At 43.2% G+C, this 121,484-nt stretch overlaps 5 protein-coding genes across 6 annotated transcripts in view; 4 read left to right on the top strand and 1 right to left on the bottom strand.

The window, feature by feature from the left end:
- Positions 1-818: 818 nt before the first annotated feature.
- Positions 819-1,960, top strand: LOC306923127 (stomatin-like protein 1; the record flags this gene model as incomplete). The annotated part of the gene is made up of 2 exons (XM_079501151.1): positions 819-969; positions 1,291-1,960. 2 exons carry the CDS (start codon positions 819-821, stop codon positions 1,485-1,487), a joined length of 348 nt encoding a protein of 115 aa, XP_079357277.1. The 3' UTR covers positions 1,488-1,960.
- A 12,899-nt stretch (positions 1,961-14,859) lies between these two features.
- Positions 14,860-25,685, bottom strand: dnaja2b (DnaJ heat shock protein family (Hsp40) member A2b). The gene is made up of 9 exons (XM_079500560.1): positions 25,453-25,685; positions 24,577-24,636; positions 23,241-23,470; positions 22,125-22,205; positions 21,465-21,598; positions 21,155-21,351; positions 19,304-19,448; positions 16,718-16,845; positions 14,860-16,607 (listed from the first exon to the last, which is right to left on the bottom strand). The coding sequence occupies exons 1-9, from the start codon at positions 25,528-25,530 to the stop codon at positions 16,422-16,424; spliced, it is 1,239 nt and encodes a 412-aa protein (XP_079356686.1). The 5' UTR covers positions 25,531-25,685; the 3' UTR covers positions 14,860-16,421.
- A 3,845-nt stretch (positions 25,686-29,530) lies between these two features.
- ppp6r2b (protein phosphatase 6, regulatory subunit 2b) lies at positions 29,531-55,939 on the top strand. 2 transcript variants are annotated; one of them, XM_079500532.1, is made up of 27 exons: positions 29,531-29,692; positions 29,898-29,953; positions 31,096-31,270; positions 33,721-33,871; positions 33,990-34,088; positions 34,313-34,499; positions 34,886-35,023; positions 35,403-35,468; positions 35,738-35,850; positions 35,962-36,075; positions 36,265-36,385; positions 37,833-37,994; positions 39,420-39,638; positions 40,851-40,915; positions 41,013-41,128; positions 41,903-41,988; positions 43,814-43,891; positions 44,364-44,461; positions 44,561-44,618; positions 45,648-45,769; positions 45,894-46,069; positions 47,803-47,959; positions 48,685-48,770; positions 48,893-49,103; positions 49,903-49,926; positions 51,542-51,688; positions 51,888-55,939. In XM_079500532.1, the coding sequence occupies exons 4-27, from the start codon at positions 33,744-33,746 to the stop codon at positions 51,919-51,921; spliced, it is 2,805 nt and encodes a 934-aa protein (XP_079356658.1). In that variant the 5' UTR covers positions 29,531-29,692; positions 29,898-29,953; positions 31,096-31,270; positions 33,721-33,743; the 3' UTR covers positions 51,922-55,939. The 2 variants fall into 2 exon arrangements, with proteins under 2 accessions (XP_079356658.1, XP_079356659.1); XM_079500533.1 differs by lacking the exons at positions 29,898-29,953; positions 49,903-49,926.
- Positions 55,940-58,463: 2,524 nt separating this feature from the next.
- LOC306922727 (MOB kinase activator 2) lies at positions 58,464-68,454 on the top strand. Its single transcript, XM_079500534.1, has 5 exons — positions 58,464-58,934; positions 61,492-61,631; positions 64,516-64,612; positions 64,876-65,000; positions 67,527-68,454. The coding sequence occupies exons 1-5, from the start codon at positions 58,852-58,854 to the stop codon at positions 67,769-67,771; spliced, it is 690 nt and encodes a 229-aa protein (XP_079356660.1). The 5' UTR covers positions 58,464-58,851; the 3' UTR covers positions 67,772-68,454.
- A 52,453-nt stretch (positions 68,455-120,907) lies between these two features.
- The window catches only part of miox (myo-inositol oxygenase), a gene marked incomplete at both ends in the record, with an annotated part of 3,867 nt that continues 3,290 nt past the window's right edge, over positions 120,908-121,484 (top strand). Inside the window, 3 exons of the mRNA XM_079501452.1 lie at positions 120,908-120,925; positions 121,146-121,226; positions 121,378-121,458. Coding sequence (XP_079357578.1) covers positions 120,908-120,925; positions 121,146-121,226; positions 121,378-121,458 — 180 coding nt within the window. The remainder of the gene's footprint in view (positions 120,926-121,145; positions 121,227-121,377; positions 121,459-121,484) is intronic.

Raw genomic sequence — 121,484 nt, 5'->3', positions numbered from 1 at the left:
TGATTTTTTATTTCTGTGATGGTTCTGTATCACAAGTAAGTTAAGTAACTGATTTTTATTGTGTGTGAAATAGACCTTTGCTATTTGAGTAAAAGTGATGTCACTTTTGTGGAACATAATGTCAGTTGAGGTGTTTTCTGGGACATTTACGCCATCTACAGGATCGCAGATGCATTTTGGTTATTTTTCCACCCAATGTCAGTCATTAGAAAATGTGAGGACTAAACATTACAAATGTCCATTCTCATCTCATTTGGTTTACCGTTTACAAACGGGTGGAATGGCACTGCCTTATGTTGATGACAGACACATTGTCACGGTGTTGTTGCTTGGTAACTCGACCCAGTTGTTTTCCACAGGACACTTGTAACCATAGCAGTAGCCTGTATATGTTACTGTATAATTGATCAGTTACAAGAGTGAAAACATGGAGCAGGTAAGATGAGTTTTATTGAAACCATTTGCTTTTTATGTTGTTCCAAATAGTTTGCTGTCCCAATTTGCTTTGCATAATGTGTTTCTTTAGGACTGTGTTGCCGGACTGTACTTTTTTTTAAAATTTGTATCTGAAGTTGAAACCAGCTCAATGTTTTTGTAGCTTTTGCAGCAACTACAAACGTCGGATGCATCTTCATGTCGCTGGCTTCCATTGACAAATGACAATGAATAGTAGACTATCTTTGCATCTGCCCGTGTGAACGCATCATCTCTTTTCTGCTCTGTTTGTATGACTGCAGTGTAATAACATGTATCTTATGTCTTGCATGTCCTTAGAGGACAATCTAAGTTTTGTAGCTATAGATGCTCCTCTGTCCGGCATGGCCAGGCCTGGCTCTGTGGAGGAGCTGCTGGGGGTGGTCAAACTGCTGCTGTCGGACACCTTGGTCAGACGGGTGGGGGCCTGCTTCCAGTTCCACATCAGCTCAGAGGACGGACAATGCAAAAGCTATTACATGGATCTGAGTCAAGGTGACCATTCAACCAGGCTGTGAAGGTTGCATTAAAAATGTAAAATGGCAAAATGGCAGCTTAACACAATAAATTTGACTGATGAGTACAGCAGTTTGTTAGCTGAGCTCTGGAAAAGCACACTTCACACACAGCCTCGTAGATCAGCTATTTTAGTTTTTGTCTTTTTAAAGGTAAAGAAAATAGGAGGGCAGCAGCCAGAGGCTATGGATGACAGCTTGGGGGTCCTTGGGATGGAAAAGTTTAGGAACCCTTGCATTAACTGAACAATGCCACAAAGCACCCTTAACATTTGTTTTATTGTCTGTGTGTGCATCGTAGGCAGCGGTGCAGCTGATGTAGGCTCCCCGTGCCAGCAGCCAGATGTCACCTTGAATATGAGTGACAGGGATCTACTGGCCATATTTGAGGGCAGCCTGAGACCATATGCTGCCTACACCAGTGGGAGACTGAAAGTCCAGGGAGACCTGAAGACTGTAATGAAGTTGGAGGAAATCATAAAGTTACTTAGGCAATAGCTGTGGCAGTGTCCTAGTGAATCAACCACTTCAGTTAGATTGGTCCAAATTTCAGTCTTTGCTGCAGCCATGTGTCTTGTGGAAGAGTTTCTGATTATGGCACTGCACTGTACTCCTTGTTCACATATTGCCTTAGTTGACTTTACAAATATATAATGTAGGCTCCAATCTCTATCCAAATGAGCTTACATGTTATAATTTATTTCAACAGGGGACTGCTAGTTATTTGACTAAAATAACTTCAGAATGCAATTACTGTAACTTGTGTTTTTATCTATTTATAGGTGTTTTCTATTGTGTAATGCAAATTAATTGCAGTTTAATGTTTTATTTATTATAAATCAGACATTGATGTAGAAATTAGTCAGACATGAGATGAACCAACCTTTTCAGTTCCAACTATGAACAGTTCAAACCATGTAAGAATCACAGAAGCAGAGCAGAGGTATTCATATCAGCTAGTACTCCTACAGGGTGGTTGTGATGAGTCGTTGCAAACCAAATCACTACATACCTGGAAACAAACAACCTCTACGAACAATTTCAATCCGGCTTCCGCACCAAACACAGCACTGAAACTTCCCTCCTCAGAGTCACTAACGATCTTCTGCTATCTGCTGACACCGGTTCACTCAACATCCTCATCCTCCTTGACCTCAGTGCCGCCTTCGATACCATTCACCACTCCATACTCATCTCACGCCTCAAAACCACCCTTGGAATCACTGACACTGCCCTCTCCTGGTTCCAATCATATCTCACTGACAGACAGCACTTTATTTCCATCAACAACTGCCAATCACTCACGTCACCTGTCACCCACGGCGTCCCCCAAGGTTCAGTACTTGGTCCCCTCCTCTTCATCCTGTACATGCTCCCCCTTGGTCAGATACTCCGCACTCACGGTCTCCGCTTCCACTGTTATGCCGACGACACACAACTGTATCTCCCCTCCAAAACCATCACCACCATCACCAACTCCACCCTCACCTCCTGCCTGACTGATATCAAAACATGGATGCAAACAAACTTTCTAAAACTCAACTGCAATAAATCTGAAATCCTCATCATTGGCCCCGACTCCCTCACCCGCTCCTCTCATGACTTCTCCCTCACCATTGATGGCTCCACTGTCACCCCCTCCACCCGAGTCCGCAACCTTGGTGTCATCCTTGACCCCACCCTCTCCTTCCAGCCCCATGTCAACCAGATCACCAAAACCGCCTTTTTCCACCTCCGTAACATTGCCCGCCTTCGTCCCATGCTATCCCACACTGCCGCTGAGACCCTCATTCATTCCTTCATTACATCCAGACTCGACTACTGCAATAGCCTCCTCTATGGTGTCACCACCAAGGTTCTCAGAAAACTACAATATGTTCAAAACTCCGCCGCCCGCCTGCTCACCAGAACCAGATCCAGGGACCACATCACACCCGTCCTCCGTGAACTCCAAGTCCAGAATTGATTTCAAAATACTCACCATCACCTACAAAACCCTCAACAACCAGGCCCCCCTCTACCTCTCTGAACTCATCCACCGTCATGTCCCCTCTCGCTCCCTCAGGTCAAGCACTGCCAACCAACTGGAACCCCACAAGTCCAACAAACGCACTTGGGGAGACAGGGCCTTCGCAGTGGCCGCCCCTTCTCTTTGGAACTCACTCCCAACTCACATCAGATCTGCCCCCACCTTCGAAATGTTCAAAAGCACACTCAAAACCCACCTTTTCAAACTGGCTTTCCCTACATAACCCCCCCACACACACACACACCCTTCTTGTTTGTCCTTTTTTGATTTTGATTTCTAGTTTTTAACCTTTTAAACCTTTTTAACTAGTTTGACACAATTCTTCTAATAAAAATGTCTGTATTAAAATGTCTGTAAAGCGACTTTGGGTACCCAGAAAAGCGCTATATAAATCGTATGTATTATTATTATTATTATTAATGCACAACATGCAATGATTCCTTTTGAAATGTATGTCAATACTCCAAACGGCATTAAAAAGTGCACTTCTATATTTCTTGTCTTTTGAAACATCAGTTTCAGAGTCTTTTTTCTTTGTTTTGCGGGGCGCTAGTCCCTCCAATGCATGGCTTTTGGAAATTACGTCATATGCCAGCCAAGTCTATGGACTTGTGATGTTTGTTTAGGGCAGTAATTGACAACGTGAGACTCCATCTGGCTGATATAAATACTGCCCTCGCAGTATATATGTGATTTTTTATTTCTGTGACGGTTCTGTATCACAAGTAACTGATTTTTATTGTGTGTGAAATAGACCTCTTTGCTATTTGAGTAAAAGTGATGTCACTTTTGTGGAACATAAAGTCATAAAGTTATTTTTCCACCCCCCAATGTCAGTCATTAGAAAATTTGAGGACTAGACATTACAAATGTCTATTCTCATCTCATTTGGTTTACCGTTTACAAACAGGTGGAATGGCACTGCCTTATGTTGACACATTGTCACGGTGTTGTTGCTTGGTAACTCGATCCAGTTGTTTTCCACAGGACAGTTGTAACCATAGCAGTAGCCTGTATGTTACTGTATAATTGATCAGTTACGAGAGTGAAAACATGGAGCAGGTAAGATGAGTTTTATTGAATCCATTTGCTTTTTATGTTGTTCCAAATAGTTTGCTGTCCCAATTTGCATAATGTGTTTCTTTAGGACTGTGTTGCTGGACTGTACCAATCTCTGGGAAGCTCTGTTGGAGTAGAGTTTTCATCTGAAGACGTGTGCGTTCTCTTCAACAAAATATTCCACTTACCTTCTACAAAAGAGGATGTGCACATGGCCAAAAAGAAGGTACCTAACGTTCCACTCAACCACACATAAAAAACACACTGCAGATTAACATTGAGAAAGATATTCTGTGGAAATCGGTTGTTAAGAGATTGTCATTCAGCTGTTTCTTGTTCAGATTGCAGGGGATGATAAGGGCTGGTCGTGCATTGGAGAAAGGGTTTTGGATGTTCTCATTGAGATGGAGAGAGAGAGACAAAAGAGAGAAGAGGTACTTATTCGTTTCTTTCTTAAAATAAAAAATAAATTAAACCTTTGTCCAATTTTGAATGTTGCTAGTACAGTATAGCAATATAACATAACAACTTTTTCAGAAAACTTGGGTTAGGATTTAGAAGGCATTTTTAGAATCGGTGTTGGGTCTAAATGGATTAAAGTCTCTGGGTTCCTTTTTGTGATGGTTTAGTATATTTGAACAGTGTTGTCACTACCGTTCCTGATGGGTTAGTATATTTGAACAGTGTTGTCACTACCGTTCCTGATGGGTTAGTATATTTGAACAGTGTTGTCACTACCGTTCCTGCCGTTGCCTAAAGTCGGTGCTATTTATCTGTAGCTCTACTGGGACCTCCAGCTTCTGAATATGGGGAAACTCAACACTGTGTACACGATGGACACAAAGCATGGCATCAGTCGCCAGACCATGAATAGAATGCAGTCACACACAAAGAGCACCAAACTAACTCGGAACAGATCCGATTCTGAGCCTGTAACTTCATATGGCCTTGACACAGACCTTTCACAGGTATGTATCCTATGCTCACACTGAAACAGATGATCATTTGGTCGAAGGCATTTTATAATTGCCTGACACTTTTCTTGCTTTGAATGTAGAGAATGCAGCTGACACGGAAGTGGGACCAGGAGAGAAGAGGCCCGTATAAATCAAGACTGAGGAGGAAAGCCAGGCAGCACTGGGCCAGGTAACCATGACCCTAAACATAAGAAATGGTTAGGATTCCTATTCCGTTCTCGTTACAAACAATAGGCTATAAATAGCCTTTCGTCGTTTTTATGCTCAAAATACTTACACCGGGGTGGCGGGGTCAAAGTGTTTGACTTGCTAATTTATTTCTGCACTGTCCCAATCATCTCCGTTCCGTCTTCCCAGGCTGGTAGCAGAGGGTGTGCACAGCATCATACCGTGGCTTGGGCAAGGGCTAAGGGTCAGAGGTCAGGCCTGGGGTTATGTCTCCCCATCTGACCTCCTCCTGCTGGTGGAAGTGAAGTATGATGCGATCAGCCACATGCTTTACACAGAAATGCTGCAGGAGCATCACGGTAAGGAAGGAGTAGTTACAGTAGCCTACCTGCTATCACAAATACGAGTTAAAGGGGAAAACAAAGTTCCCCCATTCTGTGTTTCCTAGAACTGTAATTATGAAAAAAATCATTAACATGGTGAAACACATCTTGATGACATCATCAAGATGTGTTTCACCATGTTAATGATTTTTTTCAGACCTCTAGTTCTAGGAAACACAGAATGGGGGAACTTTGTATTATTTCCACACAACAGCTCTAAGGTACATTAATGACATAGTAAAATGTTGAAAATGAGTGGAATGCCCCTTTAAGGATACTTTGACGCACAGCCTTTTCACAAGCATGCACTTGACACAAATATTTGTGTTTGCAACTGAAAGGGGTGTGGACTGACACTGTTTGTGTCATGCGAAATACATAATATAAAATGTCATGCAATTTCTTCGCCAAATTAAATAGGTTTTACTTTAAGGCTTTAAGTCACTGCCTAATGTCTTTAGGCCACAAATGGTAGCCTGTCAAAATTACCAGATCTACAAGCTCACAACGTTTAGAGGGAAATATTAGCAGACCTACAGTATTGAGCCCTCTGGGACTCGAGTCAACTAAGTATATAGGGTTTATATGTGGTTAAAGGTTGATATTTTTGGTTAAAAAAACAATTAAGTTAAAGCTCTACATTCTGATAGTAATCATTGCTAGGGTTTTTGTTCAATATCAGGGGTTTCCCCATCTCTCCAGCTCTTTAATAAACAGAGGATATACATTTTGAGGTGGGTTTCCAATTCCAGCCAATCAGGAGAGAGAACCCATTTATCAGCTTCAATTTGATAGTGTTCCAGTTCCAATTTTGTCTGCTCATTTCTTTGTTTCATCACTTTCAATTTCAAGTTTATCCTGAGGACCTGTATCCTCCTGTATGAGTTCTCTCTCCAGATACAATTGTTATCCTGACCTGAAAATGTACTTTCTCTTTATTAAAGAGCTGAGGAAACAGGGAGACCCCTGTTACTGAATGAAGACTAGTCGATATATATACAGTATATCAATAATATATTGCGTACTGCACCTTTAAAGCCTAACAACACAATGCTTTTTGGTTTTTGTTTTGTTGAAAATCTGTTATTTTCAGTTGTGTCAAATTACTCTGCATCCTAATAAATAATCGGCTCTTTGGCTATCAGTGTGTGCAGCCACTCTTTTTGTCTTTTTAAGACTTAAACTCTTTAAATTAAGTAGACTTAACATTTTTATTTTGGAACTCCACAGGTCTGACTGCATGGGAGACCCTGCTGCCGGGGCAACAGGACGAGGAAGAGGAGCGCCTGTGGGATCTAACAGAAGAGGCCGTGAAATGCGGTGACCTGCTCCGTCTGGCCGAGCTGCCAGGAGCTTTCAGAATGTACAGGTAACAAAACTCACACACACACACACACACACACACACACACACACACACACACACACACACACACACACACACACACACACACACACACACACACACACACACACACACACACACACGACACACACACACACACACACACACACACACACACACACACACACACACACACACACACACACACACACACACACACACACACACACACACACACACACACACACACACACACACAGAAGTACTTGCCCAGCAATGGGGAAGCATATGACATGACTTATTTTTGTTGCATTTTCTCCCCAGGTCACATGAGGGAGTGTCTCTTAAGAGCTGTCGAGAAGGTTCTGGTTCCAGGGAGAAATCATGGTCTGCAATAACGATCCTCACTGAGTTACAAACCTCTTGTCAACAAGAGAGCGACGCACTCACAGCCCTGAGCAAGAGGTAGATAGAGAGTAAACGGCAGCTTGTAAATAACTCCCTCATCATTTGAGTTTTGACTTCCATGTGATTATCTTTCTCAGCTCCTTAGTTTTTATTTAGTTCTATATACCAGTGGTTTTCAACCCTTCGTATCAAGGGACATTATTTATTCGGCATTTGAGCCACGGACCATCCCATTTGATGAGATGTAAGCCTCTCAGACCCAAAACAATTAAGAATATTTTGTTGTTGTTGTTGGATAAAATTACATCCACAATTCTACGCTGTATTGATGTGGTATAATTAGGAGAGATAACAGATAGATCAAAACTAATGCAGATGTTTAACAATAATTTAACTCTTGAGAGTGTAAAATTAATCCACATTTGGTTTAATTTTACACTCTCAAGAGTTAAAGATCTATAAGGGTCCATTTAGTTTCCAACTCTCCATTTAGTTGGGGACCACCTGGAACCCTCTCAAGGACCACTGGTGGTCCCCGGACCACTGGTTGAGAACCACTGCTATACAGTATGTAAAACGCCACCCATTTGGTACTGTGAATCAGTTAACTAATAACAAACATTTACTTAATATTTTACAAAACAACTCAGGTTGATCTACTGCGCTGAAACACCTCTCTGACTAGGACGGTCCTGACTTTAGGCTCTTTGCTTGTATCTCCCCAACAGGCTCGACGGGGAGGCCCTGAGGCTGTTGTGTCTGTACATCAGGTTGGCCACTCTCAGAGCTCACAGAGAGAAAGTGTCATATGGTGCTCTGTTGGCAACCAGACAGACCTGGGAGACATGGTAGGCCAAAGGCCAATGCAGTAGTTATCAAATATTTTAAGGTCGTGACCCCCCCAAAAAGAATCATATTTGAACTGAGGACCCCCCAAAATAATCATATTTAAACTGGGGAACCCCTATGCGGACAAGCACTTGGAAATTGTAGGAGTATATTTAGTTAGACTTAAGTTCCACAGAAAAATATTGTGAAAATAGCCGAATTTACAAGCGTGTAGAACTGTAGATCTGCTATTTTGACATTGTTGCCCCTTTCTTATATTATTTGACAATTTGGCCAATGTTTGACCAGATTTTATAGTATTGTTTGTTGATTACTTTATTTATTTTATTACAAATTAATGGGCTCTTTCATTTTTTTTGTCAATTCACTGTCATCTGGGGACCCCCCCTTAAAATCATGTCCCACAGGTTGAGTTTTCAAATATTTTCATGTCAAGGACCCCAATTTGATTTGTATTTTGCCACAGACCCCTATTTGAAATGATTTTGTTAGATTAGATCAAATCTACGGTACAAGCTCACAACCATTTCGATATGATATGCTGTGAGCTTGAAGTATACAATAGGATTGGAGTATAAAATAGGTTTAAAGTGGTTCAATTTATTTTGATATGAAATTAAATGAATTTAGAACCCTCTCAATGACTTTGAGAACCACTGTGCTATGGACAGTGATGATCACAATTCAATTGCACATATATGCACAGTTGCACACAGTAACTCAGTTCGAAGTGTCCTTGGGCAAGACACTGAGGGCAGTATTATGCGTGTCTTAAGTACCAGGTCTTATTACTTAACTTAAGACCTGGAGGCGTGATCAATGCCATTTGGCTATTCTGAGTGGCCAAACAGCATTGACCACGCCTCCAGGTCTTAAGTTAAGTAATAAGACCTGGTACTTAAGACACGCATAATACGGCCCTGAACCTCACATTGCCGCCAATGAGTTGGTCGGTGCTAGCTTGCTACCATTGGTGTGTGAATGTGGGAAGTGAGGACGCTCGTGTCGATGTATGAATAAATGGTAAAGCGTTTTGAGCGCTATAAAAATGCAATCCATTTTACTGTCCATCGTGTGGTTTCAGGCCATGTGTCAGCAGTCTGTGCAGAAAAGAGCAGGCCACTGTGTGGCTACAGGACACAGATGAAGACAGGAATGAAAATGAGTTCTCTATCACCGTATCCCCAGAGCAGGTAGTGTAAATGTACATGCATCTATGAATTACATGAATTAAATATTTCCTTTTATGTACTGATGTGAGACAAAATGCTGTTGTGGTCTTCAATGTAACAAAAAAGAAAACATACTGTACTTCTTTGGATGATACATCTCTTGGCACCTCCCAACAGGCAGTACTGCAGTGGCTGGTGCTGAGTCAGGAGCAAGAGAGAAAGTACCTGCTCAGGTTGCTACATGGGGTCTCCCTCGAGGACTTGCAGGGTCCAGGGTGCCAGTGGCCTCTGAGAGAGGGTAACTGCACTTACATTTCTGTGCATTTGTCAGAAAATATCGACTTGGTATTGCTTTATGTCTGCGTTATGTTCCTTTTCAGAACATCCACAGATGCACGCTGCCTTAAGGGACGGCTGTGTAAGAATGCTGAGGCAAATCCACACTGCACTGCAGACACGCTCTCACATCCGTACCCAATCAGAGCTGATTGCTGCTCAGCCCCACAGCCAGGTACCAGCAGGGTTTTCTACACCCCAGTGGGGAGCGTGTGCCCTGGTCCTGATGATGCAGTTGATGGAGCACCATGAAGCCCAGACTTCAGCTGTACTGCTAGCTATATTGAACATGGTGGGTTACAAATCAATCCCGGTGCTCCATTAACCACACATTTTCTGAAATAGTGAAAACAGCAGATCTATAAGCCCACAGTGCGCATTGCATTCGATACGTTGTGAGTGTGTGTGTGTGTGTGTGTGTGTGTGTGTGTGTGTGTGTGTGTGCGTGCATGTGTGTTTTTACACATGTGTAGAGCGCACAGCATCTTCAAGCAGTGAGGGAGGACTACGAAACTGCTGTTGCAGAGCAGCGTCTCTGCAGCCTATTCCAACTACTGACCTCAGAGAACCCTCTTCCTGCTGACTCCCTACCCTCTGCTGGTCCAACCACAGCCCAGAATAGCAACGCAAAACCCCAAAACAACACCGTTGTTGGAGAGGCCAGTGGAGAGGCAAATCCAATGCAAACCCCAGATATGCACGATGTCTGCAAAGGTATTGGAAGTAAACACAAGCATACTGTAGATTCAGAGATACAAAATACCATAAAAGGGACTCAAGACAGACACGCATGCACGCACGCACGCGTGCACGCGCGCCTGTAACATAATGTGCATTGTTTTAAATGCAGAGCATTTACCATTTCTTCCCCAGGCTGTGGTGCAGCCATGGAGGACGTGCCATACCTGGAGGTCTTGTGCATGTCAGATGCCACAACAACCACTGACGGGCGCACAATGGATAAAGGAACGCTAGAGGATGCACAGGGACAGGGCAGTCCGAGGAAGACTCCCCAGAGCTATGAGAAACAGGAATCCCTGATCACACTGGCTTGGAGCAAGCCACCAGAGGATGACAGTGACAGTGACAACGAGCCTGAGGATGCAGTTGCAGGCACAGCAGCCGAGCAGGTTGCTGAATTCAGTGCGAAGTCAGTGGAAGGTACCGGTACCGACTTGCACGGTACAGCTGGAGTCTTGCAATTTGAGGAGGGCCCTCGACTAGGGAGTCACATGGAGGAGGTGGATTCTTCTCTGTGCCGTTTTGGAGGTGACCCATACACACAGTTTGCAGACGAGCAAAAGGCCACTGATGGAGATCAGCAGGTGGAAACCTATTGCAGACCAGGTGTCACAATATCCTGTTCTGTCTCTTCTCTGACTTCGCTTTCATTTTTATCGTGTAACGCTAGTTGTAGGCAAGTACGCAATTATTTGCTAAGCCATTAGATGGCGGTCCAGAACATAATCAATGGCTAATTTAAGAACTGGAATGTGCTGGGCTGGAAGACCATCTTATATACAGAATAATAACTATAGTTATAAAGGTTAATGAATAAACAATTGTTGTGTAACTGCATACTGATAGAACAGTAATCAAATCTTGCAGGTCCAGATATAAATGCTTGCATTATCATTTTGTGAAGGCATCATCTTTAAATATTGTTAAAGGACATTTAGTCATAAAGCTTTCAGCTTTCATCCAAAAAGAGGAATCAAAAAATAATTGAAAGATAGCTGTGCTCATCCTACAGTTTCATCAATACAAAGCCATGCCGATTTCACTATGAGGGGTTCAGTCAGTGCCACAATGCACCTCTTGCATAGCCACTGAGACAATCAGAAATCTCATCCTACTGATCCATCTGGGGAAATCTAAATTCAATTAATGTGCTTGGATGCCAGAGAACACCAACAGTAAATTCCTATGTACACTGCTATTGAAAACAATCTTGAAACTTACTATCCCATATGAAGGAACAATATCAAGTCTTTACATAGGTTCTGTGACGCTGTTATTCTTTTAATTTCCAAATCGTTTCTAGAGTGCACCTCATTACCTATGCTTCTAATTCAGTCTCAGTATGGGTAAAAGTATAACAAGCATTCTTCAGGTGGGGGTAGATTCTCTATTTGTATATTATGTGAGAATGTCAGTCACGACACAAAATGTAAATAAATAATTTGCCAGGCAAGATATTATCACTGTCGAACCAGTTCTGGCCTTTGGGCCGCCTGCTGCTTGCCACTAACGGTTCAAATTGGTCTTGTCCTGCATTTCAGCTTGATTCTGAGACTCTGATGGAAAGGCCAGTTCCAGAGCACCCAGAGAATCGAACAGAAGCCCCTTCTGATGGTGACCTGCAAACTAATGTTTTGGTAGTGGGAACCCCAGAGGTTGAACAAACGCGTCATTTAGCTAGCTCTCCTACGACTGGGGTGAACGAGGCCAACCTCCGCTCTGATTTAACCAGTGTGGGAGCTCATTTGGGTTTCATGGATGGACAAGTTGAGCTGGAAATAAGTCCCACACAAACAGAGTCAAAACAGTGGGATGTGAAAGGGCCTGAAGCACCTTACGCTGAGGACAATGGATACATCTCACGAGCCAGTGTAAGACTATTACTGCATTTTTGCATACACACGAGTGCTTTTTAAACATTTAAAATGCACTTGTGTAAAGCCTTTCTATGGACATTTCCTCATTATGCATCCTCCCCAAAAGGTTAATTATTCTGTGGTTCCTGTCTACAGGTAGACTATAGTATCCCAGAGACAGAGTCGAGACAGGAATTGGTCTCGTTAATTGATAGAGAGGAGACAATGCGCAGCCTGGTGGACATGCAGAGAAAGGTGGAACAGAAGCAGCAGAGAGACAGAGAGAGACAACTGCTAAGGGTGAGTCTGAGATGGACTGAGGTCTTTTGAGGGAAATTGTTATGCGGGAACGCCTACTGAGTGAATCAGTGAATCAGATTGCATTGAACAACGTTAGACAATGTTAAATTCACTTTGCCACCTACTTTGCCACTGCCCGGCTGTAGAGCACTGAGTCGGTAACAATGCAAGGCTATGCAATACCCGTTCCATCCATCTGTCTTTGTCCCTTTTATTCCCATTCATGGAGATTTCTGTATCTGTCTTTCTGTATGTGTCCCTTTATTCCTATAGACCGATTCAGAAATGGGTCCCCTAGTCGCAGCGAACGTATTTCCTGTAGGCGGAGACGACATATCTGCGCTGTAAACTTGCAGGTCTTCTACTACTTTGAATGGTAGAGTGACTGATGACCTCATACTTTAAATGCTTAGTATGAGGTGTACGTACAGCAGCCTTGTGTTCATACAACAGAAACATTGGGTATTGGGTAAGACGGACGTTATGTATCTTTCAGGACCTTTCACTGCTTCGTCTCAACCATTACCACCGCAGTGTATTTTTTGACATTCCGTTTTTCTCCAAAGTTGAATGTTGACACTACTGTTGGAGCAGCCATAAACTACACAGGTTCATCCCGATGTTCTGGGCATATTTGTAAAGTTAGTGTTAGTAAAAAGCAGGTAAATAGAGTAATGTTTGAGCAGACTAAGTCACTCAGTCACTCTACCATTCAATGTAGTAGAAGACCTGCGAGTTTACACCGCAGATATATTGTGTTGTGGCCCAAATATAGCGTTGTGATCTCAGAAAAGGCCAGCTCCATTATGGACACTGGGCAGAGCCCTGGCAGAGGCCTTTTGTGGTGGTTATGGACAACCATTGGTCCGACACCAGGCACTGCACTCCCTGTGGGGGTGTTGAATGCGCGTGTCGAATTTGAAGTCGATGGAGCGAACGGTTCTCGAGTTACGTGTATTACAAACGTACACACACAGACATACAGTACGTGGTGCATTTATAGATATGGATACCAGTACGTCTTTGCAGTAAAATAAATTAATATATATATTTACTATTGAATATTGATGCATAAAAACACCCACATGTTTGCAAGACACTGCTCTAATGCACATCCTGATCTGTTTCAGGTTCAGGAGCGGCTGTCAATTGTTCAGAACAGGAAGGCCCAGGAGGACCTACAGCAAGACAGAATATGGCAGCTCACACATAATTTACCACAGGTAAACACTTCTTATTCTTTTGATAATTCTAACAATTACTTTTTCGATTAATCAAATAATCGAGAAGCACGGTTTTGGGGAATACCATATATACTGTATATCATTTTTTTTCCCCAAAACAAAACAATTCTAATTAATTTTGTATAATCAACTAAATTTGATTAACCTCTATTTTATACTTTGTTGTCCACCAGCCTCACACATAAATAGCAAAAGTAGCGGATGTACAAGCGCAAAATGCTTCGCAATGCGCATCACACATTTTAGCTATTTTTCCGCTGTTGTATTCAATATTAATATTAGATTTCTTTCTAAATCTATTTTATTTAAATTGATTATTTTGTATAATGGATCAAATTGATTTGTTCAATTAACAGTTGCATCCCTAGAATGCACATCTTACTGTCCCAGGGAGTCGATAAGCAGTACAGCATGATAAGCATCCATTTGTATGGGTGTGTGTGTGTGTGTCCAAGGAGGATAAGAGCCAGCAGAAGGCTGTCGTCAAAGAGCGACTGGAGCAGTTACGGAGAGAACGCTCCTCAGTCATGCAGTCCAATAGGGACAGGTACAGTATGTCACAATGCTACAAACAATAAACAAATATGACCTGTCCTGCACCTAGTCTTAGTATTAACCTTCTCCTGTTCTCTTACAGGAACACTGCTGGTTTCAAGGAACTCCTGGGACCAGTAGCTATCCATAGCATAGAAAGTGATGATGGTGCAGACTGACCCACAATTATATTATTCTACATTAATCGTTACAAAACTATTTTCCCATCCAAGTCTCAAGGAAGGATGCCATAGCGCAAACAAGTGACACTTTTCCTTACATAACACTTTAAATGAGGTAAACATGGAGGCTTTTTTTTGTCTATTAGGTTCTTAAAACTGTCTTGACCTTTTACTTACCGTTGTCCAATATTACTTTTTGATGTGTTTTACTACTACGGAAAATTAAACTATTCTTTATCAGACATAGCTTTGTGTGATGAAACATGAACATGAAATGAGACAAAGAACAACATACTCATATGGTGACTGTTTATTATACAGTTTAATCATCTCAACAAACATATGCATCAACAATAATGTCATTTAATATCAATGACCCCTTTGTCTGTAGGCATTATTCTCCTGTGGCCTAAAATGACATATACAATAAGGGGCGCATCTCAGCAGTCAACAGGTGTTCTCTCTATACTCTCCTTCATATAAATGTCTCTTCTCCATTGGCACAGTTGGCCAGTATTCACTCAGAATAGAATATATATGATATTGTAACTACAGGGAGGACACCACTGTAGACTGTGAATGCACTGATGGATTCAGCTGGTATTTACAGGTCTATATGGGGATAGGGAGGGAGTACTGAGTGAAACATGTCCATGGAAAGAAGTTTGGCTAACAAGTCTACTATTGGGGAGACATGTACAATACAGAGGAACAGAGATGCGGCCCACAGAGTTTCCTGCTCACGAGGAAGAACTCTTGGTCCTAGTGAATAGAGGGAAAATGGGTCTAGGTCTAGGTGTGAAAGTCAAAACAAAATCAGCACATTCAAAAGAAAATTCCTCCTTTAATTGACCTTATCTAGATTCACCCACACTGCAGCCAAAGAGCAGGAAAACCAAACAGCTGACGTGAGTCGAAACATTCTACAGAAGCTCCCACACACCGAGCCACTGTTACTGTACACACATACAGAGACACTACATTACAGAAGTGTGCCCGCAGCTCAAAGGTAAAAACAAAAGTTAGATTCAAGTTCTGTGGTCTTAAACACACAAACATTCAAACCACCAAACACAAAAGCTTAAGTTCCAAGCTACAAAAACATGACTGAGAAATGCTGCTTAGGGCTTTAATATTCTAGCGATGTGACGACAGGTGAGGATTGATCGGAACTAGGATGACCCCATTTAGCGATAGAAAGTTGAGCTTACAAGAAGTGATGTGTTATCTCCCTGTACAGCTCTCAGCAGGCTGTGTAAAAGGGGCATGCTTTTAAGGGCTGTATTCAGGTCAGTTCTTATTGACTGCAGGGCACTTTTGATAGCAGTAACACTGAGGTACGCACACAGTTTGGGAGGCACCACTTTCCATGGTGTCCTGCTATGGACCTATGATTTTTGACGCCGAGTTATTCGGCAAGAAGCAGCATGCGCTCATGTGTGATAGACTAAACTACACCTTATACAAGATAATCAACAATATTTGCATTTTATACACTAGACTGGTATGTTCCCACAATGAAAGGTAAAAGCTTGGGATGAGTATGGGGAAGTTGGAGTCTTGTGGAGAGCTCGAACCCTCGGAGAGCGGGGTTACTTTCTTGCTGGAAGTTCTGATGATTAGTACGGTCCATAAAACACAACATGGTGGTCGCACATCCAGTAGCTCGCTGACTCATGGGCACACACTGGAGCTGTACAAAGTGGCTTTATGTGTATGAGTGTGTGTCTGGGAACTGGGAAAGGAGAGAAATGTACATGTATGTGTGTGTCAAGTCTTGACTGGTGGGAGTATGCAATGGGATTGGATGGGTATTTTGCAAGTGCGTGCACACGTATGCATGAGTCTTTCTACTGGTGTGCGCACTGCACCCCTGGCCCATGGTGACCCCCCTCCTCATCAGAGCTATCATTGTAGGCCTCTCTCCTGGCCCCACCCGAGCCCTGACCTCTGTCATAATCCTTCAGGTCAACCTCCTCAGCATCTGCAGAGATTACAGGAACCTCAGCACGAGTAGGCAGCAAATCCTCGAGTTCCTGCACAAACAAAATCAATAGGTCCTTGTGAATGTGTGCATGATTTGGGGATTTTGCCATTTTCTGGAAGCTTCTGGAATGTTCATGTCAGCTGTGACGTGGTTACTCACAGTGAGTTTTTCAGGGCTAATCCAGTTGTTGTCAGGGAACTGAACGTCAAACTTGACGAACAGGTCTCCTTTCTCGAAGGGGTTCCTATATTGAGGCATTCCTTCGCCCTTTACCACCCGAATACAGCCTATAACAAAGTTACACATAAGCTTATACACAAAAGGCAATTATTTGACATGAGACCTTTGTTGAACTATGCACTGGAAACAAAACATTTCATCACTTTATTTCATTCATGTTTTTACATGATTATATTCATTTTACTCGGATTTAAAAAAAAGAAAAAACATTCCATTAAATGAAAAGAAAGTGAGCAGGAAGAAGATAAATCTTAGTCAATACAATACAGACAAATCAATAAAAATGCTCACTGAATATAAATTTGTTTCTTTCTCATTGTAAAATAAATGTGTACATGTACACAATACAGATACATACAAGTTTGGGGTTTACAGACGATATGTCTGTAGGTAATGCAAAATACTTGGAAAAATAAATGCTAATAAAATGTTTTTTAAAATCAATTACAACATCAACTTCTATTATAATTTCCCTTCTAATCTCAATTACTTTTTAGCCACAGTCAATAGGCATCAGATGTGCACTGTATTAAGGTTGGACAATTGGGACGAATATATCGGCAGTCGGCGGTTGGATGAGTCCAATCACTGAATGTTTTTATTAGCCTTTTGTGCAAATTTAATACAAATTTTTTAATACATTTTTAAAATACTTTATTGAAAATATCAAATGTAGCCCAATTAACCTGTACAGAGCAATAAAGTGTGAGCAAAAGGCAAAACAATTTGGGTCAGCAAACTATACGTGCAGCAGAACCCCGGCCCGACCATTAATAAGCTTGTTACGCCTTCACACCACGCAGTCATAGCTCGTAGGCTACTGTTTCAAGTGGAGGTGTTCCCAACTTTACCAGCCGTTTGAGAGCAAATCATTTTTTTTTTAAAGAGACGAATCATTAAAAACCTCTGATCCTGTACCTGCATGAAGTTTCTGCCTCACTGTGCTTTTGCAAGGTTGATGACACAGCAACGCATGTCCCCCGGTCTCACAAGATCCAGCACTCGATTCTACTTTTACTGTCAGTCTGTACATTAAAACTTGTCAGATTATGTTTATATTCATCAGTCAATCATCGCAATTTGAAATGCGAGTTCACTCGCTGCCCGACACTCGTTGCAAGTCCCTTTAGTTAAAGGGAATTGCGGCCCGGTCGGGTGGTTTAACCCGTAGCAGCACGATTTATTATTTGTCTGAATATTAAAAATGACACTGTAAAATGACACTTTTCGTTTGATGTGTGTGTATGACACACATTTCAAACAAACATACTGTGTTCCGTCTGTGTTTCATGGCCGCCTCAATGCTTTTCCAATGGAAGTCACGTGGTTTGGCCAAACACTTGTGATTGATGGGGGGAGGGAGGCAATCGTGAATCTAGTTTGCTTCCAAGCATAGGCATGGTAACGCCATGCCTGCCTCTGATTGGCCTACCGACACTGCCCGTCTTGACTGTCCTCCGAGGTGGATATAGCTATGCTGGATAGTCTGATGCGAGGTTACTCAGTGGTGGGAAATAATACAAGTACAGTATGATACGAGAACTGTCTGTAAGTTTTATTTGTGTAGAAGAGGCAAATTAATATTGTTAATGCGGTTTGCTTTGATGGAATAATTGACAATAATTGTGTACGTTGTACTATGATTTGATTTGGGTGTGTACTTCTAAAGTGTTAGTGTGGATTATCATGTATTAATCTAATTATAGTAAACTAATACTATATTATACTAAAAAGGATAAAGGTGAAGGGAAAAGAGACCTTTTTACAGTACAATGTTTCACGTTTACTTACACATACAAATAAATTACACAAACACTTTATTTAGAACACACCCAAATCAAATCATATTACGGCGTACATGTTCAATCAATTATTCCATCAAAGCAAACAGCATAAACTAAATTAATTTGCCTCTTCTACAAAAATAAAACGTACAAGTTAGTTACAAGGCTGCATTCTCGCATTCTGTCACGCGTGCCAAGTTGTCACTCTTGTATTATTTCCCTGATTATTTCCCACCACGGAGAAACCTCGCATCTCATAGGACAGTCAAGACGGGCAGTGTCGGTAGGCCAATCAGAGGCAGGTGGGCGTTACCATGCCCAGACCATGCCTATGCTCGGACGCAAACTAGATTCACGCGGGGGGGGGGGGGGGGGGCAATCAAACAAGTGTTCCGTCAAACCACGTGACCTCAGGCCTCATACACACATGCAGAACGCATGAAACAAGTTTCCTAAACAAGTTTTAGTCTGTGAGAGAGTGAGATTGGTGCATGGCAGCAGAAATAGTCATGCCGTCCCGTCTTGGTTTGTTCATTGACAACGTCCAGTCACGTTCGCAACCAGACACTGCAAAAAAAAGGCAGATCTACAAGCTCACAGCGGGTCGCGTTGCAAGCTAAACTATTACTGCAGTAGCCTAATTGTAGACAACGACCTACACCCGACGCTTCCTACACAGGGCTGTATATAGGCAAATCCACGGAGGGGGTGATGAAATTACCTGGCTCTATGACTTTTCCAGGTGGATACTTGACAAGCAGTTGGCGTCCATCGAGGTGGTTGACTGTTATCTGGAAGCCACAGAGAGCCTCGACCAGGCCGATGCGCTGGGTCATGTGAAGGTCATTGCCATCGCGACGGAAGTCCTGAAGTTGAAAACCCCAAAAGTTGAGTTATCTTAGCCTGTAGTGGGCAGTAATTAAGTACATTTACTTGAGTAGTGTACTGATATTTCTATGTTTAGGAGTTTTGTAGGTTTGAATACCAACATTGTGTGAGAAATGTGCTGCGCTGCACGCGTGCTTCTATACACCTTATGCTTATATAGAATGATGAAATGTGAATTTAAAATGTTGCAACAGAGAATTTCACAGGGAAATATTGTTGTTGACAAAAGCCATTCCAGACAACATTGTATGTGAATGCTTGCAGGGGAAGCCCTTGCCCGTCCGGCAAGTACAGGTCAAGTTCTACTTGCCCAAAGGTCATGCCCACTTGCCCAAATCAAATTAAATGGATAATGAGTTGAATCCAATCGATAACTGTCGAGTGGCGACAGTCACTTTGAAAACTACTGTGGGATACTGTGATCAAGATTTTTCACTTCCGTTCCAATACGGATATGGCAGCATCGATACAGATCCGATACGGATACCTATCCAGCACATATTTACGAGTGGTACTACTGCGTTAGTGCGTAGTGCGTATTGCTGCCGCCTGCTGGCTAGCTGCCTGCATCTAGCAAACACGGTTATGATTATGTGGCCTCTGCATGCTGGATCTGCTGGATAGAAGGGCTGGAGTGCACTGCTGGAATGGAGTGCATGGATCGCTGCAGTCCGATCCGATCTATGTTTTTTGGCTTATATATAGCCGATATCCGATCCGAAGATCGGATTGCAGCTTCCCTATTGAAAATCTGAATGAGCACAACTTCTACTTGTAAAAAGGTTGCATCATTTGTTCTTTATGAACATGATTTATGATGTCACACAGCAGGTCTGGGATACATTTTAGATTATACAATACCCCCTGCATTTATAATGTACTCCTATTGTATTGACTGTCCCTATGTAATATCTCTACAGTCTTGCTGCGCCCTGGGTCTCTCAGCCTGTGAGCATGCGATTGCGATTATGCAACAGTTAAGGCTCATTCATTGTCTGGATTTTCGGTGATGAGGTGACCACCGCTCCGGTGGTGAGGTGACCACCGGTGCTGAAATAACGTTGAGCGGTGGTGAGTAAAAACAGAGAGAAGGGCTGGGGCGGTGGTTTGCTCTTCACCGCGGCTTGTGACGTCATGTTGTAGTTTGGTGGTCACCCCACCAACGAAAATCCAGACTGAATGAGCCTTTACCCTTAAAAAACATGTAACTCAATTTCATTATAACTAAGCTATTCAATAGAAATTCATAATTGTTTAATGCCATATTTAGCCACTACAACGGCAAATGTCCGATGCAAACTGCTAGCCTATTGCCAACAAGTAGCGAGTGTGAGACGAGGCGAAGCGGCAGAGGAGTTTTCAGACTGTTTTCACTGAGACCACGTGAAGTATTGTACAGTATCATAATGATATTTTCGGGCTGTGTCATAGCCCCTTTAAGTCATGTGACCAGGTCACATAATAGCAACTTTTACATGATACTCCATTAATACAACAATATTATTTTAAGTATACATTATGAATTATTATACAATAATAACTGCAAATGAGACTTGACACAACAATGACATATTTTAAAGATAAAAGCACAAAGCACAGTGGATTTTGATAGCGTGCGTGAGTGTGTGCATGTGTGCAATTGAGAGAGAGAGAGAGAGCGCGATAGACTGCATGTGTGGGGTACCTCATGTTCTTTCTCCTGCAGTACCAGGACTATGTCTCCTGGTTCAGTGCCTGGTGCTTGATCAGCCTCCCCAGAGAAGGTGATCTTCTGGCCATGTCTCATACCTTTGTCCACATGCACCTCCAGAAGTTTGGTCTCCTTACATACTTTACGACCCTCACACTTCTTACAGCGGTCCTTCTCATTTATCACCTCGCCTGCAAATTAACATGTACGATGTAATAACATTAAAATGCCCATGAATGTGAATCATTTACATTATCAACTCTACGTTAAAGGCAGTGTGTAGGTGTTGAGATGTCACTTATACCCTCTCCGTTGCAGTCTGTGCAGACTGACTGCATCTGTTGAACCATGCCAGGGGCCAACTGTCTAATCATGATTCTCATACCGCGTCCTCTGCATGCTACACACTTCTGGACTGCTCCGGCCTTACCTCCCTGACTGGAAAACGCAAAATTAGAAAGTGTTACATTAACACTGGACATTTGGTTACATGCAACAGTTACAAATTGATTGATTTAACACAAAAATGTACAGTTTGATTGATTGATAATTTTATTAGACAATAAGATGCAAAGTAAAGCACATTTGGTCCAAAAGGACAGCACCGAAGAAAGACCTTGCAAGTCCCATGCATTCATTCATAATAACAACAACAATTTAAATATCTCAAAAAACATTAAATCTTTGTACAAATTGGAATAGAAATGAATTGGAATTTTCAGTCCTTTTTTAAAGGAAACCAGTGATTAGTTTTAGACTAGTTAGACTAGTTTTGGGGGAAGGGGGCAAGGCATTCCACACCTGAGTGGCAGGTTTAATAATAAAATGTAGTTATAATCTCATCTCAGCAGACAAAATTCCATTTCTGTACATTGTACAACATAAATATAATCATTCATAAATGCTCCATCTGGGATTTCTAGAGATCGATTGTGTTGTTTTGATTCAATTAAATTGGACTCACCCATTACAGGAACCACACAGAACATTCTTACTGAGCTGCAGTTTGGTGGTTTTGCCATTGTAGAGATCCTCAAGAGAAACCCTGCATCAGAGAAAAGAGCCATTTCAACATTGTGCCACATATTGTCTCCTATTAGCAGGGCGTGAAATTCATTTATTTTAACACATTGAATGCCAGGTATTATTAATTACTTAGCCCCTGCCGAGGTCTTTTCAGCCATTCAAGGGGAAAACATTACCCCAGGTCCATGAACCGGAAGGGAAAGATGCCTGTGTAAATTCTATCGCATCGCATATCTAAAGGCCTATTCATACTCCACTCACCCCAACACATCTCTCCGTTTTTACTAACCACCGTTTCGGTGGTCACCTTACCACCTAAAACTGGAGTATGAATGAGCCTTTAGTCACCCGAAGCATACATTTTGTAACCGCGATCAGTGACGCGGCCCAAAATTCATGTCCACTTGCACAAAATATAGAAAGGGGTGGGGGGTGCTTGTGTACAAGTGAGGCTCTCATCACGTTTGCTAGTTTTAAGTGATGTTCAACTTTGGTAATAACCCCGGGCTGCATGCAGCTTACATGGGCAATTGGGCATGATCTAAGTGCAAATATTGCCAATCATAGCATCTACTGTCATATCAGAGCCAATCAAAATAACTACGAGAAACAATGTTTCGCGCTGCATCAAGATACAGCACACGCACACATACACACAGGGAGAGGTAGAGAAACGGCTGAGTCGTGACACTTACTGAACACTTGCTCAATTTGAGACAGTGAACATTTGCACCAATGCTTCCATGGTCTGGTGTTTTTTCTTAGCTTAAAAATGACACGTTGTGAGCTTTCACAGTATCTACGACTATCCGTTTTGTTAACCGAGGCTTCATAATGGACATTTCTGGAAATTAAATTGTCATAAATAATAGTAAAATGCATAGATTATACTTCGGTCAAATATGGTAATACTTTACTGTTGCACATAGTTGCAAAGTAGATCATGCTTACTGTTCTGCGTAGTAACACCCCAAAGGCCCATTCGGAGTCTGGAAAAATCCTGCAAAGGCCAAACACCCACCCACTCACTGTCACTCTCAATGTGAATACTTACTTCAGAGGGTGCACCATATCTTCTCCTCTCCTCCTGCCTCCGTTGCGTCCACCTCTTCCCTGTCCCCCCATAAATCCAAACAGCCCTCCTCCAAAGATGTGAGAGAAGATGTCGTCCATGCCTGGCCCTCCGCCTCCTCCCTCCCGTAGCCCCTGTTCTCCATAGCGATCGTATAGCTCTTTCTTCTCTGGGTTGGTCAGAACCTCATATGCAAAACTGATCTCCTTAAACTTTAGAAAGGAAAGTACACAATAAAATAAATTAGAGACTAAAGGTGAGGGTTGACTGGCACCTATATTTAGCACCAAGAACATTTGGCTTATTTATATAGTTCAGTTCTTGCAGTTAGGCAGGCCGTGAATAAGTACAAATAGTTAAAGGTATTCATTCCATTAGAAAAGCAATTTTATAGTCTGTCTCTATGGCTTAGGGATTTATCCAGAGTCCTGAATCTGATAAATATCTCTAAAACAATAAAATATCCCACTTCTCAACATGTCATGTACTAGGCTACCAAATTGTCCAGTTTTGACACAATTATAATAGTTGATTTCAGCAGTTGCGTATACATTTATCATGGTCTGTTTATGTACATGCTCACAGTTAAACCATTCTGGACGGGAACCCCTTTGGTGTTGTAAGCATTATGTTATGCTTTAGCTATTGAAAAATAGCAGATCTACAAGCTCATTAGCACTCGAGATCTGCTATTTTTGAAAAATCGTGAAAATGTGGCACAAATCTTTGAATATATATTATTTCAGAGCGAACGTTCTTTACTCAAATCTTTGCGTCCAAGGGGTTCCTGGAATAACATATTTTCAGATGGGGGTCGGTTGCCAATTATATACGTTTTGGGGTCCTTGACATGAAAGCACCACTGACATAGAAACATAGGACTGTCAGGTTTTATAAGACATTTTTTAAATTTCGACGTCAGGCCTAAATGGGTTAATAAACTATTGGTAATCAGAAAACATGAACTATGCATTTGCATGTCTGAATTCAACACTGATGTGATGCGTGTCAATAACATCGTTGCCTGCATCTATGGTGCGTATAGATGAGCGCGTGCGTGAACGTGCACGAAATGGACATGCGCGTGCACGAACGTGCGCATTAATTTAAGGGTTCCGGTTTAGGGGCGTGCTTGCGAATACGGCCGGGTCACCCTAGCCTAACCCTAGCTGAATAATAGTCATTTATATAACTAAAATAGACTTGCCACTACTACTCGCTGTTAAAAATGAAAAATATGTTTTGGAGGGTTATAATTTATGTTGCTAATTTAGTTGTTATAACTGGTTACAGTAGGTCATGTTTTGGTGCGTCATACCTTATCTCCAGCATCAGGGTTCTTATCGGGATGATACTCCTTCGCTAACTTGCGGTAGGCCTGAAATGGACCAAATCATTAGCCCAATAAACCACTAAATACACGAAACTCATCATCAACACCATACCGGACAACATGTATAAACTGCGTAGCAGCTGAGCTAGCTAGAGCAGAGCTAACGTGAGGGACTGCTGTCAGAACATCATGACACCATGGTTGCCGTTAGTAACAACTAACTAGCAATGGTTGGTTGTTGCCATGCTGTAGCCTATACCCATTTTGTTATACGTACACAGTATGAAAACAGCAGTACAATATAGACATAGCGTAGTTATCTTTGCACCAAATAAACTACATGAAAATACTCGTGTTCCATCATAAGCTAACCTGTGCACTGGCAACTAGCCAATCGCTGGTTATTCCATCTTGATCTATTAGCCGAGGGGGTTACAGTTAGCTCTGGCTTGGTGCAGTTTATTTTTGCCAGGCAGAATCACGAGTACACACATCTCTTAATTATATACCAAGCCCAATAATAATACATGATATAGTAACAGTTCGCAGGCTAGCCATGTTGATTTTCAAAATGACTAAGGTTATTACGGTTATTGTGATGTTATGTCTTAGAAAGGTAAGAGACATGGTGATACTGCCGTTAGGTAGTTGGCTGTTATCTATGCTAAAACATAATATTACGAAATAGCCATACGAGCCAGTTTAGCTAGCTCAAAACTGGTCTAACCATCCCTAAGCATCTTCTTTTTTCTAGCTAGCTAACTCAACAAGCTAACGTGTAGGCCACATTTTGTGGCTCTTCTCGCTGGTATTTCCATATTTCTCGGACGTACAATGGCATTCGTTTCCGACTCAACGTACCTTTTTCAACTCATTTTCAGTGGAAGATGGTGAAACTCCGAGGATGTCGTACAGTTTGGTATCCACAACGTTCGCCATTATGCTAGCCCCGGCTACCACAAGAAGACCTTCTTCTTCTGCGGAGGTTCACGAGACGAGAGCAGCGGAGCGCTACGCAACTCAACCAAGCCGTCTGGCAGTGTACCCATACAATGGCGTCAAGAGGCGTCAAGATGCCGCCTATAGCAGGCGTAGGTTGGAAATGACGCTCGCGCGCGGCTGCAACTTGACGCGTCGTCAAAAACCCGTAAACGCTTTGGCGACGAGTCAAGTTGCAGCCGCGCGCGAGCGGCATTTCCAAATCCACCAGCTGTTTAAAAAACAGGAAGAGACGCCTGCTCTAGACGCTACTGTCTGGGTCTTAGAATATATACAATACACTAAAGTCTGGGTATACTGTGGGTGAACATCCACGGTTGCCAGATAACACACAGGATACAAGCCTCCCCACATTTTAGCTCAAAAACCTTAAAACAAATTAACAGTAAGCCATTTCACAAACAAAAAACAGCTGTTTTTCAGACCGTTATTTCACAAGTCCCAATTAACTAATACATATCTAACGAGTCTTTTTCTCATTTAACTCTGACACTTTGGTCTTAAATTGGGGGTTGCCAGATGTGAGATTACTGATATAAGCCCCTCAAAAAAAATTAGGAAACGAAACTGGTTATTTCTCACCTTTAATAATACCAACTGGTATTGTATGTTATACCGTTTTTATCGTTGATTAGTCACCTTAACAACAAGATATAGCTTGTAATTAACACTAAGCAGAATGAGTAGGCCTACATTTCAAACAAAAGCACAACTCAATACAAAAACTGTGGACGACACCATGATAAAGCATTTCACTTGTTTACAGGGTCCACTGTGTGTGTGTGTGTGTGTGTGTGTGTGTGTGTGTGTGTGTGTGTGTGTGTGTGTGTGTGTGCGTGTGCGTGTGCGTGTGCGTGGGCACGCAGTCCAGCAGGCACAGGAGTTACTTAACATATTATAACTGCTCAGGGTACACTGACTACAATGACCACACACACACTGTAGTGTAGTAGTGTATCCTGATCCCTGACCACTGGTCAAAGAGCAAATTATGGCAGCCAAAACAACTGTTAGCTGAGAATTTGTACCCAGGTCCCCACGCAAGCACTGGAATGTTTACCATTACGGTACTGATCATCTATTGAGCATGCCAACTTGCTCAGGATGGATGGATGGATTTTGAACTTCAGGCAGTCAATGGTAACCGGAAGGCTTGTCCCAAAACACACTCACCTCAATTTGTTTCGTGGGCCACCTGCCCCCATGCAGTTATGAAATATTATTTATTATCGTGACTGCAGTTCCTCCACCCATTTAGCTAACTATTGAATTTATATATGCTCAGTTTATGACCCAAAGACAATACAGTATTGTCTTTTGCATATATTAAAGGTTAATTTCAATTTGTATTATTAATTATTTATTAATTATTTTCAACTCACTAGACAAAACTCAATTCACATAATGAACATTATAGCCTACTCAAGAAATGTTTATATTATTTTCAACTCACTAGACAAAACTCAATTCACATAATGAACATTATAGCCTACTCAAGAAATGTGTGGAAAGTGCTGGGAAGATAGGAGCAGATGTAGGCTACTCCTTGACTAGCCTCTCAAACTAGCATTACATTACCATCAAGGTCAGTGCTACCGGACACTGGAGGTTTTATTGGGCATGGGCCTGGCCTGGCATAATCAGGGGTGAACCTCTTGAAGCATAATAGGAGGGACCCTGCATGGACTGGGCCAGAGATGTTAAATATGGTGGTGCACATTCAAGCCAGGAGATCATCATCACAGGTCTTGATGATGACTCACCCGGAGATCTGGACAAAAACTAATTTCGCTCACTGTTTTACACCTGGACGAGACAGACTGGATACAGAATAGGTGCGTGGGCATTAGGAACATCTGGGCACCATATGTTTTAAAGACTGGGCACCAGGAAAGGTGGGCAACGGGAAACGGGGCACTAGGAAGAGTGGGCACCTGGTGGGCACTTTGGTGTGGAGAAGAGTGAGCACTAGGGAAATCTGGGCACCAGGAAGACTGCATGGGCACCTGAATTAGGACTGGGTAGTGGGCACCTGAATTATGATTAGGATAGAAGAATGCTGGCTTCTGTTTTGAGAGATTACCGACAGACTAGTCTAGTGTGTATGTGTATGTTACCTGACAACCCCATTAGCCAATCACAGCGCGACCCACATCACTACAGGGCTCATAGCCTCATAGCATAGGCTAGTACTACTCCAGAGCCTTGGGCTACTCTACCTTTTCGCTGGACACTTGTGACATCGGTTTAAAAAATCATATGCTGTTGGTCAACGATCAGCCAAACCTTTCATTACGTTTTCACACAGCCGCCATTTTGATTTCATAATTTGACAGATTTTTGGTTCGCCTTCTTAAGTACACATTTTAATGGTTGTCCATGTCCAAGCTTCAGCCTGCAGGGTAAATGACATTGCAGGCAGCTGAGAAGCGGTAGCTAAAGCTGGTGTTACACCCAAATTGTTGGCCTATAGATGTATGAGTCCAGGCGTCGCTGTTTCGCAATTTTGGAAAATGCGTGTTTTAACACTAGTCAAGTCAACCAGACAGACAAATCTTAAATCTACATGGGTTGCTACAGTGTCACTCAGTCACTGTGTGTATGTAGTTATAGTTAGTTACTAGTTTATACTCTGTAGTTACAGATGTTACAGCCATGTCGATTGTCGACAGCCATGTAGGCCTAGCTATGGTTCAGATTACAAAAGTCCAGGCAATTATTTATGAATTAATTTGTTAGTTTAGTTAGAGATGTAACTGATTGCCCCAATCTGCCAATTTCTTTTGACTGTATGCCTGCTGAGGCTGCTGTAGGCCCAGGCCCGGCGCCACGAGGGGTCAAAGGGGGTACCTCCTTGACCCCTCAAAAACAAAAAACAAACGTTTTTTTGTAATAATGTCAATAATAAAATATAAAACTACCTTTTGTGCTATAATAATCTAATATAATGTGTGTTGTTCTTTATAGATCTAGCCTCTTAATTTTGTATCTCAAAGTGCACCAGATTGAAGCATTTTCATGGCAAATTAAAAAAAAATCTGGAGCCCAGGGGGTCTAGCCCCCCCTGACAGGGCAGCGCTATCATTCTAATCTTGCATAGAGTCCTAGAACTGGCACTGCCTGCTTGATTTAACAACGCAATATGATATTTTTTTGCCCCCTCAAAAATCTCAATTGACCCCTCAGTGATTTCATTTCACAGCCGGCCCTGTGTAGGCCTATGCCCATGTATGTATGTACCGGTATGTATGTATGTATGTATGTATGTATGTATGTATGTATGTATGTATGTATGTATGTATGTATGTATGTATGTATGTATGTATGTGTATGTATGTATGTATGTATGTATGTATGTATGTATGTATGCATGCATGTATGTATGTATGTATACGTATGATTGATTGAAATATTTATTAACAGTTTGCAGAATTACAGTACATTTCATGCACAAACTCAATACAAAGACTGTTAACTGTGAGTGGACGACCCAATTAAGCATTACACTTGTTTACAAGAGGGTCCACCTTGTTCAATTCATCAAAACATTAAGAGACGTACAAATAGACACTTCCATATAGTCAAAGAACAGAACAGGAATTCATCATAAAGGAGGTAAAAAGGGAAAAGATACAGTGAGGGGGAAAAGGGGTGGGCGGTGTATGTATGTATCATGTAGCCTATGTATGTATGTATGTATGTATGTATGTATGTATGTATGTATGTATGTATGTATGTATGTATGTATGTATGTATGTATGTATGTATGTATGTATGTATTGTATGCTGCATGTATGTTATGTTATGTATGTAAGTAAGTAAATACATTGCAGACGGCAGACGCAGTTGTTCCGACTGAAGAACCAAACGTAACTGCTTTGGGGCACAGACTGAATTCGTCTTGTCGCCGATATCGGTGTAACACCGGGCCTCCGGTTGACCTGTCAGTAAACGCTCCGAAGAATCGCTGTTCCTTCGTGGATGACGAGAGAATAAACGACGTGATATGAGGCTGGTGCACTGGTTTGTTAGCTAAACAAATCTCGTTAGCATATGTATATTATACGTTAGCCAGATCGCTAGCACCGCCAGCCAAGAAAAGGTAGGTCTGAGTCAGGACGTCCGTGCAAGTTAATACAGGAGGCTAAATAACTGAGATGACATTACCGTTTGTGATCCGCTAACGTTTAATATGCGAAGTAATGCTAGCGTCGTTTGAAATGGTTTTGAATTGGCACTGGCAGATAAGCTTAATTTGCGACAACGATATTTATTTAACGACTCAAATACAGCTGATTTGTTTTTAGCACATTAGAGAGGCCTGGTCTGCTGGTCATGATCATGATGTAGCAGTGGATGAAAGGTAAATCCCTGAAGTGCGTACCGTCTTCAGCTAAAACACCTGTTTGTTTAGCCAGCTGTCAATATAGGTGATGATGATAGGTAAAATAATGTGAGACATAACCATATGTAACGTTTCGTCTATTATTGGGGAGTAGCTTACGTATCCCTGTCTTTGAAACATATAAGCCTATATGAACGATGACGATGATGTTTATGAATGCATTATGCACCCGTTCTTGTGCAGGGTATATTTACGGTTTAAAGGTCCCCTTTTACTGTTTAAATGCATGGCATGTTATGCATGTTAAGCAGTAGCACTTGGACGATCCAAGGGATTTGCTTTACAAGATAATGGAGGAGGGAGGAAGGAGGATGAGGTCAAGTCCACTGAGACGAACGCTTTACTTTGGAAATGGTCGTAATAAAGCTTTATCGCTTCAGGCTTTAGGGTCTGTCGAGGTCAAGGTCACTCCCCGGTAGCAGTGGTCAGTGACAGGTCTTGACTGAATCAGCATGTTGTGTGATTGCTCTTTGTTGTTGATTTTGGCCTATAGCACTATAATGACATCATTCTAGTGTAGCCTACTGTCTGTGTAGTAACCATTATGTCATATGATGCCAACAAATGCATTCCTACCCCTTTCAACTCATCGATCAGGCTCATTTCATCCCCATGAGTGCACATTGCCTATGATATGCAAGCATATATTCCTATCGTTTAATGGTGTTTTACTTTGAACAGTTTATTACCATATTATATGATCTCCTTCTGTAACTTCTAATAACAACTGAATCCCCCCCCCCCCCCCCCCCCCCACAGGATAAATAATGGTCTATCTATCTATATATCTGGTAGCCTATAGCCTAGTTAATTTTTACAGACCCTACTTTTCTGATGTGTTTTCTGTGAGTGCACACATAACTACCATATAGTCACAGAGTAAGCTTGATCATTTCACGGGCTACTCACAGTTAGGCCTACTAACTGAATTAGAGACCACCGCTTCCTGCTTATTTGAGTAAATTGGAAGTCCTCAATACACTGTAGTAAACGGTTTCTCCCTCCGTTTGGCTGTACTAACATTGCAAGATGACAGCGCAGTTTAATGGAAAGAAATCTCTTTACATTCATCTCCTTCTCTCCTGTTTTCTCTCTTGAAGGCATTCTCTCCATATAGTGTGAAAGAGTATGAGTTAGTGCGTTTGGTATGAGTTTGTGTGCAGTGGTTGTGTGTGTGGTACGATTGTGCTGAGTCTTCCACGTCTTCCAGGCCACTGAGGCAAATGTCTGACTGTTCAACAACAACCGACTGAGGATTTTACTCCTTATTCAGAAGTAAGAATTCTTGGAACTATAGGGATGCACAATATTGACATATACAGTATCCCCCATAACCGATTAATTGCATGCAGTCAAATTGATCAATATACCAATATTGCTTGATAAAAAGAGAAGGATAAAAAGAGAGAAGGATCCGGGCACACAAGGTTAAAAAATGAGGAACGCCTTTATTGATTTAAAAGGCAACTGCCAACATGTTTCGACCTAACAGGTCTTCATCATTACCAATATAGCATTCAAAGTTTCCAGTATAGGTTTTCCTTATTAAAAAAGAAAAACGCATGTTATAAACATGACACTGATTTCCAAGTGTCTGCAGCATTCACTATTGAAGGAGATGAGCACAAATCAACTTAGCAGAGTCAATGCCTATGCCTTGCAATATTACCAACGCATTCAATGAGAGCACACATAATTCATAATTTCCTTGCAAGATATCAAAATGATTGTCGCCACCAGCCAGGCCTGAAGGCATGGGGAGAGTATGTTTTGCACTCTGTCCGTCCGTCTGTGTGTCCGTCTGTCTGCTGCATACAGCTAATCTCTGGCACCGTTGGCATGGTTGCTGACAAACTGTGCACACACACTCCCTGGATGCCAATTCCGAACCTCTGCCCCAAATTTTCCAGAATGGCCTGTTGTAGTGCCACCATGAGGCCGATCTTTGCTATACACATTTATTTATATTACTCCTACAGATATAGATTTTTCATATTTCATCCTGATTGTCTACAATTGACATCTAAAGTTTGCACGACTGGCCTGTTTAGAACAAAATACCGCAAATCATGTCCGATTGCAGTGAAACCCCCACTAGGCTGAGGAAGAAATGCCACAATTTTTAAGAATAAGCCTCATGGTGACCAAGAGGCCAAGTTGTGTCTTTACCTATAAACTGCACTGATCTGCGTAAAAGTTGGTATGCACACTTCAAATCTGCCTTTTATATAGTGCCATTATTAGTCCTTCAGATTTTATCCAAATATCACGTAAATTGTTAAAAGGATCCCTGGCTAAAAAGACAAATATGTCTTAAAACATTATACTTGCACTCTATAACTAAAATTACAAAATAATAACACCATAAATATTTCTATTTCTTTCATAAATAGAGAATCTTTCGCTCAATAGGGATTGCTCACGTCGCAAGGTGATGATGTCATATGCATATGTGTGGTCTAGCCCTATGGAATTATGGAATGCATATGCTAATAAAAAACAACTTAATACTTCCTAAAGTTAATATGAGCATCAAAGCAATATTTAAAATATTTTTTATTAGCACGTGCATTCCATAATTCCATAGAGCTGGACCACACATGAACATATGACATCATAAAATTGCGACAGGAGCAGTCCCTATTGAGTGAAAGATTCTCTATTTATGAAAGAAATAAAATATTTAAGATGTTTTTATTACATTTTTGAGTGGTGTAAACCACTCCTACAACTGGCTTTGTTAGTCTGTCTGTCTGTCTGTCTGTCTGTGCAGAAAAAATGAGCATGGTTGCTACGGTCACCCAGTTCATCCGGGTGTGATTTCATTACGTCAGACAACAGCTGATCAGTCTATATAAGACCTTACACCATTCAGTTCACACAGGTGTGATTTTTTTAGTAATAGAGGGCAATTATAATGTTTTAAGACATATTTGTGGTATTAGCCAGGGATCCTTTTAAAATCGGTACACGTGATCTTTATATAATCTATTGGGAGGCGTCATAGATAATATACCGGTAGAAACCTAGATACCTCATTTGCCGCTGCAGTTCATTGGAGCGACATGTAATCTTATGGAGGCCGCTATATTGGAGTTCAATATGCAAAATTAAAAGGAATCAAACAGCAGGCGACGCTGTTTTTTTCCTAATTTTTTGCCGATGGGTTCCCAGATTGAGGAACAGTTTATGCCACCTTTTTATCATTGCCCTATTATAGCGCCACCAGGAGGTACATTTTTCCAAACATCACAAACGTTCGCGACCTGGTGGAGAACTGTGCTCCGAGGAGCACTTTTGTCCATCGACCGATAACAATATAATTATTATTAACAATATATCATGCAAATCCTACTTGGAACCACCTTTTTTATTTTATTTTAATATGCCCATTGCCAAATGCCAATGAGAGATTCATTGCTCACCCCATAAAACCTCAACATTGTTGCTCTTTCCCTCTAGTCTGTCTACGCATGACTATGTTCAAAATAATATATTTGAATAGGCACAGATTAGGAGGACATTCTTACATTTTCTCCTGTGATTACCATATTATGGTGCTCAACATCACTAAGCCTAGCACCCATGGACAGCACTTTCTCAGCTCTTACATTTATGTGCATATTATTAAACAAATCACTTGTAGTGTCAGTTAGCCTACCTTTGCTGTTAATAATGTTTATACCTTACCACTAACACCACCATCACCATCTTTCCACTTCCAGCTTGATTGACTGTGACATAAGCCATGTTTTGGAAGTTTGATTTGCACACGTCATCCCACCTTGAGGCTCTGCTGGAGAAAGAGGATGTCACGCTCGCTGAGCTCATGGATGAAGAGGATGTCCTGCAGGAGTGCAAGGCCCAGAACCGCAGGTCAGTTTGGCATTATAGACGTTACTAAAGGCAAAATACTGTACACAATGTGCTAGTGATACCTAGTGTGGTGCCATTGCTAATTTGTACCCTCCCTACTTGTCTTCATGGTTTGTAGGCTCCTCCTGTTCTTGTCTCAGGATTCCTCCATGCAGGAGTTGCTCCGTCTCATCACTACAGAGCCCCCTTCTGGTGACGAGGAGACAAAACGCTTTAAGTAAGTGATTTTTTTTAAAACATCACCTAGAAAAAAAATGTGTCTGACCCACTGACCTGCATCTTCTATTTTCTCATTTGCATAATGATGATTGACAGAGGAGGTGTAGAAATCACTTCATAACCGAGGGACCAAGCCAATTAAATCTTTCAATAATGCATTTTATAGTGTCAAAATAAAGTTCTGTTGGCTGAAATCAGTATTTTTCACTTAATTTATCACAGGTATGCAAACATAGCCTGTGAGCTGTTGACGTGTGATGTGGCGATGATCAATGATAAGTTAGGTAATGAGGAGCCCTTACTGGAAACGCTGTATGCCTTCCTGGAGCAGCCATCCCCACTCAACCCCTTGCTTGCATCTTTCTTCAGCAAGACAATTGGGAACCTTATCTCACGCAAGACTGAGCAGGTAACGCACACACAGTGTCACACAAAGGCATACTTCAATGCAGAGTAAAGTTCCGTGCATACACTTGAGCTAAGGCAGCTGTATTTTGAGCGCTGTGGTGCATTTTTGGACTAATTGCTGGCATTGAGAGAAAGGTTTACCTACATTAATGTTCCTGCCAAGTTCTCTTTCTCCAGACAGGCCAGCACTTAGGATGTTCAGCTAGTGTCTCACATCATCTTTGTACAAGTAATGCAAGTGCAAGTGATCTTGATTCAACTCAAGTTGAGAGCCACACTTAAATGTGTGTGTGTGTGCGTGCGTGTGTGCGTGCGTGCGTGCGTGTGCGCGCGTGTGTGTGTGTGCGCGTGTGCGTGTGCGTGTTCTCTGGTTGTGGTTATTCTTAGGTTATTAGTTTCCTACGAGGGAAGGAGGGCTTTCTCTCCCTGGTCCTGAAGCACATTGACACGTCGGCCATGATGGATCTGCTGCTGCGTCTCATCAGCTGTGTGGAACCAGCTCCTCTCAGACTGGAGACTCTCAATGTAAGACTCTCAATGCTTGTTGTGTACGTCTTTATTTATCGGGATGTTGCGCTGTAATAAATATACATCACCCAATAACTCATTATACAACCGCAGGCACAACATCATGAGTTGCCGGCCTTCAGCGACAGTGAGTGGCTGAAAACACAGAATGAGTGGCAATTTGTTTTGAAATCTTACTTGAAATGACCAAACCTTATAATAAGTATTAGTGTGGACCAATTAAATGATGGTTGAAGTGGTCCTTTAAGACATGGCAAATAGCTAGGTAGCCTATAAATCTGAATCATCTTTATTGTCACATCACAATTCAAGTAAAAAGGTGGGTGAAATTAATAATAATTTTGTGCATATGGTAATATGGAATCTCTTTCCACAGTGGTTGAATGAGGAGAAGCTGGCCCAGAGACTCATAGAGCTCATTCACCCTGGGAAAGATGAAGAGGTAGAAAATATGTATCTGCACATACAGAACATTAAATGGACCAATTTTCTAGACTGGACCTGTCGCTGTTTGCTTAAGCGTGTGTGTGTGTGTGTGTGTGTGTGTGTGTGTGTGTGTGTGTGTGTGTGTGTGTGTGTGTGTGTGTGTGTGTGTGTGTGTGTGTGTGTGTGTGTGTGTGTGTGTGTGTGTGTGTGTGTGTGTGTGTGTGTGTGTGTGTGTGTGTGTGTGTGTGTGTGTGTGTGTGTGTGGTGCACGTGCATGTTTTTCAGAGGCAATCCAACGCAGCTCAGACCTTATGTGACATCATTCGTTTGAGCAGAGACCAGGCCAATCAGCTCCAAGAGAACTCAGAACCGGACCCGTTGCTCTCTGTACTGGAATCGTAAGTAACACAGAGACACATACATGTGCACATGTATACTTACACATAGGCCTACATACCGGTACTTAACTGGATGTTGTATCCACTAAAATGTTGTATTTGTTTCTACAGACAGGCGTGTGTGGGGCAGTTGTTACAAAACATGTTTTCGGGGCAGAGGACTGATAGCTGTATCATCAATGGCATTCAAGTTCTTCTTACCTTACTGGAGATCAGGAGGCCTGTGTGAGTGATAGTGTCAATTGTCAAAGCAGACATAATCAGCTGGTGGCTACATGTGGATTGTATCTGACAAATTGACTGTTATGACCTCATCTCCACATGGCACATTGTGTAAAAAAATAGTTGTAGTGATTAATCTACCCAACTTGCTAGCTACTGGGTTTTATGGTCTCGTGTGTTTCTGTGTGACAGAGTTGAAGGCCTGATGGATGCTCAGGGATTCGAGAGAAGTTACACTGTCAACAGCAGCATTCTACTGGCCATCCAACCCCAGCTCAAGCACTTCCACCAACTGCTGCTGGAGCCACCCAAGGTAAACAGCAAACGGAGTGAGAATTCTAATAGTTTTCTCAAGAGTAGCATCATCACATTTTCACCCGATCATAACATGTTCCTCAGTCATACAATAAATTCAATAACTGAACGTCTCTCTGAACGTCTCTCGTTAAAAAAACACACACACACACACACACACACACACACACACACACACACACACACACACACACACACACACACACACACACACACACACACACACTCAACGATGTGGCCCATTGTTAACTTCTAGCCATGTATCTTATAGATTTGTCATGGCGTATTTCTAGTTCTGAATCGTTACTTTTTTTCCTCCACAAAAAGTCTAGAGGAGCATTTTGTGCTCCTACCTGGGTTGGGAACTGCTGTTGGTTTTCTATCCTACCAGAACTGCCAAATGAACTACATTAGCTTAATATAATATGTAGCTGTCCAATCAGGGATGGTTTAGGCTTGGTTTGCCTGAGGAAACGCAGCTAACCTCCAGTTAGGATAAAAACCCAGCATTACTAGGGAGCACGCATGGACCAGGTTGGGTAAAACACTACCTTTGGAAATTGGCACTCAGTAACTACCCTGTATTTGTAAGCATTTTGTAAAAGCTATTGTGTCGTAGTTTTGATTTCGTCAAGTAAAACTGACGAAAGAAGTTGACAATGTCGTCAACAAATAAAAACTAGACTAAAATAATGTGAGGAACGGCCCGGACGGTTAGCTCAACCGTCTTTCATCCTATCAATAAAGGTGGAAAAAGGCAAAAAAATATATCTTAAAAAAAAAAATGTGAGGAAGGGACTAGTGGAGAAGAAGTCGTTTTATGTTTGGTTGCATGCAGGTGTCACGTTCCAAAAATAGCTGATCTACAAGCTCACAACTCATGTTGTGAGCTTGTAGATCAGCTATTTTCGGCAAGTGTAAAATCAGCCATTACGACACCATCAAGGCCCGCCAAAATACATTTTAGACTAAACTGTAGATTTAGTCGACTAAAATCTTATGATATTTAGTCGACTAAAACAGGGGTTCTCAACCCGTGGGTCGCGACCCCTCGGGGGGGTCGCCAAATTATTTTAGGGGGTCCCCAAATCAGCTTGTAGATCTGCTATTTTTCAATAGCTAAATTATAACATAATGCTTAAAACACCAGAAGGGGTTCCCGCCCAAAATGGGTTAAGGTTATTGTAGCAGTCAATTTATATTGGGGGTCGGGAGGGGGCGGGGCGGGGGTCCCGAGACATTGCCAAAGCATTTCCGGGGGTCCCCGGCCAAAAACGTTGAGAACCCCTGGACTAAAACTAGACTAACACTAAAACATTTCAGGTGACTAAAACATGACTAACACTGAATGAAGTTTTATTCCAAAGACAATGACTAAACAAAAATCAAAACTTGCTGCCAAAATCAACACTGTTGTGTCGTGTATGTTTCTTGTTGTTGTGTAGAAAAGCCCCATGTTGACGACGCTGGGCGTGCTGGAGGAACCACTGGGTAACACTCGTCTCCACGTGGCCAGACTGGTGGCCTCTCTGTTGTACACCAGCTCTTCCAGCCATGCCGCCGTAGCGCACGAGCTCTGCCAACTCAACACTATGGACCTGCTGCTGGTGAGACCGGCAACATATACAATCACTGATAATAACCCATCACTGATAATAACCCATTTAGGACTGAGGCCGATTCTAAAAAAAACATTTCTGAAAAACCTATGTTTCTATGTCAGTGGTGCTCAACCTTTTTCAAAAATAGCAGATGTACAAGCTTGTGAGCTTGTAGATCAATAGCTAAAGTTTAACATAATGCTTAAAACATCAAAAGGGGTTCCCGTCCTGAGGGCCACTTCACCCCTTTTGCAACCAGATCTTATATTAATGATGTTTGGGAGACAAGAAACACTTTCCCTGGGTTATTATGTGGTTAATACCGTATTTGTTTTTAGATATTTTAGTATTTCAAAGTGTCTGTGATGTCATGGACACTGGTCTCACTTCCTTCCTGGACTACTTATATGAAATGGAGGTAAGGTCACCAACGTCATTTTCGCTATCACGCAATTCCAGGCGGCAGATTCGTCGCACCAACTGCACCCGGAAGTTCGGCAGAATGCACTGGAGTCAATGAGAGCTCAGTGACCAGCTCATGAACATTATTTCTGAATGACTGAGATCTTTTGTAATGTAATCGTTTCTGGCAAATAACAGAAGACATTAACACATTATCGTCTGCTGTGTAGCTTTTCGATGTGTACACTGTGTAATTTTATAGAGGTATCTAAAGAGCAAAAAGTAGGTTTCTGAACGTGCCAAGTAGCGAGACTGTCCACCGTTTCCTGTCTGGCAGCCAAATCTCGCGATACCCTCGGAACAGAAACGATACCTGCTGCTGTTTAAATTCTCAAATAAAATGATGTACTGTGCACATCGAAAAGCAAGTGATTAGAAAACAAACTGTGATATGTCTTCTTTTATATGCCTGAACCGATTATATGACACAGGTCTCAATGGTTCATAAATAATGTTTGTTATGAGCTGGTCCAGCTTGCTCCATTCACTGCTTTGTATTCATGTAACTTGGTCGTGTGACCATGACACTTCCTTCTCTAAACTTCCTTGGACTACGTTTTGTCTCAGTAAGACAGCCCTCCCCTCTCCACAAGGTGGGGTGAGTGCAGCAAAGCATTATGGTAATTGTAGTAATACAGCAGTGACTGTGAGACCGGTGTCCATGACATCACAGACACTTTGAAATACTGAAATATACCCACATAAAAACCCCAGGAAAGTGTTTCTTGTCTCCCAAACATCATTCAAATAAGATCTGGTTGCAAAAGGGGTGAAGTGGCCCTTTACGTGTTAATTGTAAATAACATGAAAGCAACGAGTTGTTAAGATAAAGTAAAATAAAACAATATTAAGCCCATAATAGAATTGTTTCACAGAAGATCAGACTCAAGCAGTTACTGTACAGTACACGTGTGACATTCTGGATCACATGATGTTGAGCTTGTTGAAATGTACACATTCTCCCCCCAGGACTTGTTCTTTAAGTACACTTGGAATAACTTCCTGCACCTCCAAGTGGAGCTATGCGTCGCTGCCATCCTTAGGCCTGCTGCCCACGAAATGAGACCCCAGCCTGTGCTGGGATCCCAGGACCAATCCATTCCTCCTCAGGATGTCCAGCAAGAGCCTCCGACTCCAGACACCCCAGCTCTCCCTGAAAACTCTGCACACAACGCCATGGTTTCTCACGTAAGTACCGTATAGGGGCTACCGTTCAGCCAGTTGTATTAGATCACTGTTTCCTTAATTCTTTAACTGCCGAATCCGTGATATCACATATTTCAAATTAGACCCGTTGTCTGCCGAATACGCCATATCACATATTTGATCACTTTATATCAATATGAAATGGCTACGGTTCAAACCAACCTTTAGTCCTGTCCCAGTTGCTAGGCATCGCCTTCGTCACCCCCAGCACCAGGATTTTTGCGCACGGCACCCATAAAGCTCCATTCAAAGTAGGATCATCTCTGGCCATTATCTGTGATTTGTGATTTTGTATCGCATCACTCTCGACATTACTATTTCTGGCGAAAGGTAAACATTGTAAGCTACTGCTAACACCAAATTGACATCCATCCGTGGCAAACGAATCTTCTGAGTGACACTGGGCGAAAAATCCCCTCTGACGAAGGACCCGCAGGTTGGCCACCCGAGTCAGTCAGACAGGGCCAAAGGCTAGAACGTCGACACGGGATTAGGGTGTAGGCAGCAGGGTGGGAGTGAGGACCTCCAGGGAAGACACAAGACAGCAGCAACAAGTCCACGACGTAACCGGGAGGGACACTCCAACAGGAACATGAACCAGGATGCCGTCACTGGAGGGAAAAGGGACCAGGTTCATTGACCAGGCGGGGAACAGGAACAACACGTTGACAGGTCCCCGGTCAATCAACTTAAAGCAATCACTGAAAAAAGTTTCTTGCATACTTCGGTCCCTTGAGTCGGCTCAGCGCTCCCCTCGGCACATAAGGCCAACCACAGCGAGAGAGACACTTGTTCTGCCGGGTTCAGGAATGGCTTGTTCCTACTGTCAGAGTACGACCCATTATGCAGGAAGTTGGAACACACCAATAAACCAATATAATAGGTAACAGAAGTACACCTTCACAGAGGGATCAAAACTGTAACTTAGAACTTGAACAAACACCCGGGAAGGATTGACGACGAACCAGGAACCAGTCTCACAAACAGGCCGTAAGAGAGATGGGGGGAGTATAGGAGCAGAGTTACAACAGGGCAGCAGTATAGACAAATCAACAGAGAGCGCCATCATTATCGCAGGTTATGATTGCTGCTCGGCGGATTCGTCTATAGGGCAGGGCAGCCAGAATAGAGGAAGATCGTGACAGCAATGTGTCTAATGTGCATGTTGTATCTCTCTCTCTCTCTCACACACAGCTGTTTGAACGCTGCCAACTTGTCCAGAGGATTCTGAATGCCTGGGAGGAGAATGATGTGATGCAGTGAGTGAGCTTGTGCAGTTGTGTTTTATAACATTCCCCAGGAAATGTGTACTCTGCAGTCGTCTGCATGTGAATGTGCTGCTGTTGCTGTGTTCAGGACAGGAGGCGGGATGAGGAAAGGATACATGGGACACCTGACAAGGATCGCCAACACGGTGGTACACAACCTGGATAAAGGCCCTGTTCACACCCAGATCAGCAGCCTCATCACAGGTGTGTGTGTGTGTGTGTGTGTGTGTGTGTGTGTGTGTGTGTGTGTGTGTGTGTGTGTGTGTGTGTGTGTGTGTGTGTGTGTGTGTGCACACCGGCACGCAGATAGCACATACTCTACCGTCCGCTACGTCGAGGCACACACAGCTAATAGCACCACTTTTACTGAAAAACATTCCTCCATTTTCTGATAATTACTGTAATGATCCTAAGAAATGATTGAAAAATCACACCCGTGTGAACTGAGTGGTGCAACTCCCCTCTCTCCCCCCCCTCTCTCTCTCTCTCTCTCTCTCTCATTAGCAGGCAACAGTGCAGCACTATCTCTCTCTCTCTGTTTCTGGCACAACAGCGCCACTTTTGCCCCTACTGCTACTCATAGTCACATAGGTTAACACATAGGTTAACACGGACATAGTCACATAGGTTAACACATAGGTTAACACGGACATAGTCACATAGGTTAACACATAGGTTAACACGGACATAGTCACATAGGTTAACACATAGGTTAACACGGACATTGCTGTTCCTTGGAGTGGTTGCACCACTCAAAAAAAATAAAAACAACAACAACCGGCATATGCCAGTTTTCCACTGTGTGTGTGTGTGTGTGTGTGTGTGTGTGTGTGTGTGTTTGTGTGTGTGAGGAAATGCAGCAAACTTCCACTGTGTGTGTGTGTGTGTGTGCGTGCGTGCGTGCGTGCGTGCGTGCGTGCGTGCGTGCGTGCGTGCGTGTTCTAATACTGCTTTGTGCTTTGTGTTGTGTGGTTGCAGCACTGCCAGGCGACTGTAGAGGGCGCTGGGAGAGCTTTGTAGACCAGACCCTTTCAGAAACCAACAGGAAAAACACTATAGACCTGGTATACATTTTTACACAGACACACATTTGTATCTTTTGATCTATCAATAAAAATATACGGTAGGCCTATATCTGAAATATATTGAAATATATTTTTCCTCACTGTAATGTTTGTATCAATAGCCATAATGTAATTGCGTTATGTAAGCTCTCCTCTATATGGTAGTTTCTATTGGTGCTGGCATTGTCAGCCATTCGCTGCAAACATGCAAATTGAATGCATGCACAGGATGCATTCAAGTCAATGTGCAAGAGAAGTTTGCACATTGACTTGACACGGATTAACTTAGTGGTAGTGCGTTTTAACATATTTCTGAGCTTCTCTTTTTTTCAAAACAATACACCACCGCTGGACTGGTTTATCATCTAAATAAATCACTCGAGTCGTTTCTTTTTTTGTTTAGAGGTGGAGCAGTCGATACTGCATGCTTTGTTTGGAATGGAACTTTTATCTACACACACTTGATGTAACCATTCACAACAGGTTTCCAAATCCTCCAAATAGGCGATCTTCAAGCGAAACAGTTTATTTATCTATTTGAAGCTTTGGCCATATATCATAAATAAATTGTTGAATCTTTGGACTTCACAATTGTTTCCGACTTGTCCTAAGTTATTACAATTTTTCTCAATGTACCTGAATAATTGTGTCAGTATTGTAAGAGGACGTATGTCCTCTTTTGCCCGGACAAGTCCTCTTTTGGGGGGCTGTCCGGGCAGTCCGGGGGGGTTTTATAAATTCCTTCAAATGTCCGGGATTTTACACGTATCGCCTGTAGTGTATCGCTACGCTCACAGACCATTCAGACCAATGTGTATTACAATGCACGTTCAATGGTTCGTAGTGGAAACACACTGTGAGAGGTGGACTTTCAGCCCGAACCCCGGAATGTGTATTATTCATAACTCTGCACTACCACTGGTCCCGACCGCAGATCAGAGAAAGGCTCGCTGGCTGCTCCGCTGTCTGCAGATAGACTGACAGCGGAGAACTATCTCATCATTGACATGCAGAAAAAGTAGGCTACTGTTTTCTTAGCTTTGTGACTGACCAATGTGAAGCAGATTGTATTGTCTGCAAAGGAACTATGTGTCTGTCACAAATAAAAGTTCTGTCCTGCAAGCCCATGTCATGTCAACAACACAGACAAGGCAGCTGTGCGCGCGGTGAGTCCTGCAAATTATATTGACCCAATATTATTTTGTACAACCTAGCAAAGCATAAGATATGATGGTTTGGAGAATAGGCTGGTCTCTCTTTTTACAAGAGATAAGCCATTGCACACAGGTTCTCAAACTTTTTAATTTCAAGGACCCCCATAACTCTGAGAGTAAAACCAAATGGACCCATAAGAGTCCCATTTGATTCCATTTGTACAGTATCAGAGTTAAAAGTTATAAAAGGGTCCATTTGGTTCCATTTGTACTAGTACACTCTCAGAGTTACAGACCTGTAAGGGTCCATTTGGTTCCATTTGTACACTCAGAGTTACAGACCTGTAAGGGTCCATTTGGGTCCATGTGTTACAATCTCAGAGTTACAGACCTATAATGGGTCCATTTGGAACCCCCTCAAGGAACCATGAGGGTCCCTGGATCACACCTTTGAGAGCCACTGCTTTAAATAAATACATAACTAATAGAGAGCAAATTTAGGAGCATAACTTTTTTGTTATAGATTATTTTGACATCTGAATTTTATTCAAACAGAACCGCGCACGCACAACACTGTTTATTATGTTCTATATTCATATTTAAATTATAGTATCTGTTCTGTTCATTGATATTTAAGTCTTCAAGTAAAATCTTTGGTTTCCCTGTTCAAGGTCGGCACCCGTAGCCTGCGCCACTCATCTGAGGATGACATGGAGAGTCCATTCCCCAAAGAACTGACACTCCAGCAGGTACATAAACACATATTGTGGGCTGTATTTTGCGTGTCTTAAGTACCAGGTCTTATTACTTAACTTAAGACCTGGAGGCGTGATCAATGCCATTTGGCTATTCTGAGTGGCCAAAGAGCATTGACCACGCCTCCAGGTCTTAAGTTAAGTAATAAGACCTGGTACTTAAGACACGCAAAATACAGCTCACAGTCTGTTGACAGCTCCCATCTTAAGACTGCGCATGCACCTGAAAGGCAATAGGTAAAATACTGATTCTGTAACTTGGGGTGCTCTGTCGTGTTCCTGCAGTTCAGCGGTTAACCGCACTAATGTGGATATTGTCAGCCACATGTCACCTCTCTGCCTTTGCCCTCCTGTCATTCTTTAACAGCTTATCCCGATAAATTAGTAATGGCAGGCATTAAACATAATCAGTTTTTATTTTGGTTATTATTATTATAACCTAATTGAAGTGTGCGGATTGCTTTAGGTCTTCTCTGACTACCAGATCCAGCAGATGACAGCGAACTTCGTGGACCAGTTTGGCTTTAATGACGAGGAGTTTACCGAACACGATGACAGCATCGGGTAAAATGATAACAAACTACAATGTTAGTGGTGCTGCTAGTGCTATTGTGCATGTGTACTAATTTTTATTTTTTTTTAATTATTTAACTCTTGTTGCAGTGCAACATTTGACCGGATTGCAGAGATCAATATCAGCATTGATGCTGGCCATGACAACGTGAGTACGGACAATAACCTTCACTGCTTTTCCTTCCAATGTTTTTTGTTTGTTTGTTTTTCTCCCTAATTGTATCATTGTCAATTCCCTCCGTGTGTATACTCCCCGTCACTGCTGCTAACCCCTACTCGTTGGTCTTGGGGAGGGTGTATACAACCACATGCTAGTCCCTCTCAGTTCCTCCCCCTGCTGAACAGGTGCCCTAACCAACATGTACAGTGTCCATGATCAGAACAAATCCATACTCCACATGGCATTCAGACAGATGACAGTGAGATGATATTAATCTAAAAGACGGACTTCCCCGCATGAATCAATGCAGTTCTGATTTAAAAAAAGTATCGGATATCTATTTTACCTCTGCAGGCGAGTGTGCAATTGTTCAATAGAAATGGTTCTTTATAGGTATTTGCCAAGTAGGCCTATAGGCTATAGCCTTGAGCTTGAACTTAAATCAATAAATGAACGAGTTGGTTATGAGAGTAGCCTATACTTTATAACGTTCAGTCCGTTGACATTGCTGTCAAAATTAACTGTTCTACAAGCTCATGCATCGCGGAGCACCACGTTCACTGGATCAGTGTATTTTGCAGGCTCTAATGATGACGTATTTCAGATATTCAGATATTTCCTGTTGCCTTAAATGGTGTGGAATGGGCATGGATGTTCCATTAAACCAGGCAACACCAGGCGAATCGCTTGGGAAAGAGGCGAAAAAGGTACACCGGGCGATCCGCACAAATGCACTGATTACACCACCTTCGCTGAATGACACGGGAGCTTATCGCAGCTTGATTGGACGGATAAATACGATATAATTCATTACGCATCTCATTTACACCTGCGCGTAAATGTCCGTTGTGAATGAGGACCATTGTGTTTGTTGGAGCATCCAGCTAACTTTACTGAATGGTACTGCTGCCATGTCACCCCTTCCCATCCAAGCAAATACTGCTTGACTGTCTCCATTCAAGTACAAATGTGAATGATATTTAAAACATTATGCCTGTTATGCTGTGCTGTGTACAGGCTAACACGGCTGTGTTTGAGGCCTGCTCTAAAGAGAAGATACAGCCCTTTGATGATGACGAGGAGGACATCTGGGAGGAGAAGGAGATCGACTATGCAACACAAACAAAGTCCCGAAACAGGTCAAATACACCAACCTCAGATGTACAGTTGCACTCACGTTCTTTCTTTTCTTGTTTTGTGTTGTGTATGTATATCTCTTGAGTATGCATTTGTCCTGACAAAATTATTTGACTGTGCATGAAGGTTTGGTGGATCACGGCTATCGCAGGGGGACACAGGGAACAAGGCCCAGGATGGAACACTGGTCTCAAACCCGGAAGCCTCTGTTAAGACGATGGGCTCAGGCACAGAGGAAGTGGAGGTGCCTAAAGAATTCCTGGATCCTTTCTCCAGCCAGAGTCTGACCGATGCCTCCGACAGTGAGACACACTTATAATCTGTGTACTTTTTTTTTAAAGATTTATTTTGGGGCTTTTTTGCCTTTATTTGTCAGGACAGTAGGCTGACAGGAAATGGGGAGAAAGAGAAGGGGCGTGACATCAAACAAAGGCTGTCGGGATTTGGGAGTGGAACCTGTGACACGCTGTCAGGCGACACTGAGCCTAGGTGCCTGGACCGCTGCTACAACAGCTGTCCTGGCCCCTGGACCGCTGCTACACCAGCAGTCCAGGCCCCTAGGCTACACTGAGCCTAGGTGCCTGGACCGCTGCTACACCAGCAGTCCAGGCCCCTAGGCTACACTGAGCCTAGGTGCCTGGACCGCTGCTACAACAGCTGTCCAGGCCCCTGTCAGGCGACACTGAGCCTAGGTGCCTGGACCGCTGCTACACCAGCAGTCCTAGGTGCCTGTGTACATTTATAATGCTTTCATTGTGCCTCCCTTTGTGTTTGGACTTAAGCTGGAGTAAAACATGTTCAATGATATGGTGTGGTTAGAGCTGGCTGAGTTATGCAGAAAAAAGTATTTACATACAAAACGCCCTATATGAATATTGCTAGACGATAAACACTAAATATCAATACACACACGCACACACACACACACACGAGCCTGTGCGTGTATGTGTGTGTGTGTGTGTGTGTGTGTGTGTGTGTGTGTGTGTGTGTGTGTGTGTGTGTGTGTGTGTGTGCATGCACGCGTACTAATGTGTATGCATGTTAGTAGGTTGCAGCATACTCCAACCAAACATATATGCCTGTACACCAGGGTTCCCCAATTAATTTTCCTCGAGGGCCATATTTTGACTAGGGCACCAGGCTGGGGGCCGAGTCTGCACGCGTGAGGTCGAGGTCTTGCCCTGAAAATTCATTTTCAGGGCAGGACCCCATTTGAAAAGGATGCCCAGTTTGACATGCATAGGCTACTGACCCCCATTTAATGCCATTTTTTTTAAATTCTTCCGCGGGCCGCAAGGGGGCGCTCCGCGGGCCGCAAATGGCCCGCGGGCCGCCTATTGGGGATCCCTGCTGTACACAGAGGCGTCTGGGAGAAATGCGAGGCCCTGTGCGATATGTCAGGGGGAACAATGTGCGCGCGCGTAATTAATACTTACTTACACTTCACTCGAGTGACGAGTCGTTTTGTTTGTGAGCGGGAGCGGTTGTGCACTCAACTAGCCTGGCTACATTTGTTCAACTTGTTTTTATTTCGTTTCCATTGTGTGTATAATTCGACTGCGTTGCGCGCTGGCGCGGCCGATCTACAAGCTCGTACGAGCTTGTAGATCTGCTCTAATTCTGCAGCACAAGCTAGCACGGCACTGCGCAGCGCAAAGGGGGACAACAGGGGACCCCACGACCGGACGGCCGGGCGTTGCTTAACGGGAGGACGAATAAGTGACGCCGTTTGGGAGGAGGAGGCGACGCGCGGCCGTCGGAGGCCCCCCTGGGGGGGGGGCAGCTCCAAGACGACCGCAGCAACTGCGAAGGAACGGGCTGCGATGCGATTATTGTTTCTTAAAAAAAAAAACACTGCCTAGCGCGAGGCCTCGCATGCGCGAGGCCCTGTGCGACCGCACCATTTGCACTACCCTTAAAGCGGCCCTGCCTGTACAGACATATCATGCTGTTGTGTCATTTCATTTTGGTTGCACTGTTCTCCGCAATGTGTCTCTCATATAGTTTGTGTGGTGCTCTGCATGTATGTGCCCAGGTTCTGGCTGGGTAGCTGACTTTGGGGAGGTGAACTCTAAGGCCCCTGCAGCAGGAGGGGGCTTTGCAGCCTGGGACAGTGTAGCCCCCCAGCCTGCAACCACAGAGACGGAGGAGAAAGGGTGGGCCAAGTTCACAGACTTCCAGCCTTTCTGCTGGTAAATCGGAGTGTATTGTCAGTGTCACTGCGTGATGTTAGTGTGTGTAGAAGAGAAAGAAATTGAGAAAATGTTATATTACACTTTGAATTTGATAGACGATCTGGGGTTACACCAAAATCTGTTTTTGTGCATTCGTGTTAAACGTATGACCTGTTTATCAATGCTTCACCACCTTGCCTTCTTCATCCCACAAATTACACAACCATGCCCCTGGACTCCCAGGCTTTCCTCACCCTAACCACTAGAATAGTTACCAAAACCATACTGAAGGTGGGGCCTGTACCTAGTGAATATGAAATGAAATATGTCTTAGCTATAAAGGAGGACAGTGTAGGAACTGCAATGTTCTGCTATCCCTGGTCTATGTACAGTTATAGTTGCAGTTATATAACCACAATGGAAACAAGTCCCCAGGACCTTTTTTGTATTATCTTTTTAGCCTAAATGTCTGACTGTACCTTGTGCTGTTTACATTTCTGACAATTACAGTATTTAATCAATCAATCAACCAACCAACCAACCAACCAAACAGTAGGTCCACATAAGCATGTCATTCCCAACTCTGGACTCCTGCTAGATTTGCTTCTTATCTTAACACATATTGTATGAAGTTTACATGACATCTCAGGTGTAATCGAGTCCCCCGAATGAGACCGCTGATGAATGAAAACCAGTGATACTCAGGGCCAGATAGAGTAACTGTCACAACATGTGTTCCCCAGCTCTGAGACGGGGCCCAGGTGCAGCTCTCCTGTGGACTCAGATCTCAGTGGCTCAGCCTCAGACAGAACCAAACCAAACCCCAACCGTAAGTCGAGTCCTACAAATGGGACACTCAGAAAAAAAGTAATTCTCTAGAGTCTAGATTACCGCTATCTCCTTTCTGCTCACATGGAAACGTGCAGACTGACTCCTGTCTCTCTATACTAGCATGTGTATGGAGCGTCTGTGTGGCAAGGAAAGCTCCCCTAGTGGCGTCGGACAGCTCTTCCTCGGGCGGCTCAGACAGCGATGAGGAGGAGAACAAGACCGAGTCCGTCTCTCTGGAGATGGTCACCACAGAGACCATCACCACGGGCGCCGGCAAGGAGACCATCCGGCTCACAATGGACGCCAAAAACGAGAGAGCGCTGTTCACCAGGTATTACCCACATAGGAATTATAACCTTTTTCCCACCCTCTTTGTCTTTGGGGATAAACTGTGTGATTGTTTGATTATTTTTTTTACAACAATTCCCCTTCTGCCTTAAAGGACCACTTCACCACTTTTCAACCTATCTTCATATAATAGGTCCTAATAATATAATAATAATAATCATGAAAAAATGGCGCAATTCTTTTCTACTCGGTCTGTGTCTCATAGGAGGGCTATGGGCAGTTCAGAAACCGTCTTCCAGTGACATCATCGATGGGGAATCCAAGCTAATAGAAACTGCAGGCTTTCTAGTCCTGAAAAGTTGCAATGCGAAAATGGAAGCCATCGTTCTCACGATAATGAAAATCTAAACATTTTTGTAAAAAAATCTTGTTTAAAAAAAATCTGCCAGTGATGTCACTGGAAGACGGTTTCTAAACTGCCCACAGCCCTCCTATGAGACACAGACTGAGTAGAAAAAAATCATGCCATTTTATCATGATTATTAGTGAGGACCTATTATATGAAGATAGGTTGAAAAGTGGTGAAGTGGTCCTTTAATGGTCTTGTTTTGTCCTAATGTTTCATGTGGCACCCAAACCAGAACCAATTCCTCTTCCTGTATGTCCAACATACTGGCAATAGTGTTTCTGAGTTCTTGAGTATCTTAAGGCTTCCTCTCCTTTTCTCCCCAAACTGCCCAAATTCTGCTCTCCCGTCTTTCCTATTGTTCCGTCCTCTCCCTTTCCTGTTTGCCTCCATACCGACCCCCCCCCCCCCCCGTCCTCCCCCACCCTGACTCCAGAGTATTCACACCTGCAGTCAGCGGGTATGTAGAACTCCAGCTCTGGAGTGTGGAATGCTTTCAGGAAATCTTGGGGTCTAACACTTGATACATGTAGAGATCAGCCATTAATATTTCTGTGTGTGTGTGTGTGTGTGTGTGTGTGTGTGTGTGTGTGTGTGTGTGTGTGTGTGTGTGTGTGTGTGTGTGTGTGTGTGTGTGTGTGTGTGTGTGTGTGTGTGTGTGTGTGTGTGTGTGTTTGTGTGTGTGTGTGTGTGTGTGTGTGCGCAAGCGCGCATATGTTAGTGCACGCTGACTGGTGTGGAGCTATGTCAGCTGTGCTTCCAGTGCCGGAACAGTGTATGCTGATGTCAATGTGTGTGTGTGCGTATGTGAGTGGGCGTGTGTGCATGGCATGCTAACCATGTGGTTAAGGTGTGGTCTTAGACAGTGTTGGGAAAGTTCATTTATTTTATGAACTAGTTCAGTTCACAGTTCAGAAATGTAAAAAGGAACTAGTTTAGTTCATAGTTCCTAATTCAACATTTTGAACTAAAGTTCATGGTTCCAAAAAATGAACTATTTTAGTTATTTTTCGTTCGTTCGTTCTTTTTTTTTTATATTATTGCCACAGCCCATAGCCATATAGAACCGCAGACTTTATTGAATAAAAAAACCCTTGGGGATTAATAAAGTGACAACTTTTACAATATCTCCATTACCATTATCCAAATTAATTCCTTAATATATATATAGTTTTTACATTTTGGGGAAAAAAATAGCTCTTTGCAATGTGAAATGCCACCGAATTCTTAATCCTTTTCCTTGTCTTTATTATGGGCCAACTTGTGAAAGCTGCATGCTTTAATTGTGAAGGGTCTCCGTTCTTACAGCCTACAAGCTCACAACGCGTTGCGGACGGAACGCATTGTGAGCTTGTAGATCAGCTATTTTCAGCATGGAACACGTGTACGACGAAGAATAAATCAGGCATCACTGCGCTTCTGTGGAGGGAGGGAGATATATTTTGTTGGCCGAACGAGGCGATCATGTATGGACAGTTGGACACATACGACATACCTCATTGACGCAAAAATAACAAGCAATTGGAATCTATTTTTCTTGGCACATTATAAACACGTTTACTTTACCTCCTCAGTGTTTGGGTCGGGACATGTAGGACTGTATGGCTGCTGTCTGCGTGCATATGCACGCTGCACGCTCCAGTGAAATTGTGCGGCTTGAGAAAGATTAGTTAATTTGTGTTGGATAAGGGCTTATTGGTGGGTTTTCCGCTAGATATTAAGGACTGGTTAGGGTGTGTTTTAGCGGGGGGTTCGCCTGGAAGGCTCACTCACTCTTGAACGAAGTTGAACGTGAGAAAGTGACGTTCACACACGCCAGCCCAGAAATGAACGCGTTCAAAATGACGTTCATCAGGCAGAAATACAGTGCGTTCAGTTCACGTTCAGCTGAAATAGGAACGCGTTCGTGAACTATCGTTCTTTGAATGCGTTCGGGTACAACACTGGTCTTAGATGAGATCCAGCCGTCATCAACTTAACACATGCAGTTTGCTCACCATGGCCTGAGTTCGGATTGGCAACATTCTGAAGAGGTTTCCCACGTTCTAGTTTTTATAATACTTATCTTTTTGCAGTGACGCAGACAAGGTGTTACCAGATGGACTCTCTGCCAAAGACAAAGGCAAAAGTAGCGAGACAGAGAGTGAGAAGGGAAAGACGACTGGAGGACTCCCCAGCAAAACCACCACCACACCGACTAGTCAGCCGGCTGCAGTCACAAAGTAAGTGTGTGTGTGTGTGTGTGTGTGTGTGTGTGTGTGTGTGTGTGTGTGTGTGTGTGTGTGTGTGTGTGTGTGTGTGTGTGTGTGTGTGTGTGTGTGTGTGTGTGAGTGAGAGAGAGTTTACGTGCGTGCGTGTGCGTGCATGTGTGTGCATTCATGAATTGAAAATCTAATAGTTTCCCATTTAATTTCCTTGCAGAGAGACACCACCGTCTGCTAACGGACCGGTCTAATGCTGCGGTACAGAGACATGCACTTAAATTACCCTTGTCTTCATTCAACACACACCGCATTACCGCCTTCTCTTCCTGTTAACAGTCCTCCCACACCTTTTGTCTGCATTCACAGAGATACGATACAGGGGAATGGGAAGTTTCAGACAAACCGGAGAGGAAAAAGCCCTCAACAACATACATTTTGAATACACAATGTGATGTGTTGCTGCTTTTTTGCACCCATGTTACCCATTCCTCAGTGACATCACTAATCACTATAGGTCAGTGTAGAAGAGAGCATTGGGCACGTTTTTAAAACAAAAAGCAGTATTGCCCAAAAGACCCTTTTTTTTCATGGAACTTATTACACCATACTCGTATTTGTAGTGATGAGGGGAGATAACACAGCGGGGGGGACATTCGTAAACTTCAGTTCCCAGAGCACCACTACGGTCCACAACTGGAAACATTTGTGGATTCCGGACACATCTGAATTTCATTTGCATCCAGAATGCACCCCTGAGGTACTTTTCCAACACAGAATTGGACTGTTTACAGTAACAGATGGCAAGCTGTACGACGTGGCTAAGCTTACGAGCTTTCATGCCAGGCATGGCATTTCTCTCTCCCTAGCATTCTAGCCAGAGGGTTTCGTAGAGTAAACATTTGAATGGATAGTAATCTGAGACATTTTTCATAGCTCCCTTTTGGCATACATGCTACAGTATGAGAACCATTTGTAAATCCTCCTCAAATGTTTAGCCTTTGATCCAGCAGTGGAACCAGAAGCGGCCCATTTTACCAGACTGTCAGAGCACACGTAGGTTTTAGATTTGAATTACGTACTCACCCTGGGCTTACCATGCTGTCTCTCAACTCATACCCCCCCAGCCCCAGCCCCAGCCCCAGCCTCGATGAACTTCAGGTAGTTTAGAAGTGTGTGCTGTTGTCATGTAGTATGTGTAGACATGTGCACCTGTGTGCATGTGTGTCTGAACTCTGTCTGAGGTGCAGAGTGTTTTCTCAGGTCAAAAGAGAGGTATGTGTGGATATAAAGAAAGCAAAGCACACCTGTGTAACACACAAACACACACATGCACACATTCAATACACATGTGTGTACACACAACCATGTCCATACACGCACACATGTACACATAACCACACACACACACACACACACACACACACACACGCACGCGCACACACACACACACACACACACACACACACACACACACACACACACACACACACACACACACACACACACACACACACACACACACACACACACACACACACACACACACACACATCATATCACCCACAGAGCTGTTTAAATGTAATATTGTGACATTTGAATCTGTATTAGGTTGTGGCTTTTTCTTCTTGGTACCATGTTATTAACGTAATATAAATGTAAACAGTATATATATAAACATTCTATCTATTTTTGGAACAAATCTAGACGTATGGCAAAGCGGTTGTTCTGCGGGTGGCAAACGTGTGTTAATGTACACTACAGTATGTGTGTGTGTGTGTGTGTATGTGTGTGTATGTGTGCGTGTGAGTGTGCGACTGTGTGTGTGTGTGTGTGTGTGTGTGTGTGTGTGTGTGTGTGTGTGTGTGTGTGTGTGTGTGTGTGTGTGTGTGTGTGTGTGTGTGTTTGTGTGGGTGTTGTTTACTGTTGAAATGAGGCAATAATAGGTCTGTGTTTTGGTTTGAATACCCCAGCATCAGTTCCTGTTTCCTCTGCTCCATATGCTTCCTGCGTGCGGGTTTGTGTTTGGGGTGTGTGTACATTTAGAGCAGTGGTTCTCAACCAGCGGGGCCGGGGCCCACTGGCTACAAGTATTGCAAGTATATATAAGTATATACATTTTAATAATGATATAACATTCATTAAAAAAGATTATGTAAAAGCAAAATGTCATGATATTGTAACGACCCTGCAAAAGATCCGACCGTAACTTGCTCCTCCAAGGGAGCTAGCTCTCTTGGCGTGGCTTGTTGCTTGCCTGGTCTACTGAGTTGGAGATGGGGGTTCAACTCAGGCTCAGGGTGCTAAGCGTTACATTGGTGGCAGCGGTGGGATGAATGCTGGAGCGTGCCCTTGCACGAGGGACGTGAGGGACGTGAGGGACTCGAGGAGTGAAGCGAGAAGCGCAGGGGCACGCTTCAGAAAGGAGGGGGTAGTGTAATGACCCTGCAAAATACCCAGCCGTAACTTGTCCTCCAAGGGAGCTAGCTCTCTTGGCTTGTTGCTTACCTTGTCTACTGAGTTGGAGATCGGGGGTTCGATTCCACCTCAGGGTGCTAGACGTTACAATTTATACATTTATTTATTTTTTAAAACCTTGAAAATGTTGTTTTCAATGTGATACTGCTAAATAAGAACTTAGTGTACTGCATTAGTTCCATTGGATCAAAGCCGGAACACAATCGATTGATTGATCATAACATGCTCTGAAAGTGCACGTGACCACTGAACACGGCAGCCCATTTTCAAGTGGGCCCTGATCCAGAAAAGGTTGAGAATCACTGATTTAGTCAGAGTTTTGAGTTATTCGTGGTGGCTCACTGTGTCACGCATTGAAAATGGAAAATCTATAACCTAAATGCGCACCGCGGTGTGATGCATTGTGAGCTTATTATAGATCTGCTATTTTCAGTGCACAACGCCGGCACGCAGCAAAGTATAACTCACCCTTAAAGCGGCACTATGTAACTTTCTTTTAATGAATAAAATCAAAAACATTGTCCAATCTGTATTCTAGAGTATGTTAATACAATATAACTTTATTTATTCTGTCTCCCCTGCTCTTCTATTGAGACATTTAGATTGTGTCAAAAGGTCATGTCTCACCTAGACACAGAATCTCATCTGACACGAAGTTTGACCTGAATGTCAAGATTCAATGTATCCCCTGAGTAAGCAGGCAAGCTCTATTAGCTCAATGGTAAAAATGTCAGCGCAGGAAATCAGGTTCAAATCTGGGGTAGAAGAGGAAAGTTACATAGTGCAGCTTTATAAGGCTTCCATATCATTTATTTTATTTACTGTGTGACATGCTTTATTATTGGACCTTTCTTCTTGTCTCTCTCTTTCTCAGGGCAGGAGTTGAGTTTCAGCGCATAGGCCTATGAAAAATGATTGACTTAGCTCATTTTGTTTTTAATTCTCAATAGCACTTTCGAGAACGCACTTTTCAGTTTGTGTTCAGGGGCGGTTATGTATTACAGAGAGGCAGAAATGTTTGACTTGAATGAGTGACTTTTTAAAATACTGTTGTTTTTTTGCAAAAATTGTCTCTTTTGCCAAAGTGTCTTCCCACCAGTCTATAGCTGGATCTTGCAGAATGTCTGTGGGCTAGCCTCCCTCCCTTCACCCATGTCCACGAGGCTGGATGAGAAAGATAACAGATGTGGTTTTAAAAGGAATACACCGCTCATTAAGATAGATCATCTCCATGTCTTTATGACTTTATCAATCGCATTAATGATTGTGTGATTGTGCAAACATAAAAAATCCCAGCCCGCTAATAAGGTTAGTGGCCTCAAGAACTGTTTGAGAACTAAGCCTTTGCAGTGGATTTTTCAAAAGGATTAAAATAAAAGCTCTGATATTTTTGAATAGCCAACCCTAAAATCTAAAATAACACACATGCTTTCCCGGTTTTAATGGGTTAAGAGTAATTCAATCACAAATTCAGATTTTTTTATTGCAACTTAAGTCTGGTGAATTTGGTCCTCCCTATAATTGAATATCTTGATTCAACTTCAACTTCTTTTTTCTTTTATTCATTTTTCAGCTTTATCCAGCAGCATATTGATTAGAAGCGTGTGTAGAGAGACAGGAAGCTGAGAGCAGACAGAAAGGGGAGACACGCAAGACATGGTGCCGGGAGTCTAAGAACTAAGCTTGCAGTTACATTAAATAAACAATAATAGTCACATTGTAGATATACAAGGCGCAAAAATGGTACTGTGATATTTTAACATGATCAAAATACATCTATTTTGCTAAAGAAAAGAATAAAAATAAAAAACAAATACATGAGTGATATATACGTGAAGATATATCTATTATCTACAGTCAGCTATGCATAAAGCGTGACAGTGTTTGGTAGTCAATTGTGCAACGTATCCAATGTCAACAAATATCATTATGCATGCAGTCAGATATACTGTACATAAAATGTTGGACAGGACTGTGTTCTGCAGTATATATATATATATAGCAAAATATCAACAAATATAAAAATATATGCATAAGATGTGAGGCTATATCTACAGTCAGACAGACATAAATTACTGTATCTATCAGTATTACACAGTCTATTGTGCAACAACAAGATGATTAATATTACATGATAAAGACGAAGTAGGAATACAGAATCCTGGCCAGTTTTGTAGTGGCAAGCCAGTTACCACTACTTCAAACAAACTACAGAACTGTTAGTAAAGCAGTAGGCTAAACTAGGTCTGTGATAGTGATATATTTAAAGTTGCATTGTTCTTTTTACATCAGCTATTGCACCATGGTTTTACTGGCTCCAATCTGATCAAGTTTCGCGTAAAGTCAGGTCTTAAGCAGACTCGAGCTTAGTCTCAAATCTACAATTGAAACAATTCATAACTTGACTGAACATTCACAAATATGACAGCGGTGCATTCCTTTAACTAAAGCAACATAAGGGTGTTTTCCTCCCATCTAATACCTTCTTCCACTAGCCAGTGGAGGTGGAGTCAACCTTCTTCCACTAGCCAGTGGAGGTGGAGTCAACCTTCTTCCACTAGCCAGTGGAGGTGGAGTCAGGGAGGACGGGAGGTTTGGGAGAAAGACCTTCTATTTGACAACACATCACCCCAGAGCATTATAGGAGCTACTGACTAGCTCCTATAATTAAGATTGAAATGACCATATTCTTTTATTTTTTTCTTATTAATGTTTTATTTTTACGGAACTGGGACACATGTCAGGGTTTGTTTGAATCAGGGCAAGGAAACTACGGTTGGGTCAGAATATGTCATCCAACTCTTCCCAAACCCCTTGCACTCTGCACCTGACCCATACTGTACTCTGTGTGTGCACGTGTAGCTGTGTACGTGTGTGTGTGTGTGTGTGTGTGTGTGTGTGTGTGTGTGTGTGTGTGTGTGTGTGTGTGTGTGTGTGTGTGTGTGTGTGTGTGTGTGACTGTGTGTGTCAATTGAGTGTGTGTTACTGTGTACAGTACAGGTATGGTAAGGTGGTATGCATAATAATGGCTTCTTGAAGTGCCATTCATCTTGTACATTCAGCCACAGTCCACCTCACCCTCCTATGTGACCTGTGCAATATATATGCATACAGTACATCCGTATTTCCTCTAGTGGATTTGTGGTACGAGCAATTATTGTTTAAATCCCCTGAAACTTTTACACTCAAGTGAAGGCAACGTTGGATTTTGCCACGGAACTGACTAAAGGGGGCACTGTGTGTGTGTGTGTGTGTGTGTGTGTGTGTGTGTGTGTGTGTGTGTGTGTGTGTGTGTGTGTGTGTGTGTGTGTGTGTGTGTGTGTGTGTGTGTGTGTGTGTGTGTGTGTGTGTGTGTGTGTGTGTGCGTGTCACAGAGTGGTTGTGATATGCCTTTCTTCTTTTTTTGTAAAGTGGACTGATGCTGGCGGTTCCTTGCATATAGAGAGTAACGTGTCCGTTACCTGTCGTCAAATTTTGCTTGTACATTCAGATAAGAACCCTAATAAACACGTCAAACCATGAAGGGGCGTGGAGTCTTTTTTTGCTTTTCACGGATGTCAACAGGACACAAACACACACTCACGCTTGAGCAGATGCACAAATAATATGTTTACCTTAAGGGCAGGTGAGCGAGCCGGAGGATTAGGTTTCTTACAATTACTGTTATATGCTCATACACTAGTATCCCATCCCCCTCTCCCTACAATACAAACAGACCTGCCTAGCACTTTTAGTATCTACTGTGCCCATGGGGCTGCTGAGGGGGAAGAAGTTAATGTAACGTGAGGAGGGAGACAGACAGCAGAAAGAAAACTTCTGTTTATCAGGAAGTTGTTTATTGCTGCTCCCTCGTTGCAAGTGTGTCTCTGTCTGTGTGTGTGTGTGTGTGTCTCTGTGTGTGTGTGTGTGTGTGTGTGTGTATTTCTTTCCTTGGCACTGACACACACCGCAGTTTTCATCACATTCCTCCAGAGTTTTACGAGGGGGCCCGCGAGATGATGAATACACGACCGGTCTCCACAAATAACCTCCTGTCTCACACCAAGTATAAACTCTTTTGTTCAGTCTCTATCTCTCCCTCCCTTACTCATTCTGCTGATCTCACACCTTGCCTCCCTCTCTCCTTCCACTTCTCCGTCCCTCACACAATGGAGGTGTGCCTGCACCCTGCACCTGCCCGCCCGAGCTCCAGGGGAGTGCGCACACACATAGCAGCGGGACGTGCACGTGGGAAGGGGAGGGGTTGGAGGACAGTGGAGGTGGGGTCGATGTTGTGGAGGAACCTGCCTGTCCGCTTGGAGTCCCGGAGTCTGAGAGGAGGAGCATTAGGGGTGTCGGTTCTCAAACAAAGGATACATGTACAGAAAACCCACACACTGACACTACTAGAACGCTGTAGAGAGAGAGACACACACACACACAGACGAGAGAAGGGGGAGGGCTTGGGTTTTGTCTACACAGCTGGCGTTGCGATCCGATCCACAATTCCTCCAGGGGGCCTTTTTTTAGTTTGAAAGTTTTGGGTAGGAGGTTTTTCAGAGCAATTGCCTCTCATCCACTATGGAATATAAGTCAGAGCAGAGTGTGTGAGAGCCCTGTTTACCATGTGTTATCTCTAGTGTGCAAGTGAGTGTGTACGTGTGTTTGTGTTTGGGATGGAAAAGGGGGGGCGGCTGTACCGACAGCTCTGCTCTTAGCTCAACGCCATGGGGGGTTGCCATAGTTACCCCTCGGCTTCGGAGACGGACGCTGTGAGTCTTCAGCCCTCAGACATCAGCAATGAAAAACTGTGAGTCTCATCCCCTCCTGACCTGTCTTCTCTCTTTCTCTGTCATTCTCTCACATGTCTCTGTCTGTGTCCTTCTCTGACCTGTTAACTTACATTCGCTAGGGTTATCTGCCATCCAGTCACTGCAGGCTGTCATTTATTTAGCTCTTTTTTTGTCCTTTGTCTGCTGTCTAACAAACATCTTGTTTGGGATTTTTTGGCACTGGCAGTGCCAATGCCGTATCGCATTATGTCTTCCTGCTTTCTATTGGAGAGACAGGGTAAAGAAATTGAGTTGAGCTACACATGGTTAACTGAGGAATGTTTTCTAGATAAGAAGGGGTGTGTGTGTGTGTGTGTGTGTGTGTGTGTGTGTGTGTGTGTGTGTGTGTGTGTGTGTGTGTGTGTGTGTGTGTTACATATTTGTCTGATACAATCATTGGGGGTGGATTCCTTTAGCACCGAGAACATGTGTTTGAAAACTATTTGGAGTTAGTTAACTAAGAATAGATAATGCATAATTATAATTCATATTATTCCTGCATATTAAAACACCCAATTGATTTAACGCTGACATTTACCAAAATGAAGACCGGTGGGTCCTTTTCTTTTTATTGTACAGGTCCATGTGGGTACATTTTGACACAGATAAATGTGCACAGGGGGTTTTAGCGTCTGGCTGTGTGTGTTTTAGGACTGAGCTTCTGGAGTTTGTGCGACTGCGCTGCTGGGAACAGTGTTTATTTGACCCACACAGCAGAGGCAAAAGTAAACACGAAAAGTGAAACAGCAGGTTCACAAGGACACCATGTTTACATGCAAACACAATCGTTACGAGTCACTGTGTGCGGGTGTGTGTGTGTGTGTGTGTGTGTGTGTGTGTGTGTGTGTGTGTGTGTGTGTGTGTGTGTGTACAGGTTAACTGGTAGCCAAGGGCTGGCATGACGCCAGAAACCACACACACACAACTCGCCCCCCGCGAAAAGTGAAGAACGGTCGCCCCGGAATTTCGAAAAGTGAAGAACGGTCGCCACAAAGCCGTGGATAGCTCGCCCCCAAAGCATGGATATCTCGCCCCAAAGCGTGGATATCTTGCCCAGAAATGTGGATATCTCGCCCCATGTTTATTTCTCATTTTTATCGTTTATTTTACCTTATTTCTCATATTAAAAACTCTGGCTCATGGCCAGCCATTATCACCTCAAGATAATCGCGGTTTGGGGCGAGTTGGAATTGGGGCGAGCAGTTTGGTATTCGGCAGGACTAATTGAGCTACAGAAGCTGGCACAGAATAGCCTGTAGGAAGTCAACAAAGCAAGTTCCTCTGTACACTGGGTAGCCTGTGATGGCATGGTTCAGCATCTGTCATTACTCCCTAATCTAGATTCAATACACAGACGCTGTGCTGTACATAAACCACATTGTGCTGTCTCTCTCTCTCTTTCCCCTGTCTCTCTTCTCTACCTAACCTGGCTGTCTCTGTCTCCCCGTCCGCACGCACGCGCGCGCGCGCACACGCACGCGCACACACACACGCACATGGAGGGCACAGTGTTTCTATTATCACAGGAGGCAAGGTCACGCAGAGTAAACGCTCCATGCTGCTGTGTTTTTAAATTTGAGCGCAGCAGTTGCCTATTTTTAGAAGAATTTGTAAAGATTTTAATTTATAACATAAAGACAAATTAGACACTCATACTGACTGAAAAATACGCTTTTCTTCTCATCACACACAAGCCACCGCCGTTGTCATGAGTGGCTGCCCAGTGCCCTGTTTTGCATAAATTCAAATCCCTTTGTCCGAGTTGGTCACATGCGTTTGACTTTCCAGTACATAGGCTACTACTAGGCGTGATATCACAATGCGTGACCATATATGGGGACATTCCAGCAATAACTGCGACCTTCGGTCGCAATAATCATTAAGACAATACAGCTGTGTCTCATCATCATACCAACCATATACAACCATATACCAAAATTACAAAGGGTTAGGGAAACAAGTTGAAACATTACAAATCCCACTACAAACCACAACCCAAAGATGCTCAGCAGACCGATATACTTACTGGGCCCTTCTTCGTGTGTTACATATTGCACCAAGTCAGACTCAGGTCCATTAGTTAAGCTGACCATTGCAGGATTCTACCCCATTAAATTACACCAGCTCAGAATTGATTGGATTCATTACATTAACTACAGAACCACTGGTCCAGTGGTCCATTTTGGGTTTGCTGCAAAATAAGTGTGTGGGTGTGTGCGTGCGTGTGTGTGTGTGTGTGTGTAAGAAAAAAGAACCAGATAGGCAGAGACCATAAAAGTGTGTTATCTACTGACTGCAGCAGGAGTAGTTTATCCAGTGACCCATCGATTGCTCTACACGGCAATATCTTCTCTCTCTGTCTGCAACAACTTCTCTCCCTGTTCCTGCTGACTGTCTCATTTTCTCTCTGCTTTCACTCGCTGTCCTCCACTGATCTCCATCTATCTCTACCTATTTCTCTTTCCCCTTCTCTGTCCCAGCCCCCAACCCCCCCGGTATCTCTCCGGCTCATTAAATCTGTACTGTACTCTCTAGGGGAATTAACAACAATAATCTGGAGGAGCGTCCGTACCTCCAGCAGCAGTATGTGTGCCTGCAAATCACTCACACAGACATGGCTGCCCTTGTTGCCCTGCCGCCTGGCATTGACCAGGCAGAGTGGCTGGCCACTAACAGTAAGTAAAACACCCCATTACTTTCACTACACTGGATTCTGCTTCATTTGGCAGGTATCTAAGTACTCTCTTCTTCCAACATCTGTTAGAGAGCCACTCCTGTACTCAGTGTACTGTACTGTGATGATCCTCATCTCTGGAACTAACATGTAGCCGCATGGGTCTCTTGACTCAAATCCTGCCTGAACCTCTTTTCTGCACTAATTTGTCTGTATCTCAAAAATCACACCTGTGTGAAGTGAGGGGCGCTCTTATCATGGCGAAAGGGCCTTTCTGTGCAGAGTTTGCATGTTCTCCCCGTGTCCCCTAGGGTAGGTACCCTCAAAAAAACATGCAGTAATCCTGGTCTCTAAACAAACTGCCTCCCCCTGGCCAGCCGGGGCGCCTGATGGATGGGAAAGGAACTGGTTGGAATAACGTGTTCCTTCCACGTGCTACGTCCAACCAGGGAAACTCCCCCCTGTCACGTGTAAAGGAGCAACTTGGACACTCAGGCAGGAAGGAAGCATGAGTTCAAGTCCGTTGCTCTCCCCATGTCCCCCATATATGGAGACTAGGTTGGCGGAGGGTGTGTAGAGAGCCCAGGATCACATTAGATAATTGGCACAGGGGTGAAAAAATGGGTTAAAAAATCGAGGGATAAAAAAAAAAAAAAAAAAACATCATCATGATGAGAAGGAAAACTGGCCAAAGCTGGAACTGCAGGCGGGCAAATTACATGCACAAGCAAAAGAGCGCACAGCTGGGGTTAACAACACAGAGCGCTCGTTCATGAATCGATTCAGGCACGTTCATGGAGGTTAGTACTGCCGCATTTGGGCACCCAAATCAAGAAAAATGCAGAAGTATAGATCGTTCTTCTGGATGCTTCAAACGCCAGTGACCCAACTTCCATTGAAATGAATAGCTGGTGGTGGTGCAGTCCGCCCTCTAGTTTATATACTGTAACTATGCCCTGGTGTGGTTCTGTGCAATGATGTCTTCCCTTTATTTTGGGTTACTTCCTGGAGGCTGAAACCTTGAGAGTCAAAAGTGCCAATCAAAAAACAGCGCTTTTCTGTTTCAAAATCAACCCCTCCCCCTCATAATCATACCACAACAGGTGTTGGCTTTGCTAATACAAACATGTAGCAACATTATGTATGGATATACGGCATAGGCTACGGCTTTTGTTTTGATGTTAATATTATAGATTCTATTGCAACCAGCAACATTGGATAAAAATAAGCCTACATGGTTGTAGTGACAATCTTGAACTAACATTTTTGCCACTCGGCAGGGCACATGGAAACGTTTTTGACGCGTTTACAATAATCAAATAATAATATTTAGATGCATATAAAAGAAACGGTAAAAACCGTGTAATCTCCCCAGCGTGCCCATACCATGCCATTCACCACCTGCCTGCTACACCTGTGTCCCTTAAATCACTGCCTGTCAATCCCTGCGGCACACCCCCCCCACAGTGAACCCGCCCACAACTGGCCAAATTGCACACAGGCAGAATGGCTCCTTCAATGGTGGTGAATGAATTTATCCAACACGATAAAGTTTGTGGCTTCTGACCTCTGTCACAAGTGCAGTTCAGCCAGTCAGTGAAAAGAAAAAATCACTTCTGTCCTTGATGATAACCATTACCAATCCTACAGTTTGAATTCTCACATGGAGAAAAAATAATGATGTAAAAAAACGTGGGTGCTCATATAGGAGGAGGTGGAGAGACTGACATCCATGTATACTGGATACTGCGTTCGGATATAGGCACTGAGCGCACTGATGCCAATACCAGGCCAGCTCACTCATGTCCACCGGCTCCCTGGTTATCTGAAACCCTCAGATCTGAACGAACACCTCTCAGGGCAGCCGAAAGGAAGTGGCACAAGACAAAGTTGTTTTTGTGTTTTAGGGTATTTTTGCACATGTCTTAATTGTCGATTTTGTGTGTGTAACCTCGGCAGCATTGCAAATGAGGGTGAACTTCAATGCTCTTTTCGAGAATAAATAAAGGTTTCAAAAGATCTATCAATCAATCAATGGAACCATATTTCACTCACTCCTTCTGCCTTAAGTTCTCCCTCTCACTATCCACTGCTAAATCCTCTTTCTACCAAAATCCAATCCTGTACCTCTAACCCACTTTCTCCTCCCTCCTCCTTCTCTCCCTTCTGGCTTCAAAACTATGGAATGCACTGACCATTGCAATCAGAACTGCAGACTCACTCCCAATCTTCCGCCGTAGTCTGAAAACCTACAGACTCTATCTTAGCCCATAGCACTTGCCCTAGCCTCGACGACCTTACAGGCGTATGCAAAGGCTCAACTTATGTAACTTAGATGGTAGACATAGCACTCTATAGTATATACGCATAGTTTCATTATATAGACATTCCACTGTTAGGTTCTTAGCTTACATATGATTCATGATGACTATATACCATGTTTTTATTCTTGCTTACTGTAAATCGCTCTGGATTAATAGCGTCTGCTAAATGCCTAAATTGTAAATTGTAATACATCAGTGCGCTCCCTGTGCGTATATCCGAACACTCCCTTAATGAACTGGAGGGCGTGATTATATAAAAACATAATTTTAACAATTACTATACACTTACATGCCAAAATTCTTCCTCCTTATATAATAATAATACCTGGTCATGTTTTGGGGGCAATCACGGCACACCATCTTTAAATACATAAGTATTGCTGTCACTTTGTCAACCTTTGAACCATTTGAACCACAGCATCCGTATTCTGGGTGGAACATGAACCAAAAACTGCAGATGTACAAGCTCTCAACGTGGACGCGTTTTTTCAACATGTTGTGAGCTTATGGATTGGCTATTTTTCTAATTTTGTCATTATGTAATTTTCTTTATTTCTGTAGCAATAGCGTTCTTCAAGAACATCAACCTGTTCTCCAGTGCATTGTCGGAGTTCTGCACCTCAAACACCTGCCCGGCTGCCTGTGGCCCTGGCAACATGTAGGTTACGGGAAACACAACCGCACCCACATGCGCACACACACACACACACACACACACACACACACAACTACACACACACACACACACACACACACACACACACACACACACACACACACGCGGTTAGTGCAATCTTTGTATTACGAATGATAATCACCTTTGGTGTATGTGTACAGCATACAATGTTTTCAGTAATGCAATGAAATGACTGTAATCTCTTGTGCGTGCGTGCGTGTGTGTGCGTGTGTGTGCATACAAAGGGTTTATGTTTGGATTGATGAGCAGGGCAAGAAGCTGAAGTGCTCTGCTCCTCTGTACTTTGACTACGCCATGTCATACATCCAGGAGCTGCTGACAGACGAGGATGTCTTCCCCACCAGAGCAGGTGAACCTACTCTCATAGATGTATTTCATCACATTTTTACATTTTCATATCTACGAGAGTCTTAAGGCCTATTCATACTCCAGTTGTAGGTGTTGAAGGACCACTTCACCGTTAAAATACATGTATGACAGTCTTAATGTAAGGCTAGTTAACCACACCACTATGGTTCACAGTAAAGTCCTCATTCGGGTCCATCTTTAGATCGAGTTACATCTTGTACTTCATCATAGTATGAAAATGGTGGATCTGTGCCGATCCTTGTCCGAGCCGATCCCGGATCCGTGTCATGCAGTACAAGCTCACAACACAAAGTGGCGTGAGCTTGTAGATCTACTATGTTTTTTTTTCATGCCTACAATGACATGCCCAAAATTAAAGGCGCCATGTTCAAATGTGGTTAAAACACTTTTTGTACTTCAGAGACTCTATACATCCACGTATGATAATAACAGCATCTTAAGGTTAGCAAGGAATTTCACCTCAAAAACTAGCCATGTGTTGGACGCATGGAGAATATAGGTTGCTACCTTCAGAAAGGATATATGGGGCTCTATTTTCGTCCAAGCTTTCTAACGCCACTATTTGGGGATTTAGCATTGGGGAAGGGGCGTTCCCCTACTAAAGTGGCTATTTTGGTCACCTGTCTAAATCCCTAAAACACCTCCGCTACCCGCTACATTATGCATAGGTGTGGTTTGGGCATTACAATAATGAAACCAATCACCGTGCCACATGCCATTGCCTTTAAGAGATCCGTTGCCCCTTATGCCCAGTGCTATATTGCTTCATAGCCTTACGGTCTATGCTCATAGCCCATGGAAGAGTGATGCGTTGCTGCCTTGAAGTCTGCATCCCCCGTGCCGTTTTTCTTTTTTTCCACTGTGCACAGAGCCAAGAACACTCATCTTTTCATTGAGTCACAACTCGCTCATTTTTTTAATTTCAAAGTGCTGTGTAATCTACGAAATTCGAGCTTTCATTTGGTATATAGTGTAGGCCGTCTCTACGAAACGGTATCAAGCGAAAAGGAAAGTTCAGGAAATCGGATTAAACCCCATTTGCTGTGCTATAGGCCGGGTAATGAAACTGAACGAGCAAATGGAATCGTGCACAATGCCTGCCAAATTTGGCTTCTTTGACTAGACTAGATAATTTACAATTTAGGCATTTAGCAGACGCTCTTAATCCAGAGCGATTTACATTTAAGCAAGAACAAAAAGCATGGCAATACATCACATACATAAAAAGTAGTTAAGTAGCTAAGAACGTAACGTAGTGGAATATCTATATAATGAAACTATACATATAAACTATACATACTATACTATACTATGCATATATACTATAAAGTGCTATGACTACATAACATGCAATTCTAGTGTTGTCTACGTAGCTATAAGTCTGTATAAAAAGCTGTCTAAGTCTACATAAAGTGCTATCTATGTAGACACATAGATAGCACTTTCGACACAAGGAAGTGACAGGCACTCACTCCTGCTTATTATAGGAAAAGTACAAAGAGATGCGTAGGAGAATAAGGAGAGATGAAGCAGCCTGACTCCGTGGACATCTCCATTGCAGGCGCGCAGCACGCGCCGCTCTATACCAAACTAATTTGGCATTACGGGTTACGGGTGCTTTTAAACTCCACTATGCACCTTCCCAAATGTGTGTGACCATAGACATTTAGGGGAAAGCATGCCAACACGCCCATGACCACACCTTTAGACGCAAATACCGGTGTCGGCATAATGGATAGTGGGTGACGCTGGACCAATACCATTTAGGGACAGGGCAAGCTCCTATAGGCCTACTCGTAATTTTCGGGCAGCGGCTGACTTGCGGGCAGCGTCGCGGGTAACGGCACTTACGGCAGTGACGAAAATAGAGCCCATGGTGTCCCAGCATACAATAAGGTCAGACTAAAGAGGTCCTTTGTCCACCAACCGACTTTGAGGCTTAATCAGGAGTTGTAGCCAGGGGTAATCTAATCGCTGGACATTGCTCTTGTCTTCATGTCTTTATGTAGGCTTATGTGTATGTAATGTTTTGTTCTTTTTTACTATGTCAAATATGTGCATACATGGCTGCCGGGTCCAAGACAAATTTCAGTGTGAACTGACAATAAAGTACCATACTTTGGGACAAATAGCAGCAGTTTTTTCTCAAGACTATTTAAATACGGGTAGTATACAAAAATCAGATTTAAGATGTGTTTCAAGGTCGCAGCTCTGTTTACATGTGCAGTAGGTCTACTTGGTACAGATAGTAGTCGTTAGGGTGGTTGTATTCCTTTAGCTAACCTTCTTTTGTCGCAACAGTTCACAAATCTTGCTGTGTTTGCACTCACTACTCACTTCTGGTGGAAACATTACTCAAATGTTTTAATTAAGTAAAAGTATCAATAATGCTATGTAGAAATACTAGTATTATATCATATCATAATATGTGTGGATGCATTATTGACACTTTTAACTGTTGTTGTTGTTGTTGTTGTTAACCCCTCCCCCCTCACTCTCTCCACAGGTGCAGTGTTCCCCACGGGCTTTGTGTTTCTGGTGCAGAAAGTGTTCCTGCTGCTGTTCAGGAGCTTGGCTCACATCTACTGGTCTCACTACAGAGACACGCTGGCATTGGGGCTGAATGCGGACCTCAACTCCCTCTTCATGCACCTCACCCTGTTCTGCCGCCAGCATGCACTGCTGGATCCAGAGGACACAGAACCTCTGCAGGACCTGATCATGGCTCTGGGACAGCACAATTACAGCTAAAGAACACAAGGACCTGATCATGGCTCTGGGACAGCACAATTACAGCTAAAGAACACACACTGAGGATTTTACTGTCTGACACACTCATATGCATGACTTCTTCTATGGACCTTTTCCTTCAGAAGGCTACATAATGCCTCAACCTCTGAGCAGGCCCATTCGCCCCGCTACATCCCGAACCTCAGCCACGTCAACCCTGGCATTCCTATTTTGTTAATAGGTCTTTACCTATTCTCAAATAATTCTCAAACTAGAAAAAAAATAGCAGATTGCGTATTTTTCAAATAGGGCGTAAGTGGTTGAAGAGTGACACGCAGACTCATGTGTAGTTGAATCATTTGTTCATTGTTGAGCTGGCTCTTTCCTAATTCACAATGCCCTGACCACTCTTTCAGTTGTTTACCTTCATGCTTGGACTTCAACGAGGAGAGACTGACAGATGTGAACATAAAAAGTGCCAACAGAGTTTCTGTATGTTGGAGTGTGAACAAGTCCACTGTGATTTAGAAAAGAGATGAATGGACAGCCCCCTTTTTAATGTATATAATTTAAATATGTCTTGTGAGATATGCCATATTAAGTGTACATGTTAGTGAATCTTAAAATGATGTGTTATAATGTTATAAACAGGTCAATGTTCTTAAGGTCCTCATTTTAGACTAAAATAAAAACACTTAAAGATGTGTTTTGCAAGTTTGTTTAATTAATGGTAATTCTTTTTGATAATTCACATTTACGGTCATTGTGAAATTGAAGCATTCTAAACAACCTTCAAAAGAATCTCTATTGTTCATTTAACTCAGGGGTTTTCAACTGATTTTGACCGAGGGACCACCATCCTGACCAAGAGAAACCTGGGGACCACCACTATTGTGGCGGGTGGGTGGGGTCCATCATAGACCTACCTGACACAATAGTGGTGGGGGCTCATGCACCATTCCATGGGTTAAGATTACGGTTATTTTATTCCTTGTTACTCACTAATCACAATATCACAGACATTAATGACCTGCACAAAAGTTTTCAAAGGCACATTTTTGTTGGATACAGCCACATTTGAATGGACCAAAACGGGACACTGAAAGAAAGAAAGAAAGAAAGCCTACATGGAGACATTATTTGCCACCATGCCAGTCATGAACCAATACAGCCACCTTGTCACAATAACTCACAACGAACCTCAGCAACCACACATACATAACCTGCTGTTTATCAGTCTTCAATTGAAAATTTACATTTGGAACATTTTGGCCCAAAACCTCTAGCTCGAACCAAAAGGAAATAGCAAATTCAATATGATTATTGAAGTTATCAAGAGCCACATACACATACTGTTCCCTTTTACAACTCACATACTTGGTCCCCCCCAAAATGACAGTAATAGTACACCAGCTTGAATCACACTAGTATACACACAGCATACAACACAAGCAGCAGCAGAAAAGAAGCAACAAACAAAGTTCCTAACTTCCTATATTGAGCCGTCTTGTACTTGACTTCACCAGTTGTGTAAGTGATGCCAGAGTCAAACTTTGGAACCCATGGATGGAGAGATAGAGCCTCCGGCTGACCGGCTCTCTCTCTAGTAGTTCATGATGAGTCCTCCAACGGTGTCTCCAGTCATCTCCATCCTCCACACATCTGGCTAGCTGGCTTTCCCCCCATTATCAATCGCAATGACCAGCCTCAATTCTCCTGGCTGCAGTCTTCTCAGTTCTCACTCAGCCTTGGATGTAGCCTGATTATCAGACTGTAGCTTTCCACTCAGAGAGTGGGCGGGGTCTTTGGGCTGGATCCAGGCTACCTTGGATGTTTAGTACTGCACATAGCATTCTCGTGTAGTGCAGTGGTCAGGGATTTAGGGCAGGTACCGTTCTAGTGTCCAGCATTCACAGCATGTCACAGGAGGACTCAGAGTTGAGAAGAAGCTGAGCTTGGGGGTCTGGGGTCATCACCCTGGCTTGTGTACCTGTGGAGCAGGTTGAGAGAGACACCATAAGCTTTGAGTATAAGTAAGTAGGGTACAAATAAAAAAGTGAGCTGACCAAGTGCCAATACTGTACACTGTACCTTTAGTATAGGGCTATAGGCATTATAGGGGTTAACCTACTTACTACGGTATGCCTTGAAATAAATTGAGATAGAAATCTAGATTCAGGTACATAAAACCTGGTTCAATATCACTTTCAATTAAACCATCATTGGTAAACAGTTAAGAATATTCTTAAATGTAACTTGTCACGCAATTTGACCTTTTACCACGCACCACGCCACACCTCTCATTTCTCACGCACGCACAATACGCACGCCGAGGGGGGCATAAAATGTGGCAAAAAAGCCAAGCCGGCTCTCATAATAACAATTTTCTCCGCGGCTCCACCGCGTAATAACGCGCGCCCATGTGTGCGTCCTCACAAACGGCAAAATAGCCGATCTGCAGGAGATCATGCAGCGCTGTTATATGCAGTAGAAGGGTAACCAGGCAGTGGACCACCAAATCGTCAGCAGGGTCCCTGACTGTGACGCATGGAAATGAGCCATATCGCTTCGAAATATTTTTCATGGAAGACAATATAGCCTCTTTATAAGGCAGTGAAGGCCTAGCCTGGCTAATAAGCCAGACCGAATCAGCCGTTGGCAAAAAAAAATTGCCTGCCGGCCCGCGACAGTGTTGAGTTGTGTGATATTAGTCTGGCTTATTAGCCAGGCTAGTGAAGGCCGGCACTGGCCAGTAGGCCTACATTGCTAGCCTGGCTTATTAACCAGGCTACTACATTGCAGGCATGTTGTTATTAAATGCGATGCAGACCATGCAGTCCCAACTATCACCACACAGAGGCAGCATAGATCCTTCCTCCCAAGACAGCTGAAACGGGTGTGAAAAGTGAAAACTAGTGGAGCAACAGTAATCTGATCTGAGCAACATTAATTTATTATGGGAGGACAAGGGCAAGATAGTTAATGCATTTGGGGGAAAACATGTTGATTACTTTATGGATTACTCAGTTTGAAGTGGTAACATTTTTAAAAGGTGAAATTAGAAACACATTTTAACAAAAGAAAAGGATAATTAAAGGGATATTTCACTTTCAACATGTTTGGGGTCATTTTAATACTTGGGCTTCTGTGAACACCCCAGACAGTTTTTAAGTTGCTCTGTTGCTTGATTCAATATTTAGATATATGATATTCATTTTACACACAAGCCCCTTCCAAACAAGGTTCAAGGTTCAAGGTTGTCTTTATTTGTCTCCCTTGGGAGAAATTTGTCTTGGAGACAGTCACAGCTGCATACAAATAACATACACATTCACATAAGAAAGGGAAAAACACCATGAAACACCTGAAAAAAAATTCCCACACATTCCCTTGATAAAGTGCAACTAGTCAATAAAGTGCATATTTTTTTATAATTGTTTGGGTCAATCTTCATATGACCACCGCGCTCTGACTATAGGTGCGCCACCCGTTTAAAACATATCAAAATAAAGGGTATGGGTCTGTTAAACAAAGCTAGCGTATAGCGTCAAACCAACAATAACTCAGAGCTAGCCGGAAACATGACGGAGGATAAATAAAGAAACTCAGAGAGACAGATATATCGTTGCTTCTTAGACAATGGCTGAGATGCGAGTGTGTTTATTTCACGTCATTATATACATGTCAGACACAATTGGTACATCCGGCATCCGGTCATATGCTTTCAGTATAAAGGTATATATATATAATAAAGGTATATACATACAATGATATATATATATATACATACAGGCAATTAATGATCATCTTAATACATTCCAACACCCCCACTTGATCGTGAATTGGTACACATAGAAATAACAAAAAAAAAGAACCCTTGAAAGAGAAACAAAAAAAAACTTTGGACTGTATGTTACTCTCCAAACATGAAAACCTCAAAATTCTTCAATTGACACAGCTTGGCTGGTTTTGTCATAACATCGGCAACCATTTGTTCAGTTGGACAATACTCAAGAATCACTTTACCATCATTGACAGTTGATCTTACAAACGCTATTGTACCTTGATTGTCCTCGTAAATCTTTGGCTGCATGTAATGAAATCCATCAATACATTGTAACAATTGAATCAAATACAAACACTCTTGTAGAGTTGCCGCTAAAGCCATGTACTCAGCTTCACAAGTTGAAAGTGCTACGGTGTATTGCTTTTTAGACCTCCATGAAATCAAAGGGCCCTAGTGGCTGACACAATAACCACTAGTGCTACGTCTGTCACTCGCATCTTCTGCCCAGTTTGCATCACTATATGCTATCAAGCCTAGTTCCTCACATTTCCTATAGCATAAGGATTTTTCCCTGGTTCCCTTCAGATATCTCAGCACATGTTTCACTGTGATCCACTGCTCTTCTGTTGGTTTAGAAAAATATTGTGAAAGTTTTCCCACTACAAAACTCAGATCTGGCCTGGTACAAGTAGTCAAGTATATTAGACTACCCACAACTTCCCTGTATCTTCTCACATCCCCCAATGACTCACTGCTGTCAGTGTAGTTCAGTTTTGCCTCACAGGGTGTTGTTCTTGGCTTGCAGTCCTGCATGTCAAATCTAGTCAATATTTTGTCAACATATTTCCTTTGTGACATAGTCACACAATGTTCACCTTGTTCAAAATCAATACCAATGAAATGTTTCAATTTGCCTAAGTCTTTCATTCTGAATTTTGCTGTAAGCATCTCTTTGACATCAATCATCACATTGTCATCACTTGCTGCAATTATTATATCATCGACCCAAAATAAAATGAATACCTTTTGATCCTTCATTTCCCTTGTGTAAACACAATAATCAACTGGGTTCTGAATAAATTGACTTTTAGTTAAAAAATCATGCAACATCTTGTTCCAATTTCTCCCTGATTGTTTTAAACCATACAAAGATTTATTTAGTTTACACACCAGCATGTCCCCATTCTCAGATGTAACTTCATATCCCTCTGGTTGTCTCATGTAAATCTCAAAATCTATTGGTGCATGCAAATAGGCCGTTTTGACGTCCATTTGGTGTAAGATCATATTCTCTTGTGCTGCCTTTTGCATCAATACCCTCACACTAGTCTGGTTTGCCGTTGGTGAAAAAGTCTCTTCATAATCCACACCTGGTTTTTGATTGAAACCTTTGGCTACATAACGTGCCTTGAATTGTTTAGATTCATCTGCATTTGTTTTTAAAGCATACACCCATCTACCCCCCACTACTTCTTTGCCTTCTGGCAGTTTAGTCAGGGTAAACGTGTCATTTTCCTTTAGTGATTCAATTTCCTCATCCATAGCTCTTGCCCATAACTTCAGGTCAGGTGATGCCATTGCCTGCTTTACTGTGTGTGGCACATCACAAATTACTCTATAACAATAATCAAAGGTTATGTCATCTAGGTCATCAGATTTTACTTGACACTCATAATCCTTTAAATACTGAGGTGGTTTCACTTTTCTTCTGGGATATGTTGCACTCTGGCCACTGTCACCTGCCTGAGCACTGACCAAATCATCCATCTCCCCTGCTTCTTGTTCCTGTGTCTCACTGGTTTGGCCATCTTCACCTGCCTGAACATTTGCCAAATCACTCATTTCAACCACCTCTTGTTCTTGTGTCTCGTTAGTTTCCCTATCTTCAGGGAGGTGGTTTACAGTCCTTCCCCCACTGCAATCATCATCCCAACCTGTTTGGGTCTGAACCTCAATGACATTCTTTTGAATGAACTTTACCAATCTGTGTTTAGTTACCTTCCCAGTGTCGGGATAAAACACTAAATAGGCTGGGCTATTTTTGTCATATCCTACAAATATCCCTTTTTCACATCGTGAATCCAACTTTTTCTTATTTTGTTTATATGCATAGCATGGGGACCCAAAAGTTCTCATTCTTGAAAGGTTTGGCCTCTTTCCTGTCAGCATGTAATATGGGGTCTGTCCTACACGCTTATTGAAACATCTATTTCGAATAACAGCAGCCGTCATTACCGCATATGTCCACAATTCCCTTGGTAATTTGCACTCAATCAGCATACATCTGGCCATCTCAAACAGCGTTCGCCAATTTCTTTCAGCTGTCCCATTCTGATGGGGTGAGTAAGGAGCTGAGGTCTCATGTCTAATGGAATTTCTGCTTAACAATGCCTGAAAGTGACCAGAAGTATACTCAGTACCATTATCCGAACGAATACACTTAATTTTCCCATAAGGTGAAACATCGGCAATGTACTTCTCTGTAGCTTGGACTGTGTCACTCTTAGATTTCAAGAAATAAACAAAAGTAGCTCCTGAATAGTCGTCAGTAAATGCTAAAGCATATTTGAATCCGTCTTTAGCCGTTGGATCAATTGGTCCAGATAAATCAGTGTGTACAAGTTCTAGTGCTGCTTTAGCTCTTTGGTCTGGTTCTCTATTTCGGCTCTGAGCAAATGTACCTTCTATACACACATCACATGACAACTTGGAAATATCAACCTTGCCTTTAATTTCCATACCCTCAGTTACATTCTGCAATTTTAACACATCTTCGTAGTTGCAATGTCCCAGAATCTCATGCCACGTCTTGATGTCATAACACCCATGACACTCATCAACATCAATACTCTCATCAACGGTGTTTACATAAAACAACCTGTCATGTACCTTAATGTCGAATGTCGTGCCGTCTCTCTGGATGAACTTGTTCTGTCCCTCTTTGAAGATGAATGTGGCTCCACTTGATGTCGCTGCGTTGACTGAGAAAATGTCTTGGGGAAAGGATGGAACATACAGCGCCCCCTTCAGCATCGTTTCCACCTCTCGACCCTTGTTATCTCTCAGGTAAAACACTGCAGTACCTCTCTTCAGCGCTACGCCAGAGGCCCTCACTCCATCAGCCATCTCCAGAACATTCCTCCGTGGCTCGAAATTCTCATCGAAGTTTCGGAACTTCTTCACGTCGGTCACAATATGTGACGTAGCCCCGGTGTCGACCATCAGCCCTCTGCTCAGAGTATTACTCCGACAAAGTCTCTGCTTCGGTCTCCCGGCGCCGTCCGAGTCGCGGTTCACCTGGCCCACCTTGAAGGCGAACGTGTGCTCCTCTTCATCCTGCGTCACATTGACGTTGTCTTTCCGTCTTCTCCGTCTGCAGTTGGTGTCGTTATGTGTTGGACTTCTGCAAAGACTGCACCACTGTCTCTGTTCTTTCTGACCAGCAGCATCTCCGCACTCAAACGATTTGTGCCCCCTCTGGCCGCAATTATAACAGGACAGTCTCACGTCGTTGTCCTTGCTTCTTAGTCTCATCACGCTGTCATCCCCGGAACTGCTACTGAACCTTTCAGTGATCTCGTAACTCCTCAGTTTGGACTTAAAGTCGGCGAAGGTGATCATGTCGTCACTTTGTGTGATGTGGATGGAAAATGGCTTATACGATTCTGGCAGCCCCTTCAGAACCATAGCTGTTAGCAAGCCATCACTCAAAGTCTCTTCCGCATTCCTCAGTGCCGTGATAGCTATTTCTGCTCGTATAATATAGTCTGTCATTGTTTCATCTGCAGTCTTCCGGAGCGACGTCAGCTCTGTGTACAAACTGATCACCCTCGGTTTCCCCTTGCCCGCATAGTGATCTTTCAGAATCTGTAACGCCTTTCTTCCGTCATCCGCTGCCTCACGCATAACCAACGACAAACTTGTATCATCGAGCACTTGAACCAGTTCAGCGTATGCGTTTTCATTTTTCTCGGCGTCCTCAATGGCTTTCACCTCGGCTGCAGCGTCTCTTGCTGCGGCTTCCTCCGCATCGAGTATTTCCTCGTAGTCGATATCAGGCTCGTATAGTATGGTGTCTTTCAGCCCTTTCAGGCGGAGGTAACCGAGAAAATTTACCAACCATAATTCAAAGTTCCTTTCATCTCCGTCAAAGCGATTAATGATCATCTTAATACATTCCAACAGGGTCGCACACACCAAGACTGTAGTTCAAATAGTTTATTTCAAGGACAAACGTTTCGGCTTTCAGCCTTCATCAGTGTGGAGTGTGACTGAATGTAGGTTCCTTTTAAAGAATAAGTGGCGACATGGTGCAGGTGCACAAAATCACCGCTAATCACCTCATATCACACCCGGTGGATAAACACAGATTGGGGCTGTGTAATAAAGTCTCTGTTAGCAGTCATAAATGTGACTTGCAATTGCATCTCAAAATATACATATATACAAAAACAATTATAGGATTGTTTAAACACAGCTTATGTAGGTCGCTGGGACATCAGGCTTTTTTTGCCGTTCATAGATCAGTTACATACATTAGAGTAAAGCATCATTGTCTCCACCAGGCCGAAGGCATGGGGAGAGAGTATGTTTTGCACTCCGTCCGTCCGTCCGTCCGTCCGTCCGTCCGTCCGTGTGTGTGTGTGTGTGTGTGTGTGTCCGTCCGTCCATCCGTCCTTCCGTCTGTGAACAGCTAATCTCCGGCACCGTTAAACCGGTCGATGCCACATTTTGCACACACACTCCCTGGATGCCAACGATGAACCTCTGCCCCAACATTTCCAGAACGGCCTGTTATAGCACCACCAGGAGGCCGCTTTGTGCAAAACAAGTTTTTGGACAGTACACCTACAGATTTGGTCCAAACATCACGCAAATTGGTACACAGTCTCTCTAGAGCCATTCAACGAAACGGGTGTTTCAGATTTCTCAGACTCTATCCTGATTGGCTAAGATTGGCTTCCAAAGTTCGCAGGAGTGCTCAGTTTCAAACAAAATGCTGCAAATCATGAACACATCATGTGATATCCGTGAAATTGTGCACACACATTCCCACTAGGCCGAGGAAGAAATGCCACATGAACATTTTCAACTCAGCCTCATGGTGGCGCTATAACTGGCCAAAAAGTGTTTTTACCTCTAACTGCACGGATCTGTGGATAACTTTGTATGCCAACTCCCTAGAAGCCAAGGAAAAACCTTTGCCTGGAAATTTTCACATCTGCTCTTTATAGCGCCACCAGGAGGCCGACATATGTTAAACACATTTTCTAATATTACTCCTTCAGATTTTATCCAAATTTCACGCAAATCGGTACACATGCTCTCCATAGTCATGTGATCAAGACGGGTTTGTTTGATTTCTCATAATCCACCCTCATTGGCTACAATTGGCTTCTAAACTTTTCAGGTGTAGCCCGCCTTGTACCTGTTTTGTACAAATCGCCACAACTACTAAACGCAGCGTCCGATTGTGGTGAAACTGTGCATGCATATTCCCACTAGGCTTTGGAAGAAATGCCACTTGACAGTGCCCTCCGACACCATGGACTATAGCCTTTCGCTTTTCCCTGATTTTCACCTTTTTTTAAATCGTGAAAAACAACATACTATAATATGCCCTAAATGACCTTGACCAGTATAAATGACCTTGACCAGTATGTGGTCCGTGACCATGGACTATAGCCTTTTGCTTTTCCACGATTTTCACCTTTTTTCAAATCCTCCGAAATCGTAAAAAACGACATACTATAGTATGCCCTCCGACACCATGGACTATAGCCTTTTGCTTTTCCACGATTTTCACCTTTTTTCCAATCCTCCGGAATCGTGAAAAATGGCACCCTAGAGTATGCCCTCCGACACCATGGACTATAGCCTTTCGCTTTTCCTGATTTTCACCTTTTTTCAAATCCTCCGAAATCGTGAAAAACGACATACTATAGTATGCCCTCCGACACCATGGACTATAGCCTTTTGCTTTTCCACGATTTTCACCTTTTTTCAAATCCTCCGGAATCGTGAAAAATGGCACCCTAGAGTATGCCCTCCGACACCATGGACTATAGCCTTTCGCTTTTCCCTGATTTTCACCTTTTTTCAAATCCTCCGAAATCGTGAAAAACATACTATAGTATGCCCTAAATGACCTTGACCAGTATAAATGACCTTGACCAGTATGTGGTCTGTGACCATGGACTATAGCTTTTAGCTTTTCCACGATTTTCACCTTTTTTTCAAATCCTCCGAAATCGTGAAAAATGGCCCCCTAGAGTATGCCCTCCGACACCATGGACTATAGCCTTTCGCTTTTCCGTGATTTTCACCTTTTTCAAATCCTCCGAAATCGTAAAAAACGACATACTAGTATGCCCTCCGACACTAATGACCTTCATAAGACTAGTAAATGACCTTGACCAGTATAAATGACCTTGACAAGTATAAATGACCGTGACCAGTATAAATGACCTTGACCAGTATAAATGACCTTCATAAGACTAGTAAATTACCTTGACCAGTAGAAATGACCTTGACCAGTAGAAATGACCTTCATAAGACTCGTACATGACCTTCACCAGTATAAATGACCATGACCAGTATAAATGACCTTCACCAGTATAAATTACCTTGACCAGTATAAATTACCTTGACCAGAATAGATGACCTTCATGAGACTAGTAAATGACCTTCACCAGTATCAGTGGATTTTTATGAAACAAACACTTTACAGATAGTAAGATGATAATTCAAGCTTTTCATACAGCTAATCTCCGGCACCATTAATAACCCGGTCGATGCCAAATTTTGCACACACTCCCTGGATGCCAACGATGAACCTCTGCCCCAAATTTTCCTGAACGGCCTGTTATAGCGCCACCAGGAGGCCGACTTTTGAAAAACCATTTTTTTTATATTACTCCTCCAGATTGTGTCCAAAAATCCCGCAAATCGCTACACACCATCTCTATATTCATGTGTTCAAGACGGATCTGTCCCATATTTCTTATTCTATCCTAATTGGCTAACATTGGCTTTCAAAGTTTGCAGGATTTGCCCATTTTGAACAAAAAGCCTCAAATCATGAACGCAGCGTGCAATTTACGTGAAATCTTTCACAGACTTTCCTACAAGGCTGAGGAATATATCCCACCCTTTTCACATTGGCCTGTTATAGCGCCACCAACAGGTGGATTTTTGCAAAACACATTTTTGGAAGAAAATGCCTCAAATCATCCAATTGCCATCCAAGGCGTAAGAAGAAATGGCACCCTTTTCACATTGGCCTATAATAGCCCCGAGTGGCACTTTTTCAAGTTTTGCTATGATTTTTTAAACTTTCTCTTGCCGACCTCCCACATTTCATTCGATGATTAACAAAAAACAGTGTTGGATTGATGACATACTGGCAGAAATTATACAGATCCTGGGAACTAACGCAAAGACCTGGCTTTTGGGGATGCTGAACACATGCATGGCACAGAAAACCATCCCTTCTGTCTGGAGAAAGGCCAAAGTGGTTGCAATCCCCAAACCTGGCAAAGGGAGGGAAAACAAATAACTGGAGCAGCATTCAGAGATCTCTCTAAAATGGTAAATGGTGCATTTATATAGCGCCTTTATCCAAGGCGCTTTACATAGATTGTGCATTACATTCACCCATTCACACACACATTCATACACCGATTGCAGCGGAAGCCATGCAAGGTACCAACCAGCACATCCGGAGCACTTTGGGGTTCAGTGTCTTGCCCAAGGACACTTCGACATGTAGACAGGAGGAGCCGGGATTCGAACCGCCGACCCATGGATCATTGGACGACCTGCTCTACCTCCTGAGCCACAGCCGCCCCTATGACACTGTCTACGACACTGCCTACGACACTGTCCAACACCGCACGATGGTCAGGAAAAGCTTCTATGTCCAGTTAAAGGTTCAGAGGAGTAAACGGAAAGCCCACACGAACGGCCTCCCACAAGGTAGCGTGCTCGCCCCCCTCCTTTTCAATATCTACACAAACGACCAGCCACTACCCACAGAATGCCAGCGTTTCATCTACGCCGGCGACCTCTGCATTACCACCCAACAAGCAGACTTCCAGAAGATTGAGTCTGTCCTTGAAAGTGCCCTCCAAGAAATGTCAAGTTACTACAATACAACCACCTGAAACCCAACCCATCAAAAACCCAACTATGCAGCTTCCACCTGAGGAACCGAGACGCGAAAAAAGAACTGAGCGTCACTTGGGATGGTCACAAACTCTCCAACCATACACACACCACCACACTGGCCAGGACACTCTCCTTCAAAAAACACCTGGAGAACACAAAAGTCAAGGTCAACACCCATACCCGTGAAATAAATGTTTACACACCTAATTCAAGTTCATTCAAGGCAGGCAGGCAGGCAGGCAGATCCATCCCAAAGCTTCCCTCAGGGAGCCTAGCTAGCCAGCAAGCCCGCCCAGTCAGCCAACGCAGCCAGCCAGCCCCGCCAGTCAGCCAGTGTAGAAAGTCAGGCTGCCAAGCCAGCGCACATCAGCCCTTGCAACCAGCCATTGCAGCCAGCCTTGCTCAGTCAGCTCAGCCAGGCCTCTCTCGCGGCCTGGCTCTCTGTCTGCCTGGCCCGTTCTGCCCCGCCTTGCCTTGCAGCAACAGAACCAGCCGGCCTGGCAAGCCAGCCAGCTCAGAATGCGAGCCCAGAGAATGCAGGCAGGCAAGCACGCAGTCAGGCGAGCCAGTTTCAGACAGGCAGGCCAGGACAGACAGTTTGTGGCAGACCGAGGCAAGCAGGCAAGGCACAGTTAAGCAACAAAGTGCAGGCAGGGGGACTATCCGGCCTAAGGCTGCGCTGCAAGGGTTGGATCCTGGCTTGCTGCAAATGCTGGTCTGGGCTGGCTGGCTGTTGGCTGCACAGGCTGTCTGGGCACCCTGAGTCTGGGCTTGTAAAATGTTTCGCTGCGCTGGCTTGCTGGGCTCGCATTCTGAGCAGGGCTGGACTGGGACAAAAATTCGGCCCGGGCATTTTCGCGTGAATTTGGCCCAGACCGGCCCACCACAACCAGCGCGCAGATAGGCAACATAATATTATGTGGCCCCCCCCCCCTGCACTGCACCGCCGGGGGGGGTCAGGGGGGGCGCTACCCCAGAATGGCAGCACGCCCGGACCTTTTCTGGTGGCCTGCCGCCTATTGGCCTGCCTGCCTGTCAAAAAAAAAAAAAAAAGTTTTTTTTTTTTTTTTTTTTTTCTTTTATCATGGCGGCCCCCTATGGTCGCGGCCCACCGGGAAAATGCCCGGTATGCCCGGTGGCCAGTCCAGCCCTGATTCTGAGCTGGTTGGCTTGCCAGGCCGGCTGGTTCTGTTGCTGCAAGGCAAGGCGGGGCAGACCGGGCCAGGCAGACAGAGAGCCAGGCCGCGAGAGAGGCCTGGCTGAGCTGACTGAGCAAGGCTGGCTGCAATGGCTGGTTGCAAGGGCTGATGTGCGCTGGCTTGGCAGCCTGACTTTCTACACTGGCTGACTGGCGGGGCTGGCTGGCTGCGTTGGCTGACTGGGCGGGCTTGCTGGCTAGCTGGGCTCCCTGAGGGAAGCTTTGGGATGGATCTCTAGGGGCCTCGGCTTGTGTTGAGCCTTCCAACGGCGTCTACCTTGATCTCCGTCCTAAGAAAGAAAGACAGAAAAAGAAAGACACACACAAACCCAACTATGCAGCTTCCACCTGAGGAACCGTGACGCGAAAAAAGAACTGAGCGTCACTTGGGATGGTCACAAACTCTGCAACCATACCCACCCCATGTATCTTGGAGTTACACTGGACAGGACACTCTCCTTCAAAAAACACCTCGAGAACACAAAAGCCACGGTCAACACCCGCAATAACATCCTGCGGAAACTAGTGAACTCCAAGTGGGGCGCAGACCCACAAACAATCCGTGCAACTGCCATGGCCCGGTCTTTCTCTACAGCAGAGTATGCCTGCTCAAGCTGGAGCCGATCACGTCACACCAAATTGGTCGACACAGCCCTAAATGACACCTGTCGCATCATCACGGGATGTGTCAAGACAACACCTGTCCCGTGCCTTTATGCGCTAGCCGGCACCTCCCCCCCGCACATCAGACGACTGTGTATCGCTCAAGATGAATGGAGAACACAGGAGATAGACAGTGAAGTTGGGGATGAACGAAGGAAAGTCTGGAATGAAATGATAGAGAACAGCTCACACACACATAGTTTCCTTTCGTGGCTGTTTACATTCGAGGGTCGCCGGTCCTCTCGAACGGAACAGTTTAACGTCATGCCCAGGACGAAAAGATATAGAGAACACCAACATGACAAATAACAGCAGGAAGGCATGGGCCACAATCCGCCGTCTTGGCGAAGACCACACCACCCATAAATCACAACGGTCACAGCAAACCTCTGTTGCATCACAACTGGTGGCCAACAGTCGTAACCAACACCGCCGCCAACCCACAGGAGAATACCATCGCACAGTGGTATCAGACCAACCACAATCAGCCAGCCCTCAAACCAAACCCTTCGACCTAGAAGAACTCGAAACTGCAATGGGAAAGTTGAAACCTGGAAAAGCAGCAGGGATTGATGACATACTGGCAGAAATGATACAGCACCTGGGACCTAACGCAAAGACCTGGCTTGTGGGGATGCTGAACACATGCATGGCACAGAAAACCATCCCTTCTGTCTGGAGAAAGGCCAAAGTGGTTGCAATCCCCAAACCTGGCAAAGACCCATTATCCCCAAAGAGCTACCGACCCATTTCCCTCCTCTGCATCAGCTACAAGCTCTATGAGAGGCTGCTACTCCAACGCCTCATGCCACTCATAGACACCAAGCTGACTAAAGACCAAGCTGGTTTCCGTCCCGGCCGCTCCTGTGCTGGACAGAGCTCAACCTCACCCAACACATTGAGGATGGGTTTGAGGGAAAACAAATAACTGGAGCAGCATTCAGAGATCTCTCTGCTGCCTACGACACTGTCCAACACCGCACAATGGTCAGGAAAATCCTCCTCAACAACATGCGCTTCTATGTCCAGTTAAATGACCAGAGGAGTAAATGGAAAGCCCAAAAGAACAGCCTCCCACAAGGTAGCGTGCTCGCCGCCCTTCTTTTAAATATCTACACAAACGACCAGCCACTACCCACAGAATGCCAGCGTTTCATCTACGCTGACGACCTCTGCATTACCACCCAACAAGCAGACTTCCAGAAAATTGAGTCTGTCCTTGAAAGTGCCCTCCAAGAAATGTCAAGCTACTACAATACAACCACCTGAAACCCAACCCATCAAAAACCCAACTATGCAGCTTCCACCTGAGGAACCGAGACGCGAAAAAAGAACTGAGCGTCACTTGGGATGGTCACAAACTCTTCAACCATACACACACCATGTAACTTGGAGTTACACGGAACAGGACACTCCTTCAAAAAACACCTGGAGAACACAAAAGCCAAGGTCAACACCCATACCCGTGAAATAAATGTTTACACACCTCATTCAAGTTCATTCAAGGCAGGCAGGCAGGCAGGCAGGCAGATCCATCCCAAAGCTTCCCTCAGGGAGAATAGCTAGCCAGCAAGCCCGCCCAGTCGGCCTGGTGAGGGAGAAGTCATGAGAGGAGCGGGTGAGGGAGTCGGGGCCAATGATGAGGATTTAAGATTTATTGCAGTTGAGTTTTAGAAAGTTTGTTTGCATCCATATTTTGATGTCAGTCAGGCAGGAGGTGAGGGTGGAGTGGGTGATGGCAGTGATGGATTTTGGAGGGGAGATACAGTTGTGTGTCGTCGGCATAACAGTGGAAGCGGAGACCGTGAGTGCGGAGTATCTGGCCAAGGGGGAGCATGTATAGAATGAAGAGGAGGGGACCAAGTACTGAACCTTGGGGGACGCCGTGGGCGACAGGTGACGTGAGTGATTGGCAGTTGTTGATGGAAATAAATTGCTGTCTGTCAGTGAGATATGATTGGAACCAGGAGAGGGCAGTGTCAGTGATTCCAAGGGTGGATTTGAGGCATGAGATGAGTATGGAGTGGTGAATGATATCGAATTAGTGTTTCATTAGTGTTTCATTAGTGTTTAGTGTTTCATTAGTGTTTAGTGTTTCATTAGTGTTTAGTGTTTCTTTAGTGTTTCATTAGTGTTAAAGCATCATTCTTTTTGTTTTTGTTTTTTTTCTACCGTCAATATACATCCATCTAATATATATCATGTGCGTGGCATATAGACGGTAGAAAAAAAGAATGATGCTTTACTCTAATGCATGTAACTGATCTATGAACGGCAAAAAAGCCTGATGTCCCAGCGACCTACATTAGCTGTGTTTAAACAATCCTATAATTGTTTTTGTATACATATGTATATTTTGAGATGTAATTGCTAGTCACATTTATGACTGCTAACAGAGACTTTATTACACAGCCCCAATCTGTGTTTATCCACCGGGTGTGATTTTTTAGTCAGCATTAGATCTGCAAAATAAGGAATGTATAAGCTTGTGAGCCTTGCAGGGCTAGATGGAAGCAATACAGTAATAAAAGTATGTGAAAGATGACCAGTCACAAAATGAGTTTGGACCTACTTCAACTTCAAACAAAGCTCTTTCTCACTCATAGGAGATCTTTATTACTGTGCTACTTGACATGATGATACTCTGAACGGAGCACATTGCGCGTTCAATATGGCATTTGTTAACAACTTGAACCCTATAGCGTCCCTACTCTTGGGGGCGAACATTCAGCGAAAAGAGCAGATCTACAAGCACACAATGCATTGCACTGGGACTTGTGAGCTTGTAGAATGGCTACTTTAGCAAAGATATTTTAATTGTAGAGGAATAAACGGAGTGGACAAAGTATAGAACCCCGGGACTCTGGTCAATGTATATATATATATATAATATATATAAATGTATATGGTTAAGTTGTTAAATGCCTGTGTAAAATGTATTTTAATACAAAACTATGTATAAATATAATAAACCTGCACACTCTGCTGAGTCTGCTCCAATGTAATTTAATTACAACGTTTCAAGTCATCGATGAAGAGCCTTGGCTCCATTGGAGCAGATGAGTGTGCGGATTTATTATTTATCTGCTTGAAAGTTCTCTGAGGTTGAATGAGGATCTGAATTGGGACCATATTTTCAAGGTGTTCCTAACGATAGGGTTGGAGGTATAGCGGTTCTGGGAAATGGGTAAATTGGATGTAATAAGAGCCAATAGAGATGTGCCCAAGCATGAACTGGCTTCATTTTGGCACCAGTCCAAATCAGGGTTGTGAATCCAACTGACCAACTTAGATATATTAGCAGCCCAGTAATAGTACTTAAAGTTGGGGAGGGCAAGTCCCCCATCAGGTCTGGATCTTTGTAGGTATTCTTTTTTGAAGCCTTTGAAGCTCCAATGGAGCCTTGGCTCCATTGGAGCAGATGAGTGTGCGGATTTATTATTTATCTGCTTGAAAGTTCTCTGAGGTTGAATGAGGATCTGAATTGGGACCATATTTTCAAGGTGTTCCTAACGATAGGGTTGGAGGTATAGCAGTTCTGGGAAATGGGTAAATTGGATGTAATAAGAGCCAATAGAGATGTGCCCAAGCATGAACTGGCTTCATTTTGGCACCAGTCCAAATCAGGGTTGTGAATCCAACTGACCAACTTATATTAGCAGCCCAGTAATAGTACTTAAAGTTGGGGAGGGCAAGTCCCCCATCAGGTCTGGATCTTTGTAGGTATTCTTTTTTAATTCTCTGAGATTTACCTCCCCATATAAATGATAACATGAGTTTGTCCAGGTTACGGAAAAAATACACAGGTATAAATATTGGCAATGCTTGAAACAAGTACACAAAACGGGGTAGGACATTCATCTTTATACTATTCACTCTACCTGCCAAGGATATATTCATGATCTTCCATCTATCTAGTTCCAGTTTAAGAGGTAAAAAATTATCCGTAAACAAGGAATTTGTAGTCTTACGGATGTGAATTCCAAGATAGCGGAAACCAATTTCTGTTACCCGAATGGGCAGGGAATCATTGGGTATTTGACGAGCCAGGCAGTTCACTGGGAAGCATTCACTTTTATTAAAATTTAACTTATAGCCTGAAAAAGAGCCAAATCTGTTCAGAAGTTCGATGATCTTTGGGACATTACAAACTGGATCAGATAGGTATAGCAGTAGATCATCAGCGTATAGCGAAAGTTTATATTCTGTTCCCCATCTGTGAATACCTTGTATAAAGGTTGGCGATTTGAGTGCAATCGAGAGGGGCTCGATTGCGAGTGCGAACAGCAGGGGGCTTGCAGGGCAGCCCTGTCTACAGCCTCTTGAGAGAGTGAACATCTGGGATTTCATCCCATTTGTGACCACTGAAGCCTTAGGCGAGGAATAAAGGAGTGAAATCAAAGATATGAAGATAGGACCAAAGCCAAAGTTCTTGAGGATCTCCAATAGGTAGCCCCACTCCACCCTATCAAATGCCTTCTCCGCGTCCAGGGAGACCACTACCTCCGGGGTCTCCAAGGACGCGGGAGAGTGGATGACATTGAGGAGGCGGCGGATGTTAGAGGAGGAGTGGGGCTACCTATTGGAGATCCTCAAGAACTTTGGCTTTGGTCCTATCTTGAAGCCTGTTTGGTCAGTTGAAATGATGTCTGGTACCACTATCTCCAACCGTGATGTTAAGGTTTTTGCGAGTATTTTATAATCTGTGTTTAGGAGCGAAATGGGGCGATATGAGTTACAGTTCAATGGGTCTTTGTCTGGTTTCAAAATGAGAGAGATTGATGCTTCTGTGAGTGTTTGTGGAAGATGTTATAATAGGTGTCCTATTATTGCTTGCTGAAGTAGGAACCTTTATTGCTTAGGTAGGAACCTTGCATATACAGGCGCGTGACGCACGGGACCTGTTGTTGGTTGCACTAGACTGAGCTGACCGGTTGTTTATTATTGTACTCTGAGCACTGATCTTTATAATAAACTATTGCCCGGCTGGGCTAAGATACAATACTTATTGGGTGATTCTTAAGGAAAAGAACACAATTTTACATGGTGGCAGCGGTTGTGAACCAAAACGGAAGAAATTACGAGTTTGGAAAGAAACTTCAATAATTCTCACAGAGGCGGGAGAGACCTGTGTGCCACGATATGGATGGACTAAAACCTCCACAGACCCTGTGTCTGGACTCGGGAAACCTTTCACGGTCGTGGAAGACATGGAGAGACGAATTTGTGCTTTATGTGGACTTAACATTGGACGACGAGGACGCCGAGGACGTCAAGAAAAAAGTTAAGTTGTTCTGTTATCTAGTCGGTGAGAGTGGCAGAGAGCTACTGGACACGTTGATGGGAGATACGCCCAAAGCTTCATGGAAGTTGGAGGACATTATCACGAAGTTTGATGATCACTGCAACCCTAGCATCAACGAGACTGTGGAACGCTATCGTTTTTTCACAAGGAACCAAGGCGGTAGTGAAAACATTGACAATTATGTCACGGAACTGAAGCTGTTGGCAAGGACGTGCAATTTCGGGACATTGAGAGACTCACTCATCCGCGATCGGATTGTATGTGGACTCAACGACGCAAGCATGAGAGAGAGACTGCTTCGTGAAAAGAAACTGGAACTGGATATGTGCATTCAACTGTGCAGAGCAGCGGAGCTGTCGCGGGAAAACAGCAGAACCATCTCGGGACCGAAGATGGGAGAGGAGGTGCACGCTGTGAGCGGAGGCGGAGCAGCGCGCCAAAACTACACAAAGACCACAGTCGAGTGCAGGTTTTGCGCCAAAACACATGAACGTGACAAACGGAAGTGCCCAGCATTCGGTAAGAAGTGCAAAATATGTGGCAAAGACAACCACTTTGCAATAGTGTGTAGGTCAAGCCCAGAAAAGTATAAGAAACGTGTGCACAATGTAGCAGGGACTGAGTGTGACAGTGAGGAGGAATATGAAGACGTCCTCTGTGTTACTGCAACAGAGACTGAGAATGTGAATGCAGTGGACACCAAAGCTAATGATACACAGCTATTTGCAGGCATGCTACTGGGCAAAGATGTGGTGAAATTCCAAATAGACTGTGGGGCTAGTTGCAATATAATTCCACTCTACCTGCTAAACCCTGACACTAAACTCGAAGAGACCAAGACAGTACTTATGATGTACAATAAGAGCAAACTGAGACCACTGGGCAAATGTAAAATAAAACTGAGGAACCCAAGAAATCAGATGCAGTTTGAAGTGGTGGACAATGACTGCAGTGTGCCACTGCTTGGGAAAAAAGCCAGTGAAGCTATGAAGCTGATTAAGGTGCAATATGAGAACATAATGGCAATAGATAGCATTGTGACATCAGAAAAGCCCACCAGTGGACAGTGGACATTGGGACAGATTCAAGCGGAGTATGCAGATGTATTCACTGGGGATGGCTGCCTGGAGGGCGAATATAAAATGGAGTTGGACGACACAGTAAAACCTGTACAGCTGCCAAAGAGGCGTGTTCCAGTCGCTATGATGAAACCCCTGAAAGCGGAACTGCAGGACCTACAGCGTAGAGGAATTATCGCTCCAGTTGAGTGCAGTACAGACTGGATCAGCGGGATGGTCGTTGTACAGAAACCAAACGGGAAACTGAGAGTATGTATCGATCCAAGGCCCTTAAACAAGGCACTGAAGCGCAGTCACTTCCCACTTCAGACCATCGAGGACATACTGCCTGACCTATCCAAAGCCAGAGTCTTCACTGTGTGTGACGTCAAGAGTGGTTTTTGGCATGTCAAGCTGGAAGCCGAGTCCAGCCAACTGACGACGTTTGCGACCCCATTTGGACGGTACCGATGGCTGAGGATGCCAATGGGTATAAGCCCGGCACCAGAGATCTTTCAAAGAAAGCTGACACAAGCATTAGATGACCTGCCTGGTCTCTACATAATAGCAGATGATGTGCTGATTACAGGTCAAGGTCAGACACAGGAGGCAGCGGAGCGTGACCATGATGAAAAGCTGAGACTTCTCCTAACCCGATGCAGAGAAAAAGGCATAAAACTGAATGGAGACAAATTCAGACTGAGACAAAAGGAGACTACATACATAGGACATCTTCTGACAGCGGAAGGCCTCAAAATTGATCCTGAGAAGGTGCGTGCTGTCAAACAGATGCCACAGCCAACGGATGTGAAAGGCATACAGAGGCTGTTAGGAATGGCTAACTACCTGGCCAAGTTCTGCCCTCATCTCTCTGATCAGTGTGAGATGTTGAGGCAGTTAACACATAAGGACTGTAAGTGGGACTGAACAGCACAACATGAGGAATCGTTTCTCAAACTGAAGGAGACTATCACGGATGCACCAGTGCTGAAATACTACAACCCAGAGGAAGAGCTAACTGTACAATGTGATGCATCAGACACTGGTTTGGGTGCAGCGCTTATGCAGAATGGTAAGCCCGTTGCTTTTGCGAGCAGAGCACTCACAAAGACTGAGCGGGGCTATGCCCAAATAGAAAAAGAGTTATAGAGCACCGAAGTCCTGACGTCACTGCCCTCTACTACCAGCAGAGGGCAGTGAGCTCAAAGGTTCCTGTATGTTTTTATAAGCATTGTACTCTCCATAGGGGGATTTTAGATCGCCTCATATAAGAACTGTGTTTGAAAAATAAACCGATCACCCCGGCCTTTTCACTCATATGGATATGAAGCATCGACTGAAGGTGGAAATGTACAAATATACCCAAAGAGTAACAAAATAAGCGTTAGAAACGAGCCAAACAACCCAGAGACTACATTTCCGGGTAGGCTGCTTCTGCCCGCAGCCCGTCGCACAACAGAAACTGAACGTTAATTATGTTTATTTTTATTTTTATTTTATTGATATATAATGTATCGTGGTTAGTACGAGTCGAGTCACCACCAGCTGAGCTTACGTCAACGAGGAATCTCAGGAACGCAATATGTTGACAGCTGGGCGTGACGTATATGCTCAGCGACATTGCATTCATATGTAGTTTCAAGGCTTTTGCGGTCACATTAATTCCATTTTCTCTAGAAACTGGCTGTATCAAATATGAATGGACATCATTAACGACGCACAGCCACTCCCCTGACAGAAACGCCGAGGTGGTCGGTTTATTTTTCAAACACAGTTCTTATATGAAGCGACCTAAAATCGCCGTTTGGGGATCTCAATGCAAATAAACAAATACATGAACCTGGCGATTGACGACCTCTACTGAAAGTGACGTCAGACTTCGGAGCTCTATTAGCAATGGTATTTAGCATGGAAAAGTTCCACCAATACACCTATGGCAGAAAAGTTACTGTGCAAAGTGACCACAAGCCATTAGAGACCATTGTGAGAAAACCCCTACTGAGTGCGCTTAGAAGGTTGCAAAGAATGATGCTACGCATTCAGAAATATGATTTGGAGGTGGTGTATGTATCTGGAAAACACATGGTACTGGCAGACACATTGAGCAGAGCCTACCTTCCTGAGTGCTCATCCTTTGGCTCAGTGGAAGCTGAAATAGAGACTGTTAATATGGTACAGCACCTACCTATCTCTGAAGACAGGCTCCATGCAATACGTAATGCAACAAAAGAGGACAAAACACTGCAGATGCTGATTGAAACGATGGGCCACGGATGGCCAACAGATAAGGCAACGACACCAAGTGAAATCAGACCGTACTTCTCATTCCAAAACGAGCTGACATCTCAAGATGGAATAGTGTTCAGGGGCGAACGCGCGGTTGTTCCTGATGCACTGAAGAGAGAGATCACTCAGCGTCTACATTCATCTCATCTGGGTGTGGAAGGATGCCTGCGGAGGGCTAGAGAGTGTGTCTACTGGCAGGGCATGAACGACCAGATCAAGACATATGTAGCCAAGTGTGACATCTGCAGGTCAGTGGACGATAAACAACAGAAGGAAACACTGATCCCACATGATATTCCGAGCAGGCCATGGGCAAAGGTAGGCACAGATCTGTTTTCATTTGATAACAAGGACTACCTGGTCACTGTAGACTATTATTCAAACTTCTGGGAGATAGACTATCTGTCTGACACCAAATCTACCACAGTAATAAAGAAGCTGAAAGCACATTTTTCACGTCAGGGGATCCCAGATATTTTATTTTCGGATAACGCCCCACAATACTCATCGCAGGAGTTCCAGAAATTCAGCAGGCTATGGGAATTCCAGCACAAGACCTCGTCACCGGGTTACCCCCAGAGCAACGGCAAAGCGGAATCAGCTGTGAAGACGGCAAAGAGACTCATGTACAAAGCCAAAGCTGCTGGACGGGACCCTTATCTGGCCATTCTAGATCATCGCAACACACCATCACAGGGCATGGACACCAGTCCGGCACAGAGGCTACTCAGCCGGCGTACGAAGACGCTACTCCCGACCACAGCAAGTCTTCTGCAGCCGGAAGTCAATGAGGTGCAGAAAGAGCTGCAGATGAAACAGAATCGTCAGCGCATCTACTATGACAGATCAGCGAAGGACCTAGACACGCTGAACACGGGTGACTGTGTGAGAATACAGCCCTTTGCACCTTACACTGTCTGGCGTCTAGGCAGGGTGCTGAGGCCTATTGATGCACGATCCTATGAGGTACAGATGGACAGCGGCGGAGTGCTCAGGAGGAATCGCAGACACATCAGGCGTGCCCCGATGGAGACTGTTGACCTCGGTCACCCAGAGACTTTTCCTACACAGTCTGACACACGCACTGTCCCTGAGAGAGACACTGGACCACACACACACTCCCTCCTTGACAGAATCACAGACACACACTCACACTCTGGCCCCAGGATCACGAACACACACACACGCTCTGCCCCGGAAAGAGACACAGCCACGGGCACTGGTGACACTCCAGTTACCACCAGAGCTGGTCGTGCAGTCGTGACACCACAACGTTACAGGGACTTTGTGTCTTAATCCCACTCTATGGTCTTTGGGGGGGGGATTTCAGAAAGAAGAAAAAAAAAAAAAAGGAAAAGAAAAGAAGGGGGAACAGTTTATTGAAAATGTGATTTCTGCATTTGAAAAAAAAAAAACAGTTATGTTGAAGTGTGTATGCCAAAGTGGTTTGAAATTCTATACTGAAATGTTCAATTTTGCAAGTGTTGTTGAATTGCTATTATTGAAATCAAAAAACAAAAGAGAAGAGATGTTATAATAGGTGTCCTATTATTGCTTGCTGAAGTAGGAACCTTTATTGCTTAGGTAGGAACCTTGCATATACAGGCGCGTGACGCACGGGACCTGTTGTTGGTTGCACTAGACTGAGCTGACCGGTTGTTTATTATTGTACTCTGAGCACTGATCTTTATAATAAACTATTGCCCGGCTGGGCTAAGATACAATACTTATTGGGTGATTCTTAAGGAAAAGAACACAATTTTACAGAAGAGACCCCTGGTCCAGAGAGTCAACAATCATGTCCAGTAGAAGTGGAGCCAATTTGTTGGAAAATAATTTATAGAATTCAATTGGGTAACCGTCTGGGCCAGGGGACTTACCATTTTGCATTGTTGAAATAGAGTCTATTATCTCACTCAACTGTAGCGGTTGTTCTATAGATTCACGCTTTGTGGAATGAAGGGTCGGAAATCGGAGATCCCCAAGAAAGTTCAGCATGAACATAAACACATAAACATCAAATCGATAAACATAAACATCAAATCGGACAACACTCTCATCACTGACAACCTTGATGTGGCCAACTACTTGAATATCTTCTTTACAAACATAGCAACAACTCTGGTTAACAAACTGCCCTCCCACTCTGGGCTCTTTGGTGTAGAGCACATTACAACCTTCTACAGAAACCTAGGTGTTTGTAAAGACGATTTTAAACTAGTTATGGTAACAACTGATGAGGTAATTAAGAAACTGAGTGCCCTCCAACCCCACAAGGCCACAGGCCATGACAACATTCCCTCCAAATTTCTCAGAGACTCAGCCATCTCACCACCATCACACCACCAAGATACCCATGTACCTGTCTAGATACTTCCTTAATGTTAACGAAGTCCACACCCACAACACCAGAGGGAGTGCAACGAACCATGTACAACCCAGATTCGGCACAAACAAGGGACTAAATTCTTTTCGCTCCTATGCCACCAAAATGTGGAACGCCCTACCAACTGTCATTAAGACATGCGAATCCCTTGACTCCTTCAAAACCGCTCTCAAAGGGCACCTACGGATGGCTGCAATTCGAAACTGGCCCCCGTAAAATCTGAATCCCCCCCCCCCCCCCTTTTTCCCCCTCACTGTATATATTTCTTTTCCCTTTTTACCTCCTTTATGATGAATTCCTGTTCTGTCTATAGAAGTGTCTATTTGTACGTCTCTAAATGTTTTGATGATTTGAACATGGTGGACCCTATTGGAAACAAGTGTAATGCTTAATTGGGTCGTCCACTCACAGTTAACAGCCTTTGTATTGAGTTTGTGCTTGAAATGTACTGTAATTCTGCAAACTGTTAATAAATTCTTCAATCAATCAATCAAAGTCTGTATTGTCCGCTGGAGATTCAGAGGAGTATAAATTAGAGTAAAAGTTTTTAAATGAGTCATTAATCATTCCCTCCAAATTTCTCAGCTCTATAGCTCCAATCATCACCCACATAGTAAACCTCTCCATCAAACAGGGACAGGTCCCCCAAGATTTCAAACTGGCCAAAGTAACCCCCTTGCACAAGAAAGGGAGTAAATTAGACCCCGGCAACTACCGCCCTATTTCTATTCTTAGTTCCATCTCGAAAGTGATGGAAAAAATAGTCTATGAACAGGTTGAAAAGTATCTTGCCACTAATAAATTATTGTACGAGTTCCAATCTGGCTTCAGAACATCCCACTCCACTGACACATGCCTTCTCTATTTGAGCGACCACATCAAACAAGAGGTGGACGCTGGCAAATACTGCGGCATGGTCATGCTGGACCTCCAAAAGGCTTTTGACACCGTGAACCACTCCATACTGGTTAACAAGCTAAAAGCAATTGGTTTCGATAGCACATCAGTGAGCTGGATGCAATCCTACCTGGAGGGGAGAGAACAGATGGTGGAAGTGAACGGAACACTGTCCCCCCCCCCTCCCAGTGAGCTGTTGCGTTCCACAAGGAAGCATACTAGGGCCTCTACTGTTCCTAATATATGTAAACGACATGACTTCAGCTTGTGACTGCAACTTGTTCCTGTTCGCAGATGACTCAGCACTGCTGGTCTCGGACAGGGACAAACTGCAGGTTGAAAATGCCCTCAGCTCTGAACTCGGTAGAATCTGCACCTGGCTCGCTGATAACAAACTATCTTTACACCTGGGAAAAACTGAATCCATTCTCTTTGGCTCTATTAGTAATCTCAGCAAGGCAAATGGCTTCTTGGTTAGAGTGGGTGACAATGTTATCACACGTAAAGATGAAATTACCTACCTAGGTTCCATCCTGGAGGCTAATCTTTCCGGTGATAAAATGGCCACCAACGTAGTCAAAAAAGTCAACCATAGAACAAGATTCCTCTACAGGATCTCCTCACTGGTCAACAAAAACACCTTGAAGACCTTAACAGGAGCCCTTGTACAGGGTTTCTTTGACTATGCATGCACCTCCTGGTACCACAGCACCTCAAAGGCCCTTAAAACCAGGCTCCAGACTTCCCAAAACAAACTGGTCAGGATCCTACTTGATCTAGCCCCCCGAACCCACCTAACCCCTGCCCACTTCGACAGGCTGGAATGGCTTAGGGTCGACGACAGAGTACAGCATCTTGCAATGGGTCTGTCCACACCCACAACACCAGAGGGAGTGCAACGAACCATGTACAACCCAGATTCGGCACAAACAAGGGACTAAATTCTTTTCGCTCCTATGCCACCAAAATGTGGAACGCCCTACCAACTGTCATTAAGACATGCGAATCCCTTGACTCCTTCAAAACCGCTCTCAAAGGGCACCTACGGATGGCTGCAATTCGAAACTGGCCCCCGTAAAATCTGAATCCCCCCCCCCCCCCCCCCCCCGCCCCCCCCTTTTTTCCCCTCACTGTATATATTTCTTTTCCCTTTTTACCTCCTTTATGATGAATTCCTGTTCTGTCTATAGAAGTGTCTATTTGTACGTCTCTAAATGTTTTGATGATTTGAACATGGTGGACCCTATTGGAAACAAGTGTAATGCTTAATTGGGTCGTCCACTCACAGTTAACAGCCTTTGTATTGAGTTTGTGCTTGAAATGTACTGTAATTCTGCAAACTGTTAATACATTCTTCAATCAATCAATCAAAGTCTGTATTGTCCGCTGGAGATTCAGAGGAGTATAAATTAGAGTAAAAGTTTTTAAATGAGTCATTAATCTCTGAAGGAATAACTGTGCATGCGTTGGATGGTGTCTTAATCTGAGAAATATTTCTTGATGCAATCTCCTTTTTAAGCTGGTGTGCTAATAAGCGACTGGCTTTCTCTCCGTGTTCGTAGATAAGACCTCGTGAGCGCAGTAAAAGTTTCTCCGTTTCCTCTGTAGTGAGTAAGTTATACTGCATTTGTGCATTCAACCTGTCTTTGTAAAGCTCAGGTGAGGGTGAAGCTGAATATTCGTTGTCAAGTTTTGTAATACGTTCCAATAGGTGGACCTGTTGTTGTCTTTTTAATTTATTGTGCTTTGAGCAATAAGATATTATTTCGCCTCTTATTACAGCTTTCAAAGTTTCCCATAATAAAGATGGAGATACAGAGTCTGATTTATTATTTAAAATAAATTCATCAATTTTATTTGAAATGAATGAGCAGAAATTGGGATCGTTTAAAAGTAGAGGGCTTAGCTTCCAAGGAGGACGTGGCTTATGCAAATTTGAGAAGTTTAAATCAAGCAGTAAGGGGGCGTGGTCTGAAATGACAATTGCTGAGTATTCAGTATTCTTGACTGAGGGTAGGAGGAGTTTATCAATAAAGAAGTAATCAATCCTAGTAAAGGACTTGTGTGCATTAGAGAAAAAGGAAAAACATTTTTTATTTGGAAATTGTAATCGCCATGGGTCAACGCAACCCATTAAGTTCATAAATGTGGATATTGTTTTAGCCATTTTAGTGAGGGGTCTTCTCTTTGAACTAGATCTATCGAGAGATTGGTTAATTGTACAATTTAAGTCGCCACCGAGGATCAAACGATAAGAGTTCAAATCGGGTAATAAAGAGATTACCTTGTTCATAAAGGCCTCGTCATCCCAGTTGGGCGCATATATGTTAACTAGAAGTACCGGGGTGTTACAAAGACATCCTGAGACTATAACAAAGCGGCCATAGGGGTCAGTGATAATATCTTTTGGGGTAAATTGGATCTTTTTGTGGATTAGAATGGCAGTGCCCCTTGTCTTTGAATCAAAATTGGAGTGATACATTTTACCAACCCAATTAGTCCGTGAGCCAGGGGGGTTGGTCTGTACCATCTGGCCGAATAAGGCTCATAGTGATTTTTGTGAAGGTATACATGTCTAGAGTTAGAAAATATGTGATAGCATTGCACCCGTGGTAGCTTTATGAGTGCTATCATGCATTTTATTTTATAACACTAGGCGAAAATTGCATGGATCAATATGGGGAAAACAATTGTAATACACCCCCCAAAAATGATAGAAAAGGTTTTTCCAATTGGTTCTGGTACCTCTAGGCATGCTTAAGAATATACTGAAAATATAGGAAAATATATGTTCTGGAAAGGCGTCATTTTCAAGATGGCGTCCAATATGGCTGCCAGGAGCTTAAAATGGCTATAACTAATACTAATTCATCATTATTTGGGGTTTTAGGACTAAAGGAATGTGGCTGAATCAGTGAAAGTGATCAGTTAATTATAGGGATGTGCCGATGAGACATTTTGGCCGATATCGATATCCGATATAATTAATTGCTGTTATGGCCGATTTTTTTTCATTTTTTTATTTATTCCAAACATGTTCAAATATAAATGAGAAAAGACAAAGGAAATAAACGTCCAAAAATAATAATAATAATGATCTTTCATAATCCTTAACTTATGTTTATGTTCGAAAGTCGGGCAGATACTGGCACTGAGGAGGATATTGGAAGGGGTATGGGAGCGCAACCTGTCAGCGGTGATCACATTCATTGACTTCCAAAAGGCTTTCGACACCATCCACCGGGGGAAACTCATGAGTATTCTATGTGCCTACGGAGTTCCAGAAAAGTTGGTCCAGATGATAGAGTCAAGCTACAGCCAGACTCGAGCCAAGGTCCAAGTTCGGCCTCAAGCTCAATACCAAGAAAACAAAGGTAATGACAGTCAACACAGAGGACAAAACCATTGCCACTGCAGACAGGACGGTGCTCGAGCGAGTCGAGGACTTCAAGTACCTCGGGGCCTGGACTGCCTCAACTGAAAAGGATCTGAAGGTTCGGAGAGCACTTGCCTGGAAAGCCTTGCACGGGATGAGGAGAGTGTGGAAATCAGACATGGGAGAAGACCTTAAGAGGCGGCTGTTCATAGCTACTGTCGAGACATGGACCCTCACAGTACAACAGGAAAAAGCCCTGGATGGAGTCTACACAAGAATGCTACGAATGGCACTAGGTGTCACATCAGAAATGTGGACCTCTATGGGGACCTACCACGGGTCAGGTCACGAACAAAGTCAGAGAGAGAAGGATGAGGCTGGCAGGGCACTGCGTCAGGTACCCAGAACTTGAGGCAAGTAAATTGACTATGGGAGCCAAACCCAGGGCAAAGCCAAGGGGGGGAAAGAAGCGTACCACCTATGTAGACGTGCTGCGGCGCGACAGCTTGGCTAACAACACTGCAGAGCTCAATAACCTGATGTTGGATAGGACATTGTGGAGGGCAGCGATCCAGGAATCCCGAGTTGGTGTTGGCTAGACCTCACTCTCGCAGTTACTATGTTTGAAAAAGGAGTAGGGAAAAGTGTATTGAAAAACCTAATCGGTCTGATTAATCAAACCGATGCCGATTAATCTAAAAACAACTCAAATCGTCCGATACCGATGTGTTTGCCGATTAATCTCCCATCACTAGTTAATTATGTATTGCCAAATCCAAAATGGTGTCCATACCACACCCAAAGTGATGTTCTATTGTACTGCATTATGTAAAAACAATACAATTACAAAATGAACAGAATAACTGTCACATAAAATCAATTTCTTATAAGTAGGTCAATCTTATGTGCTAAAAGGTCAGGTCAATGTCTGTCTCATAAGCAGGTGTGTCCAAGCATGCAGCAGATACAGTATGGTCACTGGTTGACATGCACAGTATTCACCTTACCATTGATATGCAGCTGTTTGTTGTTGTAACCTACAGCAGCGGTATTCAACTAGATTGAACTGTAGAATGATGGTGTGTGGGGGCCGCACAGCGTGCACGCTTTACTGAAAATGTGGGGGTTCTCAAAATGCATTTGTGCTCAAACACAAAGATGTATACATTTGTGCACAGTAATGAGCAGGATAATATGACTATACAGCTATATGTTACCATAGAATAGATGTAGACCTATTTGATAGTGCATAAACATAATTGCCTTGACATTAACGACCTTCAATGGGACAGTCCTGTGCAACCTCATATCCATGTGCAAAGGCAAGATCAGAGCACAAAATACTTTGCTGGCAGGGAACTTCCCAGACTACCCTGATGTGCTGGGTGAGTTGGGTGTCACAATGTAACAATCTGTTGCTGCTGTTGTACCACGACAGTTGTACTCATATACAAGTGGAATGTGGCAGACCACCAAGCTCAATTTGAAAGTTCAGGTGATGTCACACAATTTGGATGGGAGATCCACATTTTGCTAAGGGTGACCTGACACCTGATGAGATGTTGAAGCTACAAATGAGAAGTGATGTTGATAATAAAGAGGATATACTTTTGACGATGAGGTAGATCAGGATTTGGGTAAGATATTGCTGCCAATCAGGAGGGCTAGGGGGATGTGGTGGGTTGATTTTATGATCCTGATTATGAGTTGAAGCTTACATATATTGAATGTAGTTGCAAAAGATAAATATTATCATATTTTCTTATGCTATTATTACAAATGTATAAGTATAAGTTGTTATAGAAATAGAAATAGTTGTTTCTGTTTCATTGACCAGACCTTTAACATGTGAGATTGACCTGATATAAAGGCCTTTTTTGATTATGCCAATTACCAGTACACCATTACAAGTTTGGGCAACCAAGCTAAAATTGTCCCCAAATACAAATCAACAACAAAAACGTAATATGAAACAGCATTATTAGGTTTGGTATTGAACAGATAGAAGTGTCAAATGGACTAAAAGGTGATGTAATGGTGAACGGAAAGTTATCTTATGCATTACTTACACTGTACACTTACACTATATTTAGTTTATTGAATTTCATAAAACATTTCATTAGAATTTATGTTCTGATGGTTTTAAATATTTACAGAGGGAACCTTTGTGCTGCATCTTTCATGAAAACAGAAGTACGTCTAATGTAATATATAGTCCCTATATGTTGTCTCTCCTGTAATAGATAACATTTCTAGATGTGCTAATTTTAACAACTTTTCAGAGAAATATATAGTCTGAGCTGTATCCCAACCATTCTTCAAAGATATATGATCAATAATAGGAGAGAACCATCAGTTTGAAGTAGAATGCTCCATTCGGATTTTGAAAATTGTTTTGGCATGTGGTTATAAATGGAGTGATAACACACAGAAAGCTACCACAGATGCAATGCTATCACATATTTCCTAGCACTAGGGATGTATACCTTCCCAAAAATCACTATGAGACTTATTCACCCCATCGGTACAGATGACCCCAGATTTGGGGTCCTGGCTCACGGCCTAAATGTGTTTTTAATCTAATATGGTCTTTTGTGTCTCTTGTAAGAGATGCTGGGTGATGCTGGGTGCTGGGGATCTACTGAAACTGACAAACACTCCAATTTATACTCATGGCCCTAATCATGCATGAGCTACAGCTGGGACAGGGCGGGGGCAGCCTCAGTTGAGTGACAGCCAGGTGAGGAGAGTGTACACTGCAGCGTAGATCCCAGCAGCATAGATCAGCACTACAGGGAGGACAAAGTGCTTAGTGAACACATAGGTCCTCATTCACAACGGCGTTTACGCTCATAAAGTGACGTTACGTGAGCGGAGCGTGAGCGGACAGGCATTTACGTGGATTCCCACATTACGTGGGAATTCATGAACTTGAACGTGAACTTGACGGTGACGTGGGTTGGTCGGAAATTCCGCTGAAAGCTGCGCCACCTCTCATGGTCGTGTACGGCTTGCGTAGATTTATTAAGAAGGCTTTAGTCTTCATGCTGAATCAATTAAAAGTCCCCAAATCTCAGATAAAATATGTAGGCATGTGTCCCCAACATTGGTCGCACATAAAAAAAATATAGCCTATATAAAAGCCAAGTATCACTTGTATGCCTAAATGCATGCATTCTAGAGGCAGGTTAGCCTAGAGTGCCATACAGAAACTGCCCCTGCAAGCCCGACACCTTTTTTATTTATTTATTAGGATATTTCTAGCATGCGCGATTGCGCTGCTCACTTGACAGCTTTCTACTCGCAGTGCAACGCGCTGTGAGCTTGTAGATCGGCTCTCGCAGTCTCGCAGACTCGCGCTGCATGTTAAAAAACAAACTCACAATTATAATAAGAACATACACTTATCTGCATTCTGCACTGTACGAATCCAACGTTGTTTAGTGTAGTAATGTCTGCAGTATAGGCCTATTTAAATTGTTTCGTTATGGAGCTCCTTTGAGTCAGTCTGACTGTCGGTGCGTGTGTGTGTGTGTGTGAGGGGGGATTAGCCCTATATAAAAAAAATAGAAGACCACATTAGCCTATTTGAATGAATGGCATCAGCGTGTTTGAAAGTCGGCCAGTCATATCATAGTTTTAAGCCAGCTCACCTCCACTCGCGCTTGTTCACAAACATGACGGACAGACAGACAAGAAAGGCTGTTGATGATGATTTTTATTACCACTGTAACTCGCTGATCAGCATGTTGACAGAGACTCAGCCAATTAAAGTTTCACGTAGGCCTAAATGCATTTGCTGCAAGCACCTATCTGCCTCCATTTGCGTCGTGGTATTAATTTATAATATGTATATTGATCACATGCGGACGCCACACAGAATAGCCAACTCTTACCTGCAGCTGAGGAAACATACAACGTAGTTGGGTCGGATGAAATATAGCCTTAAGTCCAAATCCCACAAGAAAAAAAAGAAAGAAAATATGTCCTGTGTCCATGCATGTCCTGGATATATTTGCTTTCCAAATCCGACAGTGCAGGGCAGGGAATCAATCACCGCAGTAGACTAATCAATAGGGCCTTTTATCATTGCCGAGTTTTAATATAGCATTTGGTTGTGTGGTGAACAATACAAATTAACTTCTTTCTCATTATGTGAAAGTAACTGTAACATCAGTTAACTTATTAACGTTCTGACATTTAACAAGGAGTGAAGCAATGCGTGCCAAGTTGGCAAGTTTCGTTTATAATTATATACAAAACTTGCGCTGTTTGCTTGAAGATCTGTCCATGCAGAGACCCGCCTGTCAAAATTAACTGCTCTACAAGCTCATCGCGGCTGTTGTATATAATTTAAAGCCCGGTGCAGGCTATGATGACGTATTTCGATATTTCCTGTTGCCTTATATGGTGTGGGATGGGCGTTCTAACCAGGCGACACCAGGCGAATCGCTTGGGAAAAATGCGGAAAGGCTACACTCTGCGATCCGCACAAATGAAGTGATTACACCAGCTTCCCTGAATACGACGGGAGCAAATCGCAGCGTGATCGGACAGAGAAATACGATGATATTTAGTATCTGTTTACGCATACGTTACACTGCGGTGTATTTCTCCTTTGTGAATGAGGACCATTGTGATCAGCATGTTGTAAAGTGAGGTGTGCATACTGTGCATATATGCAAGCATATAACAGTCCTTATATGAGATTAACTTTTAAAATTAACCAATATTGGAAAAGAGATCTCAGTGATATGAAACTCTTATAAAACTATAGGATAAAACTATAGGATAAAACTATAGGATAAAACTCTAATACAAATCTAATACAAATCTAATACAAATCTAATACAAATCTAATAAAACTAATAAAACTACAGGATAAAACTACAAGATAAAACTATAGAATAAACTACAGGATAAAACTATAGGATAAAACTATAGGATAAAACTACAGGATAAAACTACAGTATAAAAATATAAGATAAAACTACAGGATAAAACTATAGGATAAAACTATATGATAAAACTATAGGATAAAACTATGACTACAGGATAAAACTACAGTATAAAACTATAGGATAAAACTACAGGATAAAACTATAGGATACAACTCTAGGATAAAACTCTGATAAAACTCTAATACAACTATAGGATAAAACTCTAATAAAACTCTTTAAAACTATTTAAAACTATAGGATAAAACTCTAATAAAACTATAGGATAAAACTATTATAAAACTATAGGATAAAACTATAGGATAAAACTATAGGATGAAACTATAGGATACAACTACATGATACAACTACAGGATAAAACTATAGGATAAAACTACAGGATAAAACTATAGGATAAAACTATATGATAAAACTACAGGATAAAACTATGACTAGGATAAAACTACAGGATAAAACTATGACTACAGGATAAAACTACAGGATAAAACTACAGGATAAAACTATGACTAGGATAAAACTACAGGATAAAACTATGATTACAGGATAAAACTACAGGATAAAACTATGACTATAGGATAAAACTATGACTATAGGATAAAACTATGACTATAGGATAAAACTATAGGATAAAACTACAGGATAAAACTACAGGATAAAACTACGGGATAAATCTATAGGATCAAACTACATGATAAAACTATAGGATAAAACTACAGGATAAAACTATGACTATAGGATAAAACTACAGGATAAAACTATGACTACAGGATAAAACTACAGGATAAAACTATGACTACAGGATAAAACTACAGGATAAAACTACAGGATACAACTATAGGATAAAACTACAGGATAAAACTATAGGATAAAACTACGGGATAAATCTATAGGATCAAACTACATGATAAAACTATAGGATACAACTACAGGATAAAACTATGACTATAGGATACAACTACAGGATAAAACTATGACTACAGGATAAAACTATAGGATAAAACTACAGGATAAAACTATGACTACAGGATAAAACTACAGGATAAAACTATAGGATAAAACTATAGGATAAAACTACAGGATAAAACTATAGGATTTGTTTTACATAATAGGTATAGTTAAACAACTAGTCGACTAGTAAACTAGGCAACTAGTCAACTAGTAAAAATGACTAGAAGTGAATGCCCTACGACACGCTGAACTGATATATGTGATATTGCCAGTATTATGCCAGTATCATGTCAGACTCTGGTCAGTATAGGCTATCAATCATGTAAGTATAATGGTCAGCATAATGTCAGGCCATGTCACAGGGATGTCAGGCCCTGTCACAGGGATAACAGGGATCCATTCTACTTGTAATCATAACAGGCATTTTGTCTCTCCCTGGCAAGTAGGCTAATGATTAGTCCAGTTTGATGTAAAATCTGATATTTGGAAATCTATTTGATGTTTTTAAAATTATATAAGCAACACAATACACAATAAAAATAAGGGGGATAAGGGACCTGTATATTGGATATTGGATGGTGCCTCCATTGGCCCCCAAAAGAGAAACACCGGTCTGGAATCTGGATGCATGTGTGCTGGTTGTCCTGATTGACCTATGGAGTGTGAATGACCCTCTCTGCTTTCAGCATGTCTGGCAGACTGAAACTGAACTCCTCCAATGAGAGCCAAAGCTTCCCTACCTGCGAGAAGATCACAGGGATGGATAAGACTCATGTAGCCTACTGTGCATGCACATACGCACACACTCAAATTCACATGCTCATATGCAGACACCCACACAAAAACAGAATGTGGCCTGCTCTTCATAACAGACCAGAGATGTATTAATCAATGCACATTGAGTTGAAGCTGAGCTCTAGACGGTAATACTGCAAATTGCTGAGTCACATATTATACACTCACTCTCTCTGTCACACACACACACACACACACACACACACACATCGTGCACAGTTCTTTAATTAAGGCCATTAAAGAACTGTAATTAATATATATTTTCTTAAAACTCATTTTCCATCACTGCAACGTTTACAGGCATAACAGTGTAGTGGCACCAATCAATCAGTGATCACCAGTGATTTGATAGCCTCAGAAGTCGCACCCAGATCCATACATACATGTAGTACATTCATAGCATATAATGTAGACCTATATGTACTGTAGCTCACTTCTCCTTAAGGCTATTACTCTCGACTTCCTGTCGCCGCATGAAGACTGCACAGCCTGTCGACTTAGATCTCCATATATGGAGCTGACCTGACATTCCATGTTGATCCTTCCCCATACAGCGCCCCTGAGTACCTTTGTAAACTTTTTCAGAAGCGCAGTAAAGTTCATTCCCATCTTACCAGAGCCCAAGTTCAACACTGGGAAAACGTTCGTTTAGGGTCAGGGTACTAACGTATAATTTGTTTTTTATTTCAAAATAAAATTATTTTTAAACCTAAAATGAAACAACAGAACCCAGGCCTGTTTTTCGTTGAATGTCTGTAAACATTGGAAATCAGCACCCATGCTTGCGCCTGTTTTCTGTTTGTGTCAGTTTCATTTAGAACCAATGAAAACAGAACACTGAAGCTGTGTTCCGTTCTTAAACATAAAAGGACAAAAGAGAATACAGGCCTGTTTTTCGTTATTCTAAATGTCTTTTAAAGTCTAAAATCGGCACCTGTTTTCATTTGAAGAACATTTGTCAGGGTGTCCCCCCAGTGCCTCCCCAGACAGTGCCTCCCCAGTGCCTCCCCATACAGTGCCCCCCCAGTGTCCCCCCAGTGCCTCCCCAGACAGTGCCCCCCCCAGTGTCCCCCCAAGTGCCTCCCCAGACAGTGCCCCCCCAGTGCCTCCCCAGACAGTGCCCCCCCCCCAGTGTCCCCCCAAGTGCCTCCCCAGATAGTGCCCCCCCAGTGCCCCCCAGTGTCACCCCAGTGCCTCCCCAGACAGTGCCCCCCCAGTGTCCCCCCAATTTCCTCCCCAGACAGTGCCCCCCCAGTGTCCCCCCAGTGCCTCCCCAGACAATGCCCCCCAGTACCCCCCCAGTGCCTCCCCAGACAGTGCCCCCCAGTGTCCCCCTAGTGCCCCCCCCCCATGCAGTGTCCCCCCCAGTGCCTCCCCCGACAGTGCCCCCCCAGTGTCCCCCCGGTGCCCCCCCAGTGTCCCCCCAGTGCATCCCCAGACAGTGCCCCCCCAGTGCCCCCCCCTGAAGAGAAAGTCCAAGTAGGCTCATTAATAGCTTGCTAGCAGTCGCTACATTATTTATACCGTTAATTGGAAAATATGTCTCTCTATCAACAATTGCTAGTAACAATAAACAAAAAATACATCCATGTTACATACACATAACATAGGCGACTACTACACTCTTACGTAAACGCAAATAACAGTAGCATTGTTAATATGTCTATCATATCTAGCTAAAATGATACCAAGCGCATCAGATTAAAGCAACAGGTGCACTGTGCAGTGTGTCACAGCAGTATACTGCATTCCTTTCATAGCATACAACCACCAGTCCACCACCAAAATGAGATAACTGTGATCTACAGCTCAATATACAGTACCGACTGTACCGTATACTCCGGCAAAGAGGGCACACCGGCACACTAGGCCTACAGCTTCATCCATAAACTAAATGTAAGTGAAATAGGCTATTGGAAAAAGCATTCAGTGCTGATGTTTTGCTTCTCTTGAGATATCATATGGACATGGTTGATTAGCATTGCTCTCTTTGAAGGAGATGCCTGGTCACCTTATAAATACAAATGGCAGTTTTTGTAGGTTGTTTTATATATGTCATTGTCAACACAGTAGGCGAGCCCATGTGCCAGACCTTAAGTTAAAGCCTATAATTTAAAAAGGCCACTGATGCGTTTACTAGCGCAACAAAAAAAGATTTGTGTCGTGGTTTAACAATCTACACTACAATATGAGTAAACGTCAGTCCAGATATAGCATTGTGTAGCCTGTGATCATGCCACCTGCAGGGTTCAAGGTTAAACCACCGTTATCAGAAAAGCAATGTCTTAATTATTCATGGTTGATTAATTATTATTATTATCAGGCTATCAACTTCAACTTGCCGTGTGTAGCCAAATTTCATTTCACACCTCAAGGTTCAACAAACTCCACATGAATCTGCAGCTCCACCCCATTCCTTTAACATTAAATAGTTCAACTGCATCTACAATACATGTTATTTAACTGTAGGCCAGATATTTGTAAATACACAGATCTAGTCTAAAACCTATAAAACTGATTCTGATAAACCAGAACCTAGATTGTGTCCCAGAGGATTAATAATGCCATGGAGTTCAGTGTGTGTGTGTGTGTGTGCGTGCGTGCGTGCGTGCGTGCGTGCGTGCGTGCGTGCGTGCGTGCGTGCGTGCGTGCGTGCGTGCGTGTGCGTGTGCGTGTGCGCGCGTGCGTGTGTGTGTGTGTGTGGAGGGACTCCGTGGCCCCAGTCCTCTCCCTCCTTCTGTCCTCACTGCACTCTCTCCATCATGCTTTATAAATAAAAGCTGGTGACTTTAGCTGCTCCCATTAAGAACATTTCACCGTGGAAGTTCTGTAAGTTTCACACGTGTATTTATTAAATACATTTTATTAATTATTTTATTAGTTTTATTTTATCTGCAACTTTGTTTTTCCTGATGTTTTTAGTTTTTTTTTGCTTGGGTTTTGATCCTCTGAATTCAGATTCTTCCCGGGGTGGCTGTGAGTCTCGCTGCCCCACCATGTGTCCACTCCTCTCGGTGTGGCTGTGGATCATCATCAGCCTCTTGCCTCTTGAGATCCAGACAGAGGCTTTGCCGGCTCACAGACAAAGGTAGGCTACTGTACACTTCAATTATTAGTACAACTATATATTATTTCCATCAAGAGGGAAGATTACTGCTTCTTCAAGAACAAACCTATATCTTTTTATTTCAGTGTATAATATAAGTGGAGAACCTACTGAATCAAATAGCCATTCAAATCTCTCTCTCTCTCTCTCTCTCTCTCTCTCTCTCACTCACTCTCTCTCTCTTTCCCCTTATTGAAAAAGATTTATGTGAGAAAGGTCAGAAGAGCAAAATGAGGTCATTCCTCCAAACAGCAGAACCAAGAGATGTGCAAGAACAAACAAGGTGGCAGTGACTCAGTAATGCTTAATTTATACTCCATGATGCGTCACTCAATGAAAATAGCAGATCTGCTATCTTTGACGAGTAACGCCTGTATAAATCGTACGGCTTAAGTGTTGGGGACAGAGATAATTGTGCACAACAACACACAATTGAGTAAAACACAACCTGCACATTGGCCATTTGGAACTGAAAATACTGCACACCAAGAATACTACTACTACTACTACTACTACTACTACTACTACTACTACTACTACTACTACTACTACTACTACTACTACTACTACTAGGCTACTACTACTACTACTACTACTACTACTACTACTACTACTACTACTACTACTACTACTACTACTACTACTACTACTACTACTACTACTACACTCAATATACCGCACATGCGTTGGTGGTACTACATAATAATGATAATAATAATAATAATAATAATAGCTCATCATAATAATCGATGAGCTAAAAATAGAGTATAGTATAGAGTGTGTGTATAGTGTGTGTCTTTCTTCATACACATGACTTATTGCCTTTGTGTGGTAAGCGGCATCACTATCTGCATCAGGGCAGTGCACAGTGTTGTGGTGTCTTTCAGATATCACTTATGTTCATTGAGTTCATCAACATAGCATACTATCTTTAGCAAACAGGCATGTTCTCCATGTTGCGGCATGTCATGTCCTGTGTGTTATTCTCTTTAGTACACACAGAGTGCATTGTCCTCCGTCAGTGGGAAAGAGGATACAGCTGATATCATGTACTGACACTGTAGTGTAGGCCAGGGGTTCTCAACCCGTGGGTCGCGACCCCTCGGGGGGTCGCCAAGTTATTTTAGGGGGTCCCCAAATTATTAAAAAAAAAAAAAAAAAAAAGATTTTTTTTAAATTTTTATTTTCACGATTTTTCAAAAATAGCAGACCTACAAGCTCGTAGCGCGCCACTCGGTGGCGCGCTATGAGCTTGTAGATCTGCTATTTTTCAATAGCTAAATTATAACAATGCTTAAAACACCAAAAGGGGTTCCCGCCCAAAATGGTTTAAGGTTATTGTAGCAGTCAATTATTGGGGGTCGGGAGGGGGTGGGGCGGGGGTCCCGAGACATTGCCAAAGCATTTCCGGGGGTCCCCGGCCAAAAACGTTGAGAACCCCAGGTGTAGGCTATCATTGACTGGTGAGTGGGGAGGGAAGAGCAGCTTTGAATGGCTATCTGTGGGCTTTACATAATACAGATAAATGAACCACTGCTTGTGGCCCATTCAAATACCCTTCTAATGAAGAATTAAAGGAGCCTATAGTTCATTTAGGAAAGAGGGACAGAAAGATGGAGTCAGACAGGCTAACAAATAGAGCTATTATTGCCAGAGAGAGTAATGGGGCTCTGGTAGGGGGATTCTGGGGAAGAACGTTTTCTTCGTCTCAAGTAGTTGTGAAGAGTGATGATAGCAAAAAAGGTGTGTACTGTGTGTGTGTGTGTGTGTGTGTGTGTGTGTGTGTGTGTGTGTGTGTGTGTGTGTGTGTGTGTGTGTGTGTGTGTGTGTGTGTGTGTGTGTGTGTGTGTGTGTGTGTGTGTGTGTGTGTGTGTGTGTGTGCGTGCGTGCGTGCGTCCAGTTCCTATGTAGAAAACCTCATGCTGGGCTCTAACATTGGAGGAATGTTGGAGAATCTTCATTATGACGCTCAGGCTCTCAACAGTTCCATGGTCTTTTCACAGTAAAATCCTCAGTACTTCAACTAGTGCATGGGCTCATTGAAACCATGTACATTCATGTTAACTTTAGTCTTTATTATCATTTTTCCTGATATTTCTTTTTACTTACCCCTATCACCAATTAACTTCATATTCCTTCAAAACTACATTATGCAAGTTAGTGGGAATAATGTTCAAAACAACTTGGTCTTGCACCTTATTTGCTGTCCTATTTCAACATGCTTTAACATACATTAAAGACATTAAGACTCCATTTAAACTTTAAAATGCTGCAACTCCCTTAGGACTGGATTTGAGTCTGTTAACTTTTTATATCTTATACCTTATTTTATAACTTTTTAAGATTGTCAAACAAACTATATATATGTAATTTCAGTCAGATAACTCACGAATAGATTTAACCAATATTTATTATAGAATGAGAATATAAGTGTGCGTATAATATTTTATTATATATTTTATTTTATCATTTTTCTCCCTCCTCGGCACAATTAAACACCATCATTACATTAAGAGCAGGGAGATAGATATACAATAACAACCTCCCCATAGGGAACAGAAATAACAGAGCCCACCGGTGGTGCTGGGGTGGCGGTGGGAACAACAAACATCACAGAACAACAACCAGAAACCATATGCAGAAGGAAGGCAAGGACTGTCTAAAGAGGACGAGACGCGAAGACCGTACAGGCGACGCCATGTTGCTCCATGGTGCTCCATGGAAGGAAAGCAACATGCGCAGTTGAGACCAAGGAAGCTGAACGCGGAAGTGTTGGCTGCATATAGACCATTGCGCATGTTTCTTTCCTTCCATGGAGCAACATGGCATCGCCCGTAAGGTCTTCGCGTCTCGTCCTCTTTAGACAGTCCTTGAAGGAAGGCAGGAAGAAGCATGCAGTCGAGCTTAAATACCCCGCCCAATTGGTCAGCTGACTGCCACATCAGCGAATGACATGTGGGTCTTGCAAACACTGAATACACCCAAATTCTCCATATGCAGACCGCAGCCATACCATTCACTATCAAGGACCACACCACCAATGAGGACATTTAACAGATTTTATTAACGAAAGATGCATGACACAATGAAGGAACGAACGATGAACAGAACGAAGATGACCCGTGACGGGTCGTCTGGCCATCCAGCTGGACGTCGGGTAATTTGAGCCGAGGTGGGGAGGCTCCGGGGATCCGCCGTGCTCCCTGGCACAACGAACCCCCCTTAGGGATCTGTTAGGACAGGGGTCGGCAACCCAAGTTGTTGAAAGAGCCATTTTCGACCAAAAATAAATTCAAAATCTATCTGGAGCCGCAAAGAAAATGTACGCATTATAATGCGGCTTGCCAAGCTTTATTATCTCCCGGGTTGCAACGAAACTAGCAGAATTTAGCATGCTTTCCCTGGAAATGTCTTTCAACGTTACTTTTGTTGTTGTTTGATAGCTTCTCACTGCAGATTAAACATACAGGCAGCCAATCTGCATTGTGTTTTTCGTCGGCTATCTTTCTTTTTCTACAGGGTAAACATTATACATTTCCATCGATTTTTTGTAATGCTACAGGGAGCCACTAGGGGTGTGCAGACCCCTGCGTTAGGAGATGTTAGAGGGAGTAGGGTGAGAATGGGGTGGGGGGGTGGGATGACGAAAGCGAGAACGGGGGGAGAACCGGGGGTTGGATGGGCTTAAATTTATATGCACAGGTGGAGGTGACCCGATTGGAGGTGGCTTGATAGGAGGTGGGGGTGGCTGCGTTGGAGGTGTGGTCCTGCTCCTGAACTTCGGCTATGAGCTCCATTATAAGTTAATGGCATGGTGCTACCTATACTGTAGGTGCAACTTCCCATTGGCAGCCCATTCATCCAAACTGAAAAGTCATATCTGATTGTATTACACAACGTCAAACTCACCAACATTGTAGCTGTGCGAAAAGATTGAATTATTCTCTTTCTATCCTCAAAGTGTTTGTTTAATAAAAATCCCCTGTATACATGTTATGAGTTACTTTCTGTCCTTGCAGGTGATTCTTTTTCTAAGTGTTGCAGTTTGGAAGTGCTCGTTAGATATCACTCGACAGCCCTGTGTAGCACCTGTTTTGAATTTGCACATAATGCAGGAGGCAGCAGGACATTGCTTTACGGAAAAAGAGTGCTTCCAAACTCTGATGGCAAGATGGCTGCGGTCTGCAAATGGTCAATAGTAATGCAGCATATTTACCCCTCGAGTGTATGTATGCGCCCTTGCGCAAGCTATGTATGGTTTCTTTTCACATTTTGCTGTAATCAGTAATGGTAGAATGTCCAAGAGCAAGATGCTCTCTTCATTCCGCCATGTCTTTCTTCCTCTCTCCATGTCACTCTGGATTCCTCCTTCTTCCTCTCCATCTGTCTATTCATCCCACATCTCTCTCGATGTCTACCTCCATCTATTCATTCTTCCATCTCTCTCACATCACCCCATCTCTATATCTTCAACCCTCCATTTTCTTTTCTCTATTCATCCTCCCATTTCTCTCTCTACATTTAAGCAATATTTCACTAAGAGACCACACCACTGCTCAAGTTTAGGGGTGTTTATTGCACAAGTGAGATGTAGGTGTATGGTGAGGAGCCCGGGGAGGGCGAGACTCAGGGTGGGGGCGTAGTCTCGGGAGCATGGGGAATGTTACGTGATTGGCTGTGAGACTGTAGGACGCAGGTGAACCTGAGGTGAACTCGATAAGGAGATAGGGAAGCTGAGTGATCAGGTTGAGCAGTGGGCGTTCTCCACTCCTGAATCTGCGTTGAACACAACTTCATTACACGAGAGGGGGTGGTTTAACGTCAATAATGCACACCTGCGATGCTGCAGGAACGAGCCCACAGGGCACGTCCCGAAAGCAACACAGAAGTGCATTAATGACGTTAAACCACCCCCTCAAGTGTAATATTGCAACTATACAACAATTACCCTTAAAACTAAGAAAATCGCTGAAAAAACTTTTTTTTTTATGACAGATAAATGGTCAAATGACATATGGTCTAAACCAAAACTTAGATCATATGGACATATGATGATGAAGCAGTGTTTTGGTACTGAACTGTATGTCAAATCCTTTCTAACCAGAAACCAGCGGTCATTGTGTGCCCAGCTCAGAACTGGTATCCTGCCTCTGGCTATTGAGGTAGGGCAGTTTTCAGCGGTGCCAGAAGAGAATAGATTATGTATGTGACCTAAAATTTAGGTCCTAAATTATGTGGAAAATGAATTTCATTTTATGTTTTATTGTACCCTGTATGATGATTTGAGGGTTCCACTGTTTGAGGCAATGCAACAAAGAAATCCTGATCTATTCTGGGAAGATGATGGACAGAAGTTAGACTGGTTATTTAATTATGAAGTATTTAGGACAGCCCAGTTTGTTTCTAGAGCCTGGGGTAGAAGACAATCCCAGCTCTTCAAGTAGGCTAATGGTGTATTTTATTTTTTATGGTATTTTATTTTATGTTGTATATTATGTGTCAGTTTGGTATTCACTTGATCATTGTTTGTCCATCTCCTGCTTTATCTCATCCATCACACCATGTCGGTCTTCATCCCATTCTCTTTCTTTATCTCTCTATTATCCCTCAATTTATCATGGGTGAGACCGGGTTGCATCATCTATTCATCCCTCCTCCATCTCTCTTTCATAATGTCCTCATCTGCGACTTCAGCCATCATGACAGTGGTATATATAAACATCTCTCCTGATCACACTATAAATGCCACTGGAGATCTCTGGCAATGGTACCTACTGTATTCCAAACAATAACAGTAGCCTATTCTTGTCTGCAGTGGTGGAAAAAGGACAAATCTTTTGGAAAATATCAAAATAGCACATACTCCACATCACAGGATACTAACAGTTATTATAAGTTATCATATTGGAGACAGCTGTGTTGATATTAGCAGGCTAACGGAAATACAGAATAGACCTTTCACTACTGGAGTGTGTCTGTCACTGATTATTTGTTTGTCATGTTGCTGCCTCAGTGGCCAGTTATCAGTGGTTCAACATGTAAACTCACTAAAGCAGCAAAGAGTTACTCCTCACAAACTCTCTCTCAAACACACACACACGCGTATGTACGCATGCACGCACGCACGCACGCACGCACGCACGCACGCACGCACGCACACACACACACACACACACACACAGAGAGAGAGAGTGTTATTGGTTTACGTGTGACACAGCCCACAAAATGTCTATTGATTGTGTTACACAGAGGGTAGGTTTCTGGCTGTTCAGTGGTCTACATCTCACAGTATTGGAAAGCACTTCAGTGCCAAGTGCCTTTTCCTCTGCAATGTTCTAATTCAATCCACAGGTGGTCCATTCATTCGTGTGTGTGTGTGTGTGTGTGTGTGTGTGTGTGTGTGTGTGTGTGTGTGTGTGTGTGTGTGTGTGTGTGTGTGTGTGTGTGTGTGTGTGTGTGTGTGTGTGTGTGTGTGTGTGTGTGTGTGTGTGTGTGTGTGGTAGCAAGTGGCAAATGAACATTTACACACAAATACACAGCGATGCCCACCCAGGAAGTGAGGTGTCTTGAGCACGTGTATGCATTACTAACATCTAACATTGTCCAAGTGTCCAGCAGTGTGTGGTTGTTCCTGGCTGTGTGAGTCAAAAAGTCCAGAGGATTGATCAGAATAGCAGTGAGGATTACAGCATGATGGACACCCGAAAAAACAAAACAAATAAACAAACATCAACATGCCTCTTATACCCTCCTTCTTTCTAACCACTTGAGCCCACTTGTGTATGTGTGGCCCAACAGCGCACGCACGCACGCACACACGCGCACACACACACACACACACACACACACACACACACACACACACACACACACACACACACACACACACACACACACACACACACACAGAGGCAGTATTTTAGATACATACTCAGATTGACACATTTTACACAGGTTTATACTGTTCAATAAATTAATAAATAAAATATCACAATCTGATTACATACTCACATACTGACATCCTAATGTCAGTATCCTGGTGTCAGTATCGCTGGTGTCAGTATCATGGCCAGTATCGTATCTTGATGTCATTAACTGTGACGTTCAGGCTTAGAGGCAGCTCTGTGTAGGATTGTACATTCAGTCTCATGCCATAGTTCTTGTTTTGGCAATAACAAAGACTGCTCCAAACACCATGAAGAACATTCTGTTTGTATCAAGGTTTTTTTTTTACTCAGTATTTGTAATTTGTATCAAAATACTTTATGATGTATTTTCACCCATCTCTGCTGGGGATGAGAAATGACGAAACTCATTGATCCTAGTGGTGGGGTAGGAACCTCTTCACCAAAGAATCTCTGTTGTGAGTCTCTCCCTCTTTTTGTATTTGACTGGAAGTATTAGTTGTTATTGCTAAAAGTCCCATTTCAATGATTGACCGATTCATTGAAGTCAATGAACTGAAACAGCTGTTGACTCTTTAACCAAGTATAGTTTTTGCAGTGAAAAACGTGAGCAATCATGACTAGGTCAGTTTCATATCCAATGAGATTCAGAAATTGTACAAAGAATAATTAGTCTAACACTATAAGCTATCAATTTCAGTTTCACCTGTTTGATAACTAAACATTCTGGAAGAACTTTGATGACTTTCAATGACACGCATCTTTTCCAGTAAGCCTCACATAATATTTGAAAGTAGTATGCATGGAGACGTAAAAACGCACGTTAAAACATGCTTTAAAAGGGTAAGTGATATTTTTTGGTTATAACACAGTTTTTTGTTAAAAGGTTATAGCACTACAGTATATTGTGATAGCAACCATTGAGTGTTTGCTCAGTAGCCGAGGTCTCTCTTTAATAAACAGAAACATATATTTTCAGGTGGGTGGCCAATCTTGAGCCAATCAGGAGAAAGTACCCATTTATCAATTTTGTTTGCTCATTTCTTTGTGTCATCACTTCCAATTTCACTTATTTATTCTGTGTCTTGTTGTGTGAGTTGGTATCCCGACCATCACCTGAAAACATTTTTTCTGTTACTCAAGAGCTGGAGGTGCGGGGTTGTTACTGAACAACCACTCAGTTCTAATGACCCAATGAAGATGTATTGATATCAAAACGTTGTCACGATATTTGCCTTCGATACAGTTTGTAGTGACTAGTGAAGCTGATCTTTACCCAGGAGGGGCGAGATAATTTTGCGACCAACGACCTTACGTCGCGACGTAGGTCGTTTGTCGCAAAATAATCTTGCTGTCTCTCTCTTTACCAGAGTTAGGAACTGTATTGTATCTCTTACCCAATGTTTAAAAGATGCAGGGAAGGCTTGCTTCAAACTCGACAAGATCAGTCTCCTCGCCAAAAGTTGAGTACGGTGAGTACCACAGACGAATAACAGTCTAAGTCCACACTATTGATCCATAATATATAAATGATAGATAAGGGTTCAGGACAACGAGGCCTTTTCGTGGAGGGGTCAGTCTGAAATTTGGACTTAGACTGTTTTTCGTCTGTGGTACTCAGTATTGGAATACCAAAAATAGCTGATAGATAAGATAATACAATCTAGAAAACAAATTGAGAAACATTTATTTTGGTCCCAAACTTATATATATTATGTACATATAGAAGTGCATAGGCTGGGCTATGGCTCAGTGGTCCAGGCACCTTGGCTGGTAATCCAGTCTGGCAGTGTGCCGCGGGTTCGACTCCCGATCCCGACGGCCTTTACTGCATGTCTTCCCCCCATCTCTCTCCCCATTTCCTGTCAGCCTACTGTCTGTCCCTCCATAAAATATATAAAATAAAGGCGAAAGCCAAAAGAAAAAAAGAAGTGCATCTTAGGTGAGTAAAATCAACTATTGAACGGGTACAAAAAGGAATCCATGCCCCTGTCTTGGCAGACATAAAAGGACAAACTAGGATAAGCTTTTATATTACACTAATGCTCAATGCTCATACACGCGCACACACGCACGCACGCACATGCGCACACACACACACACACACACACACACACACACACACACACACACACACACACACACACACTGTCGTGTACCACACAATCAGCAGACCGAGATGGTGTGGTTGGATAAAGCCCCTGTCTGTCCACCAACCTCTGTCTGTCTATCTCTTGTATCGCTCCATATAGCTTTCCTTCTCACTTTCCATTTCAATCCTCTCTTTCTGTTTCTCTGGCCTGTGCAGCAGTCTACCTGGCATAAGAGACAGAGGAGAAGGAGCCCTGCAGCACACGCTCCTCAAGTATAAGCCTGACTTCTCCTGAGGCATTTCACCTTGTCTGAGTGATTAAATTCCACCTATAGAAACCCAAGGAGGTGACTGGCACTCAGGAGGAACACTGGCACGATCGCAGACTGAACTGTGTGTGTGTGTGTGTGTGTGTGTGTGTGTGTGTGTGTGTGTGTGTGTGTGTGTGTGTGTGTGTGTGTGTGTGTGTGTGTGTGTGTGTGTGTGTGTGTGTGCTATATACCACTTTTTGGGAGAAATTTCAGTCAAGACATTTACCCAATTAAATTTGATTGCAGTTTCATAGGGTTAAGGTTATAGTTAGGCATAAAGAGTTTCATGCACTTTAGTGCAGACGTGCACATAGTAGTAGTAAAGGAGTATGAGGATGTATTTGTGTTGTACCTCCTGTGCACTTCATCTTACTGTATCTCTCTCTCCTGTTTGTGTTTGTCTTTGCATCTCCGGTTGAGCTCACATTGATCTCCCAGACTGCTCAAGTCCTCTACGTTTCCCATAATGCCTACTGCCTCTGACCTCACTGTTGCCCTTGACGACATTGCTCCGGGAGACAGACACAGCACCTGGAGGGCCCTTCTGCACAAAGACACCCCACCGAGGTCGTCCGGCCCACTGCCTGAACAAAGCTACCACGCCATATCGGAGGGGCCGACGTGGCACAGAGGGTCACGGGGGCGTCGCCATGCCCACTACGGCGGCATGGGGCGGAGCCACGGCCAGCTGATGAGAGTGGGCTGTGTCCTGGGCACCTGCCAGGTTCAGAACCTCAGTCACCGCCTCTATCAGCTGATTGGACAGAGTGGGAGAGAAGACTCCTCCCCCATCAACCCCCGCAGTCCTCACAGCTACGGCTAAGGTTAAGGCTGAGGTTGCACATTATTGACTGTGGCGGAGAGGCAACTTTATCAGCTAAGCGTCAGTGAACTTTTTCAGCAGTCTCACAAACCAGGTATCCACTGTTGCGCCAGTGTAACAGTAAGGACGGGCAGTGTCGGGCAGTAAATAGATACTTTGGCTTCAACATTTGATATAATGTCCCCTCATCACAGCTGCTTAACAAATTACATATCTGTGTTAGCCACTCTGCTCTGGAAACGTGTCTTTCTAGAGGAGGCATATCTACCACAGTGGAAGACGTCGTCTTAAAGGGACATTTAACCGCTGGAAGAAAATGCAGTCAGTCAGTGTTAATAGTCTTTGTAGTAAGTACATAACAGTAGCACAATTTGAAATTCGCACCCTATGGCCAAAATAATGTAGTCTGTGTGTCTGACTAGGGTTTGACTGGATTGCTGAATTTCTACAATGCCCATAATGCTTTAGTGCACTTCCCCTCCTTGTGGAGAGGGGGAGGCTGCATGGTGGTGTGACTTTGTAGTCCAGGAAGGAAGTGAGACCACAATTTCATGACAGGTTTTTGGTCATGAACATGCAGCGTCATGACTAAAATATTAAAAAAAAAACATATTACACACATAGAAACCCCAAGAAAGTGTTTCTTGTGTCGTAAACATCATTAAAATAAGCTCTGGTTGCAAAAGGGGTGAAGTGGCCCTTTAAGTGAAGGTCATTAGCTATTGTCCCCAGTGAGCAGAATTTAAACCAGCTGAGCTTTAATCCTACCCATGTGGCTCAGCACAATCCCTCTGTCTCCTCGTCCAAACAAGCAGCTTTACTTGAGTACAGGCGATACATGAAAGAACCCCAGATCAGACCCTTTAACCCGTAACCGAAAACCCTTAGGGTGCACGCAATCATCACAACATGACCACTCGCCCAATTCGTTTTCGAGCCTTGCGCTTCTTAATGAATACTTTTAGTTCATTCAAAGCCAATTAAGACACAGGGGACAGCCACACCATACAGTATGCTTAGATGTTGTTGATGATGATTATATGTAGCTTTTAATATCACCTATAGCCACATTAAGCATCCTGTGTACGTGTAAATATTGCCTTATAAGCGTGTAATACTGTGTTATTCTCTGCAATCTAAATATATCCAAATCATCTGTCAGTACTTGTAGACGATCAAGTGTTATTAGGAAACACGTACACGCACTTTATTTGTCATTACTTTTACTATGGCTTGAATTGTAAATACATGTTATTTAACTTTAAATGAATGGGTCCGTTTTGTTGTAAATATTCCACGGTGACGGCACTAAACCCATGTGTGTCTGTGTGAGAAATTTGGCTTCGGTGATATTAAAGTCTGTCTTATCTATAATCTGTTTTATTACCGTGCTCCATTTCATGAACGACCTCTGTTGCTTCTGTTCAACAATCTTTTGTTTTTACAATAGCCACCCAGTATATATTAAAACTTGAAAGCAAAATGCCATGTCTTGTGTCTATCTGATGCTACTCTGAGAAGAGTGTTATTAAGGTTCATTGAATCATTTATAATCTATACTGTTTAGTTTATGATTGGAACATTTGAAGGTGTAGCTAGGCTAATATTAACTACAAGACATACACGCGCACGCACGCACGCACGCACGCACACACACACACACACACAAACACACACACCTGTGTAAGTGTAAGAAAGACCAAGAGTCCACACATCCACAATTTACAAATTGTTTCTTGATTTCTTCAGTTCTACATGACATCATTATCTGCGATGTATGCTTCACACATTGAAAACAGTTACACACAAACACTACATGATAATGTAAAGTGGTCTTAGGTATCACAGTATTACACTCAGTGTGTGTGTGTGTGTGTGTGTGTGTGTGTGTGTGTGTGTGTGTGTGTGTGTGTGTGTGTGTATTAAAACATGTATTAAATGTTTAAACATTTAAAATAAAGTTAAATAATAATAAAGTTCAAGATTAGAGTTGTTCGGCCTGGGCCGTGGCTCAGTGGTCCAGGCACCTTGGCTGGCAATCCAGTCTAGCAGTGTGCTGCGGGTTCGACTCCCGATCCCGACGGCCTTTACTGCATGTCACCCCCCCAACCCCCTGTCCCCCGTCCCTCTCCCCATCTCCTGTCAGCCTAATATCTGTCCCTCTATAAAAAATATAAAATAAAGGTGAAAGCAAAAAAACATATTACAGTAGATGTGGTGTAGTTTCCTGGTGGGTGGTGACTGAGGTGGTGTAGTTTCCTGGTGGGTGGTGACTGAGGTGGTGTAGTTTCCTGGTGGGTGGTGACTGAGGTGGTGTAGTTTCCTGGTGGGTGGTGACTGAGGTGGTGTAGTTTCCTGGTGGGTGGTGACTGAGGTGGTGTAGTTTCCTGGTGGGTGGTGACTGAGGTGGTGTAGTTTCCTGGTGGGTGGTGACTGAGGTGGTGATCCATCAATCCCAGGGTAGGGTCCCGTAATAGAGTTTGATTGATTGAATAGTTTATTAGACAGAAATGTAAAAACAGCAACAGAGTACAGTCAAACACTTCTAAAAGGGATAGCAGTCATAGCGCCAAAAAGGATGATGTCCTTGCAGTCTTGTTTCCATTTAGGCCCTATGCAATCAATTCATAGACAATTCATAGTGTCACAAGTAAATCCCAGATTAGAGGGACCTCTAGTGTTGTGCTGCCTGAACCACAGGATCCCCATTCAGTCAAGATTTTGTTCCAGGGACGACCATAAAAGAAGTTCAGTCAGACAACTCACAAATAGATTTAACCAATATTTATTATAGAATGAGAATACAAGTGTGCATATGATATTTATCTTGGCGTTCGGCTCTGCAGCATTTTCTCCCTGCTCGGCACGATTAAACACGATTAAATCCCACTAGGCTGTCAATATGTGGGCCAATAATACAACCATGTCAACAGTATACAACTAAACAATATGTTGATTTGTTCTGGATTTAAACTTGAGGTCAGCATTCAAGTTGTTGATGAGTGAGTTGAGAGACAGGGTTCCAATTGTACCTCTCCCCTGCTGTTAATGGCCACCAAGTACTTCTGAGAGCGTGCAAATATTGTTGCCTCTGTGTGTTTGCCAACCTCATTTTGAAAGTAGTCATGACGCATGAAGTACAGTAGGCGTGTGTGTGTGTGTGCAGTGTGTGTGCAGTTTGTGTGTGTGTGTGTGTGTGTGTGTGTGTGTGTGTGTGTGTGTGTGTGTGTGTGTGTGTGTGTGTGTGTGTGTGTGTGTGTGTGAATTTAACACAGGATGAGCAGTGAATGATTCTATCAGCGGCCTAATTTTGGCAGTAAAGTGTACGGCATTCATTGCTTTAACAATCCATTAAAGCCCTAACCACACCAAAGGGTCAAGACGGTTTTAGCGTTAACTCCTTGCAACCGTTTGGACCCAAGGAGTTGCATGGTGACCCTTTGGTGTGGTTAGGGCTTTACAAACAACCTAGACAAGACTGAACCATGGACATCTCTGACATAAGTGAGTTAGTTGAACAACTAGTTCACAACTCACAAGACCATGATTGTGCATTTAACATTAAGAGTGATGAAAATGACTAATATGTAGTTTACTGTGTATATGTATGCTACCAAAACTAGTCTGGCACACACTAAACCTCAACACCTGTAATATGACAAAGATGTGTGAGAACATGGGTGAACGGGGGGGGAAACATTAAATCTTAGTTTTTTTTTACTCATGTAAAACATGTAAAAGTGCATTCTCATCATGCTATTCCATTAATAAACATAACATTGTACAATTACTGAGTCATTCTCTGCCAGTCCAAACCAGAATCATGCTGATGCCCCGGAAAAAAACGTAAAAACACAACACGCCAGTCCAGCAAGGTGGACCCCATTGGTTGTGGCTTTGGTTAAAAAGTGACTTTCTGTGTACAGTATGTGTGTGTGTGTGTGTGTGTGTGTGTGTGTGTGTGTGTGTGTGCGAGCGCGCGCGCACACTTGTGTTTAACCTTTAGCCTTTAAAGCACACAGATAGTATATACAGGCAGAGACAGCAGTGTTAATACAAACTACACTTGAGCACAGCTTTATAGCCCAGCCAACATGAGGGTCGTCAACCTTGTAAGTTTATTTATATTTTTAAAGTTAATCTTTCCGTGGCTCTGTCTTAGTGTGTTTGTGTATCCTACCCCAACAACTGGATCGATTTCCCCTCCCAGGGGGTATCTCAGTGCAGTTCTTATTTATCTTCATTTTTGTGCAAATGATCAAATTATAATAATCCTAATTGTACAAAATAGGTGCATTTTATAATCGGTATTTAAAACATGTCTAACTCCAGGGTCCAGATCCATCTTTGGTGTATCGGCCAAACTTGGAAAAACAGGAATGCAAGGATAAAACAGACTACAGAAACTATGAGGTACAGACTTCTCATCACCCCTAAGCCTCCTTTAGAAGCTAATAATGGTCTATTGATGGTGTGTGTGTGTGTGTGTGTGTGTGTGTGTGTGTGTGTGTGTGTGTGTGTGTGTGTGTGTGTGTGTGTGCGTGTGTGTGTGTGTGTGTTTCAGAGTGGAAGTCTCATTGACCGCGTATTCAACACATACAGGCTGATGCACACCAATCAAACACTGGAGTTTGTAAAGCAAAAGGTGAGTGTGCCAGGAAGACATTATAG

This window comes from Electrona antarctica (genome assembly GCF_951216825.1).
Source record: "Electrona antarctica genome assembly, chromosome: 5".
Taxonomy (NCBI): domain Eukaryota; kingdom Metazoa; phylum Chordata; class Actinopteri; order Myctophiformes; family Myctophidae; genus Electrona; species Electrona antarctica.
Note: the sequence above shows the minus strand (reverse complement) of the source record. Positions and strands in the feature narration are given on the sequence as shown.

Coding starts and splice junctions, on each gene's coding strand:
- dnaja2b (XM_079500560.1), bottom strand. CDS start 25,530: ATGGCGAACGTTGTGGATACCAAACTGTACGACATCCTCGGAGTTTCA. Junction 21,352..21,464: donor CACAGACTGCAACGGAGAGG/GTATAAGTGACA, acceptor GTTAATTTGCAG/GCGAGGTGATAAATGAGAAG. Junction 16,846..19,303: donor TGGAAAAGTCATAGAGCCAG/GTAATTTCATCA, acceptor ACTTTGTTATAG/GCTGTATTCGGGTGGTAAAG.
- ppp6r2b (XM_079500532.1), top strand. CDS start 33,744: ATGTTTTGGAAGTTTGATTTGCACACGTCATCCCACCTTGAGGCTCTG. Junction 35,469..35,737: donor ACCCTGGGAAAGATGAAGAG/GTAGAAAATATG, acceptor CATGTTTTTCAG/AGGCAATCCAACGCAGCTCA. Junction 43,892..44,363: donor AAGAACTGACACTCCAGCAG/GTACATAAACAC, acceptor GGATTGCTTTAG/GTCTTCTCTGACTACCAGAT.
- LOC306922727 (XM_079500534.1), top strand. CDS start 58,852: ATGGGGGGTTGCCATAGTTACCCCTCGGCTTCGGAGACGGACGCTGTG. Junction 58,935..61,491: donor GACATCAGCAATGAAAAACT/GTGAGTCTCATC, acceptor TGTACTCTCTAG/GGGAATTAACAACAATAATC. Junction 61,632..64,515: donor AGAGTGGCTGGCCACTAACA/GTAAGTAAAACA, acceptor TTATTTCTGTAG/CAATAGCGTTCTTCAAGAAC.